The 144,179-nt window shown below is 41.8% G+C and overlaps 2 protein-coding genes and 1 long non-coding RNA gene across 4 annotated transcripts; 2 read left to right on the top strand and 1 right to left on the bottom strand.

The window, feature by feature from the left end:
* The first annotated feature begins 11,455 nt into the window (after nt 1-11,455).
* Nucleotides 11,456-16,841, top strand: LOC133014678 (transcriptional repressor scratch 1-like). The gene is made up of 2 exons (XM_061081945.1): nt 11,456-11,567; nt 16,114-16,841. Exons 1-2 carry the CDS (start codon nt 11,456-11,458, stop codon nt 16,839-16,841), a joined length of 840 nt encoding a protein of 279 aa, XP_060937928.1.
* A 10,522-nt stretch (nt 16,842-27,363) lies between these two features.
* LOC133014698 (uncharacterized) lies at nt 27,364-120,975 on the bottom strand. The gene is made up of 5 exons (XR_009681475.1): nt 120,460-120,975; nt 118,799-118,916; nt 70,243-70,397; nt 31,823-31,921; nt 27,364-28,531 (listed from the first exon to the last, which is right to left on the bottom strand). It is a non-coding gene; the product is annotated as an uncharacterized LOC133014698 (long non-coding RNA).
* Nucleotides 120,547-142,218, top strand: dgat1b (diacylglycerol O-acyltransferase 1b). Of its 2 annotated transcripts, none has more exons than XM_061081963.1 (17): nt 120,547-120,895; nt 123,047-123,137; nt 124,456-124,496; nt 125,262-125,347; nt 129,249-129,301; nt 129,724-129,829; nt 132,671-132,799; nt 133,162-133,230; nt 133,408-133,511; nt 133,752-133,790; nt 133,897-133,938; nt 134,046-134,090; nt 134,395-134,507; nt 135,002-135,067; nt 135,968-136,055; nt 136,212-136,274; nt 142,022-142,218. In XM_061081963.1, the coding sequence occupies exons 1-17, from the start codon at nt 120,666-120,668 to the stop codon at nt 142,169-142,171; spliced, it is 1,515 nt and encodes a 504-aa protein (XP_060937946.1). In that variant the 5' UTR covers nt 120,547-120,665; the 3' UTR covers nt 142,172-142,218. The 2 variants fall into 2 exon arrangements, with proteins under 2 accessions (XP_060937946.1, XP_060937947.1); XM_061081964.1 differs by lacking the exon at nt 142,022-142,218 and adding an exon at nt 136,783-136,970.
* The last annotated feature ends 1,961 nt before the right edge of the window (nt 142,219-144,179 follow it).

Below are 144,179 nucleotides of genomic sequence, written 5' to 3'. Positions count from 1 at the left end.
TGATGTTGGAAAATAGACGATAAGGAGCATGACAGGAGTTGATGAGACGAGTGAAGAGGTGATATTTTTATTTGTTTCTCACAATCTCTTTTCATCAACTCAGAGGTCTGAGCACGGTGGACTGGAAAGAGCAGCACTAAACACAGAGAGAGCTGTGGCTTATTATCAGTGTTTAATGACAGATGAGAAGAGACGCAATTAGAATGAGCCATATGGATGATCATATGGTCACTTTATAATTAGCACTATTTTAAAATAGAGAGTGGGCTTACATAAAACGAGAAAAGACGAAGTAGTGGTTGAGTCACAAATAACACAAATAAGAGACAGTGATTTGATTCATTTAAAAACAATGCAGATGAGGAATTTCAGTGGACATTGACTTCCTGTTTAGGACTTGATCCAAACTAACAACTCACTTGGAAAGTTTTCAGACGTCTTTTTTAATTTGATAGTTTTTCACGAGTCGTCCAACCCAACAGTTACAGTCTGCATTTGCATCTTAAGCATCTACCAAGTCACTTGTTGAGTAAGTAGCTTGTATACAGTAGCTGTATGCCTGCATGTATGTGCCTGTGTTTGTTGTGTGCCTGTTTTTAATCCACTCTATCACACCATGTTCTCTGCTTTGTAGCCAAAGAGGCCAATAAAGACAAAGACAGAATCTGGAGTCAAGCCTCCATGTGTGAATTGTGAATGCAGCCACGGGCCCTTTACCGCAGGTCTTCCTCATTCTCCCTCCCCATTTCACAATTGCTCTCACTGTCCTCTCAGTAAAGACATAAGGCCCCAAATAATATATATAGTTTATCTGCTTCCTTTTTTATTAGCAAATTGTCACTCCAGTCATTCGTAACATCTACTGAAATTGGCATAAACACTACATGTCTATCAGTGATACAAATTCAATTTTTAATTTTAATTACCTCCTGAAGGATAATGTGAAACAGCCGATTCAGGAGAGTTCACATTCTTCCCAGCATATTCCTCCACAGAATGTACTTGCTCTTCTGTGTTGCTCCTCCAGCATCTATGCGATCCATAAAGGTCAGTGCCACACAAAACGCACTGCAGCGGCGACATTTCCACATAACACTCACCAAACACTGGAGGGAAAACCCTGGAGACAAAGCCGACTGCCTGCGTCCCAGAATTAGAAACAGTCAAGTCCTCACTCGACGCTCACCTTTATAGTTCACCTTCTCATAGCTTGTCCCACCTTATTTATGTAAATGTCTTTTTTTTCCTCCTTCGACACCTCTTAGCTGTCAGGTCACGTCATTCCCGAGGTTGTAACAGAGGATTACACGACTCTATGTCATGTTTTTTGTTTTGAAACTTAAATCAAATCCACAGTTGAGTTAAATACGCCGATACAGAGGATTGTACTGCCTCAGAGGACTCGCTCACACGCTCCTCCACTGTTTCATAGAGCAAAGATAACATAAAAATAATCTCAGAAAATGGTATTTTAAAAAAACATAATATGAAAATAAAAAACAAACAGGATCATGGAATGGGTTCATCCAAAGTTCATTTCATTTCTTCATAACAGAAGTGCGTTTGTAAACTGTTTGCCCTGTGGGGGCAAATAAAGTTGATTTAGCAGTATTGACAAAACATTAGAACATTTGAACAGTGGTGTGTTAGAATAGTAATGTGTTGTCCTGCTGATGGAACATCAGGCGGCTACTGATGCTACAGCAGCGCCTCAGGGGTACACACCGTGTGCGAGTGTGTGTTTGACGAGAACTGGTGTTGTGCGCGCGCCCTGCAGGGTGGTGTATGTGTATCTGTAATCATGTGAGCATGTTTATCTGTGTGTGTGAACATGTGTGTGTGTGAGTGACTGTGTGTGTCTGAGAGACAGATTGCCTGTGTGTGTGTGAGAGATGAAGAAAAAAATCTGAAGAGGGCGATGATGGTGTGGATGAAATAAAAGAATGAAACCTCTGATGATATTGGAAACAGTTGGAGATGAAGAGGAGGAGGAGGAGGAGGAGGAGGGAGGGGAGGAAGAGTCAGTGCATCCGCTGAGGACTTTTCTGCACAATGCTGGCTTCTTCTTCTGCAGACAAATATCTGATCCATTCGACTAACTAGACCAAGAGCTGTGTATGGTTTATTGTTTGAAGCATCGAGTGGAGGAAGTCAAATAATGTTTCATCAAATTGCAGGATTCTTTTTTCAGGGGGGTTTTGCATTAGTGCGACCTGACATATCGTCACATAATGTGTAGATACAGCAACTTAATTATCTATTTATGGAGCTATTAAAACACTAGTCTTTATTTTCTCCATTTGTTTGTTGTTTGACTTGTTTGTAAGCAAGATAACACAAAAACAACTTGACTCAAAAACTCAAAACTTAGTGGAACGATGTAGTACGGATCAGGGAAAATCACTTTTTCTGTGGATCTGGATCAGGAGGCAGATCTGGGATTTTAGTTTTAATGCAAAATAGGGCATTTTTGACATTTCCCCCCATTTTCTCTAAGAAGAACTCATGGATCTTAATGGAAAAAAAAACACATTGAGGGAATTGATATCTATGAATGTGTAAAATTTGGAGCAGCTTGATTGAAATTTAATTGATCGAATTCATTTAAGACTGTTTGGCAGAGGTGCAATCGCTGCACCAATCTAATTTGTTGTTTGTTTGTGAATGAATTTTTTACACTCCTCTTGTTCTCCGCCAGCTCCTGAGGGAAATATCTTGCTCTTTGGCTAATAACTGCTCCACTATGTTCTCCAGCGAGTCTCTAACTGTGTTTGTCTGCAGTTTGGACAGTAGGTTATCATCTGTTTGTTGCAGCTGAAACGTTACAAGAGCAACTGAATCAGAACAGTACATTTGCAGGCTGTGAAACCTAAACAATTAACTGCAGGATTAAAGGGAACTGCAGAGTCAGGTGATGATCCTCTCACTTTGAGACATACATGTAAAGAAATTGATATAATGTTAAATCTACAAAACATTAACTATAGAGGATTTAAGTTCATTTGAAGCCTATTTTTATTTCCCGTGAATCTGGAGCGACTGACAGATCCGCCCTGGTTTGACACGTCCTGATGGCTTCAGCACAAACTCACTCATGCTGTGTGATCATGTGATCCAGTCCCGTCACAAACAAAACCTAGAAACATCAACCTGATGCTGCCGTGACTGCCTTTGTACTGTACATGAATGCAAACTAAATAAGTCATGTCAGTTTCAAAGCCAGAGCTTTGCATTTGCATACACTGCTTAGACACGTGTGTGTGTGTGTGCGTGTGTGTGTGTGTGTGTGTGTGTGTGTGTGTGTGTGTGTGTGTGTGTGTGTGTGTGTGTGTGTGTGTGTACTGGTTTAATGTGCTTCCAAATGTTTGATTATTTGTTTGATATGCTTGATCTCGTGATTTAATTGGTTTACACGATCAGAGTGGACAGAAAAATAATATGATTTTGATCCTTTGATGTGTCGTTGATTGTTTTTGACCCGTCTCAAACATTTACTCTCCCTCATCATGGCTGAAGTGCAGGAGATTGAGGATGAAGACGTAGCACGTTTCCACTTCCCTGACATTACTTCAGTTTATCGCTTTATCTCACTGTATCGACCATTTCTCTGTTCTATCCCCCAAAGTCAATGAATAAATGGCAGAATCTGTAAAACAAATAAAAATGTAACCTGGAACGTTTTCACAACTATTTTACTTGACTCATTGCTCCATCTCTCAGCCTTCCTCTCATTTTTTTCCCCTTCTCACCTGCGTTTTCCGAAATATGTCTCTCTTTATCACATGTGACACGGCAGGATGGGCCTGTCCGAGGCAGGTAATGATTTTTTTGTTCTTATTTCTGTCTTGAGCGGGACCAGAGTGGTGCTGGTTATCGGGCCATTTATTACCCTGCCGGCTCGCCACTCAGCTGTCGAGGCAAATGCAATCCCTCCTGATTCACACAATAACCCCAAGATAGAGAAATATCTCCAACAACACAGCATTGTGGGTCAGAGAGAGTTTAAGGAAATACACAAAGAACGAGGACAAGGCTGCTTTGTTGTTTTTTTCCAAGCAGACCAGCAGTTTGTTGGTGCACGAGGGCTGTTAGTTTGGCTCGTGTGAATATGTGTGGATTAAATGTCAAATGCATTAATCTACACTCTACTTTGCAGACTGTGAAATCTCCTGTTATGGATTCATTATGAACACGATACAGTTGCATGATACTTTCTTAACTAACGCTCATCAATCCTTGATTTCTTCCAGATTCCTCGGTCTACATCGAGTCGCTTTATACTTGTCCAATGGTATTTGAGAACAGACTGTGAAGAGCAGCTCTGTGTGTGTGTGTCTCACAGTGAGTAATGCTGCACGCTCTCTGAACCAATGACAGCAATTAACTGTGGTGGATGAGAAAATTAATTTGTATGCATACTGATCAGACATGATTTCTATGGTATGGAACAAATTTGCCTCTTGTTGTTTTATGTAATTACATGGAGTTAAGAAATAATAAATTGGTTTAGAGTCACAATTAAAACAAAAAACTATTCATTTTCTTTCTTTCCATCTTTATTCAAGAACGTGGTCTTTCATTTGTGATCTATTCATATTATTTACCTCAAAACCCTGCCTTCTTAAAAAGCGCAGATTTGCTTTGCTGCTCCTCAAAATATCTTATCTTCTCTCAGATTCACTGTTGCTGCCGTGTGCTTCAGTTTGAGTCTTTCTCCTCATGCTCATCAAATTCTATAAAACCAATATGACGCGATGCCAGGTTTGAAATGAAATGAAGAAATTACGTTCTCTAAATTAAAGACCTCATGTGGTTTCTGATTGAGCTTGACTTTTCTTTACAGCTGATCCTGAAGATGACAAAAACAGTCTGGACTTAAAATCCACAGAGCTGCTTTTTTTAATCAGTGGTGTAGAGTCCTGCTATAGTGACATACTACTTTTTATTTTAACCATTGTTTCCAAAGCTCAATAATCACAAGTTAATAACACATCTTTTAAGTTGACGTGCACAAAAAGTCTTAAAATTGATCACAGTAATAAAAACCTTGAATGAAAAGGCAGCGTGTTTGTCTCTCCTCTCCTCTCCTCTCCTCTCCTCTCCTCTCCTCTCCTCTCCTCTCCTCTCCTCTCCTCTCCTCTCCTCTCCTCTCCTCTCCTCTCCTCTCCTCTCCTCTCCTCTCCTCTCCTCTCCTCTCCTCCTCTGTTTTGGGACACACTCTCCTGTGCTAACGTACGCTGCTTCTGTTTCACCAGTACAGCGGGAGTCATCAAAAACTGCAAAGAAACAGGCCACATTTCTCCCCTAGCCCAGCACTTCTGCATGTGTCTGCTAGTGTGTGTGTGTATGTGTATGTGTGTGTGTGTCTGATGAGAAGAGCTGCTCAGCAATATTTAGTGTTACTGCGACAGAGCAGCTTTAGGACGGAACAGAACAAGGCTCACCTTCAGAAAAGAGGAAATGAGAAGCAGAGAGAGAGACAGACTGGGGAAGAGAGACCCGAATACATTTTGACTTACTGATGCTCGTCAATGAAACGTTTTGCTTCGAGTAAGAGGGAAGATTCTCAGAGGCGAATGTTAAAAGCAGCAACGTTTCCTCACATGTGTCCTTACCCCTGAGAGAGGGAGAGAAGGCAGGTGGGAAAACTGTTGTGACCTTCTGTATGGAAACAGCAAAAGAAACAGCAAAATGAACAACAACCTCAGAGTCTGCATCATGTAAATTTACACTAATGAGTCCTTTAAGTCCATGCATATAAAGATGATTAACTATGAGGGGCTACTATGCTGTGTGTGTGTGTGTGTGTGTGTGTGTGTGTGTGTGTGTGTGTGTGTGTGTGTGTTGGGGTCAGGGATAATGTATAATAATGAGTCACAACACGGAAAGCATAACATGTTATTCCAGTGGACTAGTATTAGCGTGTATACGAATACATGTGTGTTTGTATTGGGGCATAAGACAAAAGGTCCAAAAGCAGCTGCCCGCTTGTCAAATGCATCACACTCCATAAACACACCCACATCCACCTACACACACACACACACACATGCTCGCACAGACCTGCACACACCAGCTGGGCAGCGACTCCGTGTTTTGTGTCGGCCTTCAACAGGAGCCGCATCAATTAAGCCAAACAGGACATCGATCACAGCTAACCTCATGCAACATCTGACACACACACACACACACACACACACACACACACACACACACACACACACACACACACACACACACACACACACAAACACACACACACAAAGAGCGAAAGCACATTAACATGTTTCTTCCACATTCCTCGTAAAAATTATATCCAGTCAAGTTTGAAATGACCCCAAAATAGCAAATTACAATTTATTTTCTCAAAGGGTTTTTCCCTCAGACATTCTCTCAGATACAGAACTAGAATTCACTTTATTAGTGATAAATATGGAAGAACCCACATAAAGGGCAAAAGCTGAGGGATCTCTCACCATGTAGAAAGTGCATCCCTCCACTCACTACTCACCTAAAACATTATTTAAAAAGGGATTATTGATGTCATATCTTTTAATTTATATCTTCCTTTTCAATTCAATTTAAGAGCTCAGTTTGATGATGATGAAAAAAGTAAACGTGATTTTGTGTCTTCAATGTTTAGTAAAAAATACAAAAAAACGGTAAGTTATTGATCGGGTAGATGTTTGTCAGGTTTACGTTAAAGCAACTAATGTATATAAAAACATGTTTCCTGTCTTATTCGTGTCAAACATTGACCAGCTGACCACATTAAATATAATACTGGTGGCAAATCTGTCTTTTTGGGGGTTTGCTCACAAGGTCTGCTGACAAAATAGAAAAAACTCCAGTTTCTCCCCAAAATAAAGTGTGGTGCTGTTTTTGAAGTGTGAGGTTGACACCAACGTGAGAACATCCAGAGCTTTCCACTTATGGCTGCAATTCACACTCATATTTGCTCCAGTGAAAAATTGTTCCTCCAATCCCCAAAAATTACTCAGTCACAGACACAGAGGGCGACTCGCTGTCACTTCGCTTCTTCTTTGTTGGTAAAATATGCAGTAGATCTAACTTTGAAATTACCAGAGGTCAGTGATGAGAAACATCCCGTGTCCTTGTTTAGACATCTGTGTGTATGTGTCGGCCCGTGTGTGTGTGTGTGTGTGGTGTGAGTGTGTGTGTTCTAAGACATGTTTGTGTCCATGTATACAAGCCTGCCTGTTTATTTCTGTCTGTGTCTCATTGTGAGGTTGCATGTGTGTGTCCACATGGCCTCTAATGATGATGAAATGTGTTGTTAATGTTGTAGGTTATTTCAGTCAACTGACAGTTGTTGTAGAGGTGGGTGTGTATCGTGTACTCTGTGTATGTGTGTGTGTTTAATTGGACCTCCCTGAGCCAGTCTCCAGGTGACGGGACTCATCTGCTCTTCCCCTGATTAAGGACAACAGATGGACTGGTAGCTATACACACATACAAACACACACACACACACACACACACACACACACACACACACACACACACACACAGACACACACACACACACACACACACACACACACACACACACACACACACTGGATCGTCAAATACACTGAACATACACATATTGTACAAATCACGTGGCCTGTCATCAATACCAAATACACACTGTCCATATCTCATAGACATCATGATAACCATGGATCATGCACAATTACCAAGATGCCTCAGTTTGTTCAATCTTCATCATTATTGCCTCACTCATCATCATGGTCAGCTACGCAGGAAAACTCTGAATCACCCTCATCCCTCTGCAAATCATCCACATGCTGTCTCTTTAACTTGACATCTCCACTGTCCTCCTCCATCTGTCGGATATTATGAGTTCATTTATTCAACCAATGAGGCTAAAAACAACAAAACGTATAAGATGAATCAAGGAAGATCTGAGGGAGAACCAACAATGTGACTTGCTGAGAGATGTACTTTCTTTTCTGCCAAATGCGTCAAATTTAAAAACATCCGTTACTCTATAAACATTCATAAAATACTTAATTTGTGAATAATTTTCCTCAGAAAAAGACTCAAGATACAGAACAGAACACAAAAACTTTGAACTTCTCCCTTAAAGCACACAAGCTCAACAGTGCCATGAATTCAATGTAATATTATCAAATGGTAATTTTGCAAACACAAATTCAAAGGAGACAAATTAAGGACAAAGAAACCTTCTCTCTTTGCTTGATTTATGATACAGACAATTGCATGTTTGTGGAACTCTGTAGCAAACGGATGGAGTGATAAACAAAGGGAATACAGTAAGTACGGTTAAATATAGAATATAAACATGAAATATTATAAAGACACTAATGATGGGATTCAAACTTTAATAACTTTGAGGTTATTTATGATGCCGTTCACAGCTGAATCCATAATTAATGCGTCTTATTTCTATGTTTTATTTTGTAATTTCCCCATATTGTCTAATTTTCACAGATGCTGAATCATTACCCAGGTAAAATGTATGGCCGTCAACATAGCAGCTAATTGAGACCGAGCTTGTGCAGCTCCAGACTCTATTAGCTCCAGAAAACTTCAGCCCCAGAGTTTGATCCGTCATCTTCTCCCATTAGTGTGAATACTTGATCTTTAAGTGGTTTCTCTGTAGATCGGACTCATCCTCCGAGCCTCCGCTAACCTTTAACAGATGTTCAGCAACTTTCCAACCAACAGTCAGTGTCCTGCCTCATTAAAACACAGCAACAGCTTTTAAATATTGTAACAACACAAACTCAGTAATGTGCACTGCACACACACTGGGACTAATTAAAACATATTTATAAATGGTCACTCTGGGTCTCAAACTGAAGACGATATCAAGATAGTGCATGACTTTTACACTTTAATTACCTCCACCAAGGAGGATATGTTTACACCCTTTTCTGTTTATTTAGCAAGATTACACAAAAACAACTGCCCGGATTTTCACAAAACTTGGTTGAAGGATGCAGTAATGATCCGGGAGGAACCTCTTGCCTCTAACTTTTGGAGCAGATCACAGAACCGTTCATTTTATCAGCTTCACACTTGCCATGTGTATTGATCATGGCCTGGGGAAGTGCAGTCACACACACAAGATTAATAATAATACAAATTTAAGAATCAGGTGACCAGTGTGCCTTCAGTCTATGGACAGAGCTGAACATGTCTTCTCCTTTGTCCTCAGATACACAGAAGAGGACGACAACTGGGTCAAACCAGAGGTCAACATTGCTGCCAGATAATTTTGAGTCGCAAGTGCTGATCTCTGTCTGGCCATATTCTTAAACTAGATATCTTCAAAGTAAATATATTGGATATTGATATTGGATCTGAAGATTGTGTCAATTGATTAACAGAGCTCTGATGTAATAACCAGACAATTAAATAATAATTAATCACAATCAGTTTCATTTTATACATAAATTTGACTATAAAATCTTGATTGCAGATAAACTAAGTAGGTTGAACAGACAGTTTTTTTAATTCACTCTACACCATAGACTGTTGATAAAAATCTCGTCCAGCACACAAATAATAAAAAGTCTCAGTATACTGTAGAACTGTTCGAAGAGGATTCACAGAACAGCCTGTTACAAACAGGCAGGTTTAGAACGGCACCACATCAAAGTCCCTGTAATGATCAATGTTGTTGTTACATAATCTACAGAAACTTGGGAGTGAACCTGGTGTGACCCCGGAGCAGATAGGACTCTTTCTCTCATATTAATCCACCAGGCAGTCGCTGTAAAACACTCCATTTGGTCTACATCCATCTGCCTCCAAGGCCACATTAATGATAATTACGAGGCTCTCAGCATGCTAGTTAATATCCCCCATAAAACCCATGTCATCGAGCAGAAAAGCTCAGATAGAAAACGCTTAGCAGGTGATAAAAAGAAGAGAAGGGAAAACAAAAAGAAAAGTAGACCCCCTCCTTCCAAATAATAAAAAAACATTCTCACAACGAGACAATATTTAAATTCACGTTACACGCTGTGATAGCTGAATCAAATCGATGAGTGCTTAAAGAAACCATAACAATAATTTCCATTCTTATCTCCCCAAAACATGGCGCCTGGCCTCACACAAACACACACACACACACACACACACACACACACACACACACACACACACACACACGCACACACGCACACACGCACGCACGCACACACACACACACACACACACACACACACACACACACACACACACACTCACACACACACACTCACATACAGACGCCCGTACGCGCACACATACACACACACTCTCTCTCACTCAAAAAATTAGGAGAAAGGGAGGAAGGAGGGAGAAGGAGAATGAAAGACAGAGAAAGAAAGAAAGAAAAAGAAGAGAGAGAAAGGGAGGGGGGGGGGTGATAACAGCTTCAATAAATCATCCGGGCCAGTCGCCGCTCCCCGGGGATGTGGGATGGATTAAATTAAGCACTCCCTCTACCCGTGTGTCTATCCATCTCTCTCTCTCTCTCTCTCTCTCTCTCTCTCTCTCTCTCTCTCTCTCTCTCTCTCTCTCTCTCTCTCTCTCTCTCTCTCCCTCTCTCTCTCTCTCTCTCGCTCTCTCTCTCCCTCTCTCTCTCGGTATAAATGCCAACAGCTGATCGCGAGACGGCACACTCACGGGAGCACCTCGCGGAAGCTGCAGAAAGAGAGCGAGAGAGGGAAAGAGAGAAGAGAGAGGGATACAGAGAGAAAGAGAGAGAGAGAGTAAAAGAGGAGAGGATGCTGATGATCCCCACGCGGCCAAGCGGAGTCTTTTTTTTTGCTGTTTAAGGGAAATAAATAAGGACTATTTCGCAAAGAAGAAAAGGACAAGGTGGCCGACATTTATTTTGAAAAGCTTCCAAAACCTATTTTACATCCTTTTTCTTATTTTCTTCGCATCCCTCCTCCTCCTCCTCCTCCTCTTCCTCCTCCACCTTCCTCCTCTTCTTCTGAGAGGCCCGCGAGCTCTCTCACGCTGCAGGGGTTTCCTTCCACCACCTCTTATTTACTTTTATTTATTTATTGTTATTACTGTTTTTGTTGTTTGACCGCTCTCGAGCCTCAGTCTGCCGGTGCAAGAGAGCGCAGAGAGAGAGAGAGAGAGGGAGAGAAAGAGAGAGCGAGAGACCCCCCGGAGGGAGCTGTCCGGTGCTGAAGTTGCATTTCTCCTCTTTCTCGTGCACGGGAACCAGACAGAAGACGAGCAGAGAAGAAAGGAAGAAGACATTTAAAGAAGAGAGAGAGGTGAAGACTTTCCACCGGATCAGTGCAAGACTCTCTTCCTCCGTCTCCTGCGTGTGTGCGTGCGTGTGTGCGCGCGTGTGTGTGTGACGGGCTGAAACCACCACCACGCTGGCCAGGCCGTCGTGGATCGGCTGTGTTGTTTGTGAGTGTGTGTCGTTGTGTTGAGTCGGTGTCGCACCATGCCAAGGTCCTTCCTGGTGAAAAAGGTGAAACTAGATGAATTCTCCACGGCGGATTTGGAGAGCGTCTACCGGCACAGGACAGACCTCAGCCTGCGGCTCCATGACAAAGGTAGGTCAGGCTGAACTGCGCACACAACCCAGCACTAACAGGTGTCTCACCACCACAAGTCGGTCTGTGAGAGGAAGAGGAGGAGGAGAGAGAGGAGGTGGAGGTAGAGGTAGAGGTAGAGGGCGGACAGGCAGGGAACCTAAGAATGCCGTTTCTAAAAAATGTGTGCAAGAAGAATTCCTTTAATGCGACACCTCCATGTGCCAGTACTCAATATCTATAATAACCAATTTAATATGTGCTTCTATAGTATTTTATTTCCAACCAGTTCTTATTCTTGCAGCCAGTTGTCCTTTTTCTATAATTCCTCTCCAGCATTTCCAAGTAGAACTTAAATTGGGATTGTGCGCAACCAGTGGGGATGTGGGTGTAGCTGCTTGGGGCCATTTATGGAGCCCATTAGATTTGACAGTGTGGTTATGACCTCTCTCACAGGTGACCCAATAAAAGCTCCAAAAGTTCCTTTCAAAATAAAAGACCCTTCCAGGTTTCAGTGCGACTGTAAGAGCTCCAGTGCACTGCAGGGGAACATGATAAGACTGAAGAGGTGCAGTTCAACATCACACAACTCTTTATTTACTGAGAGTGTGAAGTCTGCAGCCGGTTTGACTCCAAGCAGTTGCTCGAGTTGTGCGAGCCGAGCTGCCACTGAAGCGTACAGGTCACTTGAGAAATCAACTATATCCAGCGCATCCCATGTTACATTGATTTTGGCTCATCGTCAGCAGGGAGTTTGCCCCCCCTACCCAGGCTTAGTCAGGTTAAAAGAGATAAAGCGAGATGGAGGTTATTTAGATCTGCTTCACCTTCACTGGGTTTTGGAGGCAAAAGCCCAAGTTTAAATGTCCATTGATTCACAGATCTGCTCTTTAGTGGACGAGTCTCTGCGACCTCAGGGGGATGCTTGTAATGTTTGAGATGATGCATGGAACCTACACTCCTGTATCTGCTGGGTGTCTTATAGTTAGGGTGAGCTGACATACGCAGTAACACTAGAAGCGATTCAATGGTCCAAACTGCAGCTGCAGCACAGATGAGAAGCAGCTGTGATCAGACACATTACCACCAGTGCACAGGTGTTTTCCTGGTTTGTTCTTCTTGGGTGCATTTTAAATCAGCTCCTTCACAGGTTTGCATTCCACTGTCTCTATGGAGGGTTTAATCTGTGCTCTGTACCAAGGTGTGCCTGTCCTGTTTTTGCAGAGTTAAGATATTTCTGCACGACGATTTCTCCCCTGGAGATAAAAAACACACCTCCTTCTGAGCTACACTTACAACAGCAGCCTGTTGTATTAATTATCACATAAAGAGAAGAGGAGGAGACCCTGACCACACTTATCTCATTTCACAGTCACTGATGAACTGTTGAATGCTATTGAGCTGTTGAATATCACACTAGATTCCTAAGCTGAGGAACATTTCTATCGCAAATGATTAATTATTTCGGTTTAAATGTTGAATATAAACAGTATTTTACTCTATTTATTTGTTTAGACGTACTATTTAGGCATACTATTTAAGGCAGCCCTCCCTGCAGTAAGCCTCCAGCAGGAGTAAGCAGTGTTATTCATTGTTTTCGTGCTGCCCTCTGCTCCTGTGAAGCTGTGAACTTCCTCGCTCCCTGCGACTGTGTGCGTCACATCTAACATGAAAAGCCAGAGATGTCCTTGCCATGTAAATGAAGCCACTGCGCTGCTTCCACCCTAATGTCATCGACACATTGATGCACCTCAGCATGCGAGTCCTCTCTGTTATTTCTCCGCTCATAAAGCAAAAAAGCTGTCAGCGGTGTATTTGTAATGTCGAGGTTAACCAGCCCTGCTCGGCTTGACACGCGATCTGCTGCCTCAGCAGCGCCGCGCCACACTCTGCCTACACCGGCCACCTTTTGTCTCCATCCCCAACATCAGATGGTGACAGCTTAATGCAGCTTCTACATACAGTACAATACAAACTCTACCCACACAGCACTATGAACAACTTTCTGCTTGAGAGAACCAGCTTTGGGAATAATTTATGTCTCCCTGCATGGTTTCTGTGTTGTGTGTGAGATGGGAGTGTGTTTTCAGACAGTACGAATCAGCAGATATGAAGAAGCTGTTGAGCCTGTGTAGACGAGGAGGGGTGTCACCTCGACCTTGTTGCTTCTGCAGCTTATTTAGAAATCACCAGACTGGATGGATAATAATAAATATAGGGATTTAAAAAAAATACTTAATCTTTGTTAATGACTTGTCTATGTCTAGTTGAACTTCAAACAGACAGATATGGGTCATGTCAAATTGATCACACTAAGTTTTTATTTTGAACATTTGAAGCTGATATTTAAATAAAATAGAGAATAAATAGAAACAATCAAAATCTTAAAAAATAAACCTTAAGTTTTTTTTTGTGGTTACCTGTGGCCAGTGTGTTGTTTTTTGGCTCAATGGAAATAAAACCTCTAAGTATGAATAGATTTACAATAATTATATAAAGAGAGAAAGTGTAAAGAAATATGTTAAGTACCATAGGTTGTGTTCACAGTTCTCTGTGTTTAGGAACAGTTAAGTCTGTATTTAATCTTTTATCCAAACCAAACCTATCGTGTCAAACTAATTCTAAGACACAAAAACAGCCCGTAGCATTACTTGTGTGTGTTTGACAAAACTTGAAGTATAACCAGTTGCATCGTTGTTGATATGGCAATAGAAAATTAGCAGAAAACAACACCCACAGTTAAAACATGTATTACGAGTATGTATAATTTGTTATATAGAGATCAAAAGGTATTTCATAATGAGTGTGTTCACATATAATCAAGTCAAAATGTTCAGATTATTAAACATTTGATTACACTTTTGTGTATTTAGCCAGTTATGTGGAAAAACTCACATATTCATGATGACTCTGAGAAAACACAGACCAACTTGAGAAATAAAATAGCATCTCATTCAGATATGAATGCATCAAGAGGGAGGGTGGCATCATCCGACCTGCTATAATGATCTCTATAATCTATAGTGATTATAATGAGTTTAGGTACATTTGTGTGTAAAACCTGCTTTTAGTCTTTAACTCTCTGCTCTGTAAGTCAGCAGCTTCCTGTTGAACTGAGGGAGTCAGTCTCTCTCTCTCTCTCTCTCTCTCTCTGTTACTGTGCCATCGACGGCTCTGCACTGGAGCTGTCCGTGGTGCTGATGCTCGTTCTCACACTAAATCAGCTTTCTCAAGTTCAGGGTCAGTGTGTGTGCGCATTTATCTTTCACAGAGGAACTGTGTTAACTGTAACCTTTGAAACTGAGGGGAATTTTAGAGCTGAAATATTATCTGGAGGCTTTTTTTCACACTGGCAACAGGTGTGCGGGAGAATCAATATGTCACTTCAGTGTTTCACGTATAAGTTGTTTAAAGCATTAAAAGTTACTGCTGCAGCACTGAGAGTGAAGAGACAAGCGTCTCTTGCTCCTTATGCAGAGAAATAGCAGGGGATGGGATGATTACTATGGGATAGATATGTAAGTGAATATATATTATATTGTATTTACTTTAATATCAGTACATTTAGAGTGAAGGACAGACCATAACACTCGGTGCCTCTTAGAATCATCTAAACTGATTTTCTTCTATATTGTACTTCACATAACAACACATGATCTTGTGGTTGTTGTACAGGCATTACATGAAAAATGTGCTGACTGACCTTGGATCAGATCTAATTGGAACCTTCAGTTTCACCCACTGTGTTGCCATGTTTGGTTTTCTGCTCTTTCAGTGTCAAGAAACACAGCATCTGGTTTTCGCATCCATTACAGCGCCGCCTGTCATGTCAGCAGTTATGTCCATCCACAGCATTCAGTGAGCTGCTTAATGAGGTTACTACATACAACATGCTACGAAGACTCTAAAATGTTACATGCAGGAACATGTTATAAACAAGTTCCTGGTTGAATACTTATGTTAACCCAGTGAAGTGTTTTATTATGAATGGACATGGACACGAACAGGGATGCAGGTGCAGAAAATAAACACCACTCAGCTTTATAAGAGCAAATGTGCGTTACTAAAGGTGTAATACTCACTATTAGAGTTGTTAACATGAATGAGGAGGCACTTCTTTAGTTCCACCACTTCAGAGGGTGTAATGCTCCTCGGTACACGGTGTCTCTGTGAAGAATGATAAAGCTGAGAAAAGACGAGTATCTGGTTTCATTCTGCTGCTTTTGTTCAGCTCGCAACAGCGGTCGAATAATGTCAATACTAACTTTGGCCTCCTGTTGTGTCCCTTTAGGTACACAATTGTATTGAATGTCCATTGCAATTGTTACCAGTATTTGAAGGGTCTCTGGTGTGGAGGTTGGAAATCGTTGCCACTGTTCCCCTCTGTGATTCTTATTCTGATAGAAAAAGATGTCTTCTTTACTACCGATCTAATTACGTAATAGCTGCTTCAGGGACAAATACGGGTCTTATCTCTTTATACCAAATGTCTGATTCTTGTTCTATTTTTCATTTTAACCTCAACTACAATGTTTTTTAACCTAAATACTGTTTTTTTCCCCCCCAGCTGGTTACATCAGTGACTACATCAGCCCTGTTGTGTACCATGCTGAGAGTGACAGCGGGATCAAGGTGCCGTCTCCCGACCCGATCTACGACGGCATCCACAGCGACTACGAGGCGCCTGACTCCGAGTCACCCGACAGCCCCAGCTCAGAGATCACCGATGGCTACATCAACGGAGATTCTGCAGTGAGTGACGGTTACTCAGTCGATGCCTTCTACATCACCGACGGCCGCTCGAGGAGGAAAGCCATCAGCAGCCCCAGGACCATTCAGAGGCACACCTGCAACGAGTGCGGCAAAACCTACGCCACGTCCTCGAACCTGAGCCGGCACAAACAGACACACCGCTCACTGGACAGCAAGCTGGCAAAGAAATGTCCGACCTGCGGGAAGGTGTACGTGTCCATGCCCGCCATGGCCATGCACCTGCTCACTCACGACCTCAAGCACAAGTGTGACGTGTGCAGCAAGGCGTTCAGTCGACCTTGGCTTTTGCAGGGCCACATGCGCTCGCACACGGGTGAGAAGCCGTTCGGGTGTGCCCACTGCGGGAAGGCCTTCGCCGACCGCTCCAACCTGCGCGCTCACATGCAGACCCACTCGGCCTTCAAGCACTTCAAGTGCAAACGCTGCGACAAGACCTTCGCGCTCAAGAGTTACCTGAACAAGCACTACGAGTCCGCCTGCTTCAAAGGCCCGTACTCCCCTCTCGGCCCCTTAGATGCATGACCCCCCGCATAGATGAGACAAATGGACTAAGCTGCAGAAATAAGTTGCCATTATCCTTAAAGACTGAACTGCAGATACAAACAATCTATTTTTGGTCAGAGTATGACCTTGCTTCCCCTCCTCCCTCTCTCTCACTTCCCCCTCACCTCGCTTTCCCTTGGAGCCTATTCATGATGATGACGACGATGAAGATAGCACAATTTTTTCTCCTTGAGATTTGCCCACTTAAGGATTTAACTGATCTACGCATGCACTTCCTCAAAAACTTTTCACCTCCTCTTCCTCTGTCTGTTCCAGATAGAGACAATAATACTGACACGGCTTCCGTCTGGCATCTAAATACAGTATGACGTCGTATATTTTGGGACACTGATGATGAGGATGACGAAGACGATAGTAAGCCTTGTTACTGCGTTCCTCCCTGCACTGAAACACAGTGAAAGAGTTATCCTTCTTATTTTCTTTTTTGGGGGAGTAATAGTAATAATGATAGTAATAATAACGATAATAATAATGTCCTGCAGCACCAAGTGACCATAATCTCTCCACCACTGAGGTAAAAATATTATTTATATATTTATTAATTTATTAATTAATTTATATATTTGTTCTTTTTCATTTATTTTTTATTTATTGTAAGTTTATACTTGATTTGTTGCACTTTAATTTCTTATGTAGGATATTTGCTAACCTCTTTTTATCACTACAGGCCAAAGCATATGTCACTTTTTTTGAGTACAATTCTTTTCTTATTATGTTTTTTTTCTTTTCTTATTAACGTTATTGCATGCAAAAAAAATAATGAAATCTATGCCAACGTCATAAAAAGCTTATGATTTTTTTGCCAAAATCCAATAGATAGAACCTGAGGGCAATATTTTTTCGTGGAGCCTCCGTAGGACTCTTCAAAAGCAATAATCACCTAATGCATGGTATTTTATGATGAAGTTATGAAGTATTACCTACTACTGTATAGCAGTTTAAAAATCAGGTATGTTTTACTTCACCTATAGTCATAAACAGATAAATACGAATATTACTGACATCAGGGAAAATGCCAATGTAGTGTTAGAGTAACAAAAAGTCCTGTCTTTCCTCTCTTGTTATGCACTGCCTGCCTCTTAGTGAGTAGAACTAATGTAGGATGTAGGCTAGAGAGGCTGGGATCAGCTGCCTGCTTGGTATGAGGCCTATTGTAGGATAACTTCCACCCTGACAGACCTGCACCAGGATAACTCTGGCATCACAAGCAGGAGAAGTCTACGGTCGGATCAGGCCACACAACATCCTTGACCATTCATGAGAGGTTTCTGTGATGTAAACAATTACATTCAGAGGTTCTGAAAACACCTTTCATGTTTTATTCAGCAACAGGTCTTCACATTCTCATAATGTAAAGAGGAATCTTATATCTCTTTTCATACAATCTAAACTGGAACAAACTTTTAGCAATCAGACTGGAGAAGCATGCAATGAAAAGTGCACCGACCCAGTATGAGACATGGCATTTTGCAAATCTGAGAATATTTTCAATAGAAAAGCACAAAGTCAAAGTTTGGTGCATTGTTGAAGTTGGACAGAGGTCAATGCATAATTCAACTTCCCTTCCAGAGCACTTCCAGACCATACAGTAACAGTTTGCATTCTTAAACCACAGAGAAAAGCATGCACTTAGGCTGGATGGTCTGAATGCAGCTTCTCTGTTACAGTCCTGATTATTCTGCAGTAGGCCCCATCCATCCCTAACAGGCCGAGCATAGGCAAACTCTTTGAGTAATTATTATTCCTACAGACAGGCCCGACTCTAATCATCCCGAACCCATAGACGTTTATCATTCAAACTAACTGGCCACTATACCAGTGTTGCTGAACCCAGTTCTCTGCAGCTCAGAAACCTTTTTCTTCAGATCCATGGAGCTTCCTGAGAGACAGACTGAGGGACACACACATCTGCACAAAATAATGAAGCGCTTGTTTGTGTTCACACGTCATCTTGTACTTCCTCGTCGTTACTCTGCATAGACACTTTCCCACGTGGCCGCACACGTGAGAACACGATGCCTCCTGATGAGCTGTTTGGGGCGATGAAATCTATTTACAGTCAAACTTTCAACAACTGAAAAGAAACAGGTTTAATGATGACATGCGGGTTTATAACAGAGACGTTCTGATAATTGCTTCCTCGTGCATGAGCTTCCTCACTTACAGCCTGGGTCAATTTATCGAGTGACAAAAGTCGACATTTTATGATAAATGTTTTGTTGCATAACAAGTCAATTAGAAGGAGGCAGTTTTCTGTTGTGACTGGAGCGATCAGTATGTGAGTCAGCAAACTGCAGGTCGCATCTTTCTTCCCAATGTGTGAACCAGATTCGAGCTGCATTTACTTGAATTGTATCCGACGATTAGTCATAGAGCTCCGTCTTGTTAGGGCTCACATTTTAGTTTGTGTCTTTTTTATCTGTGATTTTTAAGTACTGGCCGCAATAAATCTACATGGCTGAGTAAACATGCAAAATAGGTAAAAACATTAGATTAGGAGCTCAAACTAAAATACTAGTCAAATACAGCTGAATGTGAAAATGACAGAGTGTGACAAAGAGCCCATATATGCAAAGTAAACAAAAGCATTACCCTCATTTTTTCTTTACATATCTCGGAGACATCGGAACCCTGGGAGAGATAGAAACAACAATATGCTATTACTCTAACCGCTAACTCTAAAATCTGGTTTCTTTCCTCTGTTTGAATGAGAATGTAAGCAGTAAAAACACTGCTGCTACTGTAGTGACTGATGACAGTGAGATGGGTACAAAGTTGTTAAAAATCCCGCTAAGAGTATTTCAGGCTGCGACGTCTCCAGTTGTTGTTTACGCGTCACAGATTGTTCCATTGTGTATTCAAACTCTTTGCACATTTGCACTGCGGTCGAAACATCTCAAGGGTATTTGGATGAAGTCGTTGTTGTCCTGCTGGTGAGCGATGTTAAGGAGTTTGTGCGTCTGTCTCTGGGTGAGCTCCAGGTCTGATCTCTCTAAGCACTTCCATTCTAGTCATTTCCACCTTAAAGAAAGTAGCACAATGAAACTAACTAGAATTCAGGTAGAGAAGAATTAAAAACCTTGTACTAGCTTGACCTCTCTTCTTTTTTTGTATTTCCAAGTTAAAGAATGATGATAACCTAAATAATCATTTATTGCAAGAGGGTTTGTAAAGAATCCTTTGGATTGATACATTTTTACTGCTGTATAGCGATTATCTGACACACCTTATCTCGGGGGGTCTGCATCTCTGTTGCAGAGAGACGACCTCCTGGGTTTTTTTGAGCCAGTATTCAAACAATGTAAGCACAACGAGCACAAAGCATTTTGTGGCACTTCATAATAAAGAATAATCTTAACAAGCCAAGGCAGCATGTTGCACTTTTGTGTCTTGTCTTCTGTTGTGATAAACACACACCCACTTCATTCAAATGTCATTTAATTTAAACCCATTTGTCCATAGAATTCCTCCTCTGTTTAAGTGGCTTTTAACACAATCCATGCTCATAGAGTAAGTTTACCTTTGAGTTAGAAGAGTGCTGAGTTCATTTACATAGAACAGCACTCACTCTGGACTTAAGAGCCCATACTTAGCATCAGCTTTGTCAATATTGTATCTGTAAAGAGGGACTGGGTTAACACTGGTGCACAGTGAGCTCATTAGCACTCTTTAGGCTGGGAGCTATCTTCCAGTAATGGGCTGCCTGGATGGCTAAATACAGCAGTTTGCTCATTCCGTATTTGGACATTTAACAGTGCCCATGCAATTCCAAGCCTCCAAGAATTTATTTCTTATGTATTTTTTGTAAGTCAAATTACAATTTAATTGACAGTGAGCTGGTGATTATTTAAAGAAGCCTTTAACCATCATCAGATTTTGATCCATAATGATTAAATTCCTGAGTGGTGTGCAGAACACATACTTGTGTATATAAACCGAGTAAATAAAGAGCCAAGGCACAATGTAAATCTCTAACCCTTTAAGATCCACGGTAATTATAGTTAAGAGGCTTGAAAAAACAGGTATTTAAGCCCCAAAACGTTAAATTCTGTTGTTCAGGAAAGTGATTCAGCAACAATGACTCGTCCAACAGTTAACAGCTAACAAAAGATCACATGTTGATGTGAGTGAGACAACCAACAGGTGAGTTGTTCTTTATCATGTAACAAGCAAGAAGCATCTCAACTTCTGCATCAGGATCCTCATAGTTATTCAAATAAATGGAAATTTTTTAAACCCATTCTAGGCCATTTGTAACAAATTCAAGATAACAAATCCAAGCTACTGACCAATAAATGATAATATGACACATAAGAGTATGAATATAGTCTCATATACACATACTACAAAATCTGCTGCTCACTGATGGACGGAGAAAAATTGGGATAACACAGAATCGTTACTGCAATTTGTGGAGACATGAATCCTCCTCGATTTGAGAAGAAGTATATTTAAGGGTTTCCTCTCCAAGTGTTGAATACTGCAGATACACAATGAAATACAACCGATACAACAAGATGGAAATGAAACAAAGTATATCAAACACTGAACTATCATACTCAGAAGGACCTGATGGTGTTCCTGTGTGCTGGCAGAGGGCCGTGTTGTATCTGTGACATAATGGGAAACTGACCAACTAACCTTTATCTTGCAGTGACTTTGAAACAGAGGTGACCTGTTCAGGCACCGTTTCAGCTGGAAAACACCTCAAAGCAACAACTTCTGCAGTGAACAGTACATCACAGCAGAAACTATATCAGTGGCTACAGGGCATTGGACCATTTGACAATTTTCTGTGCAGGTGCAAAAGCTAAATTTAATCTTGTCTCTGTTCTTTCCCTTTTTCCTTTTATTTCACCATCTCCCAGCTAAGTCTTACCATTCATATTCAGTGTATAAGATGATGTGTGTGTGATCACCTGTTACATCACATTACACCGAGCACAGTCAATCCTCCAGTGAAGTTGCAGTCCAATCTTGCCGTTGGCCCCCAGTAAGCACTGACAGTCCAAATCTATTGTTGCTATGCCAACACTTGAGGTATCCAAGGCAATAAAGCATCTACAGTAGCTATAGTAGTAAACTATCTGAACTGCCTCAACAAAGACACAATGCAGCACTCTGCAGTTTTATGAAGTACAGTATATCTCCCGACCCGCACCTGAAAACTGGTTTCACAGCAGTTGCAAGAAGTCTGAAAAGTGACTGCCCACGCCTATGAATCACCTTCAACTCCCTCCCTCCCTCCCGTTCTCTCTCAGAGCTCTACCCCACCCTCCACCTATCTGCACAAGTGGTGTTCTCTCCTCTCATCTCCCCTCCATCTCCAACCACCTGCTCAATTCTTCCCTCCATCCCTCCGTCCTCTGCGTGCTCTCACCCACCCCCAGTTTTCCCTCCAGCTACCTCTTCCCTCTCTCCCTCCCCTGCCAAGTCAAACCAGGCCATCAGGCCTTTGAGGACCTGAAAGTCATTTAACTCCTGGTAGATAATAAGTCTTAGAATATAGCTCCTCTCAGATAATAAGCTTTATCACTTGATTGCTCTGCACGCTCCCAACTGTCTTTAGATTCATGTCCAGGGAACTACTCAAGCGCATCACACTTTTTCCTCCCTGGCAAGTCAAATTAACACTGTGTGTGTGTGAATGGGTGTAAGTGTGTGTGTGTGTGTGTGTGTGTGTGTGTGTGTGTGTGTGTGTGTGTGTGTGTGTGTGTGTGTGTGTGTGTGTGTGTGTGTGTGTGTGTGTGTGAGACGACGCATAATAAGGGGATGAGCGAGAGCTGAGGTTGCAAAATGAAATTAAAACAGCAAAGGTTACTTTCCAACGGTTAACAGGTGTAATTGTTGGAAATATGTAGTTAAGTGTCCACTCGTGTGACATTGACCTCTTTACTTAACCTCATGCTGACTTTCATTTTGTTCAGCTTTGATAGTCTCACAGAAACGCATCTCTTCACCTGTCCTCTGTCCCTTCCTGCTCTTTACCTTTCGCCTCCCCGGTCTCTCACGGCTCCTCTGTCTTCCTCAGCGTTATCAGAATTTTTTCTTAATCAAGAGCCACCACTTGTTGATATAACATGCTATGAAGAGAGGAGTAGATCAGGATTCAAATGAGAAAACCTTACAAAATGATGTCTCTATACTCAGTGAAACCTGGTGTAACAAGTGAGATTTTAAACATCTTTTATGATAATTTTCATAATTAGTTTCTCAGATTGGAAAAAACCTGGACAGCTTAAATTTATGAGACTTATCTGCATGTGGATCAGATGTTAGTTTTCCAGAGTGAAGCCTGGAAAGAATGAAAAGATCAGTGAAAGAAAAGAGAATTATGATGAGATTTAGTGAGACCAAATTTTATTCACACATTATGACAAAGAATTGTCAATATTGTAAATCTCATATCCGTGAGTTAGAGAGAGGAAATCTCTGAAACTCAACCAGATCATTCAGGCTACACTGTCACATTGAGTGTCCTGCAGAAGGGTGTCAGAGGGCCAGGAGGTAGTGATGTCATTGTTAATAAAGATGACCTCGGATTTGTCTGTGATCAGCTGTGGGAAATGTTTCGCAGGTACAGAATATGAAAAAGGGAAAATTAATGAGCAGAGCAGTTATCTTCTGTCTCTCCTCCTCTTCCCTCCTTTCTCATTGTGTCCCTTCTCCTTCATGTCACTCCCCTTCCACCCAACTTCTGTTATATAGTATATTATAGTATTAAAATATATTATAGGTTTGACCTCCTCTATCAAGTCATTTGTTGAAGCGGGCGTCACCATGCTCGTTATGAATGGAGTTGTGCTGTGCTTGGATAACAGATTATTTCAGATAAAGCTTTAAATAATGAACATGTTTTAAATCAAATATAAAACATGTAACATTTATATATTATCTATATTTTCACACAGCAAAACTTGTGTGTCAACTGAACCCAAACCAACTCTGTTGAATAAGACACATTGATAATTAAAGTAAAAATACACTGTCTATAAAACAAGGAAATACCCACTTGTCATCGGTATAAATACCACAGAGCCTGGGAGGGAAGTTTTACAGCATTTTAGCAGCACAGCTGTTCCTCCTCATTGAGTCTAACAGCAGTTGCATATTGCCAATAAACAAACATCAATATGCTTCTGTATTTTTGCAAAAAGCTTGAGGATTTAAAAGCAATAGAGGGAGAATATTTCACACACTCAGTGGCCACTTCATTAGGTACATGTGACATTTATGGCAAGAGGGTTTGTAAAGAAGCATTTGTAAGAAGCTAAGTTTTTTTGTTGGAATGCCTAAATTAATTTTATGTGTATAACCAAAGTTGCTGCTGTTTTGGACTTCATTACAAGTAAATGTTCTTCTGTTTGTCCATCTGTCCATCCTGTTTATCCTTTGTGGATCACTGGGGACACAGGAGCGAATCCCAGCTGACATTGGGCAGGATGTAAGGTAGACCCTGAACAGGTCACCCGTGGGTCACAGGGCCAGACATACAGAGACAAACCACTCACACTCAAATATGCATGTGTTTGGACTGTGGCAGGAAGATAACCCTTAGGAAACCCATGCAAAGACACAGGCCAAGCTGGGAATCAAACCCTGGAACAGTCTTGCCTTCAGGCACCAATGCACCAACACGCCTCCATTGAAATGTGTCCTTCCTATTTGCATACTGTGTAAGAGCAGGATATTACACAGACTTCTGGACATGTCACAATCCAGTACAACACCACCAGTACCACAGAACTAGAATATATATCTGTGTATCTAAGAAGGTGAATTTTCTATGCACCCATGTGGACATGGGTAAATGAACAGTAAGCGTGTATCCCTCTCTGTCTGCAACATAACCACGAACTGTAACGTACTGTATCCGTATCGGTGCAGCCACATCTTCTACTCTCACTCCAGACGGGCATGATGTTGGGAGCGGAGACGTGTAGGACAGGGCTGTGAATGTTCTCACCATATCCCAGGCTATTTGCAGAGATGGCAGCTGTCATCAGAAACATCATCAGGCAGGAGACAAGTGCTGTTCACAACTCTGGTAGGTGGAGGTGTGGAACGAGGAGGAGAGATGTGGAGCCAGGAGAGATCCGCTCCGGTGTCGCAGTAATCGCCCTCTCAATTAACAATTCATCCTTGTGTGATTAAAGAATTGTAAAGCTGCAAAATGCATTTGTTTGGTGCCACGTAGTCAATATGCAACATGCACGACAAGACACCATATTGATCGCTGCAATAACAAGATGGTAACCGGAGAGATATTCACTGCTTTCTTTGTTTCTCTTTCTTTTGATCCTTCACTCACTCATTTTCACAGTGTGCCAAAAACACATACGGTTTTACTCTTTCCAATTAGCAAACATGAACTGTGTTGTTACACTCAGACATTTATCCCAGTGATGCTTATTGTCACAAACAACAACTTTCACGAAAAAACCCCACAGAGGATCATTTGCAGGAGGAAATATCTGCACAGCTGCAGCAAAGAAAGCTGCCTAACAGCTGAATGCATTCAAAAGATGTCAAAGCAGTTTGCACTATGTCTCACCTTAAAAATAGCAGCCACCGGAGCTTGTGCATCAGCAGGCAGAACATGGTGGAGCTGTTAAACTGGTTTCTATGGTTGCTGGCATGATGAAAGGTCCTGCAGCAAGACATATGATAAGAATTGTGTGCATCTGTATGAACACCCAACTTAGTTAGATGTGTCCAAATGTGTGTGTGTATGCTGTGTGCATGCAATCATGTGTGGTCAACTACTACAGCTAAGAGGCTGCAGGGCCAAGCAAATCTCAGTATCTGTGGTCAAACAAATGACTTCATTACTCAGAAAATTGGATAAAAGATAAAAATAAAGGATGGATAAAAATATACAGTGGACACACACACACACACATTAAGACACACATCACAAGTTGTTTTGTTTGTAGCTCCTAATTTGTTTTGAAGTTTGTATGTTGCATTTATTGATTCATCACCTATTGTGAAGTTTCCCTTATTCAGTGATAGAAAAACACAAACAAAACAAATCTATAGTTTGTGATGCTGACTTTGTGCAGACAGATTCATTATTCCAATACTTCATGAAAAAAAAACTGCAGACAGATGTCACATCGAAACTGTTTCTGTCCCGATCGGTAATTACTGTAAAATCTTTGTGTTTGGTTAAATTCAATTATCACCATTTGTATTATCAATACCCTATAGTATCGATGTGTGTGTTGCGGGGGGGGGGGGGTTCAGTAGAGACGCCTGTGTGGGAGAACAAGGCAAAGAGCACCGATCTTTCAATGCCGTTCAGTTTAAAGCAGAAAAAAAATAATAGTGGTAAAATCTGATTTTATGAAAGAATTAATTTCCTGTTGCAATTCACAATCTTGAAAATGACTGAAAGAGACAGACTGAACTGAATTTACAACAAGAACTGTATTATTTGACTCTGCTTCTTTAGTAGTAACAGCAGTGGAGATTTTTCCCGCACCAGGGAGAGAGGATTCAGCCGAGCCATTTTAGACTTTTTAGTTTGGCCTTGTCCCGGCAGAGGTCCTTATTAGCTCTGCAGTGGTGACAGGAGGTGGGCTCACACGAGCTGGTGGAACGCTGGGTACTGGACAAAGACCCTCACCCTCCAGGACTGCAGCAGACTCAGCAGGAGGGGGTCACAGGAATTGGTGGAGGAGTAGTGCCTGCTGACTCCAGACAAGCCTCCTGATTCACGTCTTCAGCAGGGGTGGTTGCACTCTCTGTGATATCCACCACATCAGCTGGTTGAGTGCAGTCCAAGCCTGTGCTTGCACAGACAGATACTTTTGTGGAAATCTACGGCTGAATCAGCTCACAGCTTTTCTTTGCTGTGACTTTTGTGATTATTGAGGATATTCTTTAATTTGTGAGTGTTGTACTACAGTAGGCAGCTGAGGATAAAGGCATTCACATGACAGCTCCTTTCTTGTCCCATGGAAAGTCTTTGAGGTGAAAGCTCATCAGTGATTTAGAACTAATTAAAACATTTCTAAACTTGAGGATCTGGATTAAAATAGTGGGAAATTAAGTCAGTGCAGAAAAAGTAGCTACTTTCAAGTGTCACATAATGACTTGTTACTTTTACCAGAGTGTTTTTACATTGTACAAGATGTTTTCAGAAGACTTGTGAATGTTGTTGAAAGCTCAGGAAGAAGAACAGGCAAATTCTCTATCTGCACACGCAGCACTCTCTCTCTCTCATAGGGGGATGGAGTGATGGTAGAATTGGCAAATTAGGAACGGAGAGGGCTTTTTGGTCATTTAGGTTTAAGGAAGATGACCCCCCCACTGTCATTTTACCTGATTATTCAGGATTATTCTTTTTTTTTTTGGAATATTTTATTCTTCCAAATATTTTCACAATGCAAGAGAACATGCAGAGCATACAGAGCACTCTACATTAAACATTACAGAAAATTACATAACAAATTAAAAAAAATACACACATAGATGAAATAAAACAAATTTAATAAATAAAGTAAATAATTCCCCCCACCCAAAGAGAAAAAAAAGAAAAAAAGTGGTGCACAGGATCACAGAGAAATACCGCAATGACACAGTACATAATGTAATTCAGAGCTACAAATAGTTACTGTCCTATGGTACCGTTGGTGGTGTATCCATGTATTCCTGATTATTCTTCTTATTAAAAAATCCACATCATCATCACAATTCCATCAACTTACACAGACATTGTAATACCATTAGTTTGTATAGAATAGAAACATAAAACTGACACTTGTTAAACAGGTAGTGGCAATTTAAAGTGACACACACACACAAAGACATACACACACACATTTGGAGAAAATAACAGAAATTATTCATCATGTCTCTCAAAGATTTATGGGCATCTTTATTTGACTTGGACACTGGATAAGAGCGAAGGCCTGCCTCAGAGCTCCGTAGCTGAGCAAACATTCCCTCAGAGAGAGAGAGAGTGAGAGACAGACAGAAAAAGAGAGGAAGGGAGCGAGAGAGAGAGAAAAAGGGAAAAGCTAAAGAAAGAGAGAGGGGGAAGACACAGGGAGAGCACATAGGGAGTTGCACTGAAGGAAAGAAACAGAAAGCGAGGGTGCAAGCGAGAGAGAGAGAAAGAGAAAGAGAGAGAGAGAGAGGGAGAGCAAGGGGAGGAGGAGGAGGAGGAGGAGAGGATAGAGGGATAGAGGTAGCTCAGGGAGGAGAGGAGGGAGACTTGACCCAGATTGGAAGCCTAACAGCGGCAGCAGCAGCAGCAGCTGAGTGAGCCGGTGAATGTTTAATAGCGCCAACCACTTGCACGCACACACACACACACACATGTTGTTCACACACACACACACACTGTACACACACATCCACCCCCACACGCAGAATCACACAGACACTGTTGACTGGGACTCTTGTTGCTGGAGTTTAGCTCAGGCCTGTTGAATAACTGTGATGATGATGCGATTAGCTTTGAGAGCCGAAGAAAAACCCAGGTTTCTCAGATGAATCTGCCACCTGTGTTTCCCTTAAAGTTAAGTTTGATCGGTGGTCTCTATGAGGGACGGTGAGATGAGCCAATCAGATGATCCGAGACCTTGAGGCATCTTCCTTGTAGGCAGCTAAAATGGCTTCTTAGTTCTATCCGGTGTCTGAAAAAGACGATAAATGCACAAGATTCAAAGTGGGAAAAGACAACAGAAACCTCAGATATCTCATTCAGCTGCCATAACAAAGAGATTGCAATGGATGCAACCATTCAGCAAAACATGAAACCAAATATCAACCAAGTGATGGGATTCATACACCTTGAAGACAAGCCATCATCTAATATGGAAGACAAAGGGTTCAGATACTCAGATGCATGTTGCACTCATCCAGGTCATGAATATTTCACTAATGTATGTCTGCTGCAGTCATACCAAACATTGTACACACATGTTGAGAGCCAGAGAACAACATCCAAGCTTTATCCTCTTCTTCTTGAGAAAAAAACGACAGAGGCTGTTCGTCCAACAGATTCTGTGACACTTGGTGTGAGCAGCTCTATATCATCCATATCGATATAGTCCTCGTTTCAAGGTGAGAAAACACTTCATTCACACATTCCACAGAGAGAAAGAGAGAGAGAGAGAGAGAGAGAGAGAGAGAGAGAGAGAGAGAGAGAGAGAGAGAGAGAGAGAGAGAGAGAGAGAGAGAGAGAGAGAGAGCGAGAGCAGGTGACAATGGAGGGGAACAAATGTTGAACACGTTTCAATCTATATAAATTGAAAAATATATATTTTTGACATCACCAGTAGGCTTCCCAATTCATATTACATCTATATAGCTTTGGTCTAACTCACTGATATAAGGAACTATTGTTTAAATAAGGTCAAATTAATATACAATACTCTTTAAATGTGACTGCATTTGCATAAGCATTTGGAGTTAAGCATAACCTATGAAATGCAAATATAATATAATATTTCTATTCTATATTTTTCTTACAAAACCTCTTTAGTGTAAAATATTTAGTGTGAAGTGTGAAGTGATCCAGTTGAACTGCAGGGATCAATAAAGCGTTACTGATTCCTGTAAAATAAAGTTGGTGATTGGTGATCAGCCCCAAAAATCCTGACCAGAACAATGCTAAAGAAAACATATTTTCTTTAGCATATATGGTGTTTATTTTCTTTATGGCCGAGGACAACCTGCCTGATTTAAAAGATTTGAACAACTATAAACCAGTGAGCTTTATACTCACACATAAACTTACTTTTTCCTGTAATGTTAGGCCTGGTTGCTTTTTCATGCTTGTTTGTTTATCATTTTCTTAATGCTTCTGGGCTTCCCTTGGTACCCTGTGTTTAACGTCTCAAAGCAGGGAACTGTGGGTAACTCCCTGAGGCCAAGGCTGCAGAAATGCAGACAAGCACATAGTGTGTGTAAATGGTTCAAATATCTACCAGACTGTCCTCATGGACTCAGTGATTTGACAGAGACTTCCTCAGCCCGTCAGTGTTGACATTGGGATTGGGCGTCACACCCAGAAATCAAACATTCAAATAAAATGGCAGAGTGTAATAGTGAACTAAATACTGAATAAAGCTGTTTGGGACAGAGGCAAGTGTCTTTATCAAACCAGCTCCTGTAAACCATGACAGTGAGAGAGTGAACCAGCGTGAACACCAGCACCCAAAATGCTGAGGCAGCTGAGTGGGATTCAGCATAAATATGTTTTACACATGTCATTCCTAATGCATCGTATCAAAATGTGAGTGAACAAGGTCTATTAAACGTCATGCTCAACACTAAATTTCTGTTCTACCCGAACCATCAAGGGGATTTCTATATTTCATTTATATTATGTAACTATATGTATTTGAGCATCAACAGGATGAGAGTTGAAGGTTGAGTGAGGGCTGTTCTCTCCACAGCAGACAGGCAGACAGACAAACTAGAGGTTTATACAACCTGCCTTGTATTCTCTCTACTGCCTCAGAGACAAAGGCCACAAGTTACAGCTACTCTACCTACCTGGACCTGCATAGTATATTATATAACTTTCATACAACTAGTCATAACAATGCTTTTTAATGTTGAGGCGAAGATAGAAGAGTATGGATCGGAGGAAAGCATTCATGAGACTACATCGCTCAGTCCCCCAGACTCAAACTACTGCCACTACACACACACATATGCATACACAAATGCAGTATTACTGAATCTCGTTGAGAAATTTGAGCAGAAATGAGTCTAAAGTCAGAGCTGCGATTTCCTTTCTCTATCTGGCTCTGGCTCTTTCTGTTTGTCTTGTTTCAGAAGTCAGCATTCTTGTTCATGTTTTCAGCTCCAGTGAGTCACCCTTCTGTATCTCTCCCTCTCTCCCTCTCTCTCTCTCTCTGTGAGTGTGTGTGTGTGTTTGGCTGCTATTTCAGCACTTTCCAGTGCTATCGATTCAAACCAGCCTGCAGGGGAGAAAACAGGCCCCTTACAGCGAAACACACACACACACACACACACACACACACACACACACACACACACACACACACACACACACACACACACACACACACACACACACACACACACACACTATCTGCTATAGCCACAGAATTGGAAGGATAGTTTTACACAATTGAAGTTTAAATATCATACACAAACAATAAGCAAACAACAATATAATTATATGTCCACTTGTAAGTTCACAGATAAACAGTGTGTGCATGCATGTGTGGATACAGTTCATGTAAAGGTTCCTATGATTCTGTGACCTTCACTTACAGTACTATGGACCCAGCAGGGAAGAGCAGAGATGAGAGGAGTTACGCATACGCAGCCTGATGACTCAATGCTATACTGAAGCTCTACAGTGTGTGTGTGTGTGTGTGTGTGTGTGTGTGTGTGTGTGTGTGTGTGTGTGTGTGTGTGTGTGTGTGTGTGTGTGTGTGTGTCAGAGAGAGACAGAGAGAGAGAGAAAGAGAATATGCAGGGTCGATTTACAAGGTTAAACAATTTTGGTATATCTGTTTACATATGTGCTTGATGAGGTGTGGAAGCACGTGTACAGTTATTTGCATGTGTTAATGGGTGAGATATGAGTTCCGTGTGTGTGTGTGTGTGTGTTTGGGGTCAGTTTAACATGACATGTGTCTCGAACAGTGTGAGAGCATCAAGACTATTGGTGTGTTTGTGTGTGGAAGAGAACACAAAACACAAACAGATGTTTGTTCCCAGTGAGGCAGGGCTCTGTTTGTACATACTCCCAGTCAAGGTCACACACACACACACACACACACACACACACACACACACACACACACACACACACACACACACACACACACACACACACACACACACACACACACACACACGATAACAGTTACCTGTTTGTATTTGGAGACATGTTGCATATATGCATGCACCCCCGCCCCACAACCACCACACACACTCACCCTCTGGTGCTGGATGTGAAGGATACGCAGCAGGTGTGGGTCAAACCGACAGAGCCACATCGCACCTCTCGGCATGCAGTACTCCTCCGCCACTGACCTCTGTTGAAAATAGAACCAGGAAGTAGTTATTTCAGGATCTCATTTCCACCCACACCAGGGGTAGACCACAATTAGCACAATAGCTCTGTCTCTTTGACTGCCTCCTACTGACACTCCCCTGCCTTCCTCACTTTGCCATTCACACTGACTGCAGCTCTGTGGAGTGTGATGAAGAAATGAAACGATGGCACATTTTCTGCCCTGAAACAAGCTTCATATTGTTATGTAGGTTGGATCATCACCAATGAGAAATGTAATCTTTTGACTATTTTACCAGGAAGTGTGTGTCATTGTCCAACCCTATCTTCGACAAATTAGATTCCAAATTTTGGATTTTCTTCATTTATTCCATTTTTGAAGGATACATGCTTGTGGCTTGCTTTGCAAACACAGCAGAATTTTTTCAGTTTTTACCATCATTTCCTGCACAGAGGTCACAAGGAGGGGACTTTGACAACAGAGTCGAGGGTCTGTGGAGTTGAGGGGTCAATGTGCTTCAAACCAACCAGCCGATACATGGATGGTCAAATACTGTATAAAATGTTTATAACTTTCTGTAAAAGGAAAATCTGAAGAGCAAACCAACTCCACATGTGGATTTCCCAAGTCTGTGAAATTGACCAAACTTGAACTTTTAAGCTCTTGTTCTCCACACTTCACACTACTCCCTCCATCACTTTGATTACAATACAAGTCTCTCTGAGGAGAGACAACTGGACACCATGCACACCTCTGTGCAATGGCAGCACAACACATTGTACAAACTTGTTTGCTTCAATCATATCCGTGCCCTAGAGGCAACTGAAACGTTATTATCTGATATGAAGTGACTTACAGTGGGCTCCAAAAGTCTAAGACCACATTCCTGTCTATTGAATGAGACATGACATTATGGTCGTATCACACAGCTTTAATCATATGTTGTGCTTTTCTTCTTCGAAATCAAAAAGCAAATTAACTTATATTCAATTAAAGCAGCACTATTTAGCTCTTGAGTTGAGTCAATGCATAAATATGAATAGAAATGTAGTACTACTGTACGTCGCTGTCCTTGCAGTCACTCCAGATTTGATTTGCTAATTCTCATCTATTATGTCGTCTCAGTCTAAATCATCTTTTCTCTCCATTTCTCTATTCCTTACACTATTTCAGTCTCTTTACACAGTTCCCCTGGATTTAGCTCTGTCTTTGCTATTTTCAGTTTTTTCTTTTACTTTTCATCCCATCCAGCGTTTTTGTACCTTTCTTCCACTGCCTGTTTTTTTTTTGTCAGAACTTGGCAGGGGTTCTTTCTTTTCCTGCAGTCTGTGTGTACGAGTGCGAGCTGACAGTCTCTGTGTATATATTCAACTGGGCGCTTACTGTATGCTTGTGTGCATTCATGCACATCTGAATTAGCGCTGGCCCAAAATGCAGAAATTAATCTTCCCTATTGGTATTACAAGTTTGATTTGAACTACATCAGCTATTGCCTCCAATATTCTCATTCTTTTTTTTTTGCCCATCTCTTCAGAAGTGCCTCAACAGATCAAACTCAACCCATAGACTCTACCTGTGAGGCTGTGGATATTCCTCCTCGATACGATATGTCATGTTACCTGTGAGATTGCTCTGGTTCAACCCAAAAGAGTGGAGTATTAGCTGTCTGCTTTCCTTTAACAGTAAATGCGTGTTTGTAACCTTAATGTTGCAAGGCTCTAGCAAATCACCTGGTTTAACAGGTTTTGCTGCCACAGAGTGTTTAATGTACTGAAACGAAACAGAAACTCTGTCTAACAGCCAAGAATTACATCTGTCAGACGCTGAGCTCCAAAAGACGGAAGCCTGCAAAATGTTTGGTGTCTGAGGAAATAATTATGCGAGAGGAATGAGAGTGCAGGAGGAATCGACACTGGGACAGAGACCTGTCTATAGACGTCCAGCTGAACAACGATTTTGTGTAGCAGCCAAATGCTGTTTTATTGTCAGATGGTTATTGGAGGAAGAGACGAACTGCAGATTAAATCCATTCACATTTTCTCTTATTTTACCAATGTGATAACTGACTTCAGGTCATAACTTCATCAAAGAGGCGATTCACTTTTCTTCCTCCCAATGTCTGAGAATGACTGTTGCATACGACAACCTATTTTTTAAAATAAATATTGCATTGATAATGCCCCCCTCTGTCTAAGCCTTCAGGAAACTGTATTTATAATGCATGGCTGTGCAGTGTACAGCTGTTGTAAGATGGGATCACAGAATAGATAGCTGCCTGCTAATCTGAGCTTTAGCTGCTTAAATTTGTCTCATCCCCTCACTGTCTCTGTTTAAGGAAACCGTGTACACACAGTAACTATTACACACACACACACACACACGCAAAATGTAAACACACTGGCACAGCAGAATGCACAGTCTAAAACACACACACACACACACACACACACACACACACACACACACACACACACACACACACACACACACACACACACACACACACACACACACACACACACACACACACACACACACACACACACACACACACACTCTTCATTAATCTTCACAGTGCAGTCTTTGGACTGCAGAAGGAAATAGTGTAACAGTCAGCCAGAGTTCCTGTATTGAACAACTTCCAGGATTCAGTGTAAACTGATGCATCACCATCTTGGAGACAGCAACATCACTGGAGACACATCTAATTGTTTTCTTTATCACCCTTTTTTTTGGGCTAATCATAAAACAATTCAAATCCATTTTCTCATTTCCTTGCTTATGGAAAGCTGCAGAAAAAATAGAATGCGTAAATTCTGTTTTTGTTATTGGATTGAGTCACTTGCCAAACTCATTATTTCCACGAGTGCACAGTACAAAGCTCCTGATAAAACACTGACTAGCTGTGACAAATGTTTTCATTTTTCCCCATTTTATGCTGACGCAAGGATCTTTTTGTCGAGCATCTATTGATTATCGCAGACTGTGCTGATATACAGGTAAACACAACGGATTTCAGACTGTGTCCCTCTTTATTTGTTTGCATCTCTCACTCCGGGAGAACACTGTCCTCTCCCAGTGATTAGCTTGCTTTGGTTCCCCACCAGTAACAGAGTTGTTCTTTTGAAGTCGATCAGGTCTGTTTCTCTCACTGAGCTGTAACCTCCCGTCTCCATGGACTCAATTAACCCATAGCCGGATTCTACATGGCTGTTGTCTCCACTATCGTTTGAAAGATAAGTGCATCCAAGAGCAGGAAACTAGAGACAGCAGTAAATAAAAGTTTTCTTGTTTATATTTTCTGCAAAACCTTTGATCCTGAATTTCTGTTCAGAATCCGATTAAGCAAACTTGGCCACTGGATAAAACAGTTTGGACTTGAGGTAGATTCTGCAGCTGTTCTGGAGCTTTCAATAAAACAACATGAGCTTCATCAGCTGATGAAGGCTGTACAGCTGTCATGGAGAAGAAGATCCTCCAATGTCCATTTGTTTGACCACTTTAAAAACTCAAGAGCTCTCTTGATTTGACTTTGCAGACAGCAGCGACGGGCCAGGGTCACTTAACTGGTCAGTTCTTTCAAACAGGTGCTTTTAACTTGAAAGGAGAATGACTCCTGATCCGTTTTTTAAGAAGCTCCTTACATGTCAGTTATCCTTGCTTTTCTCAATTTCATTACATATTATTTTACCAGAGCCCTTAGTATCTCACTCATTAATTTGTTCCCTCACCTCAACCTTACTGGAAACTAAACTTCCCATCACCATCGCCCCTCAAAATGTTGGCCTGGAGACAACACACACAGACACGGCTACATATAAAAAGCTCTCTTCCAGCCTCCAGGCTTCTTGCTGTGGTTGTCACTGTTTGTCTGTTATTTGTTTGGATACACAGAGCGCTCTGAGATTTCAGTTTTGAGAGGAGACGGTGAAGAGCAAGTTCAACTCCTGTATATATCCTTTGTTCCTGTCTGTCGGTTTGCCACCCACTGGCTCCTCAGCATCTCTCTGTATTTATCTCATTTATATCTCTCCTACAGAGGGGTGGAGATCATTTCCTGTTCCCCTCCACCTTTCTGCCTCTTGCTTAAGGACAGAGATAATTAATCTCTCATGAAACTCTGAGCCCTTCTCTATGCTTACATATCCTGTATCAGTGTGTATGTGTGTGTGTATATATGAGCGTCTCTCTATTTGGATGAAGGCATCTAAAATTGTGTGCGTGTGTGTGTGTGTGTGTGTGCGACATGCTAATTTGATTAACTGGTGTAAACAGTTATGCTAGCGGTAATGACTACCAAGCAGTCTGCTTATCATCATGAAGATAAAGCCATGGATCAGGAAGTGTGCGTCTGTGTGTGTCCCTGCACTGTAAGCCCAATGGGCAATGTGCCTTTGTGTGCTGTCTGAATAAGTGTGCGAGTGTGTGTACATACTGTGTGTTGGATAATTTGTGCGTGTCCATGTGTGTCAGACCAGTGCTAAAGGCTTTGTGGCCATTTGTAATGCCTGTGTGTGTCGATGGACAAATATTTTGTTAAAATCCACTGTTGCACGGCCACTTGCAACATAGTAAGGTTAGGGTAAGCATTAGAGTTTGAGGTAGGCCTTTGTGATATTTTATATTATATATTATAATTATATATATATATTATTTGTGATAGGTTAAATTAAGGGTAAGGTGCTCGCTAATGCATTATGTCCATGAGACTCCATCTGGACCTCTAAAAATTACGACGCACACTTGATGCTCATGATGAAAATTTCTCTAAATTTTCTCAGAGGTGTAAATGTTATTGTGAAAAATAAACAACTTTCGAATCTAGCATCTCTGGACAGGACGGCTTTACATTATTGAAGTCAGTTTAATAATCCTGTTTAATATCTTGGGCTTTAAATATTAGCAGAACCATGTTTTTGCTTAGCAGCTACATATCTCCCACAACTCTCATGGAAACACGTCCCATGTCCTACACGGTAGATCCAGTCCTTTGTGGCTTCGGGGGTCACTTTTATCTCCATCAGACATTTTGGAGGATTTGCAGGAATTTTTGTTTGTTTTTTTGTCCAGTGAAAGAGTTTTCCCTTGAGTATAAATATGAGTTTTAGTATGTGCAATTAATGAGCTCTGTGCTGGTGAGGTGGGGGGGTGGGGGTTTAACCAGCTTTTTGATCCCTCTCTGTCTCTCGGGTATTTGAATGAGATCCTTGAATGACATCAATGGCACAGTTTGGCATCATCCAGCGATCTTATCTCCTGTTGGTAAATTGGTCCGAGCATTAAGTTTTAACATCGTCCTCAATAAGGAACTCAACTCATTTCTGTTCCTCCGATTTCATTTAGAATCTCAAACAATTTCAATTCAATTCAATTTAGTGATAACTAACTGAATTTTAGCTGTTGAAGAACGGTTTGCATCAATAACCTACTTATACAGTTTAATCTGCAGCGGAGTTGTATTCAATTCCACAATGTGCTCCCCAATCCCCTCACGGCTCTCTGCTCAGCGTTTAGGTTCACACTACTCACACACACACACACACACTCACACTTGTACATGCTACACTCACAAACATAGGCATTAAAGCTCACAAGCAGAGACGCTAATAAACAGAGAACACACAAACACGCCGGCACTCACACAGTGGCAGAATGCAACTGGGAGGCTGCTCCCTTTCCTTGCCTGGAGAGGGAGAAGCTTATTATGGAGCCTTATTGAAGGCTTCAAAGAGTTTAAATTAGGGTGGAGAGGAGGGATTAGGAGACGAGCAAGAGAAAGAGGAGGGGAGAGGCAGAGGAAGATGGGGTAAGTGAGAAGACAGGACAAAGACAGAGGGAGGGAGGAAGTGAGGAAGAAGAGAGGTGCAATATAGAGAGGATAAGATGTGGGGAGGTTGGAGAGGCGAGAGAGAAGGGATGGAGAGGGCAGGGGGGGAGGAGATAGACAAATGGGAGGAGGTGAGTCAAAGGGTTTGCTGGCTCATGCTGATCTTACACTAGACGATGTTTGAAGTGATTTCAGAGTTTATTTCCTAGTGGGAGTCTCAGCGCTCGCTTGGAGTAAAACTCAGTCACAGCAGCCTTAATACAGCCTCTGCTCATAATGACTGTTCTGACAGAATCAAACACAGCAGTGCTCGGCGGGAAATGGCTTCAGGTGCGAGGGCCAAAAGAGTCTGTGTTCATCTCATGATACAAAATACAACACATGCAACCTTGACGGAACATAAAAAGGAAGCACACTGCAGTTGCCTTAGAAACAACCACAGAAGTCAAATGTTCCATTGCAATGTGATACAGTGAACCGACACTCCCAGTGTCTATCAATATCACTTGGCTTAGGGATGCTTTTCAGTGGGTTTGATTGTTTCTTCTGTGCCTTCAGGTAAATGATTCAACCTGTACATTGCTGGTATTAACACACGGATGATCATGCTTCTGCTATTGTTGAACATTTCTCAGGAGAAAACAAAAAGATTTGGAGGCTTGATGAAGGATGAGTAGAACGATTCAATACAATGCGAAAGCCTGAATAGACTCACAAACAAAGGACTAAAATTAACATGCAATGTGTCAACGATTTTGGGGACACAAACAATTAAATTTTTTCAATTTCTTCTACGTTCAAATATAAAATCTGAATCTGGTGCCAATCTTAATACTGGAAACATTATGAGACATTGTGTCCTGACTAAATGCACCTATTGGAAACATAATTATAAATGGGTCACTTCTTGAAAAGGTTTACATGGGCTAATTTTCAGAAAACACATCAGTTTCCTCAAACTGCTCATTGCTGCAGCCCCTCTTATTAGCATCGGTCGGAAACACTTAGTTTTAACTCCTGGTTCTTTAAGCCCCCCCCTCCTGGTCTGTTCTGATGGGCCAGCTGGTCCACTCTGCTGTGGTTGGTCAACTTTTCAGGCTTTGTTGGGGACTTGCCAGACTAGACGCTTGGCGTGTATAATGCAACCGCATTGTTATGATGTCAAGTGACATCACAATGATGCAGGAGTATTAAAAATAATAGATGACTAACAAGGTGTTTCAGGAGCTTCAGGAGCTGTATTGTATTTAAGGGAGAAGAGTTCCCTATAACATGGACTTTTTAACTCTGCAGACATTTAAAATCCCCAAAAACTTTATTACACACTAGAGTTAAGAAAAAGTGAAAAAGCATTTTATATTAAATATGGTTACGCATCAGTGTGCAGTGTCACCCTGCAGAGTTCAGCAGGTTCATTTAAGAACATGCAGTATTTTGACCAAAACTGACACAATCCCCTGGACTTGTATTAGTTTGTATCTGACATTAACACTGAGGTTAACTGTTTGTTGTAAATGGGAAAAAAGATGGAGGGTTGGATACACGAGGGGAAGAAGAATAGATGAAGACAAAGAAAAAGAGTGAAGTCATTGAGATGAAGGAGAGGAATGAGAGAGAGACAAGAGGACAGAGGGTGAGCAGAGATGATTTGTCCTAGAGGGATGGAAAAAGGCTGTCAAGGTTGCTGAACATGGCGCAAAGAGAAAAGACCGGGACAAGAGCAAGAACAGAGAGTAAAGGAGATCAGAGGGAGAGGGAAAGAGAGAGAGAGAGAGAGGGGGGAGATAGAAAAAGACATTAAAGAGGTGGGAGAGAAAAATAGAGGGGTAAGAAGGAACAGAGAAGGGGGGGTAGTGCGACTCAGAGGGACAGAGAAAGGCTGTCAAGGTCGCTAAACAAGCAGCAGGGAGAAGGACCTGAAGGGATTGGCTGCAGTGCTGAACAGCAGCGACCTGTTAGTCATGGTCACACACAAACAAACACAAACAAACACAAACAAGAGGAGATAAAATAAAAATAATCGGAGTGGCAGACGACATAGATACAACGGGATGGAGGAAGACAGGGAGAAAAAGCTCAGGGAAAAAAACGAAACAGATGATTGTAAATATAGTTCGGATGAATTTGAATTACAAGCTTATTATAAAAAGGTGGCATCAAACCTCTTTATCTATCGAGCATTTTTTGGACCTTAACCTTGTCAACCTCAACAGCAAATGGGTAAATTAAATCAAACTCACCGGTAAACTCTCTTCCTCTTACAAGCTAAAACCAATATAGGCCAATTGTGCTTGAATATGTTGTGTATTTTCTTAAATGTGCCACCAAACACCATAGGATACATTTTGAAAGGACCATAAAGAGTTGAAGGACACACAGAAAACTGCAAAGCGGAGCTGGATGCTGTGTCTGTGTGAGTCTGTGTCCTGTGTGTGTTACTGCTCTGTGATTGCCCTCGGGAGAACAACATGGCAGAAAGCAATAGTCACCTGGGTGTGTGTGCGCGCGTGTGTGTCTGTGTCTGTTTGCCTTAGGGTAAACAAAGCACAGTCGCAAAATCAGCCACAGACTTTAGAATACATTTACACAACCCAGCACTCAAAATATAACATATACTTGCACCTGACACACAGAAACACACACACACAGAAACACACGCAAACACACACACACACACACAAAGCAGATGTACACTTTTTAAACAAATGTTCATGTGTATGGTACTTTTATACAGAATTGTCGCTCGTAACACCCACTGATGTGTCTCTTAACATACAACCAACCAGGTCTGCTGTATCTGTTGTCTAAGATCAGAGTGAGAGTGAAAACCTGATTTAGTTCAGGCTCACACAGGCAACAGCCTTGATTCAAATCCGAAAATAACAACACTCAGCCAACAGAAGCCATGGCAAGTCACTGAAGCCAGTGTGAGGCCGTACCCTGCAAAGAGTGATGAGTAATAAACGGATGACGGATTGATAGATGTTGGTTAAGGCCATATTTAAACGACTACTCAACATAAACATAATAGAAAGCTAGTGGTTTATTTCACTATCAAATGCATCTTGATGGGAACTTATATCAAGTACATGTAATTACTCTTCATTGCAGAGATATTAGGCTTTAAAGAGGCCTGACAGGTCTCTCAGCGTATCTTTAGAAGTGATAGCTTCTGTTTGCACAACCTATGTGCTGGTATGGCAGCAGGCAGTGACCACAACTTAAACTTAAAGCTGCGCAAATCATTTTTCTATACATTAACAATGGGTTAATATTTAAATAAACATGTAAAATATCACTTGTAATTTACTGTACACAACATCCTCAGCACCAAATAAGAAACTATAGAAAGAAAGAAATAGAAAAAAATTATCTATTGACTAGCTCAAGAACACAATTGAGCATTTAGCAGTTTAAGAGCCACATGAGTCGGTGGAGACCAAAACAGAGCTAACAGCCATCAGAGGGATAGAAACTGCAAGTAAAGGCTCATGTTATGAGTCACAATTTTCTGAAGTGTTTCACACTGATGTCAAAAAAAAAAAATTATTTGCTGATCCATCTTATCCTAACATTTTAAACTGCAGTATTCACAGTATTACTATTAGAGGTCTCCTGCACTTGCAGAAAACATCAGCAATATTATCTCCTTGTGATTTGGTTTCGGAATTTATGGAAATGTACTGTCCTTGTTTGGTTTTCCACCCAAATGAGCTCCATTTCATAACAACACCAGCAGCTCTGAACTGGAAAATGGGCCCGTAGCCTCGGAAAATGTGTTTTATTCCAGGCACTGTACGTCTGATTGATTTATTTACACTAAAAAAGCAGTTGCCAATTTCAGCTGAATGTTTCATGCTGTGTCCTCTGTAGTCTGTTCTTTGAGGACTTGGCAGCAATATCAACTTTCTTATCAATGTCCCTGTTGGCAGAATAAATCAGTATATGAATCAGAATCCTGTTATGAAACAGGACTGGCACACAGCTCAGGGATGACAAGAAATAAGAGTGTGACTTTGAGCAACACCGTAGAAGCAAACAATTATTGATGGAAATGGAACTATATACAGTAGATGTATATTTATTTAGTGTATTAATGACATATACTCCAGCGGATCTTTGTCTTTCGCCATCTTTCTTTCCCTGCTTCTATTTGTCACTTACATGCACTCAAACACAGATTTCAGTGCGACTATCAGAGGCGTTATCTCTGCATTGCAGACTATTAAACATTGATGCGTTTTTATTGTAACAGCAGCAATCTGGATCATCCAGACTGGATGACCCAAAATGGAAACTCTTTGGATTATGACATCGCGGATTGTCTGATAAACAACTGTTTTGTCTGCAGTGAACAATTAAAGCGAGCTTTGCTGCTGGGACCCATTTCGGTGCGAGATAATCTTTCCAGAAACTGGTTTCCATTAGCCCTATGGGAAGCTCAGACAAGAAGAGCTGTAAATAATACCAAAGAACTACTCGACTACTCTCACAGTTCCTTCCCTGTTTGTGACAATCTGAAAATCAAACAATATAATTGGAGTGCCTTCCTTTCCCACTGTCTGTGTTTTGTCATCAGTACGTCACAGGATTTAGTTAATTATAAATTAACACAACACTTTCCCTCAGCCCTGGTCTAGTACAGTACTTCAGCCCTTGAAGTTTGTGAACAAACCCTACATTTCCCAGAATGCATTCTGGAACTCCAAAGAAAGTAATTTTATGAATGAAAGCAAAAGGGAATGAGACAGAAAGAGAAAGGGTTAGGGTTTTACATCTCATACAGGAAACCTGGTTTGATGTGGCCATTTAGCAGCTAAAGGTTAAATGAGAGATGCTGTCAAGTTGCATTAAGAGACATTTAGGATCCAGAGTTTTTGGCTGACACTGAAGACTAAAGCAAACTATATCTCAGCCTCTGCAGCAGTGAGCAGTTGAGCCATTCTTTTTTTTTCTTTCTTAAAGCCCCCGTTCAATATGCTCTTGATCTTCCAGGAAAACAGTGTTGACTTCAACATTTGACCTCATGCGGCACTATAGGTGTAATTAAAAAAATCTAATCAATAAAGCAACTCTGCTCTTTTGCCTGTAAGGATTATTCCCCCCGCTGTCCTGACTGAGCAGCACGCTCAGAATCATTCATGGTGTTGCACGCAAGAGTAGAGACGGAAGTTGCTGTGTGATGAATAAAAAGAGAAAGAGCTTAAAGGGAAGTTTAAAAGCTGCTTACTGTGTCAATTAAATTCTGACCTTGGAAATATGTTGCTGGAGAGGTTTACAGTTAAACAATCTTTTCCGTTCATTTCCTTTCTTCCACAGGTGTCCTCGTGGCTCAGTGTGACCGGCGAGCAAAGCCGAGACTCTGCAAATACATTCAAGTCAAAGAAAGTGTGTGAATGTCTCTCCTTAGTGGTAATAAGGAATTACTGGTTCCCAGGGTGACTAATACACAGACAGAAAAGGTTGGTTTAATTCAGACGAGACTCGTGCCCTTTCCCTCTCTCCGGCTCTCATTCTCTCTCTCTCCTCCTCTCAATGTGTGTGTGTCAGCAGCTCACTCAAGCAGGATAATTCAGCTCTCACTCTGCGGATAAGGACTTCTATCCAGCTTTAGTCTGTCACAACATTTGTTCCACATTTAAATTAGACTGCTGCAGTTGGATGATTGCATATAGATTTGCAGTGGAGGAGAGGGGAGGAAAGAAGGGAGGGATGGGGGCAAAAAGGAAAAGAGAGGAGGAGAGGAAACACAAGGGAGGAGAGGCGAGAGGGAGGGGGGAGGTAAAGGAGGAGAGATGGCAGAGGAAAAAGGAGGGAAGAGAGAAGACACAAAGGAACAGTACTACTTTTCTCTGCCAGAAACACTCTGTACAATCAACTGTTGTTGTTTCACCATCAGTCAGGTCCCCATGACAACTGTCCTGGATTCTGATGCATGAATTTCATAAAAACACACATCTATTATAAATAGGCTGGAAATAAGATACCACTAGTAAAACTAAAACTATGCAAATTAACTCATAAGTGCACTACTTGTGTGAATACTTCACATCCAGTCGATGGGCAGCACCGGTAGTGGAGTTATCAGGTCAAATTCAGACATTTACCAACCAACTATTGACTGAGAGAAAGCTTCTATAAGCAATTTAAATTGTTCAAGTAATGGCTGCTCACGTACATATATCAACATGGCTGTTCCTGGGAAGTTGGAAGATAACAACACACAACATCAGTCAGGTGCATTGTGGGGGGTCATTTCCAATCCACCTAGTACAGTACACTTTGTGTTAAATCCAAAGTTGAATTGTATATTTAGTTTAATAGAGTTCAAGTTAAAGTTAATGGATGTCTCAATTAAAAAGTACTACAGGAAAAGTGTACTTTAAGTAGTAAAGGTACAAGTGTTCATTACATAGAAGAGGGCCCCTGGTAATGCTATAATATTAAATATTTTATTAGATCAATAAATCTTTTTTGCCACAGATTTGTGAAGGTGGAACTATTCTGAACTCATTTAAGCTCTGTCGGATAAAATAATCTTCAACAATGCATTTATTCTTATTATTATATGTTTTGTACGTATCTTAAATACCCAAGAGTAAATTAGGTGTGAAATGAATAAGATTTGCTTAAATTGCAAAGGAGCATAAAAAAAACCCACTATTATAAGTGTAAGTATCAAAAAAGTGAAGTATTTGAGGAAATGTACTTAGTTACATTCCAGTAATGTGAAGAATGGTGAAATGCAAAGTGTTGCTTCCTCCGTCTGTTTAAACTCCAGTAAACATGCAGTGACGTCACAGTGAGCCCAAGTTGAACACAGTGACTAACAGCCTGACAACAGCACAAGAGGAGACACACACATACGTTTGTAGTCAGTGCTTCTTTCTCCTCTGCTTGCTCTATGTGCTACACTAATGTGAGTTTGCAGGTCAGCTGCAGCCCCTCAAACATTTTGAAAACATACCAGTATTTGTTCACATCAATCTAAGATGCTAAATGGTGGAGGCCCGTCCCTCTGTTAACAATACACCGCCTGTAGTCTGTATTTATAACTGTTATTACAACATGTCACATTATACAGTATGGAACACACACTCCCCAACAACTAACAGGCTTGATGTGTGTTGGCTGACACTGGCTGGTACAGGTACAGCAGGTGGATACACTGATGTCAAGTTGTAGAAGCTCTATACAAATGGGGGAGCTTCCTGTTTTCAATGTTGGATGTATTCCTACTGAATACATTATAAAACCAATCACTGTTCATTCCACAGTCTGAAGTGAAGTAGTAAGCGTGTGTGCGTTTGTGTATGTGTAGGTATCTGCCATAACAAGCAAGGGAATCATTGCCCCATCTCTCCCTCTCGCTCTCTCTCTCTCTCTCTCCCCCCACCACACTCCCTCTGTGTCTCCCTCCCTCCACCTCTCTAACCGATGGTGACAGTTGTTCTTTTTAAAGCAGAGTGGTTCAGAATGCGGGCGGAGCGGCTGTTAATTATGGATGGTCTGTTTATCCTCGCAGGAGCATCCAGGGAGGGAAAACATCCATTCGAACTTTGCGAGCTAACGCCTCATCCGTGCTAATATGACAGGAATCCAGACGCTGATTCCGCCGACTAACGGCTCAAAGAAGCAGCTCCTCTAACGCCTGTGTAACACAACACACACAATTTAAATCAACAACCATACAACACTAAGGAGGAGTGGTCACTTTCCGTCAACCCTGCCAATGGCGAAGCTTTCAAGTTGTAGATGGACAATTTCAAAGATCAAAAGAAACAACTAACAAATATTTTCACGTTGTGTTACTTTGTATTTATGTGTTGATTGTTTTTCAGGACTCATTTTTCCAGAGGGTGACAGCTCACCTGCTTGCTCTGTCCACCCGTTACTCCACAGACACAAACATAATCTGCATATCACCTCATTTCTAAATTAATTCCAATCCCTTAAAAAGACCTTGGGATAAAAAGCACAAAAAGACAGTAAGTGAACCTTGAGGTTTTTTTGTTTTATCACAGATGTGTGTTTCCAAGGTGAGGATTGAATCTCCAAACTTTGCAATAATTTAAACAAATTTCAAAAAGGAAAACAAACTTTCATAATCGTTCATGTATTTTCCGCATTTTTCTTCATGAATGACTTTAATGAGGGATTGTTTATGAATAATTTACTGTTTAGTAAACTATCTGATCTATTGAGGAAAGATTCCAGCATTCCTACATTATATTGCGCATTATGGTGTGAGTCTCTTCTTCCGTTTTACTATATAAAATAATTTAGCAATCAGTCTGAGGACGTGTCCACGCCAAATTCGTACTGGAGAGAATAAACTCTATTTCTGTAGCAGTGGATGATTTAGTTTGCTTACAAAATCAATCTATGAGCAAATTGGAGTTTTACAAGAGAGGAAACAGAATTGTCGATATTTGATGGAACTTTGATCCCGTTCCACAATGCAGCTCAGCAATATAGAGATTGGGAGTTTGACGGAATAGGACTGAATCAAATCAAATTCAGAATTTATTATCAAATATATTTCCGTTTTACATTTGAAAATTATCAATAATGTCTTGAGCAATAGTATTTTCAATTTCAACAATAACACCTTAAAATAAGATGGGCAGCCAAGTGCAGACCATGTGTTGCAGAGATGACTTATTGGGTAAGTTATTTCTAAATCAGCTTAAATTAGTGACGGACAATAAAGGTACAACAGTAACTCCATCTGCAGTGGTTTGAGAAGGTAGACAACACAGGCCATATTCGCCATGTGTCATTCACCTCTTATTGAGCCTCACTGAAAACCTCTCTACAGTGTTGACTTGCGTTCATTTTGTTGAAAGGCAAAAGACTGTCGCATGGGCATCACAGCAGTGAAATCAAGACATGCTGGAAGTTGAAGTATTTCAGATTTTAAGGAGAAAATGTTTGGGTGAAAAAAAAGCAGTTTCATTAGACTTAAGCAGTAGACAGCATTTTCAAAAGCAGAACACTGAGAGATAAAGACACAGACACATGCACAAAGAAGGGCCTTTCACATATTGTGCTTTTTTGTCGAGGTGTGTGGCTTTATCTAGCTTAACAGCCACACACACACACACACACACACACACACACACACACACACACACACACACACACACACACACACACACACACACACACACACACACACACACACACACACACACACACACACACACACACACACACACACACACACTCACACACTCACACACTCAAGTTGACTCGGTGGTCGACACCAGTGGCGGGGGCGAGCTGTCAGGTTGAAGGACTATGCCTTTCTGACTTGTCTTGACCCAGAGGTGTCCTGAAACATCTAATACCAAATGGAGGGAGGCCAGTCAGGTGCACGGCGGCAGCTACGAAGTCAGAAAACGGGTTTGGGACGTGATCGGGGAGAAACGCCCCACTTAGCCTACTGCCACCGTGACGTAAGATGAGCAGAGGTAAATGGGGGGAAAATGCTGCAAAAAACCCTGCAGCTTTTTTTCAGTGCACTTGGTAAGCTGCTACATTTCCCTGGACGGAAATACTAACCACGTACTATGCAGGGTCTTGCCGAAGCACTTAGATAGATCGAGAAGCAGCTAAGCTTTCAACTGCTCTTCAACCTTAAAGGGATCATTCATGATGACACCACAGGAGCTGTATGGAGGCATTTTATGTGTTTTTCTGTTGTTTTTATATACGTTTGAAGAAGTGGTCATTAGCAACTTCAATTGAATTGGATTTGCCTGAAATTATGTTTACCCCTGAAACTCTAAAAGTTTTTTGTGGACTCAAACACTACATTCGGGTGGAAGCATGTGACATTGTGGAAAAAACACATCCAGACAAATTAGCAGCTACAGTGAGAGTCTCTGTACCTGAGTTTATGTCATGGTTTTTCAGTTTCATGTGACTCAGCTGAGATTCATACACTTTGGTCAGAATATCACTGCGTAAACAAACTTTTTTTTTACAGAATGTGGTGCCAGACTGTGAAGTCTTGCTCAGGGTTTTGAGATGAGTGTGTTTCTCCCTATCTCGCCCTCAAAGCCCCAAACCTATCACTCAGCCCTCTGATGACTGAGGCTCATTTAGCTCTCCCCTGATTGGCTCCAACGGCAAGAAAAGAGTTGGGATTGCCCCAGTGGGAGGTTGGGAATTGGAGTTTTGAAGTTCTTTATGTGTTTCTCTTAATGTCCTCAAACTCTTTAATGCTTGTCTATATTTAGTGTGTGTGTAGGCTAATTCCTGCAAGTGTGTATGCAGTCGACTGGGTAAGAGAGTGTAATCAAGAGTGTTTGTACGAAGCCTGTGTGCAAGTGTATGGAGAAAAGTGGCTAATTAGCGAATGCTGCAATGCACAGTCGCAATATGTGCTCCACAGAAAACCAGATGTTTATTGTTTTTAATAGTTCAACAACGAAGATCTCTGCAAGTGCTGCATGCTGGAAAGTGTTGCCTACTGTGTCTGCAGTCTTTACCATCTTAGTGAGAATCACATAAAATACAAAGATGTTTGTGTTTAAATGTTTTTAAAGGGCCCATCAGTAAAATGTCACAGTGGAAGTAAACTACATCAGAATAACAATTGACGTGTTTTTCTCCGCGAGCAATCTCTGGATTGTGAACATAATAACACTGTTCAGAGCATCCTCCCAGCATGACTGCATTTTACTCCTGGCACGTATTCATGTCAACACAAATTGACTTCAGTGAGCTGAAGAGATTGAGCTGCGAATAAGAGCTATTCTACATTTTGCATTCTTTGATAAACTCTAAATTGTTACGGCAGGGGAGAATTATCAAGTAACACAACACGAACCCTAAACCGTAAATTATTCTTTTTTTGCTAAAAAAATATTTTAATACGACACTGATGAACATTGAATATGAATATGGCGACTTGTTGTTGTGTGTGAGAGGCTGTTTGCGTGAAATCTTGGGTGCACACATCAGCCATTGGGAGAGTGGAGAGCCGTGTTGTGCGTCTGGTGAAATTAGAACAGCAGCACAGGAAGTCAAAACAAGGAGGACGGGATGAGAAACAAGAAGAGCTGTGAAGCAAAGAGGCGGCTGTTTAGTGTCTCAACGTGGAAATGCATCAAACTGCAGCTGCATGTGAGTCAAAATAGTTTCTGTTGGTGAAATGAAGATTAAATATGATGTTAAATCTGAACAAACACACAATTCCACTTGTAATTGTATCAATGTTTTGATTGAACATTGATTTAATTACTTTGGGTCACAATGTCAGTAACAGAGAGCTAATAGAAATAAAATAATGGGAGTGAATCTGTTGAAGCGATGTGCTAAATGCAATGTTCTCTCCTTGCGTTTTGAAAATGTTGATTGAATAAATTGTGTCAATCCTCTGCATCCTGATGTTCACTAGATTTTGTTTTGATTTTTAGATTTAACCAGGAGACACACTGCTGTGCCTGAGGAGATTCACCTTTATAAAAAACAGGTTGGACTGCAGGAGGTTGATTCATGAGACACATCTTTAGAATATACTCAGACATTTACACTTTCATAACATCAGTGCAGCAGAGCCTTGGACATCCTTACTTTTCTCTCTCTCTCTCTCTAACATGGTCAAGCTCTTAAATCACTGGGTTCGACAGTTCCCATAATTCAGCTCAGTAACATCTTGTGTAAAAACCACCTTGCTGGTAAATGCCAAGTCTGTCAAACTCCACCTCAGTATATCTGTTAAAAATGCAAAGATACCCATGCATGTGATGTCACACATGATTTTTTTTCTACTTCAACCAGGGTCTATGCAGAGTTCATCATGTAAAATTCAAGACCTTCTAATTCCTTTTAGTATGTGTTTTACAGGACAATGTACATTGATTAAAAACAGTCTGGCTGATAAAAAATATAATTATTTACCAACCGAAAATATTTATTGACATAAGGTATTTATGTCCTTCCTCTTTTTACCAGCCAACTAATAACTTCACACACACACACACACACACACACACACACACACACACACACACACACACACACACACACACACACACACACACACACACACACACACACACACACACACACACACACACACACACACACACACACACACACACACACACACACACACACACACACACACACCTGGAAGAGACCAGGAAGTACTCACAAGCATTGGCCAATCAGTGTCAGGAAAATCCCTCTAGACCAGCCCACCACAGATTTATACGAACATTCAAGTGCATGCACCGTTGCACGCACACACACACATACATTCCCGCACACACACACTCATCCGTGGACACACACACGAATGCTCTTCTATAGGTTGGGTTACCATAATGCCTAGGGAGGAGCACCAATACAGAGAGGACACTGGGAAGGACTGCAGACACACACACATACGTACGTATACGTATACCAGCTCCCTCACACACATACACTGGGGAGCTGGATAAAAATACTGTGCTGACAAGTCAATTAATCAGATGTGAAGGTGCTGAGCAGAACAATCCCTTACAAGGAAGCAGTTCAAAAACACTTTGTGTGTGTGTGTGTGTGTGTGTGTGTGTGTGTGTGTGTGTGTGTGTGTGTGTGTGTGTGTGTGTGTGTATGAGAGAGAGAGAGAGATACACTTAAATTTCTGTTCTTAATAACCTGTGTCATAAACTGTTGATTTGAACATTTGAAGAAATATGTTAGAACATCTTCATTCTCATTGTGTTGCACCATGTTGGACTCTATTTTGGTCCCAGCTTTTGCTCCTACATGAAAATAGCATTACACTGGATCAGCACAGTAGGTGTGTCACATGGAGTGAATCATTGCACAATAAAACCCTTAAAACATTGTGTTCAAGGTATTGTGTTGCAGTTGGTGCCCTGCGTACCCACAAAGGAGTCTTTCACATTTAAAAATGTGAAAATCAACTGCCCGTCGGTTAAATATCTATAGCTACTGTTCAATTAAAAGTATAATTGAGAACTCCACAGGCAGCAACAATAAAAATTAAATTTTTAAGTTGTTGTCATCAAGAGGAGACAATCCCATAAACGAACGCTGTGATGTAAATGATTATAGAAGTTATTTTACTGCAGTCAGTTTAGTGTAATGCCCCCCCACCCCCCCAGTCCACAGTATGCAAATTATGATGTGTACATTAAAATGAACTAAATTAACAGAACAAGCTGAGTCTGTAACTCCGAGTCAGTATGAGGTTCTGCAACCATATCTGAAAGACTTAAAGCTAGGGTTGGTAATCCTGGAACAACTAGCATGCACAGGCTTCAGATACATTAGGGTTTAGGGGGGATGTCGAATTAATTAGCATATGACGATATGTCCTGTATGCAGTGAAACAGAAAATGCCAATGGAGGGCTGGGGGTTGTCTTAACAAATTTTCTGACTTGCAGACCCCCCACACACACACATACACACACATACAGTGTCATCGAATAACAGAATTTGTTGACAGATCTTAGGCAATATGCTGGATCAGATGTGTGCCTCTGCGGCTTGTGAAGCCTCCGGTAATGCGCAGTGGGACCCGGTCGGTTATTAACAGATATGAACTCTAGCCAATTATTTCATTCAGGCCTTATGAAATGATTGATTGTTTTTATTACCGTCCTGTGAGGGCCACAAAAACCGTCTTTTCTTTTTTTTTCAGGCGATTGTATTTTTTGGATGGTTGGACATGGGAGGATTTAATCAAATAAGATTAAAAGAAAGGGTTGCAGAAACAAATTACCAACCCTAACTTTTATCTCTACCCATATGTATCCGTGAAGGGTGAATGTTGCACTAAATAAGAATTATTGAAATGGTTTGTAAAGCACATTTTTAGAATATACCAGGAGAAAAATAACCAAAGGAGGCACGTCTGAGTCATTCTTTTTCTGATTAACTCTTGTCGTAGCATTTGGTTTTAACCAAGGCACAAGATTTATTGACTTTTTGTGCTCCACCTCACTGCACCCTGCTGAAACTGCTGGAAATCCCCACTCCACAGGTAGGTCAATAACTTCGTGGAGTAAAACAGTGTTAATGAAACGGACTTCATAATTCATCAGTGGCCGGACGGTGCTGTCAGCAGCACTCAAGTGTGTTGAATCTGGCTTGGAATCAACAGTGTGACTGACTGGCTGACATCTCCTGAGCGGAGCTGAAAGCAGTCAATCAGCACTGGGTACTGCAGTAATGACAGGGATGTGTGCGCTCCCTCAGGAAGAGCTGTCAGGTCACTGGATCAGTGCCACTCTGAGAGAGAGACACACATGCACAAACATACACGCACGCACACACAGACACACAGACACACACACACGCTTCTAAAATATGCTGCCATTTTGCCTGTGCACACAGAGTAAAACACGTAAACAGTTCAGTGTTGACAGACTCTTGTGCTTCCTCTGTCCTGTTATTCATTATGGATTCTTCCCAAGGGAATGACGTGCACAAGTACTTCTTTGCATCCATAGATCAGGATTATAACCATCATTGTATTTGGATAGTAGTAGTTAAAGGTGGAGGATGTACCACACAAAGAGCACAAGCTGTAAAACATGGCCACAAACAGCAGCAGAGAATGATCTGAGTTTTGCTGCCTGATGGATGCCTCCTAATCCTGTTTGTTCCAGGATATTTTCTCTGGCCTGTGTCTCAGGCTGAGCAACTACATTTTCTCAGTTTGGATCCCTGCACGACAAGAGCACTAATATGTTTTAAATTGGCCTGAGCCCTCGGGTTAGAAACTACACTCCCTCCTTTTGGGTTCCTGTGTGACAGAGGAGCAATTGTAATATAATGGACCTTGAACACGGACTCACTCCCTCATCAGAGGTGAGGAGCGAATATGTTTCACTGTTGATTTCTGGTTGCAACCTTCAGTTGTTGGTAAAGATTTGTACAGTAAAAATTTGACAAAATTCATATACAAGAATAAAAATCATGAAAAACAACTGTTTAAAACAATTATGAGCATTAACATTTCCACAGTTTTTGTTGAGATAGTAACATTTCCAGTTCAGCTAGGACAGAGTTTGTCTAGATTTGGAATTAGGATCTAATCTCATTCATATGGCCTTATTCAAAATTTTTCATCATTATAACACATGGTAGAAATGTCCTGTAAATGCAAATATTTATTTAAAAACACTTCAATTCAATACAATCATCAGCTCAGAATTTAAAGGAGACATTCTTCTCATATTAAGGTTAATAATTCTAATTTTGGTTACTATTTGAAAAGGTTAACATGCTCTAATGTTTAGATAATCACTTTCCTCGTACTGCCCATTGCTGCAGCTCCTCTTTTTAACCTCTGTCTAAAATACACTTGGTTTTAGCAAGGGCTTTTTCACTTCACAGTTCTTTTAAATACACAGAAACACAAGAGTAAAGTAAAATTTAAAAAGCATATATCTCCTTTAACTTTGCTACAGTGGTGGATATCCATACCCGTTATCATTATCAACCTTTGATCAAATTCACAGCTTCCGTCTGGGTGTGATGAAAGGCGATCTAAGACAACATGGCTAAAGTGAAGACACACTAACAGGAAAACGTAACCCAAAAAAACACTTCCATTACATTTAAAAGTTCTCACTTCCAGAAACCTGCGACTCAAACTGTTGACCGCTGAGCTCCTCCTTCTCTACCCACTGTGTCCATCCATCCTTCAGCCTCACCCCCACTCCTTCTTGGTTTAACAGCAGCGGAATGACTTTTTGACTTTGGTCTAAGTCACCAGAGTTAATTCATTGCCATCCATAGTTTTTCAACTGAGTCCTCACATCACAGCCTCTCCCATATCATCCCTCTACATAATATCCCCCCCCCCCCCCCCCCCCCCGAGGGAGAAAAGGTCAAACGGTCGAGCTTTGCACTCACAACGGGGACATCTCGGGAAAATCAGTTTGCTTCTCTGCCTGTTAATACCCTCATCTCTGGACCTATCATTTATATGTAAATGAAACGTGTTTGTTGAGCGGCTCAGAGAGGTGCAGACAGTTCAGACAGAGTAGACGGACTAGTAGACAGGTTGTTCTAATGACCTTTCATATCATGCAGTGACACAGTTGTTTACAAACAAACAGAAAGCGGTCCGACCTGTTTACCAATTAAACAGTTGTGACAGATGTGTTTACCTTCCGCAAACACCGCCAGCCTCGGATGATTTTAATATTCATAACTAGGTTCTCCTGAAAACCTCAGTCATACAGGAGCGAAATGCAATTAGAATTAAAAATAAGGTGAATGTATTTTTAACCCTTAGGACGAAAGGGAAAAATGAGCATGATTTCTCAACACATTTTAAAAGTTCTGTGTCAAGTGTGTTCCTGTTTGCAAAAAAGCATTAACTTGAATAAGTCAACTTACACTGCAGGGCACGGTGTTACTCATTTCACTTTTACAAAATATCCAATGTAAGAAAGATATCACATTTCACAGAATCGTAGAAATTGAGCGTTCTGTAAGTGCAGTTTCTTAATGTTTATTTGTGCCGAGCAACATGAAGGAAAGGAGCCGTCCTGCTTGGTAACGTTCGACCATTGAACCCATCAAACAGCATGAGGGATGAAGGTTGTTTCTGTGGCACAGCTCTCTCCCGAGAGATGACTCCAGAATACTTCTGCAGGACTATTGCCTCTGACTTGTGGATTTGCCTTGATTTATTGCTTTTGTTTTCATCATTCTCAGCAGTGCTGCTGACTACAGGTGTAGCTGTGCGTATAGAAAATATTCATAATTTATTTCATGTGTACAGCTTTTTCTCAGCTGGTGCGGACAGGTGGGGGGGGGGTGCGGAGCGCAGAGAGAGGGCGAGACGGAGGGAGAGACGAAACATTGAGACAGAGACAAACAAGTTAAAGAGAGGTAAGAGGAAGAGAAAGATGTAGAGTCAATAAAGAGGGTTAGAGAGACAGACAAGAGGCAGAGAATGATAGAAATATAAAGAGAAGAAGAAATGAATATATTTGATTGGAGACTAATCCCTGGATTTACCAGGTACATTCTCATGTACATGTTCTTCTCATGATGCGTGATTATTTACTCATGCAAGAGAGTTGATGTTAAATTTAGACAAAAATTCTACTTAACTATGGACTGTGGACAGTGTGTCTTCACTTCCTCAGATTGTACAAAACTGAAGCCATCCTGGATATGTCCCTTTGTATATTTCTACTACGGAGGACGTTAGTCACGCAGAAAGAAATGTCAGATCCCTGTTACATCTAACTACAATATATCTACTTGTTAGCAATAAATGATCTGGATCAGTTCTGCCAACATTTGATTTCACTGAGTGCACCAGAGTAATGATTTGCCTACAGATCTGATTTTAGCTGTTATATCTTTTACCAAGGAATTCAACATTTCTTCAAAATTAGATATGAGCATGTACAAAGAGAATACTTGGAGGAGACCAAGCACAGTGTGCACCGATAAAACTATCCTTTCTGTTTCTGTTTCTTCTTTGTCTCTGTAGAGAGATATATTTCTTTTTTACTCGATAAAGAATGAAACTTTAGTACAGAGTGATAAAAACAATTTGCTCCACTTCCAAACTATCATCTTTCATATCAGGTATCACTGCAAGTATAAATGAGCCATATGCCAAGAAGGGAAGGGATTTAAACTCACTGGTTTGAAATTGTATTTAATTGTTTCATTTTTCCGGCTTATCAAACTGTAAAGACAGTGAATGCTGTATACAGACTGTTTGCTGCTATGCAGAACAAACACTCTCACACACACGCACGCACACGCAAACATACACACACACACACACATACACAGACAGTTCTGCTGCAGGGGATCATATGACCTCAAACGCCCCATGTGACCCCTCAGAGCGACATGATAAGCAGACAGAAGGTCAGTCTTTATGAGCACTAAACGCTGCCTTCTGCAGCTGAACATGGTCCAAATTCATTCATGCTGGCACAACTACAGCCCTCCCCCCCCTCCCTTCAGGGAGAGTCTGTCTCCCATTCACTTCAGAGTTAATCAATACTTTGAATTAACAACTGCAAAACAAACCAAACAGACAATTTCACGGAGAAAAAGTGCAATAAGTATAAAAAGTAAACTATATCTTCAATTTAAATGCAAAACTGTGTCCCTCAGTGTCAGGGTGTGTGTTTGCACACTGACTAAAGTATGTTTGTCAGTTGGAGTTGTTATTTTTCTCTGCAGCATACGCCTCAATGGGCTGTCTGTCTTTTTGGATGGAGCTGGGCAAGATAAATTGACAGCTTCACACGCAGACACACACACACACACACCCACACACACGTGTAAAAATATACACAAGCTTTGCGTGTGTGAGGTGCCTCAACGCGCCAATGTGCGCACACAACTCTCCAAACTCAACCGCATGATCACGCACACATATGCAGAAACACAAGAGGCAGTCATACATCTGCTGATGAACTGAGTGACAGTTTATTTTCGGGATGTAAACGGACAGAAGAATAGACTTGATGCTTTGAGGGGAAGGAGAGCAGAGTAAGCAGAAGAATATGAGCCGCGCTCACATGCTCAAGGGTGAAAGGATTCCACATTACTACACACACACACAGTGGCCTTTGTCGCTGTCGTGCAACTGTCTGTCCACGTTGGATTCAATGACCATTACTGACAGATCTGCTGAGAGAGCTGCACGAAGCCAGATAACAAAGGCACGATATAGATACGTAGATTCACTGGTCACCCAAACGTCTCTTTAATCAATCCTGCAGCAGATTTAGCAAAAAGGATTCATCTCCAAAGCTACACAGTGATACAGGATTGTACATTACTGGATCTTTGCAAGATCTCCATTGAGCATGGATCAACAGCACAGCAAAAAGAACCGGTGACTTTGATCGCAGCTCGAGTTTTAAAGTGAATCGTTTGGAATCAGCAGCTGCTGAGGCAAATGTGTGTTTAATTAGGACGAGTACGTTCTTCAACATTTTCCATTTTGCGAGAACGAATAACATGGCATAATGTGAAAAGAGAGAGAAACGAAAAGGCCACGAGAAGAGCTGACTTTGGAGATTTTCCCTTCCAGTAGTCTAACGTTACACAGCAAGAGAGGAGGAGGAGGAGGAGGAGGAAGAAGGAGAGAGAAGCAGCGAGGAGGAACAGCAGAGGAGAGAGGTGAGGTCACAGGGAGGAGGGATTTTATACCCTTCACCTCCTGCACAGGTTTTTTTCAACCCGTTTTCACGTGTTACATGTCGCTTTTCCTCTCTAGTTTGTCCTCAGGCTACACATCACATACATTTCTCCTATGTTTCTCCTCTACACTCTTCCCAATCCTTCCCACATGACTTTCTCCCGCTCCTCCACCTCCCTCCTGTGACCAGATGTCCTCCACACTTTTGTCCTCATCTCCTCTCTTCTCTCCACTTTAGCTTTTTGTCGCCATCCTCCTCCTCCCGCTCTCCTGCCTATATGTGACAGATTTCAGTCCCTGCGTTGCTCTCATCCTCCCTCTTTCCCTCTCTCTCTTTCCCACATCCACTCCTGCAGTTTGCCCCCCTCCTCCTCTCCTCTTCTCCCCAATTCTTCCACATCCATCACTTCCTCCTCTCTCTTCTCCCCCCACTGCTGTCCTCTGCCTCAGCTCTCTTCCTCCTCTTCACTCTCTCCTATTGTCTCCTCCCACAACCTCCCCACTCGTTCCCGGTCCCAGGGCTCGTTAAACAATGTCCACACTCACCTGACATCATCTGCAGAGAGCCGCCTACAAAGGTGACAGTGTGTGTGTGTGTGTGTGTGTGGTGTGCGCGCGCACTAGGGACTTAACCCAAAGAGTGTGAGCGTGCATGTGTTGCTTTGGTGAGGAAATAATGAGCGTTTATTCAAGCATTGACATAATGAAGAGGTCCAGGAAAAGTATCTTTCACACGGAAAAGGAAACTGAAGTCAAAGTCAGATGAGAATCGGTGTCAACGACAGAGTCAAAGATAAAGAGACGTATTTTGTAATTGGAAGTTTTGGAAGTTTTGCAGTCGACTTTAATTGGTGCAGAACAATTGGTATTCAACAGCGTAAAGCACACAAGCTGTTGGTGTAGAGACAAGTGCCCAACCCTCTGTCACACCCACCCGCCTATCACCCTTCCTCCACCTTCTCTCTGTCCAACTTTGCCTGTTATCACTCACACCTCACCTCTCGGTCCACCCATCTGTCCACATTTTCCCTTTTCTTCAGTATTACCCTCATGCCATTTTCTTTTTTGGGACTCCAGATCTGCCTTTGCCCCTTTTCTCTCCCTCTCTCTGTTACTTCCCTGGTTCCTGGACCCTTTGAAGTCGGCTCATACCTGCTGTCACATACCACCTGTTCAGTTCTCAGCCGGACAGGACTGCATTAAAGTGAACTACACTAACCCTGATGGGACAGCACTGAGCTGCACCAGCCTGGATGAGAATGGACAGATCCAGAACAGGGGGAAAATGAAGTCTGGATCGCACAGAGGTGAATACAGTTGTTGTCAACTTTGGTGGCCAAGGTCACTGCAAACATACTGTGGACAAAATCATGTAAAGCAGTTTTGTCCATTTGATTATTATTGATTATTTGTTTTTAAACTAATGTATTAGACTGTAATGTGTCTACTTGTTCTGTGAGTTACTATTTGTACAAATGGGATAATTGTTTGTTGTACACAATGACAATAAAGGCACTGAATTGAATTTTGGTAAATATAAAACTATATTTCAAAAAAATATGTATTTCTTTGTTTGTGGTTATTTAACGATAAAAGACGATGAAAGAAAGAATAAACCCTTTAATGGCGCATCAAATTCTTTCAGGAGCACAAATACTTTTCTGTTACTCTTTGCTCCACAGAAGCAAAAACAATATTTCATAACAAACTAAATCTACTATTGCACGGATACAAACAGAGACAGTTTGTTCACCCTCTCCTACACCCTCCCCCAGCCCTCAGATGTTGTAAAAGAAAAATTAAATACAACGACCTGGATAATAAATCCATTACATCAGCATAAAGAGCAATTCAAGTAGTTTGTCTTCTGTCTATTTTCAACTCTGGTGATTGTAAATACACAAATAAGAGGCAGAAACAGGCGTTTTTAAGATGCTGCAGATGTTCTGCAGCAGCAGAAAGACGGAGCACATCTCAAAGAAAGAGGAGGAATAATCCAGTCGGATGGATTTGTACATGACACCCAACTTCTTTGAAAATTCTAGTTTCAAAAAGGTTTTATATAAAGATTTACAAGGAAGGAAAATAATTTCAAAAAGACAATTAAACTTATTTCAAGATGAACTGAACTAGACTGGTAACAATTTGGTGTCATCTAATTGACTTCAACCCTCAGGAGTCTCATATCACTGAAATATCATCACAAACATTCAATGTTTAAGAAAACAACATATTTTACACACATAAAAATCCTACTTAATCTGAAAGAGTTAATTCAACCAAATTAAGGATATTCAATTGAGTTAATTCGAAGACACAGATTCAATTGATGATGATGAAAACCTTTGTGGAGACGTTTACTTCCTGTAGGAGCTGCAGAACTGCATCTGAATACAGTTCCACTTGGGCTTTAACATTGAGCAATGCTTTTTGCCATTTGATTTATTTCAGTGAGAGTTGGCTCTGATCTTTATCATGGTCATTTCAGTTAAATTCAGAAGAACTCATTTCCGTTTTAATCTGTCCTGTTTGACATTGTTCTGCTTTGCTCTTTGAGTTTCTGCTCTTTTCCTCCCTCTCGCTCCTCTTTGATCCGGAGCAATAAGGTAAGTTGAAAGGTTGTTCTCTGACCACGACTACTCTGAAATCCTGAACAGTGACATGAGCATCTCTACACACTCAAGGAGAGAGGATGAACATGTGAGTGTGTGTGTGTGTGTGTGTGTGTGTGTGTGTGTGTGTGTGTGTGTGTGTGTGTGTGTGTGTGTGTGTGTGTACGTGCTCCCAGGTGATGGAGCATGGACGAGAGAGATACTCGTTTGATCCCTGGAACAAAGAGGGAAGGGAGGGCAAAGGAGAGAGCAGCAGCAAGACAGTAGGAGGGCAACAGAGAGAGAGAGAGAGAGAGACAGGCAGAGAGAGAGAGAGAGAGAGAGGGGGGGGAGAGAGAGAGAGAGAGAAGAGAGAGGGGGGGGTGTTAGGGGGATCTGGCCTCACGAGAACAGAGCTCTGTTGAAGGGGGTTTGAAGATCAGGAAGAGCTTTGTCAAACAGAGTGGGAAGAATATAGAGAACTGTTGTGTCCAAAAACTGTTGAGTTAAAACAAACTATTAATTGTATCATCTGTGCTGTTTACTCATCTAAACACAGTAACTCATCTACTCTAGAAGCTTGCCTGATTTTGAAATTTCCACCTCTGGAAGATGAAGGTAAACAGAGTCTTGAACTTAAAATTAAACTTGACATACATTACATCATCGGCCTATTTCCAAACGGGTCCACATCGACCATGCGCGTTCAACCAGAGATGTATAGGCTGCTGTACGGACGGACACTTGCACCTGTCATTTTGGTATAAAAGACTTATTTGATTGCCTCAAATAAATCAACTATTTTCAGTGGAACTACTTTCAGTAATCATTCCTTTAGAACATGTTGACGAGAAGAATGTTTCAATGCTGATAGCATCATAAACAAACCTGGACATCTCACATAAACAAAATAAACAAAACTAACCACAAAGATTGATACAGAAACGCTGGAGGTAAGTGAGAAAATAAAATTTTTGGGTAATTTGATTTTAGCCTTTAACTCTTTCTCTAACATAGCATGAATGGATAGGGTGTTCATAGGACTGTGGTTCTCTGCGGCTGCACCGCTCCATCATCAGTCATGCTGTATGCACAGTGCAGTGAATTCCTTGCCTATGCAATCAGTCCCAGAAAACAGCCGACACTACCTGCATGACATTTTACTGATGTCAGAGAAAAGAAATTGCACAGGAAATCATTTTAGATCCAGTGTGGTCATCAAGGCTCCGTATCAGCAGGTAGTGAAAAAGCGATTTGACGTGCTGAAGCAACTAAAAGGAGGAAGACGGAGGAGACGGGGAGTTGGGAGAAGAAGACAGAGTTACACCCGTTTAAAAAAAGGTGTTTTACCGTACAACTTGGTTATTTTATTTATTTTTGGTTGTTGGGTTTGTTGTAAAAGTTAATTATACATATTTACAAATGGTTTTACAATATATTCTTTCATCTGCAGATAAATAAGAAACATTGTGTGATGTTTCTCATCCAATTAAATTTTAATCTAGTCTATATACATGTATGTATTCTCTCCAAGGCCATTGCATACATTATAATGTGACTGGATCACCTTCATGCACATGTGCACACTATATTATTATGTACACAGTAAAACATCCCCCTCAGTCTCTCTCTCCTTCAACCCTCCATTTCTTCACCTCCACCAAAAACATTTCACTGCGGCATTAAACTGTTTATTCAAGTGGTTTTGCATGATGAGAAAAAAAAAAAACATTACGAAAGCTCATATATTCCTGCCTGTGCTGATATGAAAATACTGCAGTTGCTGGCTGCATTGTATTAAAACACCATTCTATAGAAATGCAGTGTGTGAATCGTATAAGAATAAATTTCACATTATACAATCTGGAAAGTTTGTATAATGTAAACAGAGAAATGCGAGGTGATAGTGTGTTAGCGAAGGTAAGACATGCCTGAGCAATGTTGTTGCTAAAGGGCTAGCTGTTATTTGCACTTGTGAGTTTGTATGTTTAAAGAAACTGCACACGTTACGACAAAAAGCAGAAAAAAAGGATGAAATCATTGATACAAAACGCCTTCACACAAGATGGTGATACATAAGAATGATCACAGTGCCTCACATCTCCTGACATACTGACTATACTGAAAAGAGATTCGATCAAGAGAGCCTTAAAATACCAGGAAAGCGAAGTGTACATCTTTCGTGTGGATGTGCCCGGTGGGAATTGAAGCAAAGACACAAAATGTTTTTTTTTCTTCTGTAAAACAAGTTTGAACGCACAGCATCTAACAACCCAGCCCCCACATCCCAACCCACATCTACCTTTTCATTCCTCTCACAGACACTTTTATAATGATCCTCCAAACATGCCCAAGAGACAAGTGAGTCACTTAAAGACACAGACTTGTTACTCTACAAGTTATTAATTTGATCTGAATGTTTGGAGGTTCTGTCCTATATATAGTCATCTGTCAGATTTTTGCAACTTGAAGTGAAATGTCTTTTTGTGTTTGAAGGCTGCTTATGTGTGTGTGTCAATTTGTGTCAATGTCAATGCATGTATATACATAAACGCACACACACGACAGTCTGATCATGTGTAGAACTCTTGTGAATTTATTTTAGTTTCTAAGATTTACAGTCACTGACTATGTGATGTGTTCATGTGTCTGTTCGTCTAAATGAGAACATCAGAGAGTGAATAAAATTGTGAGTTAGACAGTATACGAATTTTAAGTCTTAAATTGGACACTTGAGTTAGTACACTGGTGTACAACGTGTACACACACATACACAGATTACTGTAACTCCCTTCTTTTATGTCTCCCTCACAAATACCTTCATAAAGTTCAACAAGTCCAGAACTGTTTTGGTTTCCATTTGGCCAACTTACATAATGTTTTATTCACCGGTATTTTTATATTATTTATTCATCTTTTTTTTTTAGTTCTGTTTTCATCTCTGCCTTGTAAGGTGACCTTGAGGGCTGCCTGTAAATAAAATGTATTTTTATTGTTATTATTATAGTATTTTCTCTGATGTGCTGTGTGAATTCCAGCAGTGAAGTATTGTCCCAAGCTGTGTGCTCACAGGAAGTGAAGATTGCAACATGTGACCACAAATGTCGTCCACCTAAATATCTGCTGGCTGCTTTGCTCAATTAACTTATTTATTTTCTTTTTCTCTGTTTTGCACAACATGAAAATTGGCGCCAACGACATGTCTCCCTTTCTTGGCCACCATTTTCACAAGTTGGAAAATACGTTGGTGGTTTCTCCTCTGCTGCCAGGTAACCAAGATGGCGACCGAAGAGGGAAAGAAATGTCAAGTTTACATGCAAACTTTTTTGATGCACGTTGCATGACTTGTCTTATTCATCTTAAATAGCACAACATTTAGAAACACACAAAATGCACCCCAGGATAAGTTTATTGTACTTGTTGAGTTCATGAGGAAAATAATTTGGTGAGTGTCTTGGTCGACCAATGTTTCCTTATACCACTGATCATGTGTTTGGGAAGCAGGACAGTGAAGATGGTATTTTTGGGATAATTCAGCGATGGCCTCTCCCTCTGTTTTCTCTTCCACCAACATTGCACAGTGTTGAATCTAAGCTGCTCGCCCCTCTCTGTCTCTCTTTCTCTCTCTTTCTCTCCGTCTGTCTCCCTGTCAGACAAGAGCAGTAGAGAGTGCTGAATATGAGCTGGTAGCATGGTGAGTCAGCCAGCAGCTTTACATTTAACACATGCCAACGCTACCAGGACTGAAAAGGAACGCAGTGGGGGTGCTTTCTCTCCCTCTGTCTTGGTCTCAGTCGGTGGCTCTCTTCCTATTCATCGCCCTCTGTTCCTCTCTTCTCTTTCTTTCTTTCTATCTCATCTCTCCTTCCATCCTCCTCTCCCTCTTGCCATCCATTACCCATTGTCTCCCTTTCATTTTCTCTATTTTTGCCCTCCCCCTCTCACTGTCATCCCCTCCTTCTCCATCTCCCTCCCTCTCTGAAGTCTCCCAGTGGTCTTGCTGAGGGGCATATGCTGTTGCAGGGAGAAGGGGATGTCAGCTTGGATTTCGACACTGTCACAACAGGGGAACACACACATACATACACACATGCACATAGACACACACGCAGGTAGCAGGCTCTGGAAGCAAATGGCTACTTATAAAATATGCCCACACACACACACATAGAGTACGTGCACAGGCCTAGTCCTGTGCACGTACACACACATGTAAAAATGAGTCAAATGGCCACTTGTATAATATGAACGCACACACAGACACACAAACAGAATGAAAATAGTCTCACCAGGGTAGAAAACAGTGCTTGTCTGCAAACTGCCTGACAGGCAGAAAATAGCCCTGTCTAAGGAGAGGAGAGGAGAAGGGAAGAGAGGGAGAAGAGAGGAAAAGAGAAGGGAAGAGAGGAAGAGGAAGAAGAGGAGTAAGGAGAAGAGAAGCTGTTTTTTTTTTTTTTAAAAACAGGGGGAAAGGAAGAGTTTGAGGAAAGGAAGTGGAGGAAATAGTGGTGGAAAAACAAAGGACAGATGAGAAGACGAAGAAGAAAATGTGTGTAATGGATAACACCTGAAGGAAAACCGACACCAATAGCATACAACTAAGTGAATGACAGTTTGTTCCACTCATCCCTCTCTCCTTACCATCCTTTTCCTGCCACTCTGCTCTTTTGTTTTCCTCTCTCGTCCATCCAGCTGTTCTCCCTCCTCCCCTCAGATTCTCTCTCTCTCTCAACTCCTGATATGATATCTATGACCTTAGCTTAGTACAGCATGGTCACACTGGCCTGACCAGAATCCCATTACTGACACCCTTCATGTGTAACATCACGGCACAGAGTGTGTGTGTGTGTGTGTGTGTGTGTGTGTGTGTGTGTGTGTGTGTGTGTGTGTGTGTGTGTGTGTGTGTGTGTGTGTGTGTGTGTGAGAGAGAGAGAGAGCCTGTATACATGCGTGACATTGCCCTTTCCATAGCAACAACAATATTACGTGTGGTGCGTTGCAGACAGACACAAGCTGACACACACACAAACACCAGGACACTGACAAACATACACACACAGGAGGACACAGATGTAGATGAATACCAAGCTGAACGCAGTTAGTCACAAAAATGTTAAAACACACATCTAACCACAGACCCACACACACTTTCCAGATTTATTCCATCCTTATTATTACAGCTCCCTTCTCTGAAGTTATTAATCCCCTAAATTGTTTTTTTTTTTCCTCGAAACATTTCCGTCTGGGAGCCAAGCTCATTAAAGCAGCACTCATGTGGGTACGGACCCGGAAAAAAAAGCACTCTGAAACAATCTGTGACTTGATGCTTAGTTTAAAGCAGCAGAGAAGTTTACACGAAACATTTATTTCCATCTCACATTACACACAAGTTTTTAAATCCATCGCTTAAACATTTATCCAACATCATTTGCTGTAGTTTAACACATTTGCTGTGGATGAGGAGCATCTGCTCAATTGCAGATGAAGGTTGCAGGGTGGATTTAAATCATTAGCAAAGTTTGCAAATAGAAACGGTTATTAGGGTATGATTTAAGATTGATGTTTAGTTTAACAGTGCTATACTGTATTTGTATTGGGAATTTTCATAAAGTCGTTTATATATATTATACAAAAAACTATTTTTCTAAGACAAGAATTACCACTTCATAATTTTATGGCCCCATCAATCAGTAACAGAAAGCAGCCGTCTAAAAGTTCTCACTGAAACTTCTTACGGTGCAGCACAAACATTTCCAGGTAAAGCTAGAATGAGTCGAGCCTTGCGTCAAAACGATGGTAGACCTTCAAAAAAGTCATATAATTCCCAGTGAGCATCACTTTTGTTTTTGCTTGTTTCAGCTTTTGAAGTATTCATAAAAACTGCTTTGAAATGTTGAAAGAATAATACTATAAGTTTCCATTAGGACACAAAGACTCCCATGTGGTGAAAGACCCTCTGAAGGCCCATACTTATACTACAGGAGTAATTAGAGTTGACTTTAATGGGAGAATGATTTAGATTTCACTGGGTGCTGTTGAAATTGCTGCATCAGCTCCATTGTGGCCATATTGTTTCTGTTATAAGGATGTAACTTGCAGCCATGATGCATTTTGTCAAAACACTCTGGGCCAAGTTTAGGGATCACATTTACAGTATGTGGTATAAAACACGTTTGGACCCGATGCTCAGTAAAACAATACATCGTGATTTCTGTGTCCTTAGAAAATACTTTGGGGAATTGTTGCCCTAATCAAAAATGGAACAATGAAATTTCACAGTAAATTTGCACAAAGACTTATCAACATGCAATACTGCAGAAAACGCCCCATGGGTCACACTCAAAGCTTCTTATCTGACCATATATTATGTTCCAGCATACAGATCCAATATGGTGGCTGTCAAATTCAACAAGGTTGGCTGATTTTTCTGCAAATTATTTCCAATGATTAATGGTCTTATTACTACAGCCGCCCCTCCCTGCTCCTCAAACGCACACGAGAGAGATACAAGTGTATGATTAGAGGGCTAGAAATGAGAGGAAAGAGAAGCAGGGCAGAAAATGGAGGGAGACAGAAGATGAAGAAGCAGAATGAGGAGACGAACACTGCCTGACAAAACTAACATGAAAGTGATCTTACAGTGAATGGGGGAACTCTTGCGTAGTTACACTGATTGATTCATTTTCTAACCGTCTTACAGCAGCTGTGGGGTCTTTTACTTTTTAGGCCAAATGAATGAGGAACAAGGTTTTTTCGCCCCCAACTGAAACAAAACAAGAATGAAAAACCATGTGAATCAAGGGTTTGCAAAAAGGGATGGATTAAAACAGGGGGAAGGAGAACAGATCAAAATGTGCATATTACTGCCAAGGTAGCTGTGATAACCACAACTGCATTAGCGATGCTTTAGTTCTTGAACTTTCCTTTTGGCAGGTGGTAAATAACTCAGCATTTAAACAATAGACCACAGGAACAAAATAAACAAATAAATAAACAACAGACGTGTACTCGGAGCAGAGTTTGACATTTAAATGTTCTACATAATACAGTGTTCAGTGGGAAATAGCCATCTTAGATCGTGTCTACCTGTCAACTTTCCATGTTGTTCAAACACCTGTAAGGATTTGCAGAGAAGCTCAACCTGCTGAATTCTTGACTGGAGAATTAAGATGATTTTCTTCTTTTTTTTTTTTACCTTCAGAGACTTATTAAAAACACATTCTGTGTTGCAGAGATCAACTGACTCCTGCTCGAAAGGAGGGGTTCATTTAGGGTAACCTAACATCTGCTCCCTCTGTTTGCATGATGTGATATGGCATTTTCATGGTTTGCTGAGCACAAACTTCCTTGTAATTGGTTTGCTTTCCTCTTAGCAAAATGCAATGACCCCTGTTGTTGGTGATTGCCTACAAATAAGAGTGTGGAGAGATGCTGCTATTTGCAAAGCAGTTAATCTACATTTCCTTTCGATACATGGAAATGGTGCTGTAGAGGATTTGTTTCCGTTATAACATAACCAAAAACAAACTTGACATTGATATGTAACTATATTGTCTTAATGCACAACTAAATGATACTAAATAATCCTTTATTGTATTCTCACAATGTGAATTTTGTGCGTTTTCTCATCATCGCTCTGAACTTTGCAGTTGAACGAACACCAGTAAGATGATAATTTATATCATGACATTTAGTAAAGGAAATCACTGTTTCATGTTCACATCTTAGTTTTGAATCATCTACTTGTTCAATTAATACTTTCACTTCATAAACACTTTCATTTCATTTCTTTGCAGAGACAGAATCTCGAATATTTGCAAATGTAACAAAAAATGTAAAGCTCCTCTTCGGAACTGTGGTTTATATTGTTGTCTAAGTCCTATTTTGTGCGAGTAAATGTGGAGGGATATGGAAAGTGGATTCCTGCTGTGCTGAACAGACGCTCAGTCTTCAGCAGAGCAGAGAAGCAGAACCTAGCAGGACAAGTAAAAGTGAATAACTGGCCTCACTAATGCAGGATTACAAATCTAAGGAATTAGATGAACAACACAAAGTGCTCAAACAAGCAACTCTCACTTTCTGCATTACTGCAGCACAGCACTGAGCGAGGAACTGCAACAAACTCTTGCCCTGAGTTAAATGTAACCAGTTGTGTTTCAGTTGTTCTGCCTGTGCACCTGTAAACTGCTCCCATACAACTCTCTTAACACAACTGCAAAGGTTATTAAGATGGAAACTTAACTTATCTTTGCAAAACTTAACAATTTGACTTAATCTGACTCAATTGTGTGGACAGAGGAAAGCTCATGATGGTGAAAGACACTGTTTCAGGAGCAGATTTTCTTTAATCAACAAGAACAGATGCAGTAGTTGACATGAAAATCTAACGTTTGATGTTTTACAGCAACAAAATAACTTTTGTTTGCAAACAATTAAGTGAATTTACAGAGATCTACAAATCAGTTTGTCGATATATAAGCCTTTCACAGACATATCTCTGTACATTTATGGTTACATTTTACACTTTAATTGGTTGCATTTGTGTTTATACTAAAGTTTATGGCAAAACTGTAAAATATCTACCCTCAATTACATTTCTTGGTCAAGGGGTTTGATAATGACATTTACGCAATCACTGCTAATTAGTTTGTGTGTGTGTATGTGTGTGTGTTTATGTTAATCACTGAGATACATTTTTAATGTTGATCACACAGGAATGATGTCAGTACGATGAAAAGAAAATGTAATTTAGGAGAAAAATGTATTATATGTGAAAAGGGGAAAGGAAGGATTGAAAGGAGGCAAAGGGAGAAGAAGGAGTCAGGCAGTCAATGACAAAGGGAGACAGAGGGTGAGGAAAACAGGGAGTGGGGTGAGGCAGAGACAGTTGAATGAATGGAGGAACAGATGACTATGAGTAGAAAGGTGTGATGCAAGGAGCAGGAGGAATCTCTAATTAGTTTTTTTCAGCTCAAACTTCAATAACTCACTGACCTTAATAAACAGATGATATAGACTCACACATACATACACAAATCCTTGGCTGCGTGCGCACACAGACACACACATACACATTCTCAAACACGCACGCATAGTGTGATGAAAGTGTTACCTCAGCATTTTCCAGCTAAATGTACTCATTAGCCTAGTTGCACATGGCTGCCTGAGAAAACAACAAAGTCAGCTCCAGAAAGCACAGAGCATTCATCTAGGAGGCTGTCAGAGTGGGAGACAGAGAGCAGAGGTCTCAGCACTACCACAATCTCATGGCTGCATTATTTTCTCCACAACCGCTTTTTTTTCAAAGACCAAGTCCTCACAGGCGGCCTCAAATAAGTTGTCATAATGAAAGCTAAGCATAATTTTCTATTGACACTGCTAACAGTTCTAACAAGGTTTATTTTCTCGTTTTAATTTTGTGTCAAAAAGCTAATTTCCTGTAAGACCAGTACCTGAACCAGCTGTGGTTGAGGTGGAATTTGAGCAAGGCAGTCGACCTCACACATCTGGAAACAAACATGCATGCAGGATATGTAGGATGCGACATCTCACCTGACGACTTTTACCAGTCAGGAAGAATTTAGCATATTGCATCATCTGAGAACTATGGTGCTGCATTTGTAGAGGTGTAACGGTACATGTAGTGAAAATCTCCGGTGTAGGCCTTTAAGCTCGGCATGTGTACCAAACAAATGCAGCCACTGCACATGTGGAACTTGTTGTGTGTGCAGAACACAATTTGAAACTTGCAAACCGAGCCCCTCATGGGATTTGAGCTGCCTCTTGCTAACAATACAGAGCTGGAAAGAAACTGTAACAAATACCACCTGTGTTTCTATGGCAGCAGATATACTTGGTATCAAGAACACAAGTTATAAAGACATGTTGAAAGTACTTTTTTAAATGTATTCCACCAGTAGGCTGCAGCCAGTTGCAGCTGCGTTACAGACTTATAGAATTACAGTTACATTCTATTAGGTAAACTACTGTTCCATTTTTTAAAAAGCAGTTTAATGTTTTGTATTTCTACATAACCGATTTTTGTGAATTCTTCCATCCCAAGTACTAAGACCTTAGGGGAAAAAAACCTGGTCTTTCCAAGATTTAAAGTTGTACATTCATGAGAAAAAAACGTGTGTATTCTCTAAGTTTATAAAGTTAGGATTTGAGTAGAACTCTCTGAGATTAGAGTTGAAATGTTACAAGAAAGACAGACCCCAGCATTTTCTACGTACTACATCTGCACTAGACGACCATATCATATTCAATGTGTCAGGTTTCAATCTCTGTCCATCCTTCTAGAGACACAAGAGGCTGGAACCAATTCCAGTGCACACCGTGTGAAAAGCAAGTAAATTACAGGTCTAACATGCAAACAGACAGACAAGCCCTCACACCTGCACACAGGAGTCTCAAATGCAATTGACCTCTGAATAAAAAAAAGAGGAAAGAGAATATCCAAAGAGTAACAGTAACTGTTAGAAAAAAATATAGAGAAAATATAAGAAATCTGTACCTGTTCAGGACCTGTTCCTGTGAGGTGACAGAATCAACCACTGATCCACCAAACCAAATATGCACTGACAGGGAGAGGAATGTGTTACCTGATCTGCGTCAACATAGTGCTGAAAAAACTTGTATTTATGTTTTTATAATGTGATGCACTCTCACTCATGCTGCAAGATATAATTTGATCAATTCACAGGTACATTCTGTGTTCTGTATAAATGGCAGATCGCTGCATCTCTTACTAACCAAAGGCAAACTGAGGAGCACAGCCCTTTCAAACTGCCGTCTGTATTTAGTGAAATGTTGGACTGTCTCCCACACCCAGTTCCAACAGTGCTGTTCTTCTGTGGCAGCGAAGACAAGACGACCATCTGATTCCAAGGCCCAGCTTCTGGCAGGATCTGCTGGGCAAGAGGGGTTCGTTAGTGTTTCTGATCGTGTGTATTCTAGTCTCACATGAAGCTTCAGGCTAATGTTTGAGGTCAGGGAACTTGTGGTTTCGATAGGACAGAGAGCAGTGATGGACACAGGCAGAGGGAGGAGAGAGAGACTTAATAATGTGGCTTGTAATTTCTACTTGTATTTAAAACGTCTACAGCCTTTCTAGACTGTAAATTGGGTCCTTGGAAAACTTTCTGCCCTTTAATACCTAAACTAAAGGCTGAGGCTAGGTGGGCATCAAGAGTCAGGACCACGCTTGCTCACTGAGAACAGGTAGACGTTATCCAAGAGGTTGAATCAGGCGTGTAGACGGAAAACTGGAATACTGTAATATATTAAGCTTATTTAACTTAAGACACCCTGTATACAATAAGAACTTAGTGGAACACAAGCCGTCTCAAAAAGGAGGCGGACTTTACTGTGGGACCTCTCAGCCTCTGAGTTGTGATCAGTCACTGTGTGCACGTCACAACTGACTCCATCTAGATGCAGCACCAGTGATCCAATCACCGACATATCACCCCCTTCAGGGCATGTAACACATAAATTCACAAGATGAGATACATATGATCTAAAGTACCCACTATCCTCGACCAATTAATTACACAATTATTGCAAATCAATCGTAAATACTTGGTCTTGCTGTGATTAAAACATTGACACAAATGAAACTTGGTGGAGGGATGTGGGTCAGAGAAGAACCCCTTACGTCTTGGCGCGGTTCCAGATCAGGAGACAGATCCAGAATTTTGTTTCACTTTCTTTAACATTATGAGAGCTTTCTAAACATTTTCACCAGTTTCCTAGAGAACAATGAATGAATCTTGATGGGGAAAAAAAACAGAGATCTTAATTGGACTAATATCTACAAATCTGCGAAATTTGGTGCAGCTTGATTGAATTTAACTGTTTCAACAAAAGTTAAATTAATTTTCTTAAATATACTGTATTCTGGAAAATACACCTTTTTAAGAAACTGATATCATAATTAGTAAAAATGAATAAATTAAAGAATCTGTATGTATTACATTAGGGTGAAGTGGAAAAATAAATGAATCTTTTTGGCTTTTGATCATTAAGTGTCATGATTTAAAAATGTCACAAGTTAATGTTTATATGGAACCTTTCATATCTACTGTATAGTCATTTACTATCAATCAAACATTATAAACAGGTTTTCAATGTAATTTGACTGAGGTGTACAATATATTTATTGGCATAGAATTGAACTTTCATTAATCACATTTGCTAGATTTGAAGTATAGATTATGAAAATGTCTGGTTGATTTTAAACAAAACTGTTGAGCTACATAAACATTTTCACCCTCAGCAGTAATTAACTGGTTCGTGGTGAACTATGTGGCCAAATCCCAGGTGTATAAAATAATTGAGGCATTCAGAGGTCACAGTCCTTATTTATATTCACAACCAAACACAGTCATTATTCCAAAAGGTGTATTTACATATTTTAAGAATAAGAGGGTTTAAGCATTAACACTACAGAAAATGTGGGATATGTATTAAGTCTGTATTACTGCTTCCATTGCCAAGTCTTCATTGTTTGAAATATAACCAACACGCTGATACACACCATAAACAGACCCTGGGTGGGATTCGTTTCCAGTCTCAGTGTGATGTGATTTAAAGGTGAATGCTTTTTGATTATGAATGAGAAATATATTTATTTACGTTATGATTGAGAAACGCGGTATATTAATTGAGACCCAGTGGTGGTGGGATAATTGCAGAGTTCAATTTATTCATATTCATTACTCCATAATGTGCTGTATATATAATCTGTGAGAGCCGAGCTGGAGATGCAAACAAGCTCCCAGTGAAATGTTTTAATTGGCCTGTTCTATTTCCATTTCAATAGAATATCCCCTCCCCTCCTCTCCTCCTTTGTCCCCTCCACTTCTCTCAAGTTGTCCTGTCTGATATTTGACATGTTGCCGCTCTCCCTGCTTCCTGTTAATAGATCGTTTAACTCCACAATTTGGAGCCGTACGGTACGCGGGGAGATAAAGATGGGTGATTGTGAATAAGGGAGTTTGTGTGCCACTGGATGCAGCAGGACAGGGCTACTGCGGAAGTTGAAAGAGGAGGAGATGGCAAAATGAAAGGAGAGACATGAAAGGAGTTGAGAAAAAGTTGAGATTTCATGAATACCGCAAGTGGATCTCTGGCAACTGAGATGAGATGTGCTTGTGATCAGATATCATTCCAGACTGACGCCACCAAAACTGTAATCCAAAGTGACTCTCAGCAAGGCCGTCTCACCACTGCAATTCAAACATCAAGGCAGGTTGGTGTTTGAGGGTTTTAAAACTTTGTTAAAATTTAAAGCTATTTTAAACTAGTATGATGTATAATTTGTGTCAGTATTCACACTGAGTCAGATTTTCACAGTCGCTCTCGTTAACTGTGAGCAAATTGTGAATCGTGAATACATTTTGGAAATGCAGATAAAACCTGAAACTGAAACACATGAACAGCATAATCATCCAGCATGATGTATATCAAGTGATCTGAAAGAAAACTAGGCTCCTGCACTTCCTCAAGGCTCTGTTTACAGCCTTGGGGAAATCTGGCTCATGACGGGAGACTTTGACCAATTACAGGGCCATTCAGAAAGAGGGCCCTTCTATTGGCTGTTAAACAGAGCAGCTGCATGTGCATGTCTCTGAATTGGAACCCCTGCCCTGAATCAATGGCAGATAATCTTACAGGAAGGGTCACTATTCCAGCATTGGCAACAACTGTCTACACTTCACAGCAACCCAAAAATAAATGCAATAAAACTTTGGTTATCTGTCACGTATATGAAGCGCATGTATCTGCTCGTCTAATGGGAGGAGCTCAGGACAGTGAGACGCCATCACAAATTCTTATTACTTAGTGTCCTGGGGATGAGAATCAACTATTTTAATATAGCGATGCCACCTCCTGCAACTTTAATAATGCGTAAACCTGAGCCAGGAAATAAAAACATAGTTACTGCTCAAATTTAATTGAAACTTCAAGCTTGGAAAGTGATAACTTAAAGCATAAACAAAACAAAAAAAAGGAATAAAAACATTTCATGGATGTGATAATTAAAATGGCAGGGTGAATTTTAAATGCAAACAAAGACTGCTATCTGAGAGTTGTCATTTAAGATATAGCAAGAACTACCAAAATGCTGTAAACAAAACCACACAAATTGTTTTAAAATACACACTTGAATTGATAGCTGTAAAAACAATAAGAGAAAGCCTATAAAAAATAGAAATTCACAAGAAAATAAATGATCTCATAACACAAACCAAAGAAGGGAAACGTCAATAACCTCATGGAAAAAGCACGGAAGCAGCAACATTCACAACTTCTCTATGCTGGAGTCCCATCATGTCTGCACCACAACTACTTAACAGTCTCTGGTCAGCACAGGATTCATCTCAGTCTGATTGCAGATATTTAGATGCAGATGGAGAGGAAAGAGGGGGGGGGGGTATGGAAGAGAAGGAGATATAGATTAAAGTGAACAGGGTGGAGAGGGAAGAAATATATTTTTCTCATTTATGCATTTTACTACTTTACTACTACTACTTTCATTTATTCCATCAATCTATACACTGTTTCCCTGTTTTCTATCCTTCCCGGCCTCTTGTTGAACCTTTTAACCCTCATATGTCTCACTCCAGCTTTTTCCCCTCATTTTTCCCTCCTTACTGCGATGGATTCCCTCATTTCTCTTCTCTTTTCTTTAACCCTTTGCCCCCTTTGTCATCCCTCTTTCTCCTTCCACCTCGGCGTCTCATCATCCGTTACCCCCTCTCTCTGTTCGTCTGTGTGTGCCCTGCCATTCACCGTGCTGCCCCGGGCTCAGACATATGGTGCTCTGCTCTCTGCTATTGTCATCCATTAACACAGTTGTCAGTGGAATTACAGGCACATAGCGCAACATGCCAGGCTGTGTTTTTGATTCTGATGCTGGAGACAAAACGAGGCAGCGAAAAGACGTCAGGTGTCCTAAAGGCAGAGAAGAGAAATTCACTGTACTGCAGTTTAAACATTAACCCGTACAAGAAAGGTGTCAAATCTATGGGGAGATGACAAAATGAAATATAAATAGTGCTGCTTTTAGTTCATTCACTAGCTATCTGAACAATGTATACCAAGTTATTGAAAATGTTCAACTTCCCTTTACTGTGATAAAATAATATGCCACATCCAATTGGTAAATCAAGTATTTAAATCTCTACTGCACTAAGCAACAGATACAATGGCTGAACACACAAATAAAAGACAGGTACCCAATCGGCATCTGAGAAAGAGGGTCACAATGTTTAAGTGACACTATGACAAACTGTCCAACACTCAACACCCGATAGTCGAGGGTGACAAGGTCTAGTCCTTGACAGAGGACGACGGCTGCTGTCAGCTTAGATTATAAAAACCTGCAGTTTTATTGCAAATTCAACAGATGCCAGAGTAATGAAAACATCCATAGAAACCACTCGTTGCATAATCTACTTAAGATGCTTTCAGACATGCACTGAACTACACAGATCCTCCATATTTTCACTGGAGGAGGTGCATGTGTGAATGCAAATGTCCGAGGGAGACGCTCCGCAGTTTCTACATACTTTTATCTGCCTGGCCTCCTAGTGTGAAGTCTGTAGAAATCCATGGGAAGTTAATGTGTGAACACAACAGGGGATCCTCCACTGGATTCACCACGAGCAAGAAGCGTTGATCACACTTCTAACGATGTAAAAAAAAAGAAAGAATACAAATATCTCCCTGTGAAAAAGCGGCGCCATACACGTAGAAGAAACCAACAAAGATGTCAAGAGAGGTTGAGGTGATTAGAGCCAACGACAACAAAATCACATGACCACTGCAGCGGAGTTATTACGTCACTTCCTGCCTCTGTCTGCTGCACCCGGCGGCTCCACCATTCGTTAATAAAAATATTTCTCATTCATAATTAAAAAGGATTCACCTTTAAATCACATCCCACTGAGACTGAAAACTAGCTAGCTACAGTACATGTTTTATTGGCATTCCTTTTCACAAACGTAAAACTAGGGTTTAAGGGCGATGGCTGTTTCTAGTTTAGCACCAGATCCTGTGACTTCACATTTTAGGTTTTGTATAGAACAGGACCGGAGGCCCATCCACTTTCAACTGCACCAGCTGGTAGTTCAGTAGGTATTGATTTCCCAGGGGACTCGCCCAATTTCTGGCTTGTTACAAAAAGAAAAAACAAACAAACAAAATAATTCCTGAAAGCTCCATGAACCTTTGCTCGATGCTCACAAACTGAAAATGACGTCAACACTTGTGCTTTTCTTTCCACATTCAACACCAATCCTTTCACTGCAGCGTCACAGCACAGTGAACACAGCTGCTGCTCAGAACATGTTTCATGGCCTAAGTTTGATTCAGGTGTGCCAGTTAGCGAGCAGTGGAAATAATACTAATGAATACAGCTAACTTGCTCATTAGATCCCCCTTATGCACACACACACACACACACACAGACCGCTGTAATGTAACTGTTAGTAAAGCTGCTTAAGTACGATAAACAGTTTGTATATCGATATGATTAAAAGCTTCTTCAAAGTTTGCTTTTACAACATAAATGTACAAAAGGTGTATTTGATCTCGTTCATCCTGGATTGGTGCTTGAAAGAAATCAGGATGTGGGCTTTGTGTACAACAGAAAAAACAAGATGTGGCCATTCTGATTAGACGCCTCTGTCAGATATAAAAGTAAAGTTTGCATCTTTTCTGTCAGCAACAGCCTTGATTACCGTCAGCCTGATTAGACTGGATAGAAAATCACAGCACTCACACTCACACACACACACACACAGCCAAACACACACATGCACGCACAGACCCGCATGCACACACACTTCTAAGACGTTCTAATTAAAGTGGTTGTGATGACAGAGCTCTGGGTGTGATGTACAGTATTGCACAGCAGACAGTATCACAACTGTGTGTGTGCGCGTGTGTCTTTGTGTGTGTGGGTGTGTTTGTGGGTGTGCGTGTGTGTCAAATTTTCGTATTGCTCATGTAGTGGGGACCTCAATCTTTCACATTACGGGGACCTTTTTTCCTTTGGCGACAAAATCAAGTTCCCTTTTTCCAAATCTTTACATTTTAAGGTGAACACATGCTTTAATTGTGGAGTGGGTAGAAGTCATGGTTAAGGTTGGACCACGTCTGCAGAAAATGACTGTAAGTCAATGAAATGTCCTCTCAAGTCATGGAGACCTGAGTATGAAATACAGACACAAAGAGAGGGAGTGTGAGATAACGGCTCTATAATAATGTGTCCATAGGGAACAGCAGAGCAGAGAGCTGTGACAGCTTGTCCGCCAGCAAACTGTCAGTTACACAAACACACTCATACACACAGACACACATGCACCGAACGATTCTAATCAAACCTTACAGTTGTTACATCTGATCCGATGTCAAAGTCCTGTTTAATGATATTTTTACTTTGTTATGTGGTATGCCGTGGAGATGGGGGAATTGTGGTTGTTTGTGAGATAATATGAAGCAGCCGAATGGGAAACAGGTTTTTAATGACAACTTGACAGCTGATCTCTAATTTGCAACACAAGAGCACCAATCGGCTGCAGCTGCTGCAACAGCAGTGATGCAGGATAGATGCCACTTTAGGAAAACAGGTAGATGATAAAGTGAGAGGTGGGCAGACAGACAGACAGTCAGGTAGGAAGATAGAGAGACAGACAGACAAATAGGCAGACGGACAGGCAGACAGACCCCGGGGTGGTGTGTTTGCATCTCTCCTTCATCATCTGCAGGTTTCGATTCTGTTTGAAGTTTTCCTTTCCTGCGATGGGTTTTGTTAAGTCTTGTCAGATTGTTCTCTCGCTTTTTTTCCCTGAGTTGTCAGGACAAGTAGTCTTTAATCTTTCTTATCTACCATATCTGCAAAGAAAAGACAAATACAGCTCTTTTCCTTTTTTCCGCTGTTACGTGTGGCCAGGAGGTGCGTCTCTGTGTGAGAATGTGTGTGTGTGTTTGTGCCTCTCTCCACCTTTCTCTCTCTCTCTCCACGCAGCCAGTCCTCAGGTGAGACTCATCACCTCGTCAGCTGGAGCTGACTTAAGGAGGCTGTGAATTTCTTTCTCGCTCTCTATTCTTCCATGCAGGTGAACGGGTGAGGAGACCGAGGCTCCGGTTTCCCCCATGCCAGAAGTCCTTTTGAGCTTTTGTTATGTTGGTAGTTGGTTCGGGGGTTCCCGGTAGTCCTGTTTTCGGATAACCTTTTTCTTTCATTTAGGTAGTGGGTTATTTAGGCAGACTTAGTTCGGGGGTGAACACTGACTTCGACGGCCGATGGCTGGCTCAGTGTTCCCCTCTCTTTTGTTTGTTTTGGCCGGGAACCTCCAACCCTTTTGGTTTGTTGCCTTTCTAAATATTTGTTTGTTTCAACCAATAAGCATTTGTTTTTATTTAGTGGCAACAGTTGTTTCTGATTCGTTTATTTGATGTGTTCCGGGCCTCACGAGCCATTTCTTATAGGTCCGTAACATATTTGGGGGCTCGTCCGGGATCACATGTTGGGTCTTCAGTGTTTCTGTTGATTCCAACTGTGAGTGCCGTGTCTATTGTGATAGGCCGTGTCTAGTTGATTTTGTGGTGTGACTTGGTCGTCACTGACAGAGTTTGTTGGCTTGGACTTCCTAGTGTGGTTGCCAGTGTTTTTTCGGCCGGCACGTTTGTGCACCATGGTTTTCTTTTTGGTGCTGCTGTGTTTTGCCCTCTTGGGTGGTATTTTTGAGGGAGTAGGTTGGTGAGCGGTCTGTTTTTTTTTGTTTTTTTTCCTCTCGCCCTGGTCTGATCAGTGTGGCCAGTCTCGTCATGGCGTTTAGTGCTGAGGAGTTTGTTGCTCATCCGACGATGGAGCAGTTCTGTTCTTGCACTAAAGAGCAGTTAATTTCTCTGGCCAGTTTTCTTAAAGTTACGGTGACTAAGCAGATGAAGAAGCAGGCTATAAAAACTGAGCTGCTGTCTGTGTTGTATAAAGAGGGTCTTTTGAGTGAAGCGGTCATGAAGGGGGTGGAGTCAGTCAGATGTGGATGAAGCGGCTCGTCTCAGGGGATTGGAGCTGCAGATTGAGTTGCGCCGTCTGGATCTGAGGGAGAAGGAGCTGTTGGGTGAACTGGAGGTGCGGAAGCTGGAGGAAGAGACAAAGAGGCAGGTGCATCTGAAGGAGCTGGAGTTACAGCATGCACCTCCTTCTCCTCCCCCTCCTGCCGCCAGTGGTTTTGATATAGGTAGATGCATCCGTTTCGTTCCGTCTTTTAATGATAAAGATGTTGACAAATATTTCACCCTGTTTGAACGTGTAGCTGAGACCCTGGAGTGGCCTAGGCAGTTTTGGCCGTTGCTTTTACAATGTGTGTTCACGGGAAAGGCCCAGGATGCCTACGCGTCTTTGGAGTCTGGTATGAGCCTGAATTATGATCATGTCAAAGAGGCGGTGCTGAGGGCCTACGAGTTAGTGCCCGAGGCATATCGCCAGAGGTACCGTCGTCTCAAGAAGTCGTATGAGAAGACATACGTGGAGTTTGGTCATGAGAAGGGAGTGTTATTTGATCGTTGGTGTCGCTCTATGAAGGTTTCTGATTTCGCTGGCTTGCGTGAGTTGATGTTGCTTGAAGACTTTAAGAATTGTTTGCCTGAACGAATTGTGACACACATTAATGACCGTAACGTGCTAGAAATTTCTAGGGCTGCGGTGCTTGCTGATGAATACGTTTTGACTCATAGGGACAGTTATGATAAGCCACAGTCCTCCCTGGGTCGCAGCTTCTCTGCGCCCAGGCCCCCTGTGACGCAGAAGGTGAGTGGAGAGTGGAGTGGCCCGAGTGTAAGGCCAGGGGGTAGGGAGAGTGGAGGGGGTAAGGAGAGTGACAGGGTTTGTTCCTTTTGCAAGAAGCGTGGCCATACAGTTAATTACTGTTTTGCTTTGAACAAAAGGGACAAGCCTCCTAAAGCTGTTAATTTGTTAAAAACCGAAAGCTCATTGAGTCAGTCTCCTAGTGCTCCCAGTTCATCTCTCTCACGCTCTCATCCTGGGCAGTCTCCGGAGCTTGATGATGTGTTTTTGCCTTTCGTCATGAAGGGGGCGGTCTCGCTGACTGCGGGAGGCCCGAAAGTCCCTGTCGTTATTCTGAGGGACAGTGCAGCCTCTCAGTCGGTCATTTTGAGTGGAGTGTTGCCTCTGTCTGAGAAATCTTCAACCGACTCGGCTGCGTTAGTCCGTGGGTTTGGGATGCAGTTTGTGGGGATTCCTTTGCACACCATTCACCTGGACTCGGAGTTGGTTACGGTGCCTGTTATTGTCGGTGTCAGTGATGAGTTTCCTGTCGGGGGGGTGTCTTTCATCCTGGGGAACGATTTAGCGGGGGGGAAGGTCCTGCTTAATCCTGAAGTAACAGCTGTTCCCCGGTCTGGGTGTTCAGATGAGTTGGTGAGAAAGTTCCCAGGGGTGTTTTCTGTCTGCGCCATTACCCGTGCCATGGCAGCAAAGCAACGTCAGCTGCAGCCTGAGTCCGGTGATGAGGAAGTAGAATTGAGTGACAGTTTTATGGCTGGGGACGGTTCGTCAGTGTTACCAGCCCTTCCCTCCCCAGACCCGGTTTCTCTTCCTTCCCCAGACCCGGTTTCTCTTCCCTCCCCAGGCCCGGTTCCTTTTCCCCCGCCATCTCCCATTTCTATATTGGACAGTTCAGATGTTAAATTGTCCATGTCACGTGAACAGCTTATTATCGAACAGCAGCGTGATCCCACGCTGGTTTCTCTTTTTGCGGCTGTGGGTTTGAATGATGATGATGGGGGTGGGTCTCCCAGGTATTTCTTGAAGGACGGGGTGCTGATGCGTGTGTGGCTGCCACCACGTTTGGGTTTTCAAGAGGATTGGGGGGTTGTGAAGCAAGTTGTAGTTCCACAGCTGTTTCGACCAGAAGTTTTGAAGCTGGCCCATGATAATCCTCTGGCTGGCCATCTTGGGGTAAATAAGACATATGATAGAGTGTTGCGTTGTTTTTTTTGGCCGGGTCTTAAAGCCGATGTGCGTCAGCACTGTAGGACCTGCCATGTCTGTCAACTCTCTGGTAAGCCCAATCAAACCATTCCCCCGTTTCCACTCTATCCGATTCCTGTTGTAGGGGAGCCTTTCGAACGTGTTATCGTAGACTGTGTAGGGCCTCTTCCCCGTACAAAGGCGGGTCATCAGTTTCTCCTGACCATTATGTGCGTTAACACTCGTTTTCCTGAGGCTATTCCTCTGCGGAGGATCACCGCCCCTGCAGTCATTAAAGCGTTGACTAAGTTTTTTTCCTTGTTTGGTTTGCCACGGGTGGTGCAGACGGACCAGGGGTCGAATTTTATGTCTAAGGTTTTTGCACAGGTGGTGAAGCAGCTTGACATTTCTCATTGTCATTCCAGCGCGTACCATCCAGAGAGTCAGGGTGCGCTTGAGCGGTTTCACCAGACCCTAAAATCTATGCTGCGCACTTACTGCCTCGAGTATGGTAAGGATTGGGATGAGGGTGTCCACCTGCTTCTCTTTGCTGTGCGTGAGGTGGTACAGGAGTCGCTGGGTTTCAGTCCTGCTGAGCTTGTGTTTGCCCATACGGTGCGCGGTCTGCTTAAATTGCTACATGAAAAATGGGTTGGTAGTGCAGAACCACAGAATCTGCTGGACTATGTGTGTGATTTTCGTTCAAAACTTCATCGTGCTTGTGAGTTGGCTAAACAGAGCATGGTTGTTGCCCAGGGCAAGATGAAGCGTTGGTTCGACAAAGATGCGCAGAGCCGTAGCTTCAGCCCAGGGGACAAAGTGTTGGTGCTGTTGCCCATTCCTGGCTCATCGTTACAGGCACGTTACAGTGGGCCATATGTTGTCCGGGAGAAGGTTGGCGCTCGTGACTATGTGGTCGCGACCCCGGACCGCAGGAGGCGAAGTCGGCTTTGTCATGTCAACATGTTGAAGCCCTATCTGGAGCGAGGGTCTGTTTCACCCTCCCCTGTTGTATTGAAATCTGTTGTGGCGCTGTCCGGTGCTAAAGTGATCGATCAGGGTGAGGCGGCTGTGGCACTGTCCGGTGCTGAAGTGATTGATCAGGGTGAGGCGGCTGTGGCGCTGTCCGGTGCTGAAGTGATTGATCAGGGTGAGGCGGCTGTGGCGCTGTCCGGTGCCGATTTGCCGGAGTCTGAGGAGTTGGATTTTGATGGTGATGTCGTTGCCTTGTCCAGTGCTGTTGTTCATGGGCGTTTGAAGAACTCTGAACTGCTGGTTAATCTTGATGGTTGTGTTTCGCATCTGCCTCCGTCTCAGGGTGAGGATGTGGTCCGTTTGATTGGTTCACATATGTCACTGTTCTCTGATGTGCCCTCTCAGACCCAGGTGCTGCAACATGATGTTGAAGTAGGAGATTCGTTTCCGATTAAACAACATGCCTACAGAGTTAATCCAGAAAAACGTGCACGCTTGCAGAAGCAGGTGGACTACATGTTGGGCCACGGTATTGCTGAACCCAGCTGTAGTCCCTGGAGTTCTCCCTGTCTGCTGGCTATGAAATCTGATGGTTCAGACCGGTTCTGTACAGACTTTAGGAAAGTGAATGGAGTCACTAGGCCTGATTGTTATCCTCTTCCCCGAGTTGAGGATTGTGTGGATAATGTTGGCGGTGCCAAGTATGTAACCAAACTTGACCTGTTAAAGGGATATTGGCAGGTGCCACTGACTCCTCGGGCGAAAGAAATTTCTGCTTTTGTGACTCCAGACGCTTTCCTTCAGTACACTGTGATGCCGTTTGGCATGCGTAATGCGCCAGCAACTTTTCAGCGGCTGGTGAATATTGTGTTGTCTGGTCTTTCTGGTTGTGAGGCATATTTGGACGACATTGTTGTGTATTCTGGGTCCTGGGACGAGCACATTCAGCAGCTGTATTCTGTGTTTGGGCGTTTGCGTGACGCCAATCTTACTTTAAACCTTGTTAAGTGCGAGTTTGGCCAGGCGACAGTGACCTATTTGGGCAAAGTGGTTGGTCGGGGCCAAGTCAGGCCGGTGCACTCCAAGGTGGAGGCTATTCTTTCTTTCCCTGTCCCTCGTTCACGGCGGGAATTGCGCCGGTTTCTGGGGATGGCGGGCTACTACCGTAGTTTTTGTAAGAACTTTTCTGCGGTAGCTGCTTCCCTCACTGACTTGTTGAGCCCGAAGGTGTGTTTTCGCTGGACTGAGGGCTGTCAGCGTGCTTTTGACTGTATTAAGGCTTTGTTGACTACGGCCCCAGTCCTGTCTGCCCCTGTGTTTGATCGTCCATTTAAACTGTCTGTTGATGCCAGTGATGCGGGTGCGGGTGCTGTTCTGCTTCAGGAGGGGGGGGGCGGGGTTGAACATCCCGTCTCTTACTTCTCCAAGAAGTTCAACAAACACCAGCGCGTGTACTCTACTATTGAGAAGGAGGCGTTGGCCTTGGTCCTGGCGCTGAGCCACTTTGAAGTTTATGTGGGTTCCGCGAGTTCGCCAACTGTTGTGTATACGGACCACAATCCTTTAGTTTTTGTGAATCAGATGCGGAACACTAACCAGAGGTTAATGCGCTGGGCGCTCTTCCTGCAGTCCTTTAACGTGGTCATTCGGCATGTGAAGGGGCGGGACAACGTCCTGGCCGACACGTTGTCACGGTGTTAGGTCTTGTGAATGTGTTGTTTTTTTTTTCCTTCCTCCCTGGTCTTCACGTTTGCCCCCGGCTATTCACAAGCTCTGGGTGGGGGTGTTACGTGTGGCCAGGAGGTGGGGCTCTGTGTGAGAATGTGTGTGTGTGTTTGTGCCTCTCTCCACCTTTCTCTCTCTCTCCACGCAGCCAGTCCTCAGGTGAGACTCATCACCTCGTCAGCTGGAGCTGACTTAAGGAGGCTGTGAATTTCTTTCTCGCTCTCTATTCTTCCATGCAGGTGAACGGGTGAGGAGACCGAGGCTCCGGTTTCCCCCATGCCAGAAGTCCTTTTGAGCTTTTGTTATGTTGGTAGTTGGTTCGGGGGTTCCCGGTAGTCCTGTTTTCGGATAACCTTTTTCTTTCATTTAGGTAGTGGGTTATTTAGGCAGACTTAGTTCGGGGGTGAATACTGACTTCGACGGCCGATGGCTGGCTCAGTGTTCCCCTCTCTTTTGTTTGTTTTGGCCGGGAACCTCCAACCCTTTTGGTTTGTTGCCTTTCTAAATATTTGTTTGTTTCAACCAATAAACATTTGTTATTATTTAGTGGCAACAGTTGTTTCTGATTCGTTTATTTGATGTGTTCCGGGCCTCACGAGCCATTTCTTATAGGTCCGTAACACCGCTCACAACAAGATGACACCCACCGACTGTGTCCATGTTCCAACAATCTGAAGCTCACTTTGATACCATAGTTGTTAGGGCGGATGTTAAAGCAAGTGACATTTCAGATCTTTAATTGTGTGAGCAGACAGGAGGTAGGTGGAGGAGAAAATTAAATCATTATTTTTGTCTTTACATTATCTCACTCTCAGCTGGGAATTAAATCACACGCAGGCTTTTTGAAAAATTACACATTAAACAAAACAAAGCTGTAGACTGTCGAGTTTGCATATCTAAAGGAAGGTTATATTGTTAAGCAAGAAATTTTTGTATCACATAATACATACTTTGCATATAACAACTGTTACAAAGTTTAAGTTCTTTCTTATGAGTGCAAAATTGAACTAGTATAAGTACATATATCATATTGCAGAACATAATATTACTCTTTAAAAGGTCTGTAGAAGTAATCTTGTTTCTTAGTTTAATAGAAAAGAGTGTCTGCGAGAGATAACTGTCAACATACAGCCGAATGGTTGGAAACAATATTTCAATGGAATACTAAAGTAAATATACTTTTAGCTGCAGTAAACAACAGTTTAATGAGCACATGTACAAACTAGAATGACCCTCAGTAGAGAGCATAACGCTGACGAGACCCAATAGTCTCCTTAAATTCAATAAAATCAAGCTGCACTAAATTACAGAAACGTATAGAAATCAGTGAAAATGCCCTCAAACAATCTTTAACGTACTAAAAAAAGTTTTAAACTGGTTATGAAACACCTTTATTTAAATGCTGCCTCTTTCGACCTACAGTAAAGGAGACAATCCGGGAGAAAATTGTTGATACAACCTTGCCGGAACCACCGGTGAGGTCAGACGAAACCATTTACAGCAGGGTTAGTGGGTGAACGGTACTCGAACAAAATTTGAATGTTGTCATATTAAAGTTATCAATCATACAGAAACAAAAAGATGCATTAGCTCATCGCTATGCATCCTTCAATTAGCCATGTGTCTTTTTTTTACTCTTTCCAAAACCAGATTGAGGTTTTTATGACAGGAGACGGTGGAAACACTATTGCTTTTATCCACAGAGGCGCCAATATCAACGCAAATGAAAAAGTCCTAGTTTTAATCCGTCCACCAAGTTTCATGGTCATCTGTCCAGTAGTTTTGAATTTATCTTGCTTACTAATAAACGGATAGGGATGAAAACACAACCTCTAGGCAAAGGTAACTGTTCAATTTTGGTCATCCTTTAAGGTTGTCAAATTGTATGAGGATGTATTACAGCTGTAAACTGGATTAACAATACATCATTCTTTCTTGAACAAACATAACTCATATCATGTTTATATTTGGTTATTTCGTAGTGGACAGTAGAGGAGAGAAAACCGTATGGGGCTCAACTGAAGTGGAAACTACGCAAGTGCAGAGCAGAGAAAAGCGTCATTGAACATCCTAATCTTCAGTGACTTTGTAGGAAAGATCTGGAATCCTTGACCGTTAAAGTTAATCTCATCATAATATGGGTCTATTTTCCAGCTCACAGTTTGCTGACAGAGGAAATCATCATGCTGAGGAGAAACCAAGCGTTCACACTTCAAATTACTGGTGACCCCGAAGCGCACACACACGCACGCACACACACACACACACACAATACAAAGACAAGTGCACAATCGCACGCCCACACATTAACAGAGAAAGAGATACAGTAAATGAACAGATGTACAAAGAGCACATGCTGACATGCATATGCAATCATGCAGTCATGAACATGCACATATGGACACAAAACACACAAACACACATTTATGTCCATACCCAAAAACACTACCCTGCAGTTTAGTGCATTTATTATTAGAAAACCTAAAAAGAATAATATTGAGGAAATGCCCTTCATGTTTCTTTGAAGGTTTCAGATTTGACCTTGTGCAGCACGATCAACAAAAGGCAGGTTTTTACTAAAAGATACTATTAAGAGTGTCTTTATTCACCTACATGTATCTAGCAACCCCTAAACAATTAATATGATAATACTACAAACAGGATAACTTGTAGATGTTGACATGCTACAACCTAATTATTTCCTTATATTCATCATGTAATTCCTACATGTCCACACTGCCTGCTCACATGCGTAGGAATGTAAATAACCTGACTTATAGCTTGCTTTAGGAACAGTAAATCTGTGCCGGGGTGTTGCAGAACAATTAAACAGAGCACCACACTCCAGTGTCTGCTAAATGTTTTTGAAGACCTTGTGCAGTCAAGCAGGGATTTTGATTTTCCTTTCTAACAATAAGAAGAGCAGTTCTCTTGGAAAGTTTTCTTGGTCTTACTGACCTCAACTTGACCTCAAGCATCCCTGTTATCTGCCATTTCTTCTTTACATTACAATCTGAGGAAGCAGCTCCCTGAAAATGGTTTGCTATCTCCTTCTAGTCTTCTCCTTCTTTGTGGGAATCAGTTATGTTATTTTTGTGCTGGGCAGCTGCTTAGATGAGCCCATTGCTGCTGATTGCTGGTACTTGATTCAGAGTATTTATAAAGCGTTGCATCACTATGACTTTCCAAGTGATGATTGTCAACGAGTCATATTCCTACCAGGCTAATTAAGGTCTGAGACCTTGGTAAAAGTTATCTGACAGCTCCAATCTAGTGCTGTGTCCAACCTTCTGCATGGTGCTCCTTTCCTTATCAAAACTTAAACAATACATTAATCTAATATTGAAAATAATTACTTTATGCCTTTTGAAGATCTGTTCATCTTCTATTCACTTAGCTATTCACAGATATTTTTTATTTGGTGTGCCCAAGCTCTTTCATGCCCCTGTAGACACAGGCACATACAGCAGAGGCTTCACACACAGGGGCCGGGCCACTGTAGGAGAGAATGTGGCAAAATGGGCGAATTCAGATGGAAGCAGAGTGCTCTGAAAATCCCCGACAATATGGAGAGCTACTTAGTCAAGGTTATTATTGTACACAGTCTGTGCCTGTGTGTGTGTGAATGTTCCTATGTGCATGTGTATGTGTGTGTGTCTCTTGAAAACAATAGGGCAGATATTTTCAGTTGTACCAGAGTACAACCATTAGGTGTCTGATACAAGTGATGACCAGAGATCACAGCTGCTCTAAACCTCTGCCTGGCTTCGCTCAACACCACTCTATGTTATTTTCGACACTTGTGAATGCAGCAATGTAAACCTACATCAAGCACTTACTTATTCTAGTCAATATTCCAGAGTAGAATCATGCATAGTGCTGCCACACATTGATAATGGGGAAGGTGTCCTTGAGCTGATCTAAAATTAACACACAGCACATACATGTCTCAATTTGCATGTTATTTTGTAGAAGAGAACAGAGTGTGTTGCCGTATATAGTTTGTGTTCACATCTTCAATACCACAATGGCATTCAGAGAGACCATTCCTCCACCAAAGCCCAACAGTTCCCTCGTGAAACCACATTTAAATTCACTAGATTCAGAGTTGTATTTGCCTCTGCACTAACTTGCACACACATATCAGTCCCCTAAACACAACCTAAACACAACGGAAATGTTGAAAAACCCACACATCTTGCTATGTTAAGACAGTGGAGAAAAATAAAATCTGGATCCACCACTTGATCCAGTTCCACACCAAAATTTAATGGATTTTTCCTTAGGGAATGAGTATTTTTTGTGCAATCCTGTCAAATGTCAAACAAACAAATGCAATCCTATTTGAGATTTTTAATTGAAAAAATTGTGATTCTTGCTAGATCTGATGGGCTGAGAGATTATTGGCCCAACACCTGCCCGGAAATCGTTCACCTGACACATTAATGAATAAAGCTGGAAATTCAAATGGTTTCAAGTAAATCATATTCTTTACAAAACATACATGACTATAAGAGCTTATACCCTGAAGTAAAAAGTCAATTTTTTTTGGACTGTAATGACATTCTGTCCATATGTTCAACATTATCAAAAGAGTTAATTTTCATAATGGCCAACATCCTGTTTTGAAAAACAACTTATGTGGTCTCCCAGCTTCCCTCCCAATAAACATGTATTGAATATATAATAACCTGCCATAAACTGTGACTATGAATGATGAATACACCCGTGCAATCATTTACAACACAACAGAAGCTCCCTTTAATGCGTTTCTGCTCTGCACTGTGGTACGATTAAATCATAACTCAAGTGTAACAAAACCACTGGAGACGGGGATTCCTTACAGCCTGAGTAAAGACAGGAGTGGCTCTGTGCTAATGGTTTGGATGCACAGTCTACAAATCCCCGCCTGGCGATTTCCTGTTGGCGATCAAATGTTAGAGAGATGATTGATCTCAAGTTCACTCCAACAGCTACGCCGGGAGGGAGCGAGGGGAGGAAAGAGAGCAAGACAAAAGGCTGTGTTGAGAGAGAGAGAGAGAGAGGGTGAGAATGCAGTTGGGGTCGAGAAAGAGAGAGATAAGCAGCATGTGTGAGCCTCTAACCACCAGCTGACACTCTTCATCTGTTGTGTTGTGTCTGCACGGCTGTTTCACCATCGTCGCACTGTGGGTTTGTCTGAATACATCAAAACAGCCAGAAAGAACAGAGAGTGAGAGGGAGACAGAGGGAGGAAGAAAGAGCGTGTTCTTAGAGAGACTCCGGCATCAGCTTTCTGTCTCACTTTCTCTCTCTTTCATTTCACTCTGTGTAATATAATTTTCACACTCTGTCCTGCTTTTATCCTCTACCCGCATCCATTCCCACTTTCTCTCTCCGTCTCTCTCTCAGTGTCTCCTCTCAGAAGTAGAGTTGGGAGTTGGGAGCAAAAGGCAGGAGACAGACAAGATAAAAGCTGTTTCCTGATTCTTCAGCTCCCAGCTTCTCTGCTGTCAAGCAAGAAGACAGCTAGTCAAGACAGAGAATTTCCTGCTAGATGTAAGCCTGCACAGTGGCTGTCGCTAACAGGCAGACAGGCGGCGGGGGGGGGGGGGGGGGGGGGGGGGGGGGGGGGGAATAGGAGGAGAAGGACAGACAGGAGGACAGATATGAGGCAGAAAGACTGGTAAGCAGATATGTAGATGGGGTAATGAGTCAGACTGAGGAGGATCCAGCTCTATGACCCCTTTTCTAAACGCAGGCGGGTTTGTGTTTCATATCGAACACAGATAAACATAAAGATTTCTCATGTGGAAAACAAAGATAAAACGTGTGTAAAACAAACAATAATATTCTGATCTGGTGTCAGGGTCATAAATGCTGATCCACATATGGATGCATTGATGTAAGAGGGACACAAGATCAGGAAACACACTCTCACAGACACACACACACACAAACATTTGAATAGTCATGATGATAGGCATCAGGTTAATGCTTCCTTTATGTGATAGTGTCTCTGTGTGTCTGTCTTTGTCTGTGGCTTGTGTACTGTATGTGCACACACACACACACACACACTGGCATACGCACACACACAAACATTTCTACCCTGACTATCTTTCAAAGTGCTGGCCTGAAGCTTGTTGTCTTGTTGCAATTTGTTTGCTTTGTCTGTGGAGGCAGTGTCTCCAACTCTCCAAGCGGATACACTGTAGATGAAGTGGAAGCACGGAAATGTTTACAAGCTCACAGAGCAGACTGGTGGTCTGATGACAGACTGGCTGCAGAGTCACAAACGTCACTTTACAATACCTGTGATGAAGGTTTGCATCACTTTGATAATATCTTGCTTCAAGGAAACATTTCATGACATGGCAATTTAATCTACTTCCAGATTTCTTTGTGTTTTCCCTGATTCCAGGTTAACCACGCTGACTCATCATATTATGGTCCTGCATATGTCTATGCCCTGAATCAAGCTAGGCTGACCTCTTAAGGACCAAATGTGTGTTTGGCAAAGGTTATACTGGAATGATCTTGTTTTTAGGTTTGTATTCAACTTTACTGAAAATGAAGTGTTGACAGTTCTAGTTGCTTCCTCCAGTGAGTCGTCTGAATGCTCTTGTCATGATGCAACTGCAGGAAGTTCTGACTTAATCAAGGGGCTAATGACTCTTTGTTCCGGGAAATGTGTGACAGATTTGAGCCAAGTGTTGACCCAATGTGACGTCACCCATTGGTTTGTGAACTACCATTCAGAAGCCTTGATGTTTTGGTATTTTGTCCAGCACTATCTTGGTTGTTGAAGTACCCATGATTGGAGGGGCAGGGGGTGAGCCTGACTGAGAGCTCGATGCCACTGCACTACCACCTGCACCTGTGACCTGCACACATTGGACGGTACTAGCTGTTAATCACAAGGTATCCACAACCAAATGCATAGCATGCATAGCCTAAGCCTGTTATTTTACTCTAAATGCAAAGTCTGTTGCTTTGTGTAATGAGCACAAGACACAACAACAGTGGCTACGAGATTCCACTCTCTCCGTGTTGGAGAGCACTGCCACAACAACTCTAAAAACAAGAATTCACAGGGATCTGCCTTGCCCAATATTACTTTGACCACAGCGTTTTTCATCTTTTTCTTACTTAGTTACTATTGTCACCTACTGGCCCGACATGCTTGTTTGACCATTAACAGTCCTTTTTGTGTTCTCGTCCAGATGGAGATATTTTGTAAAAAGAAGGTTGTGTGGACAGAGATTTCTTTTCAAAATGGAGATAAACATGTTCGTCAAAAACAATATTACCAGTAGTGTAGACAAGGCAGAAAAGGGTGTAGGCAACAGATATTGTCGTATTTTGGATTATTACTTGAATACTTGAATTTATTCAATGACTTTTGCTCTGCCCTTACTGTTGTATAGAAACTGTCAGAGAAACGTGAGAGAGGCAGAGTGCATTTATTCAGCCTGATGAACATTCAACACTTGTTTCACATTTATTGCATTTCACGTCCCATTCCGTTGCTGCTTCTCTCTCAGTGCTTGCCTTACATAAGGATGCATTTTAGCACTGCCACTCTGTTTGATGAGTACACACCTGAGTACACATGTACATGCTGCCTCTGTCACACACAAACAAACACACACATTAAGAGCGAGTCTCACGCTCCTGCTAGCAGATGCCACACAAATACACATCAGTCACGCTGTTCACTTCAATCTCACATGTTCCGCCTTAATTATTCAATAACAATTTCTCAGTGTGGTCATGTGTGGTGACATTGATGGTTTTCTAAAGCACTGCAGAAAAGACAAGCCTACTAAGTGATTTATCTTGTATTCTCTGTCATGGAGATCGTGTCGAGACACTTAAATTCACATTACAGCGCCGCACACGCCATTATCAGCAAATTTCCGAGCCTCGCAGGACAAACAAGACCACACAAGTTGGTCACAGCATGATACGTGTCTACACATTCTCTGCCTCATAATGATTTAAATAAGGTTTGATGCCACTTTGAATGATGCCAAACAGTCAGACCAAGCAGTATGACACATTTCGTGTAAGCCAGGTGCGGTGCTAAAAGTCCGTCCACACGGTGAGATTACCTGCTGAGGCTGCTGGCCTCTATTACTCATGCATTAACCTTTTGCGTTTGTCCATGTCGGTCAACAGTCTGACCTCTCTCTTCACGAGAGGAGGCCACACAGTCATTTGTTCTTGTTTCAAATGTTCTTTGACTTTCAGGTGTGTACAAGCTGCCTGCAGCTACTGTACATGAAGACGCTCCTGTAAAACAGAGACAGATATTCTCTCACTGGCCCAAGTATCAGAAAATGGTTGGGGGCAAGAAATGCTTATCCTTAACTTTTTTACCAGACAGGACGGCCGGACATGTCCTGTGAGAGCACAGCTTTCCATTCTTTTATGATTTACTTCACTTGACACAAGTGCGTTTTGTTCTGACACTGTGTGAGCCACAGTTGTCGACATGGAAGAACAGTCTCCCATTAGACCTTGCTGTTCTCTCTCAGTGGAGCTTGTATCATTTTTGTCATCCCCTCTCTTGTGTCTGTCCTTTATATTGGGATTTTCTGACTGTGAACTGTCCCTCTCCATCTCTAAACTCTCTGCCTTCAGGACGTGGGCCCTTGTTTTTTTGTCTCTGTGTGCGTGTGTGCGTAGCTTTGTGTGTGCATGTATGTCATGCATGTGTATCCCCTCCAACCCAGTAGGGGCTTGTATACGAGTCTGGCCCTCTCTGCCTGCCATTGTTATTCCAGCTTTGTGCCTTTGAGCAGCTGTGTGTGTGTGTGTGTTTAATGTGTGTATGTCTATAACCGGTGCATATGCGAGTGTGTATGAGCCGTTGCACCTTATGTGCATTTGCATACCGTATGTGTATACATGTTTATTGTGTGTGTGTGTGTGTGTGTGTGTGTGTGTGTGTGTGTGTGTGTGTGTGTGTGTGTGTGTGTGTGTGTGTGTGTGTGTGTGTGTGTGTGTGTGTGTGTGTGTGTGTGTGTGTCTCCTCTCTGCCAACAACCAGCTCCTCTCTGTGTCTGTCCATTGTGTATTGTGTTGTGTTCAGTGGCTCTGGGCATTTGGCTGCTATAGAGGACAATGCAGAACGGACAATAGTCGGACAATAGAAAGGAACCTCTGTGGGGCAGCGGGATGTGGCACCTATCATGTACTTACAGCATCACGAGTTTGAGTGCTCAGACGTGTTCTCACGTACCATCACGCCAAACCTCTCTACCATTCTCTCTTGTGTATCAGATTAAATGTTCAAAACATGGCATGTCATGATACGTCATTAATTATGCAGCACACTGCAGTGCATAAAAAGCATCCAGTCCAATGGTGACTGGCAGCCTATGCTAGGAGCTATTCAGCCACCTAGCCCCCGTGCCCTACACCCCTCCCTCCTCGTCCTCCAATGAACTACTTGGTCCAGCAGCAGCAGAAGCCAACCAGCATCCTGTATCTAAGATCTATTAGTCAATCTATCTCCATCACTCCATCCATCTCCCTGTCTCAATAAGCCATCAGTGGTTTTGGTTCTGATCCAAATCAATCCTGCTCTGACACTGACCCGAATCATTCATCTCGCCCTGCTGTCTCTCTCTATCTTTCCGCCTCTCTAACAGTAGGAGTGTGTAGCCGGCTGCCAGCTAGCATCAGTCATGTTGTCAGGGTCTGGCTCTGGGGCTGCTGTTGGCTGTGAGGGCAAGCTCTCCAACGAGTTTCTCTTCGACTCCTTCCCTAAGCAGCACTGATGCACTGATAGCATTTAGCAGAGTTGGCCTTGTCACATGGTTTTGGAGCAGAATTTTAGACTGTGAAAGCAAAAACCTGAATTATTTCAATGCATGGTATTTGGTTCACCTTAAAACATGAGTAAATACAACTATTAGCATTATGGTATAAGGTAACGATTAGAACATGTCTACTTTAACATGTATTTGAAAGAAAGATCAAGAGCAAATGATTAAATTAGCTCTTGTTTGGTCTAGTGAACTCACTGATGTAGTTGTTTCTCATCTTTATTATTTTCATAGATATTGTTGTAAAGGGTTTATATAAACAAGATTTAATACAGGAGTCAGACAGAATGAGGTCAGTCTGTGTTCCTATTTATGTTAATTCACGTACATGTTATGAACATATATGATATGTCTTGTTCGAGAATGCAGCGTTTGTGTCTGTGTGTAAGCTCGCAAAGATGCTGACACCGTTTTTTTCACGTTAAACAATTCATAATGCTTGGTTTTGCTGTCTTTGCTGGTCCCGAGAAATTGTATTGCAAAATATATAATGCACAGTATATATTGTTAAGCCTGTTAAAATAAAAATGGTGAAATCTGCATTTCAAATAGGACTTTGCTGTCTTTATGTTGTGTTTTATGTTGATAGCTTTAAAAAAGTGATAATTTCATATTACACAAATGTGCAAGTGTCAATTAGGATTTTGGAGTTAATAATACAAGACATGAGGATTGTTTCTTACTGATGATATGTGTTGATCAAACCTTGTTGAATAGATAGTCACTTTACCTTTTGCAGTACTCCTCGACTTGTGTCTTTTGTTATTCAAGTGGTTGGTTAAGTTTCCCTGCTCGCAGGCAAACTCTTTTTGCTGATGTGGCTGCTATGGTAATGCACAGCGTGAACAGCTGTTTCAGGTTCATAAAGGCACAGACAGTGATATCGCACTGAAAATAAGCTGAGCCTCCTCTTAGAGTCTGGCTGCCTCATACATTATTTTGAGAGGTTAGTGTTTTGTTTTTTCAACATAACGTTGAATCACATAAGTTCATTGTCTTGACCCGTGCATCAAGCTGTGCGCTTAGTGAAACAGCTGTCAAACTTCTCAGATTCAGAGCCAGAGGGAACATCTGCTTCTTCAACACAATGTTTAGCTAAGTACCCAAACTAACACCGTGTTCGCCGCTCCACAGATCAGAGTCACATTCACTTAGAATTAGATTTAGACTCTGTATCAGCAGCTGCATTGTGTAGTTATGAGATTAATATTTTTCCTTTGCTCTGGATAATCCTTTTCCTCTCAAGCAGCAGACGTCTTTACCTGCTGTCTACTCTTCAGGGACCCCACACACTTACTGTATGTTGTCTCTCTCTTTCTCATTTGTCCTCTCCATCTCACTCCAGACCTCCGCGCTTTCCTTTTTTTCTTCCTCCCTCCTTCCTTTTGCTCTTCAAATACAATATCTACTCAACACGACCAGCAGTTTACAGCTCTTGCAGGCCTTCAAGATAAAAAAACAAAAAAGGCAAAACTATCCTTCTTTCCACCAAAGCTTACCGTCTCCTCCAGATTTAATTGGCCCTATAAATAAACCGTTATGCTGCAGAAGTCGTTTAGAGGGAGAGAAATGGTCGGGAACACACACACACACAGACACACACACACAGAAGGATGGTGCGATGCGGAGACAGAAAGACAGACAAAGACTGAGGGTGAGAATTACCACACTAGATGAAGGCAATTCTCTAAGTCTTGCCTGAGCAAAGTTCAGAGAAGTGACTTAGGATGTAGACTGACAGTGACGGCTTCATCAGAGCAGCTGAGAGAAGTAGAGCGATGCAAGCAGGAGAGAGAAAGGATCTGTGTGTGTGGCTCAAGGAGACGGAGGTGAGAGAGAAAAACAGATGCAAAGTTAGGGAAATATCAACTTGTGGAAAAAAGAGCTCGAGGAAGCAAAATGGAGAAGTCAAAAGTCAAAATTTAAAGAAATAATGAACTCAAGTTTGTATTTTGTTGCGCCTGCTGAAAATTACACGTTTAGAATCCAGTTCAGACTCTTGTGGCCCAAATCTGATCTTTTCCTTTTCAAGACACTTTCAGAACCTGTCCAAATCGGATACAGGTCGGACCAATGCAACCGTGAGCTGCAAAAACTAAAAACTTGATCTGGAGAATAAATCTGAATAGTGCACTAAGGCTAACAATCTGAATGTAGCTTGTGTGTGGTCATCAGTGTGTCTGTTTTCCATGCGGGGCTGGGTCCTACTCCACAACGAGCCAATATAGTGGCAACCATAGAAAATCTTGTCCAATCAGTGATAGTCAAAAAGTCAAAAATGAAAACACATTCAATATGCAGTCTTCGTTCCAATCCAACAAACCCCCACTGCTCCAGCATACAATGATTTAGACTTTTCGCGTTTCCAGTCTATTTGTTTGTTTATACTCTTTTTGAGAGTTTATTAAATTAATGTCGCTAGGGCGACCACCTGTGAATCTCAGGTAAAAAAGGAATCTATACACAATTGACTCATTAAGTAGAATTATAATTTTTTAGCTTTGATGGAGTGTTGAGAAAATAACACAACATAAGGTATCTTACACACAATGCTAGATATATAGCTGCCTGAATTGCTTCCGCATCACTTACAATATTGAAATACTCGTGTAATGTATGAAAAGAAAATGCTAAAGACATGAGGACATAAGTCAAACAATACAATATAAGATAGAGTGTGTATGCATGAATATATCAGTTTATCTGTGTGAGACATCTGTATATTTGCATGCATATGTTTATGTAGAAGAAAAATCTGAAAGACAGCCGGAATGACTGGGAGAACTGTGTATGTTTGTGAGTGTGTGAGACAGAAACAGAGAGTTTTCATTGTCGTGCAGCGTGTTGACTCTTCAGGGATGTGCAGGAACACGCCGTCTAATTAACAGTGTCCTCTCCGTGTTGAGGCTGGTTCCCACAGCCCCAGCAGCCATGATTAAAAGAGACGCTCTCAAAGGACAGGGAGCTCTTCCAATTCACTCCAGATACTTTCGGGATGCCGTCCACACACAATCAACCATCTCATCTTGACCGGGACGGACGCTCTTTTAACTCTGCGTCTCAATCTGTGGCTGGATCCTTCTCAAGTACACATACATACACACACACACTTTTTTCTCTCATCTGACTTTCTCGCTCGGTCCCTTCATCTGAGTGCCGCTTTATTTATTTTTTCTTGCCGGATCCTCGTTTCCTACAAACACTCCTTCCCTTCCCTCCCCTCTCACTTCTCTCACCCTCGCTGTCTGCCAAGGCTTCACATCAAAGCCGATGATTGGTTTCTAACTGTTCAGCAGGCAGTATTTTATCCTGCTTTGTATGAAGAGACCAAAATAATCAGCATGAATATGGAAAAACCTGCTTCCATGGTAATATCCAGCCCAGTAATATCCATATCAGTCAAACTAACTTGGCTTAATTTGACTTACACACAAACGGATGGCAGCACTTTACTCCAAAGTCCCCTTGGCTTGGAGTCACATTGTAAACACTGCCTTTGACTTGTGTGTATAAATATAGCAACTTGTCAAGGTTGTTGGCTCCGTGTTGAAACTGACTCTTGTACAGAAAGCAACAATTTACTTCATTCCGGCAAAGTTTTTCTTTTTTGGTAGCACCTCCACCTCCTCGTGTAAAGTCTGTTGAGGCTCTTCACCTTGGATTTGACTCCTCTGTGCACTGCTGTACCTCAAGGTTGTTGGCTAAGTGTTGCGAGGCTGTTTTAACAAGTTTCTTCGGCAAGGTCCCCAAATGTAATTTAATAGTTACGTTGAATTAAATTAGTCTTTTGTCCTTGGGCTCAGGTTTTCTGAAAATATGCTCATTTGGGACAAGATATCACGATTTACATGCCAGGCTTTAGAATCTCTGTCCTTGTTTCAGTGCTTTAATGAACCGTGTTGATGTCAACAGCGCTGATTTACATTTCTGAGTCAAGTGGATGATGACAAACATTGACAGTTACACTTAAAAGTAATTATTGTGAAAAAGTGTTAAAATGGTAGCTGTTAGTTACCATCTAGCTCGCTTGATTAAGAACAATTATATTATTCACCACACTGTACTCTATGGCTGGATCTGCTAGTCTTAGCAATTATGTTGAAATGAATGAATCGCACAACAAGTTTGGTTTGTAAGTTTTAGGTGAAAGGGAGCCATCCGCAGAAATTGAATATAAAATAACCCTAGTGATGTATTCACTTGTCCGTTCATCTAAATTGTACGAATTGTTGTTTTCTTGACTCTAGAATCAGCCCAATATATTCAAATATTTACATCAGGAGCAGGTCCTCTCCACGGAGGCTTTTGTTTTTGACTGTAGTCCAAACTGGACAAACTAAACACCTTTTGAGTTTTAATGACAACTGAAGGTTACCACAGGCTCTATTTCATGTTTGGAAGGGGAAGGTGACGTGAGGGTTATTTAGCTGCAACATGCAACATCCCCTCTAGATTTCACTAAATCCTACACACTGAACCTTTAACTTTAGCAAAAGCAGGAAGCCCCATTAGCTTCCGCTCTGTATTCTTATTTAGAATGTTAATTAACGGCAAATCCCACCTTTAGATTTCAACATAGAGATGGCACACCGTTGGAGCACTGACAGAAGTGTGTAAAACACTTTACAGACGTTGGCCTGTAAAAAGTGTTGCTACCTGTTACTGTGCTGAAATAAAGCAGCTGCTGACACTTCACATCTGCCACCTGCAGCGTGTCATAGAAGCCTCAGATTAGCAGCAACAGATGACGCATTTCAGTAAATTGCTTTCAGTGTGCTTGGGCTTTAACTTCAATCAAAGTATCCTGCAAACCTTGGCCTCACTGTTAAGCTATACCCTGGTTTCATAAATTCTATGGGGGGGATGACAAACTGTCTGAAAGGAAGGGAAGGTACCTGCCATTTGGGGTCTTCATTCCAAGAAATAATAAGGTCTGAGTAAGCACATTTAGATACTGCAGTATTAGGAGGAATCCCTATGGCTCAGTGGATTAAGTCTTGTGACATGATGTGAATCCTCCCAATCTTTTTCACATTGTCCCTTTTTCCTGTTGCTCAGTGAAATAAATTGAGCAGAAATGCTTGTATGTAGTGGAAAATACAGGACTCGAACAGATTGAGTGGGAAATGGGGAGGGTGGAAAGAGATATTTCTCCCTCAAAGATTGATAAAAGAGAGATATTTCTGTAACTCCGGGCTAATTCAATGAGTGGAGCCAGATCTCACTGGGGGATTTGCAGCCCAGGCTTCAAAACAATTAGCTGGAGAATGGCAGCCGTTTAAAAGACAAGGAGACGAGGAAATCTTAATACAGCTGTGGGTATTTCCCCATGGAGGAGTCATTTTTACAACCTCCTTACAGAGTGTCTCTTTCTCTCACCCGAATACTGCGAGCCAATCTCCTCTGTCTCCTTTCACACAGAAGACAATTTTCAGAAAGCTGCTGTAGGGAAAAAGGGAAGGGGGGAGAGAGGAAGAGAAAAGAACACTGGTGTCGACATAAAGTGAGGAGGAATAAAAAAAAGTAAAAAAAGGAAGATATGAGAGTGTGGGGTCTAAGATGTTGTTAGAGAGAGACGAACGGAGAAAGTTATAGAGACAGAAAGAGGGAGAGAGAGAGAGAGATAACAACATGATTGGAGGAAGGGAGTATGGAGACAAGGGAGGCGGCGGGGGGGCGGGAGGCGGGGGGAGGCGAGCTTAAACAGTTAGACAAACACGAATGAAAAGAGACAGAAAGAGAAAGCAACACACCCGTGGAAATAGATAAGGCTCAGCAGAAGTTAGCTTGTTGTTGTCTGGGGAGCTGGAAGATTGAACATCCCTTTCGCTTTATGAGGACTTCCTGCTTACTGGCCTCTGTGTGCCGAGAGCCAATCAGTGAGTGCATCTGTCCGTAGGGGCCCCAATCAGTCAGAGCGCAGAAGAACTAAGTCAGCATGTCCTTGTCGACACAGGTAATCAAAGACAGTGTTAAACCTTGACCACTTTTCACATGGTCTTAAGCTGCAGGGTTATTCATGGAGCGCTCACAGAGGAGGATGCCTCGGGGTCGTTTAGCCCCATTTTACACGGCTGTAGTAGCTGTGGGCTGAGTTACTGTACTGCAAACCCCTGGACTTCACTAAGGGCCCGCGGCTGCGTTCATGTCGATAAAACTGTACAGTTCACATTAAGAATCCAGTTAATGTGTTAACAGCTTGGCAATGAATATTATAGAGGCATCTTAAAAAAGGTGAAAATATGCCTTGAGTAGGACAAATGCAGTCACTCCAGGAAATGAACTGCTTATTTACAGCTTCCCTGTTCAGTACTCGCAGGGCGCGTTCATACTAGCTTCTTTGGTCCAACCAGATGAGGTGGCCTTTTTTAGATATTGAACTTTTGGATAAACTGCAGTAAGTTAAATGGATAGTTCACCGAAAAATGAAAATTCACTCATCATCTCCTCACCACTATGCCGATGGAGGGGTGGGGGAAGTGTTTGAGTCCACAAAACACTTTTGGAGTGTTGCAGCCAAATCCAATACATTTAAGGTAACTGTTGATCAATTTATAAAAGGTAGAAAATCAACAGTCAGAAAACATAACATACCTCCATACTGCCCCTGTGGTGTCATCCGAGTGTCCATAACCCCAAAAATTCAAATTAGACATGAAACAGCATAATTTACACCTGAATGCCCCCTGCCAGAACTGGCAATGCTGCTGCGTACCATGCATATGCCCTTGGGCAATAGCCAGTTAACATGAGTGAATATTCATTTTTCGTTGAACTATCCCTTTTATTTGTCCTGCCTTTGTGTTTAGACACATTTTCATGCTTATTATAATTATTATCAATATTTCTCAGAAACAAATGTGTTTTCTGCAAATCCTTCCAGCAGTATACACACACAGCGGTTCAGTTCTGTGTGGTGCAGCAGCCCATGTCATCAGACGACTCCCACTCACACCTCCTCCTCCTCTCAGTATGATAAATGGACTCCTCTATGGAGAGTAAACAATAAAGTCATCCAACCTCAACCCTACCAGTCACTGTCACTTTCAGGGATACACAGTCGCAGGGTTACATGTAGCAGATACACACTTATTAGACATTTAGAAGAATTGCTGTGAAAAACATGTGACAATGTCAAACCCGAAGGTGACAATGACCTGGGGCTGACTTCTGAACTGCAGTGTGTATTAAAAAAAAAAAAAGTCCTTTTAAATGCAGAGCTGACATTTATTTAGACAGCACTTTAACTTCTACATCTTTCCTGCCTCACAATGCACAAAAGCTTTTAACAGTTTCTGCTGTAAATATCTGAATCCTCTTGGTTGTGAAAGAAACATTGCATGCTTTAGAGGTAAGTTAGGGATTTTCTGATGATATATAGACTCATCATGTGGCCCCCTGGTGGCTAGCTGCAGTATAGGTAATAAATACCGCCTCCTCTTTGTTGGTGGATGGGACATGGACCAAATTAAGTCAAATAACAGTTCAAATACATTTTTCTCAAATACGGTTTCTGTTATTTTAGGTAGGGCTTTCACACTGATAATTTAAATAGTTAAAATTATTATTTGATGCTATAAAACTGGTGTGAAATATCATGATTGACAGCTGAGACGGACTTGCTTTTAGTTGAGCATGTGTATCGACGAGACCTTCGACCACGTCTCCCTCCTACAATCACTACTGCACACACTCAAATGCTAGTGTGATGAAGTGAGATGCGTCGTCATACATCACTTTAAATACTGAACTTGAGAATTTCCGTTAGCCTGCAAACAAATTGAAGTGAGAGTACCACGGCTGTCAGAAAACCACTTGTATTCTCACTGTGTATTCTGCATTTAATACAGGCTTGCTGAAGTATTTGCATGTTTAGGTGTCTCTTTCACTGAGGACCAATTAAATGATAAAGCAGTGCTGTTACAGGTTTATGTAAATCCACAGTGCAAGAGGCTTGTATTGATAAATGGCGTGGAATTACAGAACAGCAAATACCTGCGGGTGCTGTACATTACTTCCCCTTTTTTTTTGTATTGATAAGGTAGCAGAGGAAAATTCAGTGTCTTAAGGTGAACGGCAAGTGTTTCTCAAGTGGTGTTTTTTTTAAAGAGAAAATAAGGGAGGACAATGAGAGAAGTACAGAGGGGAGGAGGGAGAGGAAGGAGAGGAAGGAGAGGAAGAAGCACATACACTCTAAACTAATGCAGTGCCGCAACAGCTTGTTCTGCTCAGGACACACGTGAAAAATGGAGGCTCTTATTGTGGCAGCCAACATCATTAAAGCTGCATTAAGAAATATTTTTTACATTAACACTGGATCACATGGCTCCCTGAATCAACGACCCAGTCTGCTCCGCCGCTTTCAGACGCTTTTTCAGCTCAGTCTCTCGCGCTGTCGACCAACTGAACCAAAACACTCCTGGGTCCTGGTATTACATCAGGGACAGATGCTCTCAGCTCAAGAGCTCCCGGGAAGAAGACTCAACATTTAGCAACAAACCAAAGAGACTTTCTAAGAGGTTGATGTCAACAGGTTTGGTTCAGCCAAACGTAATAATAGTGATGGTTTATAATAGACAATAGATCTATAATAAAACTGTTATAACAACAACAACAGTAGTTATATTAATAATAATATTAAAGAAATCAGTCAAAATTCATTTTTCAGTCTTTTTTTGGTAAATATCAATATAAATATTTTCTAAGCCATATATTGAGTCAACCAGATATTTACTGCAGTAGCAAGAAATGGAAATTATTCAAGATGCAGTGGATTATTTATTCAATATTTGCATTATTGAAAAAGTAATTAAAAAATATAAATCAAATGACAAATATCGTTGTCATATGAATGTCACAAAATGATACAGATTAAATAAATAGTTAATTAATGTTACTTAATGGAAAATTACATCACTCAAAGCTACATTATCTTACTCACAAATAGGTTCTTCCTAAATAACAAGAGCTGATTCATACCAAAGCATCTGGAAGTTTCTCTGAAGTGTCATCCACTTAGAGAAGACTGACAAGTACTGCGACAGACAGACAAACCAAAACATACACACACACACGCACATAAACACACACAGTCAGCCATGAGTCAGAAAGGCCCCTTGATGTTCTCATCAAGGCTCAGCAGGGACTGACGATTCACTGTCAAGAGACAAATCAGCGCACACACACACACACACACACACACACACACACACACACACACACACACACACACACACACACACACACACACACACACACACACACACACACACACACACACACACACACACACACACACACACACACACACACACACACACACACACACACACACACACACACACACACACACACACACACACGACGGGGAGTGTGATGTCTAAACATTTCCCCCTGAGAGCAACAATTCTTTCATTGAGAAGTTAACTGTTAACGGATTTTCAGAGATACGAGTGTGAAGGCTTTTGCGTTACTGCAGAAGCAGACAGCGATTGTCTTCTTGCTTCTTCATAAATCCATTTCACATCATTTGAAAGTTTATCAATGACAAAACTATTTGAGGGACAGAAAAGGCTGAGCTGTAATCACTGAGCAATCAGTCAACGGTTGTTGTTTAACAAGGATGAAACAAGTCTATAACACAGAACTGGTTGAATGATTTTCTGGTTGAGTGGTTTCTTAAGTGCTGTAAACTTCACAGATTTGCGATATCATTCCTGTAACAGTAAATCTTCGGCATCCACACTGACTGCTTCACCAGCTCCTCAGAGGCAAAATCACTTATAAGTCTGCAAGACACGTTGGATCTGAGCCCGCAGCCGGGGCCATACATCACTCTTGGTTATCTCTGAAGGTCTTAGCGTTACTTAATGTCTTACGTCTTTCCTGCTGTATTTTATGACGTTGGTGCAGTTTAGCTGCAACCTGGATCAGACAATCCCTGTAGGAACTGTCAAGACCCATCTACAAAACCACCACTGGTTTCAGAAGTTAATGCTGCACCCGTTTCCCACATTTAAATGTAAATGTAACAGAATATGTAATTAATTAGTCAGATTGGTGAAGTAAAATAATCCTTGACATTTCAAAGTAGCAAAGATGCTGCTAAAGAAAGACCACAGGAAAGCAATGAGTGCTTTAATGGCACTTTCACCCCTGCCTTGTTGGAGGTGGACCTTCTTTCCAAGATTTAAGAGTGGATAATTTATTGCCAGACAACTCAGTTGTTTGGAATTTGCCACAGTGTGCCCACGACGAGACAACAATCACAGCATAACACATAACAAGAAAACAAAACAAAACCCATAACCCACTCCCCATAAAAACATTACATGCATCTGTTGATGTCAAATACAGAATAAAATTAAATACAGTAAAAACTAGTGTATCTGGTCCTTAGACATACACTGAAATACACAATACAATAAAATTCCGTGGTAGTTACTGCTTTGCGTTTGTAAAGTGCTGATATAGGACTGAGGAGCCATTTAGTGATTTGATGGCTCTACAGTAGGTTCTGTTGAGGAAACGGGAAGTCCTAGTTTTGGTGGCCCTGAGTCTTTTCCCTGAGGGGAGAGTTATCAAGAGGAGTTTGGCAGGGTGCGTAGAGTCCTGCAGTATTTTTAGACCCCTAAGCTGAGTGGAAGGTTTGTATACATAAGAGATGGGGGTGAGTTGCAATTGATGATTTTTGAGGTGGTGCAAACGATTCTATCAAGTATAGGTAGACACAAGTACATGTCGGTGATGGCGACAACACTACGTATGTCACACAAAAGCCAGACGTGCACTCCCTCAATTGCAACGTCAAACCAAAACTAACCAGATCAAATGTAATCAGTGTAACAAAGAGATGAACCTGGGTCTTTTCAAAGAACAACGTATGTCACACGACAAAAAGCGCAGGTGAGATTCCCATTAGCGACCTCACCATCATGGCTCAGTGCGACACTTTAATAGAACGCCACCGGTGCTAATAGTCAAAGTGGCAGGTTTGAAAAAGGCAGATATTTTCTATGTTATGAATCATTTTTCAAACCTGAAGCCTGTATATTGTTCAGAGTCTGCTCTCGCTTTACCTTTAATGGTGTATCTGTCATCAGGAGAGAGCATCAACATGCATTACCAGCCTCTGCACTCAGAGAACCTTGGAGATAACAACCTATGCATTTACTTAAGTTGTGTTTGTGATATTAAAAACGATAAAAAGCTTAAAGCTTCAGCAATGCTGCAGGTCAGCTTGTCCATTCATCCCTTCTCTTCATTTCCCACAATGTTTATACAGCGTGTGCGTGTAATTGCCTGTATTTCAGGACTGGTCATAATGAATGCCTGTGTCTTTGTTAAGTGCTGTTATCGCAGTGCTTACAGTAAGAGCAGCCTCTGTTTTCACTGAGTACATATCGATGTGATCAGAATCTGCCTGTAAGTACAACAGGATCTTCAATAATGCCCCAAATACCTGTATCACTCTTTACTAACTATTTAAAAATAGTGTTCACTTCAATCGCAAGTTGGCATTCATATATATTTTAAGAATACCATACATTAGAATATGTTTAATATTACCATAATTACAATTTGGTTGATAAAAGTGAGATGATTTCACGTTCTCTGACTGATAAGACCTCCTCTCAGCAAAATTGCAACATATCCCCTACTACATTATTGTTATTGGTACATGGAGTTTGGTGACCTGCGCAGAGATCCAGCCAGGTCTGGGTAATGGTAACCAATTAAATTTTCCATTTGAAAAATTGGATTAAAATGTTCTTGTTTGTCAGAACAAGTAAAGATTAAGATTTGGAAGCTTTATTTTCCAATTTCCCAGTTTTTTTAAATATTGGACGGACAAAATAGTAAATCTGAAAGTTTCGAGTCTTCTGCTGCCTAGGTGGGCGGGATCTAAGTGTCCTACTCAACTCCCATATGATTGGCTGATGGGTGCTATAATGCTTTATGTATCTTTATATCGTGGTTATTGGCACTTGGCAGCATTGTGCAGTGTCATTTTGTTGAAGAGGATGAGGCCTCATGCACTACTGACCCGGAGGGTGACTCCTGTAGACTTTGTCTCAGACCAAACAGTTATAAAGTATATTGTCTGTGACGCTCTTGTCAGAGTGCTCTCTACACAGGTGGGCATTTTTTCCGCACCAGCTCAGCGAGGGCAGCATGGGCTTTTGACTTTCATCTTTCCAGCTCGTGAACTGTGACAGTGTGAGTTCCTGTTTCTCTTTCAAGTCCTGAGAAGACAAATGAGAAGAATATTTTTTCTTCTGATAACTCCAATCTCTAGAATTTGACCGATAAGTCTCTCAGCCTTTCTCAGATATATCGATATCAGCATTTAGGTTGGCCAATATGCAGAAATGGAAGATCTCTTATACTGAATAAAGAATGCACATGTATATTTTACAAATTATTTGCATAAAATTAGTATTTTATTTATAATTATTTGTAATAAAGTTTATGATTAAACTGTACACATTTAAGCCTCAATTACATTTCTTTGGTTTTTTTAGATTTTGAAAACAACATCTTAGGGATCATTGTCAATCTTTTTAAAGATAAAATATGTAACAATTCTCAATTCTCAAACTGACCAAACCTATATTATATATTTTGTTGACTTGTGTTATCACCTCATCCAAATTGGTTTCAACAATACTCAAACCCAGAGAAATCCACAATTTTAGGTAACGGGACGTTTCATTGCAGGCTTTGCCCGTCTCTCTCTAACTTCCCGGAAAAAGGATATTTGGCAAAGGAAAGTTCGAAAAAAGATTTAGAAAAAAACTGTAAAACAAGAATGTATCCAAACCGGACCCATCTAGTATCACAAAGCGCAAACAACACACCAACATACATAAATAGCTGCATATAAAACTGCCAGAAAGCTGCTTATCACTTCCACTGTTTTATTAGTCGCTCGTAACGGATCATTATTATTTATCACCATTTGCTGTGGAACGTGAATAAACTTTAATACATTACCTCATCCATAAACTGAACCTATCACTAGTGTCCAGGTAACGTCATATACTCTCATGATCCCACGCTGCTTCACTACGTCATCAAACTAGGTCCTCTCAGCCAAAGCATATAATATATATATATATATATATTGGTTGATGCACAGTATAAGAAATGTTTTACTGCCAAAAAATGGAATCCGTATCAGCCCTTAAAATCCATATACAGTATCTGTCGTGTTCACTAAACTCTGGTTTCGGATCATTTATGCAGCCATGGCTACAGAACGGTGCTGCAACAAAATGACTCAAGGGGTGAGACTGTCTTCAGACTGACAGCAGACGTGGATGAGATGATGCTCTTTGGATTTGTTATCAGCAGCTTGTTTATCATATGGAAGTTCTTAAAACTTTCACAAAGATTGAACCAAAAAGTAAGAAATAGTTTTTTCATTAAGATTTTAAAAGTAGCCATGCCATGATTTAATCTTATATTCATATTGATCAGGACTGCAGGACAAAATCATCAGTGTAAGTGGCCTTACTGTTTTATACTGCCTTAGTGAGAAACTCCTGTAGTGAGTAATGGGTATAGAAAAGTGGGTTTCAAACATCGTTTTGCCCAGGGCATCACCATGAGCACACGCACCTCATGGCAACGAGAGTGATAGGAGACAATTGATGAAGATGGGGAAGGAGTTCTTCATCAGATAGAACATTCAGAGGAAACATTTGAAGGTGAGACTGTGTGCGTTCAGTGAATAAAGCGTTCAGATAATAAATGTCTCCATTCAAACACAGACTCACAGTTAAACTGTAAAATCATATAATTTCTCTACACTCCTTCATAAGTCATTCATTTATTCAGCAGGTCTGTTCTGCTTTCACAAAACTGAATCTTATCATTAATTGTCGCTTTTGAAAATGACGAAGCAGAAAGTCCATTGAGTGAAAATCTTCTCGCCCTTTTTCGTCACATCTCATGTTCTACATCAGCAGACGGAGTTTACTCTGTCGTCATGGAGATGGCTCAGATAATTTAATATGATTCTGTACTTTGTGCTCCTTTTTTTTCTATCTACTTTCATGTACTTTTGTTTTGCCTCGTTTCTCCATTTACTGTATATGAAGCACACTCTTGTCTATAAATGTGTTATACAAACACTGTCTGGCTCAGGTTGACTAAAGGTGAAACAGGCAGCACTCTTTACATTTTAGACAGTTGTGTGTGTGTGTGTGTGTGTGTGTGTGTGTGTGTGTGTGTGTGTGTGTGTGTGTGTGTGTGTGTGTGTGTGTGTGTGTGTGTGTGTGTGTGTGTGTGTGTGTGTGTGTGTGTGTGTGTGTGTGTGTGTGTGTGTGTGTGTCTAGCTAAGGAGGAAACTCAGGGAGACAGTTGCCACCACCATTTCGGCACCCAGCAGTAAAGTATTGATCTCTTGTTTCAGCAGCCCTCTCTTTTTCCATCTCCCCCTCATCATTCTTTCTGCTCCTGTCTTCCATCCCTCCCCTCACTCTCTCTTTCAAACGTTTAATTGCCACAGTGGTTTATTTAATTTTCTTTTTATTGTTCTTTCCATTTCAATATATTTTACATTTCACCTTGCCCTGACAGTCCATAAAAATCCCTCTTCTTCAATCATTTCTCTTCATCCTGTTCTCATTTCACTTTTTCAAAGCCTCCCCAGTTCTTTCCCATCCGCTCCTCATTCTATTTTTCCTCTCCTTTCATCCCTTTCTTTCTAATTCCTACAGATGTTAACCTTGTAGCACAGCTTCCTCAGGTTGGAGGCAGAGAACGAGAGATGCAATGCAGAGCTCAATACCTCCACCCTCAGGTAACAGAGTGAACTATTTTCCTCACAGCTTGACTGTAATAAAATCAAACCTTGATGATTCATGGATTTTTACAGCAATGCTGTAGAGGGCTGTAAATCATTTTTAAGATATCGTCCTCGTAAACCATGGCATGGAATGATCATTCCTATGCAGACAGAGATGTATAGCATCGGGACGCCACTTTCATGAGTCTCTGTTGAACACCTGAAGACTTTGAAGAGACCCTAAAACCCTTTTTATTCAAGCTATTATTTTCAATATAGAGATGAAATACAATGCTATAATATTCCTGCTGCACAGATTTCAAACTGAGAGCACTTTTTTTGTAGGTGACAGAGACAGAATAATGAAAAGAAACCTGTTAAATAAAAGCAAAAAAGTAAGAGTGATACAGAACGCTTCCTTATAGCGAAGACGTTCAGCGCTCCATGGTCTGTAAAGGCAAATATGCAGTTGTTGAGTATTCTTTAGTAGAGTACGATTCAGGGTGTGTTTTATCATTTAATATGCACTGTGTTTTCCATAAAACAGGTTAATGCACTGCCTTGAATATAAATAAGGGAAAATGAACATAAATTTAAGGCCCATTTTAAATTGCCTGTTCAAGGCCGGGAAGTTGCATATTTACTCCACCTCATCATTCTGATTGAACGTAAGGACACGGAATTGGGGGTTTTGTTGTTCCCCCTCCATGCCGGCAGCAGAGGTGCAGTCGGAGCAGGATCCACGCCTGCAAGGTGGCATGGTGGGACACACGTCAACATGGTTCTATTACATGTAACACCTCTGTTTTCGGAATGCCTGCATGCCATCTAAGATCACACACTGGGAATGCAATGTGTCGGCTTAATCGCTTCAGCGTAAACAACCGAAGATAGAATAACGAGGGGTTCTCTGCGGTATCCTCTGGAGTGAGGAATTAAACATCACACACAGTATCTGCAGCCGAGTGACTGATTGAGACAGAAACAGCAGCACTATTAGAACCCACTTTGAATGATAAATTATTTTGGAACCAACAGAAAAGTTTGGTGAGATCAGTGTTGTAGACCATAAACTCCTCGCTGGTGTAGCATTAATGCTGGTTTATTTGTCTCAAATTAGGGTTAGAGATTTATTGTACAGGTTTACAATGGTTGATTTACGACCACAAACTGTGGAATCATTTGTGTACAACACAAGGCTTACAGTCATATTGACCCTATCTATGGACAAGGAGGAGGAGAGGGAAAAGTCAGAGGGGTTAGAGAGTGCAGAGAAATGAGAGGCAGTAATGGGAATGGACAGGAGGAGGATTTAGAGGAGACAGAGTGAGAATGGAGTTAGAGGGAAGAGTGGTGTGGGTAAGAGGAGGAAGGAGGAGAAAGTGTGTGTTGTCAGTCTCGTTGCAGTTTCTGTTCCTTCACTGTCAGCCTTCACCATTTGAAACGGTGAAACTGGCATTTCCCTGGGATAACACACACACACACACACACACACACACACACACACACACACACACACACACACACACACACACACACACACACACACACACACACACACACACACACACACACACACACACACACACACACACACACACACACACACACACACACACACACACACACATGCACATATAGCAAACTTCTCCCTCTACGCCACTCGATGTACAGTAGGTGTGAAAGGAGGAGTCAACCTGAATACACAAGTGAAAAGCCTGACAATGCTGCAGATCGAAGAGCTCGACATTCAACAGTCATTCATTGAGCCCTGGACGGTATCAAGCTACCAGTTGTATGTTCTGTTTCAGGAATAACCAGTAAAGCAAAGCTACAAATAAGGAGTGCAGATCTCTGCCATTTCAAAACAATGTAGAAAATGTGCTTGGATGTACATTCAGAGGATGAAGGTTTTTTAAACTTAACAGTTATCACAAAATAAAGGGTAGAAATACAGCTATAGGCAAAATTTCATTGTTCACATAAAATTTGAGGGAGACGCTCTATTCTCACTGCAATAAATTTGAGGATTTAAATTTAACAACCCTCATCATTGTCTGACTCTTTATGGACATGGAGTCAGACGCTGATGTTTGCTAACCTCCCGTCAGCTTAATGATTCAGGTCACATACAGTAGAGCAGCAAATGTCCACATATATCACAATTTACCTTTGCTCAGTTTGTAAAGTATATATTAAGAGATACAGAAATCCAAGTTGGTTCACATTTAAACAGATATTTCCGTAAAGGAAAGCTAGCAAGACATTTTATTCACTCAGCAGTGAGCCACAAAATTCTCTACAGTGAAATGACCTTTCATAAAGAAATAATCCACGCTACTTCAAATAGCTGGTATACATAAACACAAAAACACACAAAATCACGGATTAATACACACGCAATTATAGATACACATTGGGATAAACAAACACACACACACACATAAGTGGTCAAACACACACCTCCACATGGCAGCACATCAAGGGAAGAAAGCGTTTTGTGTGTGTGTGTGTGAATTCATCTGTGTATTGTGTTTGTTGAGCCTGTGTTTGTGTAGCAAGTAAAAAAGAACAGCTTCTCGGACAAATCCCGTCGAAATAATCATCCCACCCTGGCCGTCCAGATACCAACACTGTGTCCCATGTGGCTTCATTACTGTTGCTGCTAATTAAGCAGCTCCACATAAACACCATCTTCTGCCTTCAAAACACAGCAGCATCATCACATGTTTAAACTTGATGTATTTGTTGATGCCGACACACAGAAGTATGGCGATACATCATACGCGGTTGATAGTGTATAATATTATGATAAGCTTGGTACATGCAGTAGATTTGTGTTGTGGACAAGGGAAGAATGATGTGTTTCAAGATCTCGGATAATGACTTATTATTGAACTACTGATGATAAATAATTTAATCTTTACAAATACTTTTATTTTGAACAAAAAACATTAGCTGGCAACTAGCTGTCATTCATACATCCATTTAGTCATTACTATGGGTCTTTGTTTCCAGATATAACTTCCATCAGAATTATCAATAATTTCCAATGTTTCTCTAAAACAACCCTAACAAAATAATATAAATCATTAACGTGAAGACAGTGGCCCTTGTGTGTTGTACTGCCCGCCAGGAAGAAAACACAACAATCGGTGCATGTTGATTCAAGATGAATCTTCCACGTGTTTATTCCATAGATCTGTGTTTACTTGCATATTTTTATCCACTGATCATGTTTGCTGCAGCGTTATTGTACCACAGCATCATTGTCTCAGTACAAATGATGATCCTGAATAAACACTTCTTATTTAGTTGTTAATATCTACCTGGTGCATCCTTATCAGGTAAAGCTTCTTGCTTATATTTTATTTATTGACCTGGATATGAAGCAACCGGAGCAGAAAAATTATATAGTGGTAGTTGCTAAAAAGATAAGACGGAGCCCTCTCCTCTCCTCAGGTGAAAAAACATTGCAGCAGCTCGGGTCATATTTCAGCAGCAGCGTAACACTGTTACTGTCAGGTGCAAATAGGGGAAACCCTGCAATATTTCACAGCGCTATTTATAATAATGAAAAACAGGTACAGGTCTTACAAAGAACAAATGGAGATAAATCCATAGTAACATCCTCAACCCCCACATGTCCGCAGTTATGTAAGGTGCTTGAACTTTGCCTACATCACTGACTCATATTGAAGCTGCTTATACCCTTGATATTAACATAATGTCCACCTCGTCGTGGGGATAATAGGAGACTCACGATACATCCACTGCCTCAGCTGCACCAGTGTAGACCCCTGGATGGGGATAGATCCGAACAAACAAACAGATCTGCTTCAATTCATTTGATTCAAAATGTGTAATGACAAAAGGGCTGAGTGTGAAGAAATCAATGAATCAGGGTTAATTACAAGTAAAATGCTTCATAGTCCGTTTACGGACAAGACACGCATGCTTTTAAAATCTGTATCTGGCTACATTTGTTTGTGATGGTGCATATAAATACTGCACATGTCTGCCTGCATTCATACATTATGTCTACACAGCAGTGGATGTGCGCGTGGCATGTGTGTGAAATAATGAGCAGGAGATAAAACATAATTGTATGCCGAGATCTTGTGCACTTCAATTTATTCCTCCATTACAGCTCAGAGTTCAACACGGTGCAGAGAGAGGGAAGCCTTTGATTATAAAGCTGTTAAAAACTAGAACACAATGTAAACAACGGCAGACCGCCAGACTGAACTTGTACGTTTTTCTTTCATCAAAACCGAATTGATCCCACGATTTGCATACAAAGACATTTGGCTACAAAATGCCTGGAATGTGCAAATGTTTGAGGCGTTTGTCTGAAGACTGCAGTGTTGCAGTTTCTTCACAGAGTTCGGCTTTCACAACGTGTGAGGGTGATAATGTCAGGGGGAGCTGCAGACTCAGAAGAAAGTCGTGATAAAATGCTTCATAACCCCGTGACTAAAAGGACATCTCGCCTCTCTTCTTGTTACCCTTCAAAATCTCCACCCTTCCCCAGATTTCCCATTTCCGAGCGTTTACCCTTGGGCACCCTCTGAGGTACGAAAACTGTTGTATCACTATCCTGTTTGGAGAAGTCACAGAAGACCAGAGTGTGCTGGAGATAAAGGGGGAGAGATTATCTGCTCTTGCTGATGAGGTGAACACGAGCATCTCAGCCTCACGTGTTGAACATTTAGTTTCAAACCCAAATAATTCAGGTTGGCGTTGGATATTCTGAGTAACACAAGCAAACAAATTAGCATCTTGTGCAGAATTTTGCAGTTTTAATGAGTGATGATTTTTCAGTGACAATTATATGGAGCTGACAAGTTGATTGGAGTGTTGTTTGTTCCCCTCGTAGAGTTGATTTGAAGCTCTGCTCTGGAGGAAATGTTCAAAACTACATCATGGCTTTAATTTAATTCTAAATGGTATATACATTTGAAGTAAACCTTGTGATTAAATCAATATTTGTATGCGCATGACATTAATTTGAGTTGCTTTTTTCCACCAAGCTTCCTGAAACTTCTTGGAATGTCAGAAAGATATCTTGACATTTTGAATTTCATTCTGTTTTTCATCACCTCACACTTGTCACATGGAGAATAGTTATTTTTCCAGTTGCCTAGTTTAATTTATTAGTTCATTCATTGCATGTTCATGCACACATAGGAGGCACTGGTCCTGACAGGTTTTACATAAGATTGAATGCAAGTTAATCAAAAACTGTGTCAAAATTAACAGCAAACAGGAGGAAAAAGGTAATGGAAATTAGTTTTTGCTTTTTGTTTGAAATTTCTTCAAAAAAGAAGACGTTATGACATCATATTGTGACACCCCCACTGAAAACTGAGTGTGAATTAACGAGTGTCAATGGTGTCACTTCCAGCAGATCAGCATAATGACATATTTCTGGATTTTTTTGGTGTGTGTGGGGAGAATATTATTCCCTCATTAACAACAGTAAAGTGGCTGATGCTGCCACACAGCACAAAGCTGCCCTGCTACTGGTTCTATAAAATCCAAATGACTTCGGTCATGTGGTCACAACATGTAGATTAGGAGATAATTGGAATTTGCTTTGGTAGTTTTTGTATGAATTATTAATTGGGTCTAATCCAGAGTTTAAAGGAATATTCAATTTCTACTCATCATATTTCTTTACCATAACAATTATCAATATCACAACTACCAACAGGGTGATTTGAACTTTGAAATTTTTGGTTAACAACACAAATTCCTGCCCTTGCTCTGAATGTGTGTGAAGGTTAATCTAAATCAGTCACTGCTGTAACGTGGCTAAAGCAACCCCGGGAGCGTTTCCTCATCCCCTCCAATGGTGCCGGACTTCATCAGAATTTTACACCCCCCTCCCAAAAAAAAACATCCTCACTAAACCTTCACGCAGCTTTTAATATTCCTCCAGCGAAACCAGATCTGATGGAATCCTTTTAAGTGACGACATCAAACTCACCTATTTCATGGGAGGAGAAACACTGAGGCTACGGATGAAACAGCTAAACTGCTTCTGCGTTCGGAAATCCCTTCCTCTCCACATCACTACTCGTACAGCGAGTGGTGAATGACATTTCCCCAGGCCAGCTGTTAAACATGGTCTGCTTCACATACACACGCGGGCACGCACATACAAAATGCATGCGTATAAAACAAACAGTCTTGTCCCTCTCAGCTTCTTCTGTCTGCCCAACTCCCACTTGTGCCCTTTAACAATCTGAAGCAAGTCAAACTATTTTAGCTGGCATTAAACTCCGCCTGCTGCTCGAATATCTCCAATGTGCATCACAACAGGGGTAAACTGCTCGGAGAGTAACCTTCCACATGATATGATTATAACCGAGCTTGAGTTCAGTATTTGGTCATGTTTTCTCTAAACTGCGAGGCTGAATGACAGAGGGACGAGAGTCAGAGGTTTAGAGTCAACGTGACATGTGACAGAACGTGATTCATACTCAACCTGACAACATTGTCAACATGAAGCATGTGCTCACAGGCTGTGAGACACAGGTATTTACAATCAAAGAGGGCACTGGATGACATCCTACACCGTGGTTTGGCCCAAGCACATATCCACGAGTAAAGATAAAACTTCCTCACCATAATGTTTCACTCATGATATGTATTTTAATGTTTTTCTGCTGTTTTCTGCCATTATGTAATTTTCCCACCGTTTGTCCAATCCAATAAACACAAAACTGCAGATATGGTTATTGATTGAGGATCTGATGTAAATGAGGGAGTCGTCATGAATAACACGTATCGCTTATCAATCTTGCAGTCGTGAGTAGGAACCCAGGTAGGTGTGTATGTGCAAACAGTATACTGTATATGGATATGTGTTTTTTGGCCATGTGTTGGTTAGTGTATGTATACGTATACATGTGTATTCCGGTAATTAATATTGCTTTAAAAAGGTCAAGATAGATAGATAACAAGATAGTTGTTATAGTGATAGTTAGGGCATTGGAACAATACTCACTCAAGACAATACTCTGTTGTATCCACCCCTTTCAGGTGAAAGTAAATTATTTGATTATAACATAATTTCTAACTGCAGTTCTTTACACTTTAGGCTCTTTAGCCCAAAGTGGAATCAGTCGAATTTAAATCCTCCCTTTTTATATAACATTTATATGTCCCTACAATGATAATATGTACACTGAGAAGAAAAGAGGCACCGAAACATAAGCAGAGGAGAAAAGGTCAATGTTTTCAAACCCAACAGAAGGGCCTCGGGAGAGTGGCGTGATTCAGCTATGGGGTTATTTAAAGAATAAGCTTTCAGATATGTCGGAAAACAGGAGGTTACACTATAGTTCTGACAATCATGAGAAGGTTATTCCACTATTAGAAAGGCCTGTGGAGGAGAACAGCTCATTTCTCTATAGGGAAAGATGAGTCTAGTAATACAGCGTGTTGCATTACCCAGAACACAAGTACCATGATCTAATGACATGAGGCTGTAGCTCCCCTAACAGCTGTACAAGCAGATTATTTTACCAGGGTCCTTGACATCTGGAAGTTTGGTATCATTTATTGCCTTATCCACTCTTTTCCCATTCTCTCCCGGACTCCAGTCATCTAGAAGGCAGTACATCCTTCCCTCTTTCTCCTCCTCTCTCCCTCAGACGCGTGGAGATGGATGGACAGTGTGTGCAGGAGTCCTTGGCTGAACTGTAGAAGTGCTGACAGGGCGCCAAGCCCTCTAACAGCGCGATGACGCCTCTATCTGTCTCTCCATGATGCACTCTCTCGCTAACACGCGCACACACACGCACAAATACACAACACCATCACAGGTGCATATCTAAATAGGTACTTGCACACAGACATGCACACTCACATATTAATGTTTGACTGAACATATACACAGAAAGTGCGTACTTGGGGTGCCTTATATCTGCACACAGATTTATGTTTATGTGATGTGCAAATCCACATGAGCAGGCGCTATAGTATGTGCACGAACACACGTGCATGCATGTGCACGGTAGCAGCAAAACGCGAAACCATCTCGATCTATCCAGCATTACCTTTATCACCCCGTCCAGTCCCCTATATAATCAGCATCAGTCTCTACTGTCAGACACACACACACACACACACACACACACACACACAGATACACCCACAAACACCCACACACACAGGTCAGCTGAGTGATGTTTCGAGTGTGTATTTCTCGTCTGCTTGTGTTAAAGCGAGTCATCTATCCTTCCACAGCTTCATTACAACCTGCAAGGGCAAACACTATCTCTCTCTCCCCCTCTGTCTCTCCAGATGGGGAAGAGAGAGACAGAGATATACAGTAGATAGGAAGTGAAATCCCTCCCTCTCTCTCTCTTTGTAACCCCCAACTTGCTTTTTCTCTCTTGTTCCTCCGTCTCTATATTTATCCTTTGTCTCTTGGATTGCTCACCTATGTTTTCAATCACCTAGCCTGGAGCAAGTGTCAGCATGGTTAAGCACCATGTTAACCCACTGAAAGATGCAGCAACACAAATGCAACAGAGTATAAACAAGAAGACTGTTACTGACAAAAATAATACAGACCCCCCCCCCCCCCCCCCCTGTGTCCAGATACTTTATTTCAGAGACATTTCTTCCTGTTTTTTCTTTTTACATTAAGAGAAATCTTAATTCAACAACATGGCCGCAGACTCTGAAAGTCCTTCGACAACCTGTTCCCCTCTGCCCCCCTGTCTTCATCTTCTATCCCCCCCCCCCCCCATTTCCCACAGACCTGCCTTTCTTGACTCGACCACCACACTCTCCTCCTTAATCCCACTCCCCCCCCCCCCCCCCGCGCTCATCCACACACCTGTTCCCTCTTCCCCAATTAGCCCTGCAGCCACTCGATCTCTCTCTGCAACTGCTCCTCGTTCAGAATCAACAGTGCAGCTACTTAAACTGCTTTTAAATGGAACTCGTGAGCTAGCGGTTGTGACACTGGGAAGACGTGTGCACAGTATGTTTAGCATTAAAGTTGCTCAGTCATGAGAGCACTGCCGGGCAACAGCAACGTGGACGCTGATATGAAAATCAATGGTCGCAGGAAATGCAAGGGCTTAATTGCAAAGGAAAATATTTGAATACGTTTAACTTATCATCCATGGGAAAACAAAACCTCCGTGGCCTCTGTCATTTCTGGAAGAACATCAGCAAACACTATACAACTAGAGAAATTGGAGCTTTCAGCGGATTCTGGGGTTATGCATACCACTGGCGGGGGGTGTTCATATGGATTGATATGAACATGATAAACATTTGAAGCCAGCACTATTCCAGCCTCATCTCCACAGTCTCTGTCAGATTGTCTGCTTTTGTTTGCAGTGTCCCTTGAGTGAAGAATGCTGTTGTCTGTTCCTATTTGATTTCCTGCCTGCCTAAACTCATGGTTTAAAACCGGGCTGCCTCTAAGCCTGGTTGACTTTCTATATATTCACTGCCTCAGCCTGCCTTGTGTGTCAGAAAAGAAATTGTTTTTTGACATTTCTGTTGAACAAAACAATTACTGGGCTGCAGAGACCCTGCCACATCCCCCTAGAAAGTGGAGGTTATTATAAGTGGGACATGATGACCAGGTTTTTGGGATAACAGTCAATTAATGTCATATACCGATTTAATGGGGTGGTTAGCACCATCGTGGAGTTTTGGGTTTGCATGTACTCCCTGTGCCTGTAAAGGGTTTTCTCTGGGTTTCCTCCCACAGTCCAAAGACATGACGATCAGGGTAAAGTTAATCTGAGACTCTAATTGACCATAAGGCGTGAATGTGGAGTTGGAGTTTTATTATTTCTGTTTTCTGGAAGCTGGTGAAAGGAGAACTGATGCGGAATATTTTAATGTAGACTTGATGCATCAAGGAGACCAGAAGGTGAAACAACATACAAACACTGACAGAGCAACATGATCAATTGTCACCCCCAAGTCTAAGGATGTCTCCCACAGCATCACCATTTATCTCCCTCACCCTGCGTCCCCCATTCTAACTGCACATCAATGAATGGCTGGAGTTGCTGTCACTCTCTATGTTACATGTAGGTGTTCCCATCCTATTGGATAGTAAACTAAATCTAACTAAATCACATTGTGTCCTTACGTCTTGCCGCTGGTGAAATACACAAAAGAGTTGAAGTTGGTGAGAATTGAAGTTGGTGCCTCTCTGTCTGGAGTATCTGAATTAGATATGAAAGTCCCTAAGTGTAGACACTACAATAAACTGTTGGTCGGCCCTTTATCTATAACCTGACCTTTGGTACTGTTAAGAGGGAGAAGGGAGCCTATGGGGAATTTAGACAGGCACTTTTCTCCTGTAGAGAAATAATGTAATATACAATATACATAATATAGTATATATTATGTATAGTGTAGTGGCATATATAGTCTAGATGTGTAGATACACAGATTAATGGAGACATGCTGGGTAAAAAAAAGAGGATTTAAATACGGAAACAGTCATTTAAAAGGTCATGCGTCTATGGTGAAAGACGGGAGGAAAGACAGAGACATGAAAAAGAAAAGAGAGCTTGTAGAACGCTTGAGTTTTTGAGGCCCTACAGAAATCTTGAATAATAGATGGCTAAAACCTCTTATTCTCTAAATTTTAAATGGCTCGCTGTTATCAAAAATAACCTGATCTGTGGAGCATTAGGAGGCTCGCACGCAACACAGTGTGGCTCCTGCTCTATGTTATTGGAAGAACAGGTCTGCAGTCCAACTTAGAATCAAATATCCATCTTTTTCCCATTAACAAAAAACATGACTTATTAAGAGATAAGAAAACCAGTGAGTTATCTGAATGTTGCATATTCATTCATGCATTTAATGATAATAAAAATGTTTTGACTCATAAGAGCATGAGACAGATGCTTGTACTGATCAGTTGATTTAGGTTCTGACTAAACACACAGGCTAACTGGAGCCTCAAATAGAAACATGTGCCTGACTCACCAAAAGGCAGAAGCAGGAGTTAGGCCTTGGACACCCTCTACTGGCTCATACACCAGGCTGATGAAAAGGCTGTGGACACCGTGGGACATCGACTTGTCTCCTCAGTGTAACAGCCTCCCTGAGGAAGATTATTACAAATTGTCAGAAAACAGGCTCCAGCCACATCCTGGGAGTCTAAGGAGCAATTTTGATTTTTTGTAGAGGAAAAGATAGGGTAATGTAGTCCATCAAGAAGTTTAGAGTTAAAACAATTAGTCATAAGTTTCCTATTGATCCCTCCCCAAGGTGTCTTATCCCAACAACCGCAGACAGGCTCATTACTCTAAATGACAAGCGTATAGACAGTCAGGACTGATAAAGCTGGATCAATGCCACTGATCAGATCCCATCTCGGTATCGATAAGCACAGAGAACTGGAAGAGACAGAAAGGGCATTCTCATCGAATGGAAGCTTTCAAACCGCCTTTTGGCTGGAACACACCAAGAGTGTGATGTGACTGTCCCTTCTGACAGAGTCCCAGGGAAGGGAGTTAAAAGGGAAACCCAAATCCAATCCATTACTGAATTAATAATCCCTAAAAGTAAAGTCACTTATTTAGCCATAGAGTTGAAGGAGCTTTGACAAGACTAACTGTCTATATTAGTCACACCCCGGGCCGTGTGCGGCTGTAATGCTTATTACACACCATCAAACTATGGATGGATGAAGAAAAATCATCCTTTACACTAGTGGGATAAAATATATGGTGGGTTTTGAGGGTGGAACCAGGAGAAAGGATATGATGTTTCCATTTCAATATTTTTTTTTGCAGTATGGCCATTGCATCAGATCAAACTAACACTTAACTATATATATACTGTAACATAGATCCAACTGTTTTATCGTTTGCTGAATATATTATTTTGTTATGATCCAGGTAAATCTGATGAAACAATTTAGAGATTTTTTTCCTTTCTTCTATGGATGACACACATATAATTGCCGGAACTGTAGGGTTTCTTGACCGTAAAGTACCTTGAGATTACGTATATTAAATAAAATTTAATCGAATTATATATGTAATCTTAAAGGCCGTTAGACGTCTCTATTTTGGGGTAGATAGTTCTTGATAGAGTGAGGTTACGATCATAACACGTCTTTGTCAGCAGATGTTGTTGGCTTCCTCTCTTATTTACTCTACTAATTAATTTAAACCACACAATTTAAGAAAACACAAATTGTGTGGTTTAAATGAGTTATTGTAAGTAAATAAGAGAGGAAGCCAACAGCATCTGCTGATAAAGACGTGTTATAACCATAAGCTCCACTCTATCAAGAACTATCAACCCAATAGAAAAAAAATAGAGGCGTCTAACAGCCTTTAAGTTTACATATATAATGTGACTTTTGCATTATATGTGTCTTCAAATTGATGAAGTTGTTTTATGTTTTGCACATGCTTTTCCTTTTTGCCAGTGCTTTCTTGTGCAGAGTGTTGAGCTCTCTCAGCCACCATACTAAGGTCAATCCAGGTCAAATCAAACTGTACTTGCAGTAACCATTGACTGTATATTACCATGTCACTTTACTAGCAGAGCTTAGTGATAGAGATGGATCTATTCACAGTTTGCTGTGTTACTGCAGAGCTGAATGAAGGGTATTTGTGTGAGTCAGCAGTTACCCTCGGTTCACCTCATGTGGCTCCACGGAGACACGCCCTCCTCCTCCACGTCAACGTGCTGCTCACAGGGCGGGCTGTTTGTCTGGCATCGTTCCTTCACTTCCCTGTCCTCCAGGCCACCGTGCCACCACATCAACAGATATGCCCCTACCCGGAGTCAACTGCTGAAGTGAACTCCTCTCCATTTCCCGTCTGTGTGAAACATCATGGGGGACTCGGACGCGGTCGGGCCCCCGCTGCTGTCCCGCCGGAAAAGGGCGACGGTCGGGAGAGGCTCGAGTGTGCAGCCGGTGAACGGGAGGTCTGCGGCGGCCCGTCAGAGCCCGGTGACCGTGGGAGCTGCTGGAGCTGGTGGTGCTGGTGGTGCTAGCATGGTGGAGGAGGCGGCCAAGAGCGAGAAGAGGAGCCGGAGGAACGACATGAGTGAACGCCTGAGGTCAGTGAGGGAAACTTCCAGAAGAGTTCGAGGCGAGGGACGTTTTTATAGTGGTGAAGTTACCACCTGATGCAGCTGGTGTTGATGGACTTTAGTCCGGGTTAAAGGTCACAGAGACGGGTTAAGAACCTCTGTTTCAGTGTTCCTCATTCATTCATACTTTCACTCAGGTAGATCATTCAAAGACTTCAACTCTGAAAAAACAAATATTCATGGCTAATCTTATATGTCTGTTTTTGGAAAAGTAGGACACAATTGGCTTTTTTGTGGATCAGGGGCGTATCTAATGGGGGCCACGTAAACTGGAGTGAAACATGGACCAACAAGCTTCTGCTCTTAATGTTTCTGTGTTTCTCTTTCATTCACACTTTCTATCATGTAAATAGTTTTAAAGCTTCTACGCTAAAAAATAAAGCATATCTGGCAAACCCACTATTTTGCTAAGAATTGTCTTTATTGGCCATGTTTCTGATCAGGGGCGTGTCTAACAGGGGCCCCATACACTGGAGTGAAATGCGGTCCAACAAGCCTCTGCTCATAATATTTCTGTTTTCCCTCTTTAATTCAACTATGTAGTTATTAAAACTTTAGCAATTAATCTATGTGGCTAACTCAATGATACGTCTGCATAGTTCAGGTAGGGCATGTTTTTTATTGATCAGGGGGGGCGTATCCCATTAACTGGAGTGAAATGTGGGCTGACAAGTTTAACATCCTGAGGCCAGCACTTTGTCCCACTTAACACAGCACAGTTTAAGCTGTGAGCATATGTTTATACAGCCCTACTTAAAGTAAAAGAAGTGAGTCTATTGTTGTTTTAATTATTAAAAAAAATCTGCTAAGGCACTTCCATGAAACCCAATACAACTCAGTCAATACCAATAAAGCAAAAGTTCAGTTTAAATGAATACATATTATTTTTGTAAGCGCAGTGAAGAGGTTTGAAACTTTATGGATGTTTTGCTGTTTATCAAGTGTTTGTCATTCTGCCCATAAAGAAAAACACAACCTTCACTCAGACGCAAAATCAGTCTTTAATCTTAAAAGACATTATGATGTGAAATTTCTCCTGATAATTGTGATAAATGTGATCTTATCTGAATATTTTTATATTGATATAACATTTGGCCATGTTGCCCAGCCCTAACCACAACTCCTGCAACTGAGTAAATATGATTCTCCATTGTCCCTTATTTACTTTATACTTAGTTTAAGAATGTTTTAAGGTGAAGGTCAGTGTTGGGTTAATAGTGTCCCAGGGGCTAAATGTGGCCTTGCAAACATAACAAATGTGGCCCTCCCAAATGCCCTCACCCCCCTTTGTGACATCTTCCCATTTATGGTTATGAAAATGTTTGCAGAATTCAATGAATGAAATAATGAATAAATCTCCTTTGAGTAACTATCTTGCGGCCTATGTAAATCCCAATAGCATTGTAGCAGCTAATAATATGAATAAGTTACATCTCATACACAAACAGGCCTAAAGAAGGGGTCTGCTGATTTAGAACGAAAATAAAGACACATCCTCATTGACAATAACATGCGTGTCATTCTCCCGTAAATGAAATGGGTGACTTCTAAACTCTTGGATCACCAGTCACTTCCATATAAAGTCAGTTGTGCAACTCAAAGAATGCATTTTACATATCAGTATTTCTGGCCTTATGCTCGGGGATATTCCCTGCTTTGCTTACTAGTGGATAAAATGACTTGGCTTTTGATACAATCCTAAAATTCTGTTTTTTTAATATTTGTATTGCCAAGAGAAATAAAACATTAAAAAGTATGTTTAAAAAAAAGGCAAGGTCAGCCCCTTACTGATCAATAATGGAAGAAGTGCCCCAACGCTGAACCTAATTATTGACTCTTATCTTCTTCTTCTTCTTCTTCTTCTTCTTCTTCTTCTTCTTCTTCTTCTTCTTCTCCTTCTCCTTCTTCTTCTTCTTCTTCTTCTTCTTCTTCTTCTTCTTCTTCTTACTCGAGCTGACAGCAAACACAGATGTCAGTTTAGGTAGACAAAATATAACAACCTCTTCTTTTTTCTCATATTAATCCTTCAATCTTCATACATTATATGCCATGTGTCACATGTAAATAAAAAATAAGATCATATTACCCTTGAATGAGCCATGCCTCTGTCTATTGTAGTGGCTGTCACAAGACACAGGAGTCGCTGCTGAGTTCATCCAGTGGTTACAACAACTACAGAGGAATCCTCAATTGGTGTGTGGTGATGCTGGTAAGAAACACATAAAAACTTGCATTTAACACAAGGATCTATTTTAGAATTTTCTGAAAACCCCTTTTGAACGACGTACACTCAGTCTCATGTGGTAGTCTGAATAAGGTGATTTATATATTGGTGCACACGTAAGATTTGCATGTCGTTCCAGTTCTCTGCAGTTTAAAAATATATTTGCATCTCACTTCCTCACAATTAGTTGTTGTCTATTTTTAATAGAACTACAACCACCATGTACGACATAGTGATAGTTTTACTGCAGCAGCACAGGCTTTACAGTGATTCTTATTCAGCAGGTTGCACTATTGTGTTTATCTGTTATTAGTTTGATCTTCATATGAAAATTACATCTGCTAAGGTGTTGTATTTGAAATAGACTTGCTTTCCGAAAAAAAGTATGTTTCATGAGGTGATCAAAATAAAATAAATCTCATCAAAACCCTCTGGTTCAATCTGTATTTTCTCAAAATCCTTACTCTTCTTGTCTGTGCTGCCTCTGTCGCCTCACTCAGGACCGCTCTGCTCACTAGTGTCCACCATTTTTTGGGCAAAAAACTGAACATCACAACCTGAGTTGTCTGATAGGTCACTGAGGCAGGTCAGAGGTCAGGCAGATTATAAAGTTGTAGAGCGCCCTCTGCTGGATTTGAAGGAACCTACTTCATACAGTTTGTTGTGCCAGTAGGCTGTGAATTGTGAATTCTTACAGGTCATTACATCTTTTCCCTCACATTCGAACAGATGTTTGATTTTCAAATAAAAAGTGACAGCGCTAATGATTAGCAAGTGTAATATATGTTAAACTCAACATCTAGTGGGGCGCTCACTCCTCTGTGCTCGGGTGACAGAATACAAGAGAATAGGAGAGCAGAGGAAGCTAGCAAAGCCTTTTGTTAATCCAGGCTTTGAACACAGATTTTGTTTTGTGTTCATCGCAGGAGGTTTTCCTTCTTTCTCACTGAACTTCTGTACCATGCCCAGGCAAAGAGCCTTTGTGCTGGGTAATGAGATATTACAATCCATATAGAGGGAAGGAGAGTGAGGGTGAGAGATAAAAAAAAATGGTGGGAGGAGGATGAAGAGGGGAAAAGTGGGGTGAGGAGAGAAAAGAATGGGATGTACAGTGTGGGGGGAGAGAGAAAAGCCTAGACAAGGAGAGGACTGATGTGGAAGGACAAGTTCATTGAATTAGGAGGGGAAAAGTGACAGTGAAGAATGAAAGAAACATAAAATGAGAACATGGAGTATTTATTGTATGAAAACAAACATATTGAAGTTTAACAGTGATATCTCTAACCTTTGTGTGTTATTCTAGGTGCTGAGTAATGCTCGCCTCTTCTTAGAAAACCTTTTGAGGTGAGTACATCTGGAGTCTTAGTCTCGTCTTTTTAACAGAAATTATTACCACTTATTTCAAGAGGCTTCCTGCACTGCTTAATACCCAGTGTGTCATTCTCAGACAGTGATTACAATGATGTTATGAAAATGAAATATGCCATGAAACAGGAAATTTGTACCAGGGTTGTAAAAATGTTAAAAACTTCTTCCGCCTCTTACAGTCTCCTTTTTGCGAAGACCTCTATTCTGACAGTCGCCTTTATTCATTGCAGATATTTTGACAAGTCATAATTAATCCAAGATCTGCATGCATTTCACTATGGCTCATTGAAATGACTTCCTGGGTCTCTTAGGAGAGCAGAGACCTTGTTAATGTTTCTAGACACTCGGCTTTTGTTCCTGCTATGACAAGTGTCTGATTTAAGAAAAAGTCCATAGGGATAATATCTATATCTGCCGTCAATTATAAGCAACTGACCAAATTCAAATTGTCCCTCAGACAAGCTACCTCAATGTTAACTTTTAAAACTCTTTGTAAAACACGTTTTTATATTAAGTGGCTTTTAATTGTTTTATTGTTTTATATTATACAGCATATTTTAAAGTGCAAATAAAATGTATTTTTATCTCTTGTATTGTGAAATGTAAACAGGTTGTTTACTAACTGGCTTTAAATATCAGTTTCTCAATCCCAACTGCTTACTCATACATCTTCATTTAGATTTCTCCTTTTTTAAATGTGCTGTTTCTCTTTTCTTAATTATTTATCTGCTTGTTTGTCAGATACGGTGTACTGGTGGACCCTATCGAGGTGATTGCCTTGTTTCTGAAGGACCCCCACAGCTGGCCAGCAGCGTGCCTGGTAATTGGTAGGTAAACTTATCCCAAATATTAACACTATGAAAAGCAGACAATGCAGTATATTCCTTTGAGGAAGATTTCAGTTAATAATTAATATGAATGATTATCTGATAATGATCAGTTTAGCTGGGGTGGAAGACTCACTTCAAAATGTCACCTGCGGTGCAGAGCTGCAGCTTGAAAGGGAGAAAAGACTAAAAAGATTTCTCAAACTGGAACAACCGACCACAGCAGCAGCCTCAATAAATGATAGGAGAGGCGTGGGAGTCATATGCAGCTTTGTGGAACTGAGTACCAATATGTCTGACAGTGCCCCTAAACAAACCATTTCAAGTGATGTATACCATTGGAACGATTTTAAAGCAGTAAAAACTTTTTTCCCCCACATCGTATAGCACAGACGGTGGGATGTGCCTCATTGCAGTCGATGCCTTGTTTTAAGACACACAGGGGCACATGCTATATTCAAAGTTCTTCCAGTGTTTATTTTTACGGCATGTTGCAGTGAAAGTCTGCAGTGGTGCAGCTCACAGTGTCTCCAGAGGGACAATCACCTGCTCTATATACTGCATGCTGGTGCCGTGCTGCAGAGAGGGGTGGTGAGATAAAAAAGAGAGGGAGAGGGATCGTTGGGGCGGAGAGGGGGGGCATGGAGAGGCAGAGTTATGGAAGAGAAAATGAAGTGGGTGATTGTGTACAGGGAGGGTTGGAGAGAGGGTAAAGAAGCCAGGAATGAAAAGAGAAGGAGAGGGATGAGAAAGGGAATTGATATAAAGTGATGCATTGACACAAGGCAGGAGAAAAGAGACAGAGGGCTGGGTGAGTTACGGTGAATGACAGGTGGGAGTGAGAGCCTGTTAACAGTGACATGGGGAGTGAAGGACCTCATTCCCAGAGGCCACTCATTACTCATATTCATGCCTGAAAGATATGAAAACAAATCTCCATTCAAATTTAAATGACTAGACCTTTGTTACATAGATTCCTCTGTTTGTATTGGTCACTCGTAAAGGATCACGATTATTCATTACCGCTTAACGTTAATAAAACTTTAAGACATTACCTCATATGTGAACATGATTTGCTGCTGAGTCACGTCAGGTAGGATTTCACCTGCAATGGTGGTGAAGACAACGACTCCCATGATCCCACGCTGCTTTGACGACATTAAACTAGGTCCTATGGTTTGGGATCCGTAGCAGCCGAGTGTTAGTGTTTGTCTAACAGGCATCTCTTTTGATCTGATCACAAGTTGACAGCTCTCAGTACATGTATGAATGCGACCAGGACGCACTAACATCACATTCACTCATTCAGAAACAGTGTGAGCTGCATGTGGCCACATTCTGTCAGCCGTGTGAACACAAATATGTCCCGGACCACTCACTCAGCGGACGTCCTCCGACCCGCTACAGTTGGACAATGAACCGTAAATATTTTTAAAATTCTACGTGTTTCCCACAGGTCATATTGATTTGTTTGTGGTTGCAATATCAACATTGACTGCCACACATTGATTTTCATTTTTTTTTTAACTATTTCAAATGAGTAAAATCTTATTTCACTGTAGAGCTGAGCACAGCATATTGATTCACTCAGCCTCTTGTTGCTCTCTCTTTCTCTCACACACACTGAGATCAGACCCGTCTGTCTTAGTCAGATGGGCTAAAAGCAAGAAAGATGTGGTCTTTGCAAACAGAAAAGATGAATGTGTTTATTTTCATATAAAGCGAGGAAGGGATCCCGAGAGAAGCATGTTGATGCCAGCTGTGAACAGGGCTGGTGTTCAAGTGGGTATCATTTGCAAAGGAAACTGGCCTGTGAATGACCATTCGACTAAATGTATTTTACTCTAATGTAAGGTTTTACACTCCATCATAAGTGTGCTGCTTTAGAAATGTCCACCAAAAGCTGCTCTGCAGATACCTAGTGTACAGTTTATGGGCATTGAACAGGTGCTAAATGGTGCTGTTTGTTTCAGTTTGATGCATGAGTGAGTAAAGTAGCTGGTGTTTGTCAAAGATGCTGAGCAGGCCTGTTTCCAAAAGAGATTTAAAAAAGCACATTAGAAATAGCACGCTGTGAAATTCTTCTTATCGCTGTGCTTTAATGAGTTGAGTCTTTTCAAGTTAAGACCACTCCCCTAAAACTTGTGTCAAAGATTAAATGAAATAACATTTAGTAAAAATCGTTTTTTTTACTTTTTGGACCATATTTACAATGTTTAGCAGTAACAGTTTAATAATTCCTGATGCTCTAAATTTAATATTTATTAAATATACATATCTGTCCCCATGTTAAAAGCCACGTTTATAAAAAAATATAATATAATAATAACTTTTATAATAATAACTCTATTTGTATGGCACTTATCTAAACAAGGTTACAAAGTGCTTCACACACAAACAGTACAGGAAGCTGATCTCCTAACTATGTGAGTTTTATCATAAGGTGTTAAGGGTAATGTAAAATGTTATTTTTGCCTTGATACAGAATCTCATTTAACTATATTGAGAATCTTTTCAGAAAACAAGTGAAGAAAACTAACTAATTGTAAATGATGGCAGGTTGAATTAGAATATTTTCACTTGTGTGCATGATGAGCCAGTTTAGTGCACTGTCACCAAAAAGTGTTGTATCTTTGAGGCCTTTGACTGAACCATTAAAGACTTTGATTTGGAATCATAATGCTGCTGGGTAGTTTCACCGATGACAGGATAATGTGCACAAATCAAAAACCTTGTCAGTTTACACATCTGTGCTCTCCACATTAGATGGATTGACATGCTAATGCTCTGATTAGGGTCTTAAAATGGAACAATTGCTGCAATTATGTGTGGCTCAGTCTAGTCTAGTCAGGGTAATGAGCAGTTGACGTATCAGTGGATTCTTCAAGTTCGTTCAGCAATCAGTTTCCCTGCAATTTAACCTGATACTGCTGCCAAATTCACACCTCACTGAATCAGGGTTTGTGGCCACAACTGATGCATAATAAAGTGTATATTGAAGAAAGAAACTTGGCGGTGCAAAACCTGTTGAACTGCTTTTGGGCCAATATAAACTGCTGCTTTGTGGATATTGTAGCTGATAGTAACAAAGCAAGTTCTTTCTTCACTCTCTGCTTGGGTGTTGCGAAAAAGGCATTTGAAAAGCCAAAACCAGTGCTGCAGGTTCAAGACTAAACAAGTCGAATTAGGTTGAGCTCCAGTCTTTTGCACCTATGATTCTAAATGTCTATCAATTTATAATCTAACTAAGAGGGAACTCGGTAGGATCTACACCTCTGCCAAGGCCTAACAGTCCCCTTATGAAACCACATTTAAATTCATTTGGTCAAAATTCCTGGAGCCGCTCCCCCTCATTCAGATCCGCACCAAAATTCTGTGTGTTCTCCCTTGGGTCATGCCCCACCCCTCTACAGCTACCCAACCGGTTGTGTAGTCTTTGGAAATGCAGGCGGCAACATAACCTCCTGGGCTGTCAAAATTATGTTCTGCATGTGGAGAAAACAGAACAGTTTGGAGACCAACGAGGAACAACACACAACATAGTGTTGCTGCAATCACAGTTGTCCCAGGAACTTGGGAGTTGGCTCTTGAAATTCAGCTCTTGTCTCAACTTTTACATTTACGACTAGACCCTTTTTTACCTCAATTTCAAAGGGGCTTTAAATGGCTTTAAGTGGTCATCAAGATGAGGAGAAAAGCTCTATATACATATAGAGCACTTACCATTTACAATTGTACACACACTCAAACATGAGTAGTATTAAGAGTAAGACTGATGTATACCTCTAAAGAAAAAGTTTCATTGTCTGGCAACCCCGCTGGAATCCAACAGAAGTGACTGTACGAAGAAATAAAGTGTTTTTGATGAACTGACCCCAGCCTCTCTTTGTGTTTTTGACAGTGTCCAACGTGTTCATTCTGGTGGCTCTGTACACCGAGCGGCAGCTGTCGAAGGTGAGTGGAGAAACCCTTGTTGCACTTTAATACCAAAGCGCTGTGGATTTGAGCTGAACTGTTGAATTCAAAGCTTTCCCCCAACACCCAGGAGGGATTATGTCTCTAAAACTGACCGACCTTCCCCGACTGCATCTGCATATGTTAAATGGGAAATTAGTTTCACCATCTGTATTTAGGACATATTCAGTTATGCTCTGTCTGCTTGGCATGCACATGGAACATTATGAGCCTTTTAAAACTTTACTAGGCCACCGTAACTCTAAATGTAGTTCTGTTTTACTCCAGTTCTCAAAGGCCGGGTAAACAAATGCTTCAAAGTGTTTTATGTTTCGCTGATGTATTCTAAAGCAGGACATCTGACTGGTTTTTAAGATTTAACATAAAACCTCCTGCTGCCCCCTCTCTCATTTTCTACTCAGAGTTCATTCAGTGAACCTGTGGGATTTCTGGTCCACTGCATTAACATGGCAGTCATTCTAACATTCCCCGCTGCAGTGATCCTGCTGGTCCCCTCCGTGACCCCAGGTAAAGTGTTTCTCGCTGTTATTAAAATGCCGCCTCTGACTGCTCGCTGCAAACGACTCTGCATAACCAAGACAGTGACTGTGACCGTAGCACCTATTATGCAGCTGCGCCATTATCTATTCATTGGTGGTTTACAATGTACCCATGGGTATAAAACAGAAAATAATGTGATTGTAATGAAGATTAAGGGCACATTCACGTCCCTGCCCTTCAGAGAAACAGTTGACCAGTTAGTGCAGTAAAAGACACGTCTTGTACAGAGACGTAATTGGAATCGGTTAGTGGTAATGGAGCAGTTGGTCATGACAGGATTATTTCCAGCTGGCTCAGATGAGAGGAGAGAGGGGAGAGGAAAGAGGAAAGAGGAGAGAGGAGAGAGGAGAGAGGAGAGAGGAGAGGCTCATCCAAAGGTCACCTTCTTCTGTCCTCATCAGGCTACATGACGACACAAAATATAACCACCTCGACAAACCATGCTCTTCACTAAGATACTGTACACTACATGATTACCTCCACCACGAATGTTCTGTTTTCATGGACATTTGTGTATTGAGCAGCGACTGAACGGATTGGGGAAGAAACCATTACATTTTGTTGTGGATTCAGATCAGGGGTCAGATCCAGGAATTTCTTCACACTTTCTTTAAGAAATAGAGCATTTTACACCATTTGCCTTGATTTATCTGAAAATGATTCATGGATATTGATGAAATGAATCTCTGAGTGTGAGAAATTTGGTGCAGATCGAGATAAGTGAATCGAAATGTGGTTTCATAAGCAGACGGTTTCCTTTTAGTTCAATATATAATGACTTATAAAAAATACTTTGAGGCACTTACTCGGAGCATTAAAGGTGCAATGCTTATAAAAAAAAATTTCACCCCCTAATGTCCTCACTTGCCAACTTTACCACAACCATGAGACAGATAATGATTTATCAATGTGATCAGGCACATATTTTAGTGTTAATTTAGAAAGATCTCCCATTTGGGTAAACTCTCCTCTTCCTTTACCTCTCCTCTCCTCTCATATGTTCTCTCCCCGGGAGGTGAAGGAGTAAAGGAGTCAGTCCATCTGTCTGTCTGTTCTCTCTGCGCTGCTGTTCACACAGGAAGGGCAATTACAGAGGGCAGGTGTGTGTATGCACAGGTGTGTGTGGGTGTGGGAATAGTCCCTGAGTATGTGACTAGTATTCATACATAGCATATATGAAGTAGAGATACAGGATCTGATATCAATGTTCATTTTAAATCATGTTACTTTTCTTTTGAGGAACACTGTAGTGGTGAAGCAGAACTGTTCTCTGCTTCCATTATTTCATTATTTCCTCTTTCTTTGCTGTTTCTTCATCGGGCAAGTTTGATGCGCGGAATGTGTTTTGCAAGATGGTGTAAAACACACTGTAATGCTCTGTTCATTGAACATTAGAAGTATCCTTAGAGATAACACATGAAGACACTGACTGAGAGAGCAACAATTCAAAATGAAGGAAAATAATTGTGGGAAAGGAAATTAACTCAACAAGTTTTATGCCTCCGTACTGACTGCGAAGGAGGCTTTGTGTTTTTGTCTGTTCATCCCAGTGATATCTCAAATACTCCGTTCAACTCAAGGATGAACTGACTGGATCTGGTTGGTCCAAGGTCAAAGTCACGGTGACCGCAAAAAACATGTTTTTGGCGTCTTTAACATTATATATTCAATGAGAAATGTCAGTCAGTGCCAATGTCATTTGAATTAATCATCTTAAGTTCCAAAACTGGACACTCCTCCATTTTTTACAGTTGAGGCGTGAGATGTTAGCTTGGCATCTGAGGTATGTGCAGTAGGACGCACGTTGCCAGATGGAGCTGAGCCTGGTTGGTCTGAGAGTGGAACCACTTTGAACCTTTTACACCAATCTCCCCAAAGAGGACAGGCATGTCTTTTAGTAGAAAATGAAGAGTGATGATTTTAAATCAGTGAATCATCATGACAGTCACAATACAAAAAAACACAAAGTCAACCAAGCAGAATTTATCAAAATCCCTGACAAACTGTATAATTGTGGTGGATGATTATTGGCTCTTGTGTGTTTATTATCACTGTGTTCAGTAACTGTCTGGTGGCCACATTGAGCCAAGAGACAGATGGTTAATGGATGAGATCTGCTGTGGGGTTTGATCTGCACCTCATCCTGTAGGCAACCGTTTCTTACCTCATATGTGCAGTTTGCTCACAGGTATGATTTTGTTAGTGCATGTATGATGGTGTGTGTTTTTCTCTTTGCTCAGCATGATCCACATGATCTGTTTGGAGGGAAACTACTCAGTTGGAGTGTGTGTGTGTGTGCTCGTGCGTGTGTGTGCTCAAGATTCTCAAAAGATGCCTAATAATCTCCTTCTAATCAGTTTTCCCTTATCAACCAATAAACACTGACACACACACACAAACACACAGTGGTAAACAACTAGCTCTCACTGCTCTCTTACTTTGAGATGAGTTAATTTATTTTACTGGGCTTGTTGAGCTGTTTGTTCAAGATCAAGTGACGACCTCTCTTTCCCTCCATTTTCCATTTTTTAAATCCTCCTTTCTCTCCATTTGTTTTCTCTTGCTCTACATCCTGCCCCAGTCTCTCCTGTCATCCTTCATCTCTTATTGTTTCTTCGCTTTCTTCTTCTCTTTCCATCTATCCCTTCCTCTGGACTATTTTTTGCCCTCCATAGTCTTTCCCTTATTTCTTTTCCTCATCTCTTTTTACATCCTCGCAGTCTATCCGCTGATTGCATGTTTTTATTCTACAGCCGCATCCATAACACAATTTAAATATGACTTCCTCTCTCTACCCCCCCCCATCAGTTGGTGGCGTGTTTGCACTTGGTGTTTACACCATTCTCCTCCTGAAGCTCTACTCCTACAAGGACGTCAACATGTGGTGCAGAGAGTTGAGTTCTGTCAAGGCCAAGAAGCTGGTCAGGTCGATGTCTTGTAAGTCGCACAAACACACACAGACACACACCATAGCTTCTGTGAATCTCCCTCATCCAGAGGGTCCTCCATGTTCCCATATCATGCTGTTATGGTGACATCTTATGGCAGAATTGTGAAACAGCAGCCCTAAAATATTGTTGTTCTCGCAAACAGTACAATTGAAATTTTATTAGAATAAGATTTTAGATAAATTGACAGCTGACTACATTTTTTTTTCTTTTTAATGATTAATGGCATTTAAAGGTCAGGTTTTCGCTCTATTTGTATGTAATGAGCCATGAAATTAAATATTACAGAACACGTTATTTTAAGTGTCACTATATGAAGCATATGTGTGTGTGTATAAATTCATCCCACAGGTCCCACATCACAGCATTTCAACAGAGGTGACCAAATGGTGTGTTATCCTGGCAACCTCACCATCAGAGGTACTGCAGCTTTCTATCTTTTTTTTTCACAGCTGTTTTTTTGACATGAAATAGTTGCTAACGCAGGGATTACCTGTTGTTTCATGTCAAACTGTCGGCTGTCATAAAGGTCTACAGGTCGTGTTTCTGTCATGTATCACTTTTATCATCACACTGACCTCCTCTCTGTCTCTCCAGACATGTATTATTTTGTCCTTGCTCCGACTCTGTGCTACGAGCTCAACTTCCCTCGCTCTCCGAAGATTCGCATGGGTTTCCTCCTGAGGAGATTGTCTGAAATGGTGAGGAAATGTTTCAAATCAGCAACAGCCCCCAAAAAACACTTACATTCACTGAAGCCATATGTTCAGGGCAAAAAAAAGACAACATTAGTGCCTAGGAGACACGCAAACTGTCTCTGTTCAATTTCCTGTCTCATGTTGTTATATACGCTTCTCTATCTAATTTACCAGATTTTGTTGTTAAAAAAATGTATCTGTGAAAAAACGTTACTCACTTTATGAATGTGTCTTTCCCCCCAGCTGTTCTTCACCCAGATGTTAGTTGGTCTCACGCAGCAGGTACAGTCAAACCAAAACTGATGTATGATGATATAGTCTGAATAAACAACCATGGACAATAACTCTAATCTTGCATTGTCTATCTTTTCTTCTTTTTCTCTTTCAGTGGATGATTCCCGTCATTGCAAGCTCCATGAAACCACTGGAGGTGAGACTGCACAGAATATTTTGGGATGTGGTTGTTTTCAGATGCAAAGTGCTGCTGTGCCTCATTAGTTAACCTATGGGTCTCTCCTCTCCTCTTTTCTCCACCAGGACATGGATCTGTCCTTAATGACTGAGAGACTCCTGCGATTAGCTGTGAATAAACACCAAACATGTGCATCGACATTTCCACAACCTTTGTTCATGTTGTTTGTTGGAATTTAAATTCATTTCCTGTGGAAGATCAGGTTAAAACATAGTAAAAACTACTACACAGTCACATTTTTTCCAAAATGAAGGATAACATTGGTTACACACTGCATCCTTCACACAATCATGTATATGGTGACTATGGTTGAGAATGTGGGGAAGAACATTTTAGCATGAGGCTTTTATTTGTACTTTTATCCTCTTCTAAATGTCTCTCAGTCACAGTTTTATATTCTCATACACCCTCCAGGTTCCTAATCACCTGCTGTGGCTCATGTTTTTCTACTGGTTCTTCCACTCGTCGATGAACTTCACTGCCGAGCTGCTGTGCTTTGGAGACAGAGAGTTTTACAGGGACTGGTGGTACGTTTGTGCGACTGTGTTTGTGAGGTGTGCTGCCTGGGTGTGTTCTGCTCAGGGTCACTGCACGCACTGCTTTTTGCTTGTAAATGGTAAATCTCTCTTTTTATATAGCGCTTGATGACCACTCAAAGCACTTTACAGTGTAGTTTTTCCATTTACCCAGTCATACATTGAAGCACTTTATCACACATCACTCACACTGTGCAGTAGAGGAATGTGAATGCAGACAACGCAGTTACAAAATGTTTTGTGAAACTTTGAATGAAATAGTTTTACTGAAAAATTACATTTTTTAAGCATTCTTTTATTATTGTCATTTACTGATTAAAGCAAATTTCATCACTTAGTGTACTTGAGGATAATTTCCTCTTTTCCCATGTGTCAATACAGTTTTTAGAGTTTTTCATATCCATCAACATTAATCAAACAGCCACTGACCCGTTATTTAGAGCCTGTAGTGCTTCATCACTCTTATTTGCTGACTCCTCTTTCAGGAACTCTGAGACTGTGACATATTTCTGGCAAAACTGGAACATCCCTGTACACAAGTGGTGTCTACGGTAGGTTACTCGCACACTAACACATCGAGGGGAAGAGACGAAATTTATCAAAGTGAACGCAGGAGGTTTGATGCAGGGAGAAAAGACTTAAGCAGTCAGGGCTGATGTATGTGGGGGAGCGATTCATCAGGCTGTGAGAGAGTGTTCACAGCCAGGCACATAAGTAAATAAAAGGCTTTTTAGGGACTACTTACTTTGACTTCCTGTCAGGTAAGAAGACGCTTCAAAATTTTAGACGGCAGCAAAATAAAATGGTAAATGACTTTCTACTATTTGTGTCGGAGTAGTAACAAAATGTTTCTGCCCATATTTGAGTGTGGATACCTGACCCAAGCCAGGCCGGCTTCAGAACAACATGTTAAAACTATAGTTGGCTGGGCTGATTATTTTTAAACTTTCCGATCCCTTTTAATGACCCCCAGTGTCAAGACCCCAGGGGGTGATCTATACTATATACGCCCCCTTTCAGCCTTGACAACATAACGAGGGGGCTGAGCGCCAAATAGATTCTCATTTATACCACATCACTTTTATTTCTTATTGTGTATGGCAGTACATTTTGTTCATTCTTTAAAATAAGTTTGATAAAAATAAATATATGTTGGGTTTGGGTCAGACTCAGTTAGTTTCCTCTCGGGTTTGAACAGGTTCTGACAGAAAAATGCAGCCAAAGCTACACTCTGGTCCACATTCCCGTTCCCATCATTCTGCCAAGTATTTTCTTGACAAATCATTTAGTCAATAATAAGATAATTGTAAAAAAATAGATATGTATATAAGTGTCATATATGATAGGAAAGTGAATATCAGTGGGTTTTGGACTAAGGGAAGTAGAAAGCTTGAAAAATAAACTTATCGAGATGTAGATTCATAATTTTCGTCTCTCTGCCTGTTTTTCAGCCACTTTTACAAGCCGCTGCTGAGGAGAGGATTTAGTAAAATGATCAGCCAATCAGCTGTCTTCTTCTTGTCGGCTTTCTTCCACGAGGTAAGAGCTGAGGACCATAACAACTTTCCGTGATATTCTACTGTAGACTCGTCTCAGTCTTTAGTAACCTCTGCCTGATATTAGAGTTTTAGTCTCCCCCTCCATCAGATCTCTAACATGCCCCTGTTCTGTTTCCTGTCTGTCTCTGTGTGTCAGTACCTGCTGAGTGTTCCTCTCAGGATGTTCCGACTCTGGGCCTTCATGGGCATGATGGTGCAGGTAAGACCCAACACCTCATTTAGCTGATGTTGAACTTACAGAGCAAACCTTTAAAGGACATTATATTTAAAAGTGTTTTCTTGTTTCTGATATAACTTTTTAACATGTGAAAAGGTTAAAAGCTGGTATAGATGGGTTGGAGGTAGTGAGACTGTGGGAGCCCGGCCTTGCAAGAGGAGAACAGTGGGTATGCAAACTGGAAACAGAGCAGTCAGACACGGGGGTGTGTGGTAAATCAAAATTAGGCGTTTATTTACAACTGATAGGGAAAAGGGAGGAGGGCGCATAAAGATAAATCAAATAGTTTTGCCGGTCTGGCAGTTGGGGTCTGGGGCTCCAGCGGGCTCTTCCTGATGGCAACGAGAGAGAAAGACAGCAGTTAATCCTCTTCATCTGATAAACAGGCAGGCCGTTGGCCTCTTACCCTGAGACTCCTTTTGAAAGCGTCTGGTTCCTACTCCCTCAGTGGCTCAAGAGACTCTGGTCCCATTTCCTCTGGTTTTTAAAGGGCTCCTGATTGCCTCTTGACTCAGTCCACCTGTGAGAGACAACAAGAGACACCTGGGAGGGGAGGAGCTCTCCAGGAGGATCCCCTGGGGTAGTACCGCCCCTCCAACACCACGCCTCTGGATTGCCTCTGCCTGGCTGTCCTCAGCCATGTGTGGCACGGCTGACAGGCTGGGCCATCACATACCCCCCCCCTCAGCTCCGATCCACGGTGGGGAGCGGCCGACCACAGGCAGTCGTCCCTTCTCGACATGGCATCAGCGTTCCCATGCAGCCTTCCGGCTCTGTGTTCCACTGTAAACTTAAAGTCCTGTAAGTGTAGAAACCAACGGGTTATTCTGGCATTCCTATCTTTGTTGAAGGCCATCCAGTTCAGTGGGGCGTGGTCAGTGACCAATGTAAACTCTCGACCCAGTAGGTGATATCTTAGTTTGTCTATCGCCCATTTAACAGCTAGACATTCCTTTTCTATTGTTGCATAATTCTTCTCATGGGGAAGCAGTTTGCGGCTTACAAAGGTTATGGGGTATTCACATCCATCATGTACTTGGGACAGGACTGCACCAAGGCCTACCTCTGACGCGTCTGTTTGAAGTACAAACCTCTTGCCGAAGTCGGGGGTGTGTAGCATGGTTTCGCTGCAGAGGGCTTTCTTCAAGGCATGGAAGGCCAGCTGTGTCTGTTCCGTCCACTTCACCCGGTTGGATGCACTTTTGTTTGTCAGTTCATGTAAGGGGGCCGCTAAAGAGGCAAAGTTAGGGATGAATTGTCTGTAATACCCCAATAACCCCTAGAAAGGTTCTCACCTGACGTTTTGTCTGGGGTTGGGGCCAGGTTGTTATGGCATCCACCTTCTTTACCTGGGGTTTCACATTTCCTCGTCCGACAGTGTACCCAAGGTAATTCGCCTCCTCCAGGGCGAGGCAGCACTTTGCAGGGTTGGCTGTCAGTCCCGCCTCTCGTAAGGCCTGGAGAACAGCTGCTAGGTGCTGCAGATGGTTCTCCCATGACGTGCTGTGGATTACAATGTCGTCCAGATACGCCGCAGCGTAGGCCTGGTGTGGCCGGAGCACTTTATCCATGAGCCTCTGGAACGTTGCCGGGGCTCCATGAAGACCAAACGGGAGGACTCGATAGTGGAAAGCGCCGTCTGGCGTTGAGAAAGCTGTCTTCTCCCTTGCTTGTGGGGTGAGTTTAACTTTCTATAGTCATTGCAGAACCTAATGCTGCCATCCGGCTTCCCAACAAGGACTATCGGACTGGACCAGGCACTGTGTGACTCCTCCACCACCCCAAGGTCAAGCATTTTCCTCACCTCCTTTCTGATGGCCTCCCGTCTGGCCTCTGGGATTCGGTATGGTCGTAGCCTTACTATCTTTCCCGGCTCTGTTCTGATGTCATGGGCGATGGCTGTTGTTCGACCCGGGGCCTCGGAGAAGACATCTCTGTTTCTATCGAGCAGTTCTCGGAGATCTTGTCCTTGCCTGGATGACAGCTGGTCACTCATGTTCACTGGCGAGAGGACCTGGGGAGGCAGGTTAGCTAGAAGGACATTAGAGGGGACAGGGAGAGGCTCATGCCATGGCTTCAGCAAATTTACATGGTAAAGTTGTTTGTCTTTCCTACGGCCTGTCTGCCGTACACGATAATTCACAGGCCCCACCCGTTCCAGTATTTCATAAGGCCCTTGCCACTTGGCTAAAAACTTGCAATCATTTGTTGGAAGTAAAACCATTACCTTGTCTCCAGGTTTGAACTCTCTCACCTGGGCTCCCCGGTTGTATACCTTTGCTTGTTGCGCTTGGGCTTGCTGCATGTGCTCCCGGACTAATGGCCAGACTTGGGTCATTCGGTGGTGCATTTGCTCCACGTGCTCCACGATGCTGCGCTGGGTGGACGGCTGCTGCTCCCAGGCTTCCTTGGCAACATCCAGCAAACCCCGGGGTCTCCGACCGTACAGAAGCTCAAACGGTGAGAAACCAGTCGAACCCTGGGGTACTTCCCGTATAGAGAATAGAATATATGGCAGGAGTTGGTCCCAGTTCTTCCCATCAATATCGATCACCTTGCGCAGCATGTGTTTTAGAGTTTTGTTAAACCTCTCTACAAGTCCATCTGTCTGAGGGTGATAGACGGAGGTTCTGATTTGTCTCACCTTTAGACTTTGGCACAGACATTTCATCACTTTGGACATAAAGCAGGACCCTTGGTCTGTAAGGATCCCATCCGGCAGGCCTACTCTACTGAAGAGCAGAAACATCTCTCTGGCGACCACCTTCCCCGTAGCAGACCGTAGAGGAATGGCCTCCGGGTAACGGGTTGCGTAGTCCAGTATAACTAGAATATAGCGGTGGCCACGGCTAGATTTCGGTAAGGGCCCAACTATGTCCATGGCAATCCTGCTAAAGGGTGTTTCAATAATGGGGAGGGGTATCAGAGGGTTTCGGTACTCTACCTTTGGGGAGTTGATTTGACACTCGGCACAATGTCTGCAGTAGTCCTCCACGGCCCTTTTGACTCCCGGCCAGTAGAAACGGCTGAGAACACGTTCATACGTCTTCTCCCTCCCCAAATGTGCCCCTAGTAAGTGGGAGTGGGCTAGGTACAACACTTTGGAAGCATACTCTTTGGGGATAAGCAACTGTTCACAGATATCAGAGTTCTTTTTGGTTACTCGGTATAACAGCTTATTCTTGATCATGAAATGTGGAAAAGACACTTGACTCACCCCAGCCTGCTTTTGACCCTCCATTACTTGGACGTCTCTCCAGGCTTGGGTTAGGTTGGGATCCTGCAGCTGGGCCGAGCCGAATTGTCCTGGCCTGAGTCCTCCCTCCATTTCAACTTCCGGGAATTGAGAGAACATCTCGTCTGATTGTATGTCTTCCAGGGGCTCCATCTCCGCTGCCCGTTCGGGGTCTGTTGCTGTGGTCTGGGTGTGGACGGCTTCCTCCCTGTCGTCATTAGTAGTTTCTGCTGGGCTGCCATCGGGGGATACTGCTGCCCAGGCGGGGCGAGCTACGGAAGACTTTCTCTTCTTCTCCGGTCGTCTTCTGGTTTGCCATTTTGGGTCCATTGCCTCCGCGGGCCAGTAGCGGGAGAAGAGGGGGCTGTCCCGGCCGAAAAGCACAGGCACCGGCAGTTGCTCGACTACCCCAACCTGCAGAGTGAATCGTCCTCGAGGAGTGATTACTTGGATTTTGGAGGTTGGATACTTCCGGGTATCCCCATGGATGCAGGACACGGCCATCTCTTCACCCCAGGGGGCACTGGCGAATTGTGGTCGAACGAGAGAAACCATATTTCCGGAGTCCAAGAGGGCCTCTGTGTCTCTCCCTGCAATCTTCACCGGAAACCTTGGGGCTGGTGCTCCCTCATGGGCCCAACAGGTAGTGAGGTGGTGGCAGTAGAGACCCTTGTTGTCGGTAGACCCAGCTGTCGGCATCGGCTCATCCCGATCCGGACACTCTCTGGCTAGGTGTCCCTCTCTGCCACAGGAAAAACATCGTGGGATTGGAGGAGGCCACTGGGTTCGTCTCGCAGCTGGTCCGGTCCAGCCAGGGGGCGTTCGGGCTGGTGGGGAACTGACAGCTTTGCCTACCATCTCTCTCTCTGTCTTGGCTTTATAATTGTTTGGCTTGTTTTCTGACCGCATCAGATTAGCCATCACTCGGTGATTTTCTATTAAGGCTATTAATGTGTTCACATTGGGAGGCCCCTGCTGGGCGACATACCTCTTGATGTCATTTGGCAAGCCTCTTGTACACCGGTCAATCACCACTCTGTCCACTATGGGCGGCCCTTCTGCTTCTTCCAGCCAGCTCCTGGTGTGACGGACTAGCCCCATCACCTGTGCCCGGACGGGGAGAGCAGGGTCGTAGCTCCAGTCATGCACTCGCTGTGCTTTGGCGGGGAGGCTAAGTCCATATTGGCCTAGGATGGCAGTCTTTACCTTATCATAACTCACAGCCTCTGCAGCTGAAAGATCTCGACAGGCTTTCTGAGCTTCGCCGGTCAGGAAAGGCATAAGGATGTTCGCCCATTCTGCTTTTGGCCATTTCTCTCTCGTTGCTGTCCTTTCAAACAGCGTAAGATAGGTCTCGACGTCATCATCTTGCGTCAGTTTAGTCAGCACCTCTCTTGGTTTCCGCTCTTCCGTTTTTCCTGTTGCTCTACACAGCTCTACCACAGCTGTCTGCAGAGTGGCTTGGGAGTCCAGAATGGCTCTCAGGATCTCTTCCATGGTTGACCTTCTCTTCCGATCAGACGTGCTCTATTCCAACTCTGTATACCCACTGATAGCGAAGACTCAGTCTGCCCGCATTCTCCACCATATGTGGGAGCCCGGCCTTGCAAGAGGAGAACAGTGGGTATGCAAACTGGAAACAGAGCAGTCAGACACGGGGGTGTGTGGTAAATCGAAATTAGGCGTTTATTTACAACTGACAGGGAAAAGGGAGGAGGGCGCATAAAGATAAATCAAATAGTTTTGCCGGTCTGGCAGTTGGGGTCTGGGGCTCCAGCGGGCTCTTCCTGATGGCAACGAGAGAGAAAGACAGCAGTTAATCCTCTTCATCTGATAAACAGGCAGGCCGTTGGCCTCTTACCCTGAGACTCCTTTTGAAAGTGTCTGGTTCCTACTCCCTCAGTGGCTCAAGAGACTCTGGTCCCATTTCCTCTGTTTTTTAAAGGGCTCCTGATTGCCTCTTGACTCAGTCCACCTGTGAGAGACAACAAGAGACACCTGGGAGGGGAGGAGCTCTCCAGGAGGATCCCCTGGGGTAGTACCGCCCCTCCAACACCACGCCTCTGGATTGCCTCTGCCTGGCTGTCCTCAGCCATGTGTGGCACGGCTGACAGGCTGGGCCATCACAAGACATTGATTAAATAGTTCATTAGTGCAGCTCAATCATATGTGTTGTGGATGATGTTCCTGTGGGATATTTTAAAAGGTGTTCTCAGTGTTTGGCCTTGGCTCCACTATCATTAAGGTAATTAATGGCCTCAGTGGCAGTGCAGGGCATGTTTGATGTATCGTGGGGGAATATGGGGGAACAATAGGTAATACTGTGTAAGTGCCTCTTGTTCTTTTGCTGACTGTGTTAGTTTTTTAATCATGTGTGCTGAGTCATACACCTCAGACGAGAGGAATCTGGACACCCCACCTGTAATTAGTCATTAAAAGAAACACAATCACCCACTGTGTTTATTTAATTCGCTTTTTTTTATTCACTCATCAGCTTCCATTCGCCTGGTTTGTCGGGCGCTTCCTGCGCGGTAACTACGGCAACGCTGCAGTGTGGATGTCCCTCATCCTCGGTCAGCCGTTTGCCGTCTTGATGTACGTCCATGACTATTATGTCATGCAGCACAGTCAGGAGGCTGACTGATGCACACACACACACACACACACACACACACACACACACACACACACACACACACACACACACACACACACACACACACACACACACACACACACACACACACACAAACAAACCACGTGCAGCTTCTTTGTCTCTCTCTTCTTCTGCCTGTATCTCATAAATACGACTTGTCTGCGCTACAGAAAATGAATACTGTCAGGATGAGCTGATCAAGTCTGCTGCAACATGATCATGATGACAGCATGTTTACATTAGACCCATTGGCTTTGGTTTCTCCCTGCTGGGAACAATCGCTCATGGGAAGTGGACTGTGTAGAGAAATGTGAACCTGGAACACTATTGTACAGTAACGACATAAAACTGCAGCTTGTTACTCAGGTAACTTTTCTTCCAGCGCCTTGTTAAGTTGCCAGTTTTAGGCTGTAATGTTCGTTTATTGGATAATTTATTGCATTTGATTCTGCAACAATAGCAACGTGCAGGATAATTTATTGACTGTTATGTTTCTTCCCTTTAGGGCTCTTTGGTGACTAACACTGAATTTGATAAAACATGTAAAGCTCACAACGTTATGCAAGTGCCTTGTTGGAAGTTATTTCCTACATTTATGAAACCACTGTCACTTTATTTGTTTGTCAGCCAAATTGTCCTAATCTGTCTATTCTGCTGGAAGAACATTACAAAGAATAATGAATGTACGTTGAATTTATTGGATTATTTTAATATTCTGTTTTACTCTGTCAATTATGACAACAGCCAGCATTACTGTACATCTGTTTTGTTTTGTTTGTTTTGTACCTGATGTGCCATGACAATAATACAACACATATGCAATCACTTCTACATTTTATGGATTTTTTTTAAAGTCTAAAAAACAGGTCATATGCTAAATAAATGAAACTTCAATTACTGCCAGTGTCTCCTGTTATCAGAATCAAGTCTCTGTTGATGGAGGCTCTGAATGAATCCAAACACATCCCACAGCAGGCAGTGATTCAGCTCCACACATTTCTACAAAATAATCCCATCCTGTGACATTAATTAAAACATTCTTACCTCTTAACTTCAGCCAAACCCTGCCTCACATTTAATCACCTGAATGATCTCCAAGTGTCTTTTACAATTTTGTTCACACTTTTTTGTGTGGGTTCACATGAATTCTGTCAGTTTAAAGTAAGTTTGGACAAGAACATCTGCTAAAAGCCAAAATCGTAAACACGCCACGTGAATGACATTTCACATGTCTCTGCGTCGTCTCCACACAAGGTCACTACTCATTCTCCGATGCTCCGTTCAGTCAAACATGCAGAACACTACGTCCTAAATCATTAGTCTCTGAATGTGGTTCTCACTGGGCTGAAAATCAAACTGAAGACGTTAGGATTTTCACACTCTATCTACTGGACATCCAGGGTCATGTAATCATGTCACAGATGTGTCGGTGTGACTGTGCGAGGAGATCCGTCACCTCGACAGGACTGTGAACCTGTATCTTATCAGGTTGACAGTGAATTAAACAGCGAGTCTGACGCAAATCACAGTTTTTGTGTAGGCGTGTGTGTACCTGCTCTGGAAGTGTGACATTTGGTTAAACAATCGTCTGCAGGGATTACAGCGTCGATGTGACAAGACTCGTGGCTTTGCAGGATACACAGAACGATATAGAGACGTCGCTCGCTGTGTAAGAATTTAGAGATGTTTTTTTTTTTTTTACATCTGTCTTTTTTTCTAATCCAAAAAAGGGCTTTAAATACTAGTTGTGTTCTGTGTGTCAAAGCAGTTTGGGACCATGGACTGAATATAAAAAATGGATTTAGCCTCCCTCTTGGTCCGGAAAGTGAAGGCAATGCGAAAGTGCCTGAAACCTTTATTCTCTCAAAATAAGTCAGTTTCTATACAGATAATATTACTGACGTCAAACCAATGGGTGACGTCAGGACAGGTTTTAAACTTCCTGGGACCTTAAAGGATATCGACACTCATGTAAACAAGCTCATGGTCATACATT

Source organism: Limanda limanda, chromosome 11 (assembly GCF_963576545.1).
Source record: "Limanda limanda chromosome 11, fLimLim1.1, whole genome shotgun sequence".
Classification (NCBI taxonomy): Eukaryota; Metazoa; Chordata; class Actinopteri; order Pleuronectiformes; family Pleuronectidae; genus Limanda; species Limanda limanda.
The sequence above is the reverse complement of the archived record's forward strand: the minus strand, read 5'-3'. Positions and strand labels throughout refer to the sequence as shown.

Bases quoted from the DNA above. Each gene is read 5' to 3' on its own strand.
- dgat1b (XM_061081963.1), top strand. From the start codon at position 120,666: ATGGGGGACTCGGACGCGGTCGGGCCCCCGCTGCTGTCCCGCCGGAAA. The intron at 133,512-133,751 runs GTGAGGAAATGT...CTTTCCCCCCAG, and splicing joins TGAGGAGATTGTCTGAAATG to CTGTTCTTCACCCAGATGTT. The intron at 135,068-135,967 runs GTAGGTTACTCG...CCTGTTTTTCAG, and splicing joins GTACACAAGTGGTGTCTACG to CCACTTTTACAAGCCGCTGC.
- LOC133014678 (XM_061081945.1), top strand. From the start codon at position 11,456: ATGCCAAGGTCCTTCCTGGTGAAAAAGGTGAAACTAGATGAATTCTCC. The intron at 11,568-16,113 runs GTAGGTCAGGCT...TTTCCCCCCCAG, and splicing joins CCTGCGGCTCCATGACAAAG to CTGGTTACATCAGTGACTAC.